Source organism: Saccopteryx bilineata, chromosome 2 (assembly GCF_036850765.1).
Source record: "Saccopteryx bilineata isolate mSacBil1 chromosome 2, mSacBil1_pri_phased_curated, whole genome shotgun sequence".
Taxonomy (NCBI): Eukaryota; Metazoa; Chordata; class Mammalia; order Chiroptera; family Emballonuridae; genus Saccopteryx; species Saccopteryx bilineata.
Window position 1 is genome coordinate 179,764,046 of NC_089491.1, and position 144,179 is coordinate 179,908,224.

The following is a 144,179-nucleotide window of genomic DNA, read 5'->3' on the forward strand; positions in this document are numbered from 1 at the left end:
TCCAAAACTTTTAAACTATGAAATTTCTTTCTGTGTATAAGGTAAATTTGAACATCCTCAGTTTCCTGGTTCTTCAGTTGTTCCTAACTGGTTTCTAGAAGTATATGACTAGTTTCAGTTGAAAGCATAAACTTTTAACTCCATGATAATTTGGAATGTACATAGACAGGCTTTAGGAAGTTTAGCTAGTTCTCATCCCCCAAAAGAGAACTTTTTTTTTCAATTTATATTACTTTGAAAATTATTTTGTAGTGTGAAATGATGCTGAATTTATGATGTAAAACGTGTTTTGTCACTCCAAAAAAAACAAAGGGTAACAAAATATTATATATGCAATTATTATTACTTTCATATTTTATTATTTAAAATAGTCTACCATTAATAGTAGTTAAAGAAAATATTTCATTTATAAATGTCTATATATTATAATACATTGAATCAAGCTTAAGTTGAAAAAAATAAAGCTAAAGTTGGATATAGAAGCTTGTATATCCATTGGTTTTATTTTCATCACTGGATATAATTTACAAGTATGGAACAATTTTTACTAACAGAAATACAGAAAAACAAAGCTAAAGGGACACCTGTATTGTCTATGGCTGCTGGCATCCCTCGTCATCCTCTTCTTTTTTCCACTTCCCAGCTAGGGTTTTGAATGAAAGCTATGTTTTGTCCAGGACATATACTAATGTGATAATGCAAAGACAGAAAGCAGGTAGAGGCTTTCCTCTGATGGCACTGCTGACACATTTCACTGTCTAGTCAACACCTTAAGGAGCATGGGGCAGCTGTCACCATTGCAATGGAGGAAACAATGACAACAAAAATTCCCCATTCCCTCATACCTAGCATAGTATTATTTAAAGTGCAAACGCCTAAATCAAACACCTGAATTTTACTTCTCCATCCCTTTGGATAATTTTTAAACACCTATTTCCCTGTATTAAATCTCATTTTGCTTAAAATACCCATTTCTGTTTCCTGCGTTCAACCTTGCCTGGTATAGCACTTAATATATCTGCTTTTTAAGAATACATTAGAGAGTAAAGACCTTTAATAAAAGACTTGTTTATCAATGATTAGTATGTTACCAAATCATGGGTTTGTTTTCAACACAAAAGATTTTGAAGAATCTTTTAAAGTTTTTTACCTTACTCCTAAGCAAAGCAAACCTTGAAGGATCACAGATACTTTGATAAACTCCTACACTGTGGAAATGGGTGAGCTGGTTCGAAGAGATGATAAAATTGAAGTGACATCAATGTCAAGACCATTATCTACCCTTAACTTCCTCACATTTTCTTCAATATTGTGAAAGCAGAACTTGGAGAAATTGATATTCTGTTTGCCTTAATCAGATCACTTGGTGAAATTCCTGAGTGGAAAAACTTTATTCTATATTGGAATTCTTGAAGTAGTTTAGTTTATATTTTACTAAGAAAATTTTTAATGAAAAAAATAATTTCACCATTTTTTTTCTACTGCTATTACTATTTTTTTCAGGTGAGAGGAGCGGAGATAGTGAGGCAGACTCCCACATGTGCCTTGACTGGGATCCACCCAGCAAACCCATCATGGGCCAATGTTCACACTGAGCTATTTTTACCACCTGAGGCTGATGTGCTCCAACTGAACTATCCTCAGTGCCCAGGGCCAAGCTCAAACCAACAGAGCTTCTGGTTGTGGGAGGAAAATAGGTAGAGTAGGGGAAGGTTGGGGAGAAGCAGATGTTTGCTTCTCCTGTGTACCTTGACCAGAAATCGAACCCAGGATGTCCATATGCCAGACTGATTCTCTATCCACTGAGCAACTGGCCAGGGCCAATTTCATATTCTCTTTACATTTGTTTGTCCTATTGAGATGATGGCTAGGACAAGTCAGATTCTGTGGTTTTAGTAAAGAAAGGTGGTCTGTAGTTCCATGGCTCACTGTTTCTATCAAAACACATCCATAAGGCTCTACCAGGTGAAAGAAGTTTATCAACTAACATCAAATTTGTCATCTTTGCCAGATCTAATATCATAAGTCATTGTCAAATTACATTGTCAAGAAATAAGAATTAGGTATGAAGTTATTTTTAATTATAGAGCTTCACTGGATTAATAAATACAATGTTTTTAATCTTTAGACTAAATTTCAAGCAAAGAGTTAAGTCTTCTTGAGAAAAAAGAAAAAACAAATTGTTAAGTACCATTCAATGAAGGGAAGTTCATTCATGATTTGCAAATAGTTTTAAACATATAAAATGTATAAAAAAAATTTTTTCATTGTTCTAATATCACCACTCAAAAAGCATTATTGCCTTTGGACCACATTTCTAGACATATACATACATTTCTTTTTTATTTGCTTTAGTTATACAATTAAATTAAACAGGGTGACATTGATCAATAAGACTATATAGGTTTCAGGCAAACATTTCCACAGCATTTGAACTGTTGATAATGTTCTATACTCATCACCCAAAGTCAAATCATTTTCAATCACCCTATAGTTGTCCCTCTTTACATCTTCCCCCCAGCTGCCTCTCCCTCATCACTCTCCCCCTGTTAACCATTTCACTTTTGTCTATGTCCATGAGTCTCAGTTTTATATCCCACCTATGTGTAAAATCACATAGTTCATAGCTTTTTCTGATTTACTTAGTTCATTCAGTATAATGTTTTCAAGGTCCATCCATGTTGTTATAAATGGCACTATGTCATCATTTCTTATGGCTGAGTAGTATTCCATTGTATATATGTACCACATCTTCTTCATCCAAATCTCTGTTGAGGGACGCTGGTGTTTCCATGTCTTGGCCACTGTGAATAGTACTGTGATGAACATGAGAGTGCGTGTGTTTTTACATACCAGTGTTTCTGAATTTTGGGAGTAGATACCCAGTAGAAGGATTGCTGCATCATATGTTAATTCTATTCTTAATTTTTTGAGGAACCACCCTAATGTCTTCCATAATGGTTGCACTAATTTGCATTCCCACCAGCAGTGAATGAGGGTTCCTTTTCCTCCACAGCCTCTGCAACACTTGTTATTACCTGTCTTGTTGATAATAGTTTATCTAACAGGTGTGAGGTGGTATCTCATTGTAGTTTTGATTTGTATATCTCTAATACTAGCAAAGATTAGCATCTTTTCATATATTTGTTGGTCATTTGTATGTTTTCTTGGGAGAAGTGTCTATTCGGGTGGGTCCTCTCCCCATTTTTTAATTGGAATGTTTGCTTGTTTATTGCTGAGCTTTATAAGTTCTTTTTATGTTTTGTATATTAAACCCTTATTGGAGCTGTTGTTTGCAAATGTCATTTCCCATTTAATTGGCTGCCTTATTTGTTTTGTAGTCCAGTTCTGTTGCTTTGCAGAAACTTTTTAGTTTGATATAGTCCCATTTATTTATTTTTGCCTTTCTTAGCCTTGACTTTAAGGTCAAATTCATAAGTTGTTCTTTACAGCCAAGGTCCATGAGCTTAGTACATATGTTTTCTTCTATATAATTTATTGTTTCAGATCTTACATTTATGAGTTTGATCCATTTTAAATTAATTTCTGTGCAAGGGCACAGAAGTTTCATTCTTTGACATGTGGCTTTCCAATATTCCCAGCACTGTTTATTAAAGAGGTTTTCTTTTCTCCATTGTATGTTTTTGGCTCCTTTGTTGAAGATTATTTGTCCAGATATGTGTGGGGATTTTTCTGGGTTCTTAATTCTGTTCCATTGGTCTGTACATTTGTTTTCTGCCAATACCATGCTTTCTTGATTATTTTGATTCTATACTATAATTTGAAGTCAGGTAGTATGATACCTCTGGCTTCATTCTTTTTCCCCAGGATTACTTAGGCTACGTGAGGTTTTTTATGGTTCCATACAAACCTGGTAACTTTTTTTGTTGTTCTATATCTTGAAAAAATTACATTATAGGAACTGGCTGGTTAGCTAGGTGGTAGAGCTTCGGCCCAGCATGTGGAAGTCCCAGGTTCAATTCCCAGCCAGGGCACACAGGAGAGGCACTCATGTGCTTCTCTACTCCCCTTCTTCTTTCTCTCTATCTCTCTTACCTTCCTGCAGCCAAGGCTCCATTGGAGCAAAGTTGGCCCGGGTGCTGAGGATGGCTCCATGGCCTTTGCCTCAGGCACTAGAATGGCTCCAGTTGCAACTGAGCAACACTCCAAATGGGCAGAGCATCACTCCCTAGGGGGCATTCCAGGTGGATCCTGGTTGGGCACATGCGGGAGTCTGTCTATCTGCCTCCCTGCTTCTCACTTCAGAAAAATTTAAAAAATAAATAAATAAATAATGACACTAGGATTTTGAGGGGGATTGCATTAAATTTGTATATTGCTTACGGTTATATGATCATTTTAACTATGTTGATTCTTCCAATCCATGAACATAAAATATTTTTTCGTTTCATTGTGTCTTTTTCAATTTCTTTCAATAATGCTTTGTAGTTTTCAGTATATCAGCCCTTCACATCCTTTCTTAAGTTTATTCTCAGGTATTTTATATTACTATTTTTGTTGTTGCAATTATAAAGGGAATTGTTTTTTTAGTTCATTTTTCAAAGTTTCATCATTGGCATATAGTAAAGCAAAAGACTTATATATTGATTTTGTATTTTGTGACTTCACTGTATTGGTTTATTGTTTCTAATAGTTTTTTTGGTGGAGTCTTTGAGGTTTTTTGTATAAAAGATTATGTCATCTTCAAAAAGTGATCTCATTACTTGTTCTTTTCTGATATGGATGCCTTTTATTTATTTATTTTTTGCCTGATTGCTCTAGAACATCCAGAACTATGTTGAATAAGAGTGGAGAGAGTAGGCAATCTTGTTTTCTTCCTAATTTTAGTGAAAAAGCCTTCTTTTTTTTTTTTACCATTTCTATATTAGCTGATGGTTTGTCATTTATGGTCTTTCTTATATTGAGGTTCTTTTCTTCTATTCCAATTTTGTTGAGTGTTTTAAACATAAAGAGATGTTGTATCTTATTGATTGCCTTTTCTGCATCTATTGATAAGATATAATTTTTGTTCTTGGTTTTGTTGAGGTGGTGTATTATGTTGATTGATTTTCATATGTTGAACCATTCTTCTGCTCCTGGAATGAATCCCACTTAATTATAATTCATTCTTATTTAAATATGTTGTTGTATTTAATTTGCTAGTCTTTTGTTTATAATTTTTGCATGTGTACTCATTACCGTTATTGGACAGTAGTTTGTGTGTATGTGTGTGTGTGTTGTCCTTGCCAATATTTGAGAGCAGAATTTTTTGTCCTCATAAAATGTGTTAGGGAGTATTGCTTCTCTTCTATTTTTTGAAAGACTTTGATAAAGACAGGTACCAAATTTTTTTTGAAAGTTTGGTAGAATTCAATAGTGTAGCCATCTGGTCCAATCCTGGGCTTTTATTTTGGGGGAGATTTTTGATAGTTGTTTTTATTTTCTCCCTGCTTTTAGGTCTATTTATGTTGTCCACTTATTTGTGACTCAGTACAGTGTTTCCCAACATGGGGCCCACACCCCACAGGGGGGCAATTCGATAGTTAAGGGGGGCAATTTGAAAATGGACTCAACATGACTTTAACTCTTTTGCCCTGGGCCATTTAAATGCAATGCTAGATATCGGTGCCAAATTTAACAAAAAATGCAATTCTTAAATAATTGCGATAAATAATTATTAAGTATAATTTTGTTTGACGAGACCAAAATATCAACTGGGTGATTGGCGTCGTCAAGTAAACTTCATCCTGGGTTCACCACAGACCGTGCCATCTGCCGCGGGGAACCCTGGACGTTTTAAAAACTCGCTAAACAATGCAGTTATTCTCATCTAATTGGCCCATTACAACTTCTATAGTGTTTCACATCATTCAGTTGGTGTTAATTTGAAATAAGTGTCAGTCAAAACTGTTGTAAAAGCTCGTTGATTTAATAAATATACATATATATATTGTATAGATATAATTGGTAAGTATTTGATTTTATTTTTATCAATATTAAACTCTTTATTAAGTACTTCTTGCATCGGGGCTAGAAAGCACTAATATTTTATAAATATTATTGGGGCTAAAATAGTGCATGCACAACAATTTTAATTTTAGAAGCATAACTTTCCAGAAAATTTTGTCAAGTGGAAAAAATATAGATACCTTTTGATTTGTGGTGGTAGTGTAGTAAATGTGTTATATACATTTAAATAAATATGAATTTTTAGTATACATTTACTCTATGTCACATTGAATATATTTTAACACATTTTAATATTAGTTTTTAATTGATCTTATTTTTATTTCTTATAGCCCATAGTAAAATGAATGGTGCAAGCAAGAAAAAAACTCGTCAATATTCGGAGGAATATTTAACATTTGGGTTCATACCCGCTGTTCATGATGAGCGGATTCCTTTTTGTCTTTTATGCCAACAATGCTTGACCAACGAGTCAATGAAACAAGGTCATCTTGAGGCACATTTGAAGGCAAAACATAGTGCTCATATTAATTCAGATTTGAGTTACCTTAAAACTTCAAAGAAAAATTTTGAAAAAAGAAAAAACATTAAAGTCTCTATTTACTGCTCATACTTCAACTAATAATCGTGTTCTTGAGGCTAGTTATCAAATTTCTTTATTCATCGCTAAAACTGGAGAAAATCACACTATAGGAGAGAATTTAATAAAACCGTCAATGTCAGCATTTCTTAAAATGGTTCTTGAAAAAGATGACAAAGATGTAAAAGCTATACCACTCAGTGACAATACTGTTAGCAGAAGAATAGACGAAATGAGTGAGGATATTGAAAAACAACTTATTGAAAAGCTGAAAACAAGAAAATTCTCCTTGCAAATAGATGAATTAACTTTGAGAGACAGTGAGGCAGTATTGACAACTTACATAAGATATATTGATAAAGGACATTTTGCTGAAGAAATGTTGTTCTGTAAAAGATTAGAAAGCACCACTACCTCCAAAGATATATATAATAAGCTAAAAAACTGCTTATATGTCAATGATATACCAATGAAAATATAACATCTTGTGCTGCAGATGGTGCTCCCAATATGATGGGCAAGAAAAATGGCTGCTTAAAATTGATGAAAGATGCGAATCCAGAAATGATTCTTGTGCATTGTGTTATTCATAGGGAAAACTTGGTAGCTAAAAACATCTCGCCTGTTCTGAATGAATTATTACATACAGTAATAAAGTGTGTTAATGCTATTAAAGCTAGTGCCAAATGTGAGTGTCTTTTCAAGCTATTTTGTGAAGAACAAAATGAAGACCATGTGAGACTTTTACTTCATCTTGAAGTCAGATGGCTATCTAAAGGAAACTGTTTGAAAAGATTTATGGAACTGTTTGATACACTTAGTGATTTTTTAAGCGACAAACCTGAAATGAAGTATCTGTTAACAATAGATGGTAAAGTATTTGTGAGTTATTTAGCTGATATCTTTGAAAAACTAAATATATTAAATAAGCAACTTCAAGGAACAAATAAAATTCTTGTCGATGCAAAAGCAAAGATATTTGGTTTCATTACCAATATTGAGTTATGTCAGAAACATATTAACAACAAAAATTTTAAACAGTTTCATTGGCTCCAAAAATGTGAAGTAACTGATACCGCTTTACTTGTTATTGTCAATCATTTGAATATTCTATTGGCTGATTTAAAAGAAAGATTTTCTGATTTAAAACAAATTGATTTCCCAACATGGATGATGCAGCCAATGTTAGTGGATTTGTCTGATATATCAAATATGCAGTATCAAGAAGAACTCGCAGAATTGCAAAATGATGAGTCAGTTAAAGCTTTATTTAACATCAAAGGAGCGATGGCATGGCTTTGTGAGGAAACAGAAATCAAATACCCAAATTCAACCAAATCTGCAAGAAAACTATTGCTACCGTTTCCATCTTCATTTTTAGCTGAATGTGGATTTTGTGCTGTAAATGATTTACTGGTAAAAAAGAGAAATCGGCTGGATATAACACAACGTGGAGACGAAACTAAAGCTACCCAAATTGAAACCTAATATAAAATCTCTGTGCAGCAAGCATCAAGCGCAAGGACCACACTAAATAAAATAATAAATTAATATAGAAAAATCTGTATTAAAATTATTTGGAATTTCAATTTCTGTTTTTCATTATGTTTTGAAATTTTACTTACTATGTTTTGTTAAAAATTTCATAGTGATTTTTTCCTAGAACCTATCATTTATGTTTATTAAGTGAACAAATCAATTTTTAATGTTAAAAATTATGTATGTTATATAGGGGGGGACATAAAAATTTTAGAAAGGTTAAGGTGGGGCATGACACAAAAAAGGTTGGGAAACACTGGTCTAGGAAGATTGTATAGTTGTAGAAACTTATCCATTTCCTCTAAGTTGTTAAATTTGGTGGCATATACTTTTTCATAATATTCTATCATTTTTTGTATATCTATAATGTCTGTGACAATTTATCTTTCATTTGGATTTTGTTTATATAAGCCTTTTTTTTTTTCTTAGTCTAGCCAGGGATTTGTCAACTTTATTTATTTTTTCAAAGAACTGGCTCTTTGTTGTGTTAGTTTTCTTTTTATGTTTTTGTTGATGTTGTGCTCTATTTTATTTAGTTCTCTAATTTTTACTATTTTGTTTCTTCTATTGCCTTTGCGTTACCTTTGTCCTTCTTATTCTAGTTTCTTTTTTTTTAATACTTTTATTTTTTTAAGGGGGCGACATCAATAAATCAGGATACATATATTCAAAGATAACATATCCAGGTTATATTGTCATTCAGTTATGTTGCATACCCATCACCCAGAGTCAGATTGTCCTGTGTCACCTTCTACCTAGTTTTCTTTGTGCCCCTACCCCTCCTCTTTCCCTCTCCCTCTCCCCCCTCCCAACGTAACCACCACACTCTTATCAATGTCTCTTAGTCTCAATTTATGTCCCACCTACATATGGAATAATGCAGTTCCTGGTTATTTCTGATTTAATTATTTCACTTCATATCATGTTATCAAGATCCCACCATTTTGCTGTAAATGATCTGATGTCATCCATTCTTATGGCTGAGTAGTATTTCATAGTGTATATGTGCCACATCTTCTTTATCCAATCATCTATTGATGGGCTTTTTGGTTGTTTCCATGTCCTGGCCACTGTGAACAATGCTGCAATAAACATGGGGCTACATGTGTCTTTACGTATCAATGTTTCTGAGTTTTGGGGGTATATACACAGTAGAGGGATTGCTGGGTCATAAGGTAGTTCTATTTTCAGTTTTTTGAGGAACCACCATACTTTCTTCCATAATGGTTGCACTACTTTACATGCCCACCAACAGTGTATGAGGGTTCCTTTTTCTCCACAGCCTCTCCAATATTTGCTATTACCTGTCTTGTTAATAATAGCTAATCTAACAGGTGTGAGGTGGTATCTCATTGCAGTTTTGATTTGCATTTCTCTAATAACTAAAGAAGATGACCATCTTTTAATATATATCTATTGGCCATTTGTATTTCTTCTGGGGAGAAGTGTCTGTTCATGTCCTCTTCCCATTTTTTATTGGATTGTTTGTTTGTTTGTTGTTGAGTTTTATGAGTTCTTTGTAGATTTTGGATGTTAGGCCCTTATCAGAGCAGTTGTTTGAAAATATCATTTCCCATTTAGTTGGCTGTTTATTTTGCTATCAGTTTCTCTTGCTGAGTAAAAACTTCTTAGTCTGATGTAGTCCCATTCATTCATTTTTGCCTTCACTTCTCTTGCCATTGGAGTCAAGTTCATAAAATGCTCTTTAAAACCCAGGTCCATGAGTTGAGTACCTATGTCTTCTTCTATGTACTTAATTGTTTCAGGTCTTATGTTTAGATCTTTGATCCATTTTGAGTTAATTTTAGTACAGGGGGACAAACTGTAGTCCAGTTTCATTCTTTTGCATGTGGCTTTCCGGTTTTTCCAGTACCATTTAGTGAAGAGGTTTTCTTTTCTCCATTGTGTGTTGTTGGCCCCTTTATCAAAAATTATTTGACTATATATATGTGGTTTAATTTCTGGGTTTTCTATTCTGTTCCATAGGACTGAGTGTCTATAATATAGTTTGAAGTCAGATATTGTAATGCCCCCAGCTTTATTCTTTTTCTTCAGGATTGCTTTGGCTATTCGGGGTTTTTTATACTTTCATATAAATCTGATGATGTTTTGCTCCATTTCTTTAAAAAATTACATTAGAATTTTGATGGGAATTGCATTAAATTTGTATATTGCTTTGGGTAATATGGCCATCTTGATTATATTTATTCTTCCTAACCGAGGACAAGGAATATTCTTCCATCTCAGTATATCTTATTTGATTTCCCTTAACAATGGTTTGTAGTTTTCATTATATAAGTCCTTTACATTCTTTGTTATGTTTATTCCTAAGTATTTTATTTTTTTTGTTGCAATCGTGAAGGGGATTATTCTTTTGAGTTCCTTCTCAGTTGTTTCGTTGTTGGCATATAAAACGGCTATTGACTTATGTATGTTAATTTTGTATCCTGCGACCTTACTGTATTGGCTTATTGTTTCTAGTAGTCTTTTTGTGGATTCTTTGGGGTTTTCGATGTATAGGATCATATCATCTGCAAAAAGTGATACCTTTACTTCTTCTTTTCCGATATGGATGCCTTTTATTTCTTTGTCTTGTCTGATTGTTCTGGCTAGAACATCTAGTATCACATTAAATAAGAGTGGAGAGAGTGGACAACCCTGTCTTGTTCCTGATTTAAGCGGGAAAGCCTTCAGTTTTGTGCCATTTAATATGATGTTAGCTGATGGTTTATCATATATGGCCTTTATCATGTTGAGATATTTTCCTTCTATACCCATTTTGTTGAGAGTCTTAAACATAAAATTGTGTTGTATTTTATTGAAAGCCTTTTCTACGTCTATTGATAAGATCAGGTGGTTTTCGTTCTTTGTTTTGTTGATATGGTGTATTACATTAACCGTTTTACGTATGATGAACCATCCTTGAGATTCTAGGATGAATCCCAGTTGATCATGATGTATTATTTTTTAATATGTTGTTGTATTCAATTTGCTAGTATTTTGTTTAGTATTTTAGCATCTGTATTCATTAGAGATATTGGTCTGTAGTTTTCTTTTTTTGTGCCATCCTTGCCTGGTTTTGGTATGAGGGTTATGTTGGCCTCATAAAATGTGTTTAGAAGTGTTGCTTATTCTTCAGTTTTTTGGAAGACTTTCAGTAGAATAGGAACCAAGTCTTCTTTGAATGTTTGATAAAATTCACTAGTATAACCATCTGGGCCTGGACTTTTATTTTTGGGGAGGTTTTTAATGGTTTTTTCTATTTCTTCTCTACTAATAGGCATGTTTTGGCTTTCTGCTTCTTCTTGACTCACTCTAGGAAGGTTGTATTGTTTCAGGAATTTATCCATTTCTTCTAGGTTGTTGAATTTAGTGGCATAAAGTTTTTCATACTAGTCTATAATAATTCTTTGTATATCTATGGTGTCAATGGTGATTTCTCCTCTTTCATTTTGGATTTTGTTTATATGAGTTATTTTTCTTTTTTCCTTGGTAAGTCTTGCCAAGGGTTTGTCAATTTCGTAGATATTTTCAAAGAACCAGCTCCTTGTTCTATTAATTTTTTCTATAGTTTTTCTGTTCTCTATTTCATTTATTTCTGCTCTGATTTTTATTATCTTCTTTCTTTGCCTGGTTTTGGGTTGTCTTTGTTCTTCTTTTTCTAGTTCCTTAAGGTGTGAAGTTAAGTGGTTCACTTGGGTGCTATCTTGTTTGTTCATATATGCCTGAAGTGATATGAACTTCCCTCTTATCACTGCTTTTGCTGCATTCCATAGATTCTGATATGTTGTATTGTCATTTTCATTAGTCTGTATATATTTTTGATCTCTGCACTTATTTCTTCTTTGACCCATTCATTTTTTAAAAGTGTATTATTTAGTTTCCACATTTTTGTGGGATTTTTTTCCTCTATTTTGCAGTTGAATTCTAGTTTCAAGGCTTTATGATCAGAAAATATGCTTGGTACAACTTCGATTTTTCTAAATTTGCTGATGTTGTTTTTGTGGCCCAACATATAATCAATTCTTGAGAATGATCCATGTACACTGGAGAAAAATGTATACTCAGTCACTTTGGGATGAAATGTCCTGTAGATGTCTATCATATCCAGGTGCTCTAGTGTTTTTTTTAAGGCCACTATATCTTTGTTGATTCTCTGTTTGGATGACTGATCTAGAGCCATCAGTGGTGTATTGAGGTCTCCAAGTATGATTGTATTTTTGTCAGTTTTTTTTAAGGTCACTAAGTAGCTGTCTTATATATTTTGGTGCTCCTTGGTTTGGTGCATATATATTAAGAATTGTTATGTCTTCTTGATTCAGTGTCTCCTTAGCCATTATGAAATGGCCATTTTGTCTCTGAGTACATTTGCTGTCTTGTAGTCAGCATGATCAGATATGAGTATTGCTATGCCTGCTTTTTTTTGGATGTTATTTGCTTGGAGTATTGTTTTCCAGCCTTTCACTTTGAATTTGTTTTAATCCTTGTTACTTAGATAGTTTCCTGTAGGCAGCATACAGTTGGATTTTCTTTTTTAATCCATTCTGCTACTCTGTGCCTTTTTATTGGTGAGTTTAATTTGTTTACATTTAGTGTAATTATTGACACTTGTGAGTTCCCTTGTGCCATTTTATAGATTGCTTTCTGTTAGTTTTGTGTCTTGTTTGATCCTTCTCTTTCATTTTTCTATCTTTTGTTTTTATTTGGTTGTATTCCATACATCTTTCCTCTGTTGCAATCTTTTTTAAATCATGTGCTTCCCTGGTGTTTTTTTCAATGGTGGTTACCTTTAAGTAATGAAAAGGATTCCTACCCTGTTCATTGTAGTGCACTATTTTGTGAGTACTTTTGCACTCCGTCGTCCTTTGCTACTGTTAATCTCCATTCTCTCCCCTCCCTTTCTTTTTGTTGTTGTCACAGTTTAAATTTGGTTTTATTGTGTTCTTCTTGGAGCTTTTACTTGTGGCTTTGTTTTTTTTTTTGTTGTTGTTCTTTGTATCTGATTGGAGAACCCCCTTTAGTAATTCCTGGAGTAGGGGTTTCCTGATGATAAATTCTCTCATCTTTTCTGTATCTGTGAATGTCATTACTTCTCCTTCATATTTGAATGATAGCTTTGATTGGAATAGTATTCATGGCTGAAAGTTTCTCTCTTTCAGGACTTTAAATATTGTGATCCACTCTCTTCTAGCTTGTAGAGTTTCTGCTGAGAAATCTGATGATAATCTAATGGGCCTTCCTTTATATGTTGTATTCTTCTTTTCCCTGGCTGCCTTGAGAATTTTTTTTTTTGCCGTTGGTTTGTGTCAATTTCATTATGATATGCCTTGGAGTAGGTTTGTTGGGGTTAAGAAAACTCAGAGTTCTGTTTGCTTCTTGAACTTGAGGCTTTAGTTCTTTCCACAGGCTTATGAAGTTCTCATCTATTATTTGTTTGAGTATATTCTCCATTCCATTTTCTCTCTCTTCTCCCTCTGATATACCTATTATTCTTATGTTATTCTTTTTGACAGAGTCAGATAATTCCGGGAGGGCTATCTCATTTTTTTAAATTTTTGAGTCTCTTTCTTCTTCTCTCTGTTGTGCCTCAAGTTGCTTGTTTTCTATTTCACTAACCTTCTCTTCGATCTGGCCTGTTCTATTAACTAAGCTTGTTACCTCGTTTTTCAGCTCGTGAATTGAGTTTTTCATCTCTGTTTGATTTGTTTTTAGTTTCTATTTGCCTGGAAATATATTCTTTGTTTTCATTGAGTTGTTTTCTGAGCTCCCTAAATTGCCTTTCTGTGTTTTCTTGTATATCTCTTAGTATTTTTAGGATTTCTATTTTAAATTCTCTGTTGTTTAACTCCAATGTTTCCAATATATTAAATTTTTTCTCCATTTATTTTTCCTCATCTATCTGTGTTACCTCTCTTTCTTTTGTATCCATGATATTTGATTTTCTTTTCCTCAATTGTATCTGAGGGTGGTTTTGTTGATAGTATTAATGAGATTTAATAAAGAATAAAAAGTTAAAAAATAAAAATAAAAAAGAGTTGTTTTTTTTAAAAAAACAATAATTAAATAAAAAAAAATAAAATAAAATTTAAATTTAAAAAAAGGAAATTATTTCCCCCCTCCTTTTTTCCTCTCCTCTCTTCTCCCCTCTTTCTTGAGAAAATCTTGTGTTGAACTGTGAATTATATTGTACTAAATAGAACAAACAATGCCTGTAGTGGAAGGCCTGAATTAGGGAGATGTAATAAAGGGGCAAAAAACCAAAAACAAACAAACAAAATGAAAAAAACAAAAAAAAGGGGGGGTATTGACCTACAAAAATAAATAAGGCAAAAATTTGGGTTAAGATTAAAATGATTTGCTTTTAGGTGTTGGTTGAGTAAGAGTTATGATGAGAGAAATAAGAGGGAAACAGGAAAATGGGGGACAAATTAAAAAGTTACTATTGTATTTAGTCGAACAAGAACTAGATAAAATGGAGAGCCAGGGATTGGAGCACTGCTAGTGAGTTAAAAAAGTGAAGTAGAAACTCCCCTAAATGCCACAAACATAAGTTTGAGTCCCAGATAAGATAATTTATTCATTATTGAGGTTTGAATGAGAGGAGATATAAAGGGGAAAGGAAGAAACTAATATAGAGGGAGAAAAGAAAGAGAGAGAGAGAAAAAAAAGAGGGAACCACTATAAGAAGAAAAAAGAAAAAAGAGGAGAGAGAGAGAGTTAAGAGTTTTGGATTGCAACCCTCATAGAGAGAAAGGAAGAGGAAAGAAAAGATAATGGGAGATGTAACACTTATGGGTAGTGTAGTTCAAGGAGAGGAGGAGTAAGACCAGCAGAGAGTTAAACGACCAAATTGGAGGAGGAAAAGAAAATCAAGAATGAAGATACGAGAAACAAACAAACAACTATAATAAAATGGGATAGGTTATAACATCTGCAGATTATTCTTGATTTTGAGAGGTTATCTTCTTGCTTTTTCTTTTCTCTCCCTCTTCCTGGTTGGTGACTCTGTACCCCAGGTTCTGCCCCTTTGGCACACTCAGGTAGAGGTTTGCAGTTGATAAGTCTCTATGGCGATGTCATGTATTGTGTTTCAGTCTTGTTGGCAGTCGAGACTTATTATCATTTATAGGCTCCAATAGTGAGAGAGTCCGTGTTCCTGGAGCCTGTCTCCTAGTCTTTCCTTCCTCAATTAGTAGCCTGATAATCCAGCTATGGGGTTCCTGCTGCCTCTGCCTGGATAGTAAGAGGCTCAAAGAGCTGGCAACTCCCCACTCTATTCACACTCAACACAGTGCTCTGGGTAAGGCTCAGTCAGTTAGACCTGCTAGCATAATCAGGCGGGGTTTCCACCCACTGAAAGACCTCTGGGTCTGCCACTCTGTCCAGTAACATGGGCAGGCGCCCACTCCTGGGGTGCTTGGAGGCAACTCTCGCTCACTATCTGCGCGCGCAAGCCAGGATATCAGGCCGGCAGTCTCACACTCTGATTGAAACCTCCTCTCGCATGGAAAAGTTCCATCGTTGGAATTGGCTCTTCTCCCTCCCCGTGTGAGGCTTTTTTAAGGCACTGGGGCAGTCTGGAGATTCCGCTTTTGGCCCACACAAAGGCCCCTGACTCTGCCCCTCTGTGGGATAACACAGGCACGCACTGCCAAGGCACTCGGAGGAATCTCTTGCTCACTATCTGTGCGCGCAGACCAGGATATCAGGCCAGCCGCCTCACCCTCTGAGTGAAACCTCCACCTACATGGAAAAGTTCTAGCATTGGAATTGGCTCTCGCTCCCTCCCTGTGCGTGGCCTTTTCAGGGCGCTGGGGCAGCCCGGAGATTCCACACACAAAGGCCCCTGACTCTGCCTCTCTGTGGGGTAACACGAGCGCCCACTGCTGAGGCACTCGGAGGAATCTCTCACACAATATTTGCGCGCGCCGACCCAGAGATTGGGGAAAATGGCTGCCCCGCTTGTCTTTGTTTGTCTGGGTTTGGCGCGAGTGTTAGCTTGTATTGACTGGGTTGCCACAAGCACAGTTTTTCCTCGGCTTGGATCTCCTTGCCACAGCCTGGTTCGGCCATTTGTGTCACGGCCTGGGTCTATTCACCCCCTTTGCCCACCTTAGTTTCTATATTCTCAATTCCCAGTGAAAGCAGCCCTGTTTACTTTAGTGAGGAAGGCGGAGCATTTCTTACTCCCTATTTCCTTCGGGGTTTGATTATATATTTAGCCAATTTTTTGCTCGACCATACCTTCGGGTGTATTGCGATACATCTGGAGGCTCCAAGGATAGGTTTTTCTGTTTCTAGTTGAAGATCTTGTTGAGTTTTGGGGGAGATTTATCGGTATCACTTTCTACCACTCCATTACTCTGACATCATCTCCTTATTCTAGTTTCTTAAGGTGCAATATTAGGTTGTTTAATTGGGTTCATTCTTATTTCTTCACATAAGCCTGTAATGATTTAAACTTTGCTCTTATTACTGCTTTCTTTGCATCCAAGAAATTTTGATATGTCTCATCATTTTCATTTGGTTTATATATTTTTTCATCTCTGTTTTTATTCCTTCTTTGACCCATTTTTTAGAAGTATATTATTTAATTTCCATTTTCTTTGTTTTAATTGAATTCTAATTTTAAAGTTTATAGTTAGAAAATATTTTTTTGTATAGTTTCAAATTTTATGAATTTCTTGATGTTAGTTTTGTGGCCCAACATATGGTCTATTTTTCGAATGTTCTATGCACATTGGAAAAGAGTGTATAATCTGATGTTTTCAGATAAAATGTTCTGTAAATGTCTGTTATGTCCATTTAGTCCACGGTGTCATTTAAGGCTGTTTATTGATTTTTTTGTTTGGATGATCTATCTAAAGCCACCAATGGTGTGTTGAGATCTCAAAGTATAATTATGTTTTTTGTCTGCTTCTATTTTTAGATAAGTTAATAGACTTCATATATATTTTAGTGCTCCCAGGTTAGGTGCGTATAAAAAGAAGTGATATCATTTTGATATAATATCCTCTTTATTATTATGAAATATTCAATTTTGCCTTTTATTACCTTTGTTTTGAAGTCAGCATTATTAATTATGAGTACGGCTTCACCTGCTTTTCACTGGACATTATTTGCTTGGGGAATTGTTTTCCAACCTTTTACTTTTAGTCTTCTGTGCTTGTAACTGAGAGGTGTCTCTTAAAGACAGCATACAGTTGGGTTTTGCTTTTTTATTTAATCTGTTATTCTGTGCTTCTTTATTGGTGAGTTCAGTTTATTTACATGTAAGGTAATTATTGACACTTGAATATTTCCTATAGCCATTTTATGTTTTGTTTTCTGGAAGCTCTGTGTCTTGTGTGATTGTTCTCTTTTGTGTTTCTTCTGTCAGTTGTTTTTCTTTGTTGGTATTCCATTCTTCTTTTCCTTGTTTCTCCTTTTCTTTTAATTTGTGTATTTCACTAGTGGCATTTTCATGGGTGGTTTCTGTTAAGTTATCAAGAGAAAATTTTTCATATGTATACTACAGTAATCCTTCATGATATCACAGTTCATTTTTGTGGTCTCACTGTACTACAGTTTTTTATTTTTTTGTACTTTTCCAAAGTGAGAAGTGGGTGGGGGGTGGCAAAACACAGAGACTCCCACATGCACCTGACCAATATCCACCTGGCATGCCCACCAGAGGGCAATGCTCTGCCCATCTGGGCCATTGATTCATTGCAACTGGAGCCATTCTAGTGCCTGAGGCAGAGACCATGGAGCCATCCTCAGTGCCTTGGCCAATTTTTGCTCTAATGGAGCCCTGGCTGTGGGAGGGCAAGAGGGAGATGGAAAGAAGAGGGGGGTGGTGGAGAAACAAATGGGCACTTCTCCTGTGTGCCCTGGCTGGAAATCAAACCCCAGGACTTCCACACATCAGGCCAACACTCTATCTCTGAGCCAACCGGCCAGGGTTGTAACATAGATTTTTAAGTTGGATATATCTAATTTTGTATCACAGATTTTTCACTATATTGCAGGATTTTTAGTACATAGATAATTTATATATTTATTATTTTAATTATTTTTTGATAAAATATGCATTTTATAGCCTAAAAATTAAAAACAATTAAAAATATAAAAACTATTAATTAAAATATATTAGTATTAACTGCTGAGTACCCATATAGAATTTTATATGTTGTTAAAATTGTGTAGGTTTAAGAGTGTACAAAGTGTTTAAGAGTATAGGAAGTGTTTATAAGAATGTGGGCAAGGTTAATAACACTGTGGGAAAATTTTATAAGAGTGTGGGTGGGGAGGGTTTATAAAGCCTTAAAATGTATATGAATAATAAAATAAATATAAGGTTGTTACTTTTTGAATTTTTTCCCATCACATGGGGCTCTGGAACCTAACCCTTATGGTAGATGAGGGACCACTGTAGTCCTTTGTCTTATGAGTGCTTTTGCAGTCCAATTTTCTTTGTTACTTCAAATCTTTATCCTCTCCCATTTATGTTATTATTGTCACAGGTTATCCTTCTTTTTATTGTGACCTGTAAGAATATACTGTGAAGAATTAGAGACAGAAAGGTGCCATAGGTTGAAAGCCTTGAGTTGATGAGTGTCCAGTGGCCTCTCTTACATGTACTAGAAACAGTTATGCTAGAAAGAGAAAAACAAGATAAGATTCAGTAACAGAGAATGTTTAGGCTCTCAGAACAGAGATTAGAAGTCTGCATGTTTCTTGTCCTTTACTTCATCCCCTGAAAACATCTGCTGTCTGTTTCCTTTGGTTATTTTTACTTGTTAGTAAATAAATATCTGGTTAAGGCTAGCTACAGGACTTCTGTCCTTTGGTCTGCTGACTGAGGCTGTTGCTTCTCCTCAACCCTTTGGAACATTTCATTTGCTCTCTGTGTAGTTCATTATCACTGCTACAAGTGGTGCTCTCTGTGGGAAACAGGAAACAAAAACAGGTTTTTTACTCTGAGTAGTTTATTGTTGCAGCAACAAATGTTCTCCATGTGATAGACCAGAAGAAAGGACACTTCCCAAAGCCTGGTAAAGGAAAAGGATGTCCACTCATTCCATTTGGTAAGGGACACAAGCAGCAGGGGAAAGGCCTTTGAATACTTGTGGTGAAATCACTTTTAGGGATCAAGCCAAGGGATTTTCCTCTCCCTTAATCTCTTTTTCATCATGGGAAATTCCCTTTCTCCTCAGTAGCAGAGTCTCAACTTATAGTTACAGAGACTGCTCCAAGCTACATACAGAGTGTTGGATTGGAATTTAACTACCCTTTTGCTTACATTCTAACAACAATGTCCTTGGTATCCAAAAAAGAGAAGTTTAGTCTTAGAAGATTGGAAAAGTACTTTAACCAAGGGGGTGGTTGAAAAAATTATGATGGGATATAAAATTACCCCTTGGGATTGGAAAGAGCTTGTTAAAACTGTTCTTAACACTTATCCCAGACCTCAGACCAGCCCTTCCCCCTAGATCTTTTATTGACCCTAACCAGCAAGAAGTAGCTACAGAAAAAGAGACCTTCACAAATTTTTCTTAAAAAACAAAAGTCTAGAATATTAGGTTTGGGTTCAGGGCTCCTTTAAATTCAGAGCCCCTTTAAAAACTCAAATTTCCCTCACCCAACCCTACCTTTTCCTTAAGTAACTCTCCTACCCTAGGATGATTCTTGGAAGAGTCCTTAGGACAAAGCCTTAAGGAGGGACCTGAGGGTTTGGAAAGGGAGACAGTCTGTGACCAAGACCACAAACCTATTTTAACTGTGGGAAAGAAGGACATTTTCATAAAGATTACAGGCAGGGCCTAATAACAACATTGTAGCATGGCTTTTCTGTGTGCCCTGAGTGGCTGATTAAAACTCAGTTTAAAAATCCCTCATAAGGTTTTAGCAAAACATTATAAAATGTGAATATGATCAATTATTATTGATTATTTTGTTGTGTTTATGCAAATTACCAGGCCAAGTTAAAACTAGACTTAATATTGTAACTAGGATAACCTTAATTTGGGTCTTTGAACAATAAAACAAAACTGAGGGTAATTTTAGGAAGAAAAATAAAGAAACCAGGTAATTTAAATATCTTAAAGCCTTCTCCTGAAGACCTAGGAACTATTGTAATCTTGAGACCAACAGAAAAGTTATGAATAATACTGTAAAATATAAAACTACTTCAAGTTTTTTTAACCAGGTGGTCTAGAAATACATTTGATATCACTCCTAGTTTAATTTAATTAATTTCTTTTAAAGTTCTTTTAAAAATATGGGTTTTTTTCTTTGGTTTAGAAAAGGTTCCTGTTATCTCTATTATATCTTTTGAAAATATTAGTTTGTTTGTCAAGAAATGAATCTGTTTTTAAAGGTCATAAAATATGTTTATATAAGTATCAATCTAAAATTAATTACTAACATAGTCCCTACTAAGGTTTTTAGAAGTTGAGAATTCTGATTAATTAGAAAAAAAATATATAGTTTTAATAGTAAAAGGTATAAGGTATGGAGGTACTTTGAAAGAAAAAGAAGGAAAGTAAATTGTTCTGAAAGCTGGTTATATCTGAATGGTGAAGTTTTGTGTAAGTTGCAGAAGGTTTGTGTAGGATTTAGAAGGTTTGTACAGAGAAAAAAAAGAAGAAACTGATAAAATAGACAAAGGTGAGAAAAGGAAAGAAAGGAAAGGAGTTTAGGAGGAAGAAAAATATTGTTTTGAAAGAAAAATAAAAAGAACATTAGAACATTCTTAGAGGCCTCAAGAACTTGAGAAATTCACTCAAGCTTACAGATATTACAGAAGGAGCCAATAGCCTTTTGAAGCCCCAAATACACAAACAAGAAAAGCAAAGTCAGGAGGACAGACTCACCCACAAGAACAACTGTATAAGGCTCTTTTTACTCTTAATTTTTTAAACATTTTCTCATCTGGACTTACTGTAGCGGAGAAGCATTTTATACCAGCCAAGCAATGGCCTAAGCCTCTCATGTTGTATCGGGGTATGTTACCTAGCCCTGAATAGCAGAATACCAGTGACAACTGTGAAGCCTTATCACTAAAGAAGTTTTGCAAAATACAGACACAACTGTTACCCCTAAAATCTGTTTCTCTCTCTGTTTGTCTTTCACCTTTCACTGCAACTACTTAACCATCTTACTCCATTAATTTTTACTAAAACAAAAAAGGGGGACATGTAAGAACATGCTATGAAGAATTAGAAACAGAGAGGCACCCTAGGGCAACATCCCTGAGCAGATGAGAGCACAGGGGCCTCCACTCTGACCCATATAGGTAACAGTGCATGTTGGAAACAACAAAACAGCAGGATAAGATTCAATAACAGATAATGTTTAGGCTTTCAGAACAGAAATTAGAAGTCAGTATGTTCCTTGTCCTTTATTTCATCCCCTAAAAACTTCTGCTGACTACTTCCTTGAGTTACTTGCAATTGCTAATAGATACCTGAGTAAGACTGAAGATGGGGCTTCAGTCTTTCAGGCTGCTGACTGGCTGTTGCTTCCCCTTCACCCCTCAAAGCATGTCATCTGGTCTCCAAGTTGTTCATTGTTGCCAGGACAGTGACCTTTACTTGTAGATTTGGTTTGTTTTGTTCTTTGTGTCTGGTCCAATAACTCCTTCGAGTATTTTCTGCAGTGTGAGTTTTATTGTGATAAATTTCCTCAGCTTTTATATGTCCGCAAACATTTTTATTTCTCCTTCATATTTGAAGAATAACTTTAATGAAGATAGTATTCTTGGCTGGTCATTCCTCTCCTTCAGTACTTTGAATGTTGGGATACATTTTCTTCTGGCTTGTAGGTTTCTGCTGAGATGTCTAAAGATAACCTTTTTATGTTATGTTCTTATTTTCTTTAGCTGCCTTGAGTATTCTTTCTTTGTTACTGATTTTGACAATTTTATTATGATGTGCTTGGGAGTAGGTCTGTTTGGGTTTAGTTAAATTGGTGTCCTCTTTGCTTCTTTGTTTTGAGGCTCTCTTTTTATAGGCTTTGGAAATTCTCATCAACTGTTTGTTTGAATAAACTCTCCATTCCCTTCTCGCTCTCTTCATCTTCTGATATACACATTACTCTTCTATTGCTCTTTCTAATGAAGTCAGACAACTCTTGTAGAGTTCTCTTTTTTTGGTTAATTTATTGTGTTTACATAGATTCTAGTGTCCCCCCAAATACCTCCTCCTCTCCCCCATGTTTTCCAGTATATCCCCCCTGTCCCCCTCCCTGTAACACCCTCCCCTCTTCCCTCCAGGATTTGCTGTTCTGCTCTCATCCCATCCTATCACTCCATCATCCCCTTTCCCTCTGTTGTCTTTCCTTCTGGATTGTTTGATCCTGCCTTTGTCTCTACATCACTCCTCAGTTCATATTCATTGGATTCCTCAAATGAATGAGATTATATGATATTTTTCTTTCTCTGCCTGGCTTATTTCACTTAACATAATAATTTCCAGATTCATTTATATTGTCGCAAAAAATAATATTTCCTTCTTTATCATGACCCCATAGTATTCCATTGTACATATGTACCACTGCATTTGAATCCACTCATCCACTGTTAAATACCTGGGCTGTTTCCAGATCTTGGCTAATGTAAATAATGCTGCCATAAACGTGGGGGTGCATTCATTCTTTTGAATCATTGATATGGCGTTCTTGGGTTATATTCCTAAAAGTGGGATGGCTGGGTCAAAGAAATTTAATTTTTTGAGGAATCTCCATACTGTTTTCCACAGTGGCTACACCAGTCTACATTCCCACCAGCAGTGCAGGAGGGTTCCCTTTTCTCCACATCCTCGTCAGCACTTATTCTTTGTTGTTTTGTTGATGAGTGCCATTTTGAATGGTGTGAGGTGATATTTTATTGTGGTTTTAATTTGCATTTCTCTAGTGATTAGTGATGTTGAGCATTTTTTTCATATGCGTATTTGCCATCTGTAGGTCCTCTTTGAAGAAGTGTCTATTCCTTTCTTTTGCCCATTTCTTGATTGGATTGTTTGTCTTCCTGTGTTGAGCTTTACAAGATTTTTATAAATTTTGGTTATTAACCCCTTATCAGACATATTGTCAAATATGTTCTCCCATTGTGTGGTTTGCCTTTTTATTTTGTTCTTATTGTCTTTAGCTGTGCAAAAGCTTTTTAGTTTGATATAGTCACATTTGTTTATCCTGTCGTTTTTTTCTCTTGCACATAGAGATAAATCAGCAAATATATTCCTACGAGTGAGGTCAGAGAGCTTATAGCTTATGTTTTCCTCTAGAATGCTTATGATTGCCTGACTTATATTTAAGTCTTTTATTCATTTTGAGTTTATTTTTGTGAATGGTGTAAGTTGGTGGTCTAATTTTATTTTTTTGCAGGTAGCCGTCCAATTTTTCCAACACCATTTGTTAAAGAGACTATTTTTACTTCATTGTATGCTATCACCACTCTTTTCAAATATCAATTGTTCATAAAGGTGTGGGTTTATTTCTGGGTTCTCTGTTCTGTTCCATTGATCTATATGCCTGTTGTTATGCCAGTACCCAGCTATTTTGAATACAATGGCTTTGTAATATAACTTGATATCAGGAAGTGTGATACCACCAACTTTATTCTTTTTTTTCAAGATTGCTAAGGCTATTCGTGTTCTTTTTGGTTTGAAATGAATTTTTGAAATATTTGTTCTATATCTTTGAAGTATGGTCTTGGTATTTTTATAGGAATTTCATTGAATTTATAAATTTCTTTGGGTAATATGGACATTTTAATAATGTTTATTCTTCCTAGCCCTAAACACAGTATATGCTTCCACTTGTTTATATATTTTTTTATTTCTTTTATCAATGTTTTATAATTTTCCAAGTACAAGTATTTAATCTTCTTGGTTAAATTTACCCCTAGGTATCTTATATATTTTGTTGCAGTAGTGAAGGGGATTATTTTGTTAATTTCTCTTTCAGACAGTTTATTGTTTGTGTATAAAAATGCCTCTGATTTCTGAGTATTAATTTTATATCCTGACACCTTGCTGAATTCCTTTATCAGAGCCAGTAGTTTTTTGACTGAGACTTTAGAGTTTTCTATGTACAATATCATATCATCTGCAAATAATGATAGTTTTACTTCTTCTTTTCCAATTTGGATGCCTTTTATTTATTTATTTTTGTCTGATTGCTGTGGCTAGAACTTCCAGAACTATATTGGATAAAAATGGTGGAAGGGGGCACCCCTGCCTTGTTCCTGATCTTAAGGGGATTGCTTTTAACTTGTGCCCAATGAGTATGATGTTGGCTGTGGTTTTGTCATAGATGGCCTTTATCATTTTGACATATGTTCCCTATATTCCCACTTTGCTGAGAGTTTTTATCATAAATGGGTGCTAGATTTTATAGAATGCTTTTTTTTGCATCTATTGATATTATCAGGTGGTTTTTTCCTTCCTTTTGTTTATGTGATGAATCACATTGATTGATTTGAGAATATTGTACCAGCCTTGCCTCCCCAGAATAGATACCACTTGTTTATGATGTATGATTTTTTTTCATGTATTGCTAGATCCAGTTTGCTAATATTTTGTTGAGAATTTTAGCATCTAAATTCATCAGGGATATTGGCCTACAGTTCTTTCTTTGTGTTGTCTTTACCTGGTTTTGGAATCAGAATTATGCTTACCTCATAAAAGGAACTTGGAATTTTTCCCTCTTCTTGAATTTTTTGAAATAGCTTGAGAAGGATAGGAGTTAGTTACTCTTTGAATGTTTGGTAGAATTCGCCTGTGAAGCCATCTGGCACTGGGATTCTGTTTGTTGGGAGGTTTTTGATAACTGTTCCGATCTCATTTGTTGTAATCGGCCTTTTTAGGTTTTCTGATTCTTCTGGGTTGATTTTTGAAAGATTATATTTTTCAAGGAATTTGTCCATTTCACTTAGGTTGTCTAATTTTTTGGCATACAGTTCTTCATAGTATTTTCTTACAATCCTTTGTATTTCTGTTGTGTCCCTTGTTACTTCTCCACCCTCATTTTTAATTTTATTTATTTGAGTTCTTTCTCTTTTTTTTTTGGTGAGGCAGGCTAAGGGTTCATTGATCTTGTTTCTTTTCAAAGAACCTGCTCTTGGTTTCATTGATCTGCTGTATTTGTTTTTTTGCCTCTGTGTCATTTATTTTTGCTCTAATCTTTATTATTTCCTTTTTGCTACTTCCTCTATGCTGTACTTGCTGTTCTTTTTCTAGTTCTTTTAGTTGCAAGATTAAGTTGTTTATTTGAACTTTTTCTAGCTTCTTAAGGTATGCCTGTAATACTATGAACTTCCCTCTCAGGACTGCTTTTGCTGTGACCCACATATTTTAAGTTGTTGTATGGTTATTTTCATTTGTTTCAAGAAAATTTTTTATTTCTTCCTTGATCTCATTGTTGATCCATTCATTCTTTAATAACATGCTGTTTAGTTTCTAAATGTTTGAGTGTTTTTCAGTTTTTCTGTTGTAGTTGATTTCTAGTTTCATGCCATTGTGGTCGGAGAAGATGCTTGACATGGTTTCAATATTCTTAAATTTGTTGACACTCGTTTTATGCCGTAATATGCAGTATATCCTAGAGAATGTACCATGCACACTTCAAAAGAATGTTTATTTTGCTGCTTTAGTGTGAAAGGTTCTAAAAATATCTATTAAATCCAGTTGATCTAGTGTGTCCCTTAATTCTGCTGTTTCCTTGTTAATTTTATTTTTTGAGGATCTATCTAGTGATATTAATGGGTATTGAAATCCCCTACTATTATAGCATTGCTGTTGATCTCGCCCTTTAAATCCATCAAAGTCTGCTTTATATATTTAGGTGCTCCTATAGTAGGTGTGTAGATATTTATAACAGTTAATTCTTCCTGTTGGATTGCTCCCTTTATCATTATGTAGTGACCTTCTTTATCTCTTACTATAACCTTTGTTTTAAAGTACATTTTGTCCGATATAAATATTGCTACCCCAGCTTTTTTTTTTTTATTTCCATTTGCATGAAATTTTTTTTCCATTCTTTTATCTTCAGTCTATATACATCTTTTGTTTTAAGGTATATCTCCTGTAGACAGCATATGTATGGGTTCTGTTTTCTTATCCAAGCAGCTACCCTGTGTCTTTTGATCAGATCATTTAATCTATTTACATTTAAGGTTATTATTGATATGTAGTTGTTTATTGCAATTTTATTCTTTAAAACTGTATTTCTCTTTTGCTATATTCTTTTTTTCCTTTGATCTGTTTACAACAGGTCCCTTAGCATTTCTTGCAGCATTGGTTTGGTTGTAGTGAATTCCTTGAGTTTTTTTGTTTTGTTTTGTTTTTTGTTTTGTTTTGTTTTTTTTGTCTGGGAAGCTTTTTATTTCTTCTTCAATTTTAAATAATAGCCTTGCTGGATAAAGTAGTCTTGGTTGTAGGCTCTTGTTCTGCATTACTTTGAATATTTCTTGCCATTCCCTTCTGGCCTCAAGTGTCTCTGTTGAGAAGTCAGATGTCATCCTTATGGGGGCTCCTTTGTGAGTGATAGTCTTTTTTTCTCTAGCTGTTTTTAATATTTTCTCTTTATTACTTAGCTTTGGTATTTTAATTATGATATGTCTTGGTGTAGATTTCTTTGGGTTTCTCTTTAATGGAGTTGTCTGTGCTTCTTGAACTTGTGAGACATTTTCCTGCCTTAATTGAGGGAAGTTTTTAGCTATAATAAGTTTGAACAAAGTCTCTATCCTTTGTTCTTTCTCTTCTTCAGGAACCTCTATGATGTGGATGTTATTTCTCTTCATGTTTCACAGAGCTCTCTTAGAGTTTCCTCAGACAATTTGATTCTCTTTTCTTTTTCTGCTCTGCTTCTGTGCCTTCATTTATTTGGTCCTCTAACTCTCTGATTTGATTCTCAGCTTCATCCATCCTGCTTTTAATTCCTTCCATTGTGTTCTTCCTTTCTGATATTGTATTTGTTATTTCTGACTGATTCTTTTTTATTATTTCAATATCCTTTTTTATATTTGTTATCTCTTTATTTAGGTGTTTGTAATGACCATCTATTGTTGTTTTAAGATGTTTGAGCATCCTAACAATTGTTATTTTAAACTTTGCATCTGGTAACTTGGTATATCTTACTCATTCAGGTCCTTTTCTGGGGATTTCTCTTGATTCATTTGTGTTGCATTTCTCTGCCTTCTCATTTTGTCTGTGTAAAGGAAGGTTTTGGCCACTGGAGTCCACTGCGTTGGCCTGTGTGTTCCCTAGGTGTGGTCTGTCTGCAGGCCTGCCACCCCCTCAGCTTTTGCTGCCTAGGGAGTTTGGGTATGGGTGTTGCTGGTGCCTGCCCATTGGGGCTGTTGCTGTGGTTTCTGCCTGTCCTTCATGGGAGTGGCTGTGATCACGTGCTCGGGTGTACAAGATTCAGTGGCCTTGGTCTTTGCCCCACCCCTGCGGGTGGTGTTATGCTCGGACCTTTGCTCATCTGCGGGTCTCCACCTGATTTCGGTTTTCACCCTGCCCCTGCAGGAGAAGCCCACTTGTGGAATGTCTGCAAACCTTGGCTCCACATGCCTGGTGGGACTGTGTGCCCAAGCTCAGTAGTGGAACTCCACCTGTTCTAGGCTTTTGGATCCACCCGTGCAGGAGGAGCCGGCTCCCAAGTTAGGCCACAAGCCTTGGTTCTGCAGGTGGGGCAAGGCTGTGCTCCTGCACCCTTGCTCAAGGGCATATCTCCACTCCTTCTGGGGCTCCTGCCCTTCCCCCACAGGCTGGATTGCAGGCGGCCTGCACCTAGGCCTGACCACTTTTGCACGTCCCCTCCTCCCCAGCCAGACAAGACTGAGCTTACAAGCTGGGCCTCAGTGGTGGCCAGCCGGCTTCTGCCCTTGCCAATAGAACCATGCTTTTGTGTCCCGCTGCTGTCAGCCCTCGGGTGAGCCCTCAGCCATGTGGGTGAGGGTGCTGCAGCTCAGACCCTAACACTTACTACTGTAGTCTTGAAAGCTCCCTTCTTCTAAGTAACTCTGCTCTGAGTGCCACGGGAGAGCTTGTTTGACTGGTGTCCTGCTTCCCTTTGCTGATATTGCTGTTTTCAGGGGAAATATTCAGTTCAGGTTTGGGGAGTGACTCATCCCAGGGGTTAGGGTGGCTGTCTCTCAAAATGTTTTTTGAGTTGCCATTTGCTTTTCTGGTGATCTTATTTAATTTTAAAAAATCAAATACTTCTTTTTTTATTACTTCATATTCATTTTGAAATAGCTCATAATTTTTGTGAGCCATATATTTATTCTTTGTATGGATAAGTATTGTAAGAACTCTGAAACTTACCATATATATCTAGAAAGTTTCAGTTTCTCTTTTTTAGTTTTTGGGCTATTTTAACAGTACATACCACTTTTAGATATGCTCCAGACAAAATATATTTTATTAAATTTTTTATATTGTATAGTTAATTATCTTTTAGTCCAATTCAGGAAAAAAATATTATTTATTAAAAATTTATCTTGACCCTGGCTGCTAGGCTCAGCAGCAGTAGAGCATCATCCCAGTATGTGGAAGTCCCAGGTTTGATTCCTGGTGAAGGCACACAAGAGAAATGACCATCTGCTTCTCAACCTTCCTTCTCTCTCCCCCCTCCTTGCAGCTATGGCTCAAATGGTTTAAGCTAGTCAGCCCTGGATGCTGAGAATGGCTCCATGGCCTTGCCTCAGGCCTTGAAATAGTTTAGTTGCTTTGCTATGGAGCAGCAGCCCCAAATGGGCAGAGTATCACCCTGAAGGGGGATTTCGAGGTGGATCCTGTTTGGGACACAAAGTTTGTCTCTCTGCCTCTCTGCCTCCCTGATTCTCACTTAATTAAAAAAATTATCTTTATTTTTTGCCACTTCTAGTGGTTATTTCTAGTGGTCATCAAATTCTACTTTCTATTAGATATCATAAAACTCCAACTTAAAGAAAAATTTTTTTAGTTCATATATGTTGTCAAGGAATTCCCTCAGTTTTTGTTCATCCTATCAAGAGTCTTTATCCCTCTATTTTTTCTAGGTAGTAAATTCCTGGTTGACTTTGTTTTTCTTCCAACACTTTAACGATGACATTAAATTGTCTTTTGTATTGAATAAATTTTGATGAGAAGGCTTCTGTAGTTCTTTTCTTTAATTCTTTTTTAATTTATTGTATTTGCAGAGATTCTAGTGTCCCCCGAATGCATCCCCCCTCAGGTTCCCCACAACATTCCCCTTTTTCTCCTCCCCACAATGCTCTCCCCTTTCCCCTCCAGGATTAGCTTTTCTGCTCTCTATAATGTTGTATGATGTGTGTATAAATTCACCAATCTCTTTCCCTTTTCTGATCCCTTTCTATCATCCCCTTTCCCTCTGTCTGCTTTCCCTCTGGACCCATTGATCCTGCCTCTGTCTCTATTCCATTCCTCAGTTCATATTGTTCATTGGATTCTTCAAATGAGTGAGGTTATATGATATTTTTCTTTCTCTGTCTGGCTTATTTTACTTAACATAATAGTTTCCAGGTCCATCCATGTTGTCACAAATGGTAAGATTTCCTTCTTTTTCATGGCCCCATAGTATTCTATTGTGTACCATAGCTTTTTAATCCACTTGTCCACTGACAGACACTTGCTCAACATCACTAATCATTAGAGAAATGCAAATTAAAACCACAAGGAGATATCACCTGACACCAATCAGAATGGTGCTCATTAACAAAACAACACATAATAAGTGTTGGTGAGGATGTGGAGAAAAGGGAACCCTCCTGAATTGCTGGTGGGAATGCAGACTGTGCCACCACTGTGGAAAAGAGTATGGAGATTTCTCAAAAAATTAAAAACTAAACTGCCTTTTGACCCAGCCATCCAACTTTCAGGAATATATCCCAAGAACACCATCAATGATTCAAAAGAAGAAATGCACCCCCATAAAATGCACCCCCATGTTTATGGCAGTGTTGTTTTCAATAGCCAAGATATGGAAACAGCTTCTATAATTCTTATCTTTGTCTTTTGGGGAGAAAATTGTCTTTTTCACCTCTGGCTGCTTCCAAGATTTATTCTGTATTCATAATTGTCAGCAGTTTCAATATGATGTGTTTATGAGTGGGGTGTTTGTTGGTGTTCTTTTTGTTGTTGTTGTTATTAGTTTTGTTTTTTTCCTAATATTCTTTTTAGGGTTCTATGAGCTTTTGGATATATGATTTTTATTATTTTTTGAAAATTCTCAGTCATTATCTCTTCAAATATTCCTTCTCCATTATTTCTCAGTTAACTTTATGTAATTCTAATTACACATAACATTAAATCATTTTATAATATCTCAGAATATTTTGTCCTTTATTTTCATGCTAATTTATTCTGTTTTGTTAAGTCAAAGATAATTTTCAACTCTGTCACAATTAGTTTCCTAGTATTTCCATTTCATTCATGTGTCTGCTAAATTTTTCTTCTGCTCAAGCATGTTGTCCACTTTTTCCACTAGAACTTTTAATTTATTAATCATAGTCATTTTAGATTCCCTGTCAACACCTGATTCTGGTGATTATTTTATCCTTAATACTAGGTTGTATTATTCTTGATTGTCTTCTAATAGTAACTTGATTTTTTTGTGTGTGTGTGTGTATATTTCATAATTTTTAGAAAAGAAGAGACTAAGATAAACAATATTTTTTACCGCAATTGGCCTGCTTCTTTTTCTGCTCTGTCTTAAGTGTGCTGGGTTGAGTTAATCTAGTTACAAGTTTAGGGGGCCTTGAGTTTCATTGTTTATTTTTGTCTGACGTTTGTTATTGTCTTCAGTGTACTACTGCCTTCAAATTGCCCTACTGTAGCCTGACCTGTTGACCTGGAATGCCCTACACTTGCTTCATCAGGGCACAAATGAGAAGTAACTACTATGAGTTGATGCTTTCCACTCCACAGCCCCTTTTCTCTCTCTCTCTTCTCTCTAAAATCAATAAAGTCTTTTTAAATTTTTCTTTAGCATTACCTTATGCTTACTGAAGGACCAAATTGCTAGACTTTCTCAGTGTTACTGTTTTACCTTCAGCTTTCTGTGTTTCCACTAAGCCTGTGCCACTCATAGAAGGTGGATTTTTTCCATGTTTTTTATTAGTTCTTCAGTGGTAGACATTTATTATTTGCTACTTATTATGTATTAGTATTATGTATCATGCTAATTCATCTGGTAAGGAGTGGACTGTGTTCTTTTTTGTCACAACTGAGCCCATTTTAGGCAAGCTTCTTATTCCTTGGAATTGAGGATGGGACTTTTCCAGTGATATTGAGTCTATACAGCTATAGGACACCTTTAAGCCTAAGCTTAAGGTGGTTTCTTTTTTAAGCCCAGAGGTGGAGAAAATATTTCTTTTAACTTCCTCCAGTCAAAATGGGTTTTCACTGGATCCCTGTAGGTAACATTTGCTGTCCTTCTTTCTAGTTGCATTTCTTACTATTTGTCCTTTTAAATTCCTGTCACAAATTACAGCCTTAACATTTGTGGTTTATAAAAGGCAACTGGATCACTCTAGTAAACAAATCAGTAAACCTTTCTAAAACACCAAACTTAAAGTGAGACTACATGTGAAAAACGTTGTTTTGGAAACAAACTGATATATCAGAGAACAAGATCATAGATTATAGAACTAAAGTTTTAATGAAATCATAGAGAGGAAAGAAGACAGACTGTATATCTCACACTTTTTTAAAAATTCTGAAACATTGGTCTTTTGACAGTCAGTCCCTTGTGTTCTTTTATATTATGTCAATTGATGCAAAAGGATAATTGAAATTGCTATTCTATTTTTATTCTCCAGAATAAAAATTATGGAGGCAGCACCACTACCTTTTAGACATTCTTTTTTATTGGATAAATTCTTTAAATATGGAGGGTGAACAGAAGTGAAAGGGAAAACCTGCTAATTTTTAATGTTGTACATATACACTGCTCACAAAAATTAAGGGATATTTTATTGCTTCATATTCATTTTAAAATATCCCCTAATTTTTGTGAGCAGTATAATTTCTATGTCTTTAATGCTCTTATCAGTACACTTTCATAAATTTATTTGATATCTACATATATTTTTTAACCATTTAACTTGCTTCAGAAGAAACGTGAATTTCCCTAAGAAGTTAACACAACATGTTTGGCTTATTATTTAAAACTATACTCAAGTATGTAAGAAAAATATGAAAATAATGACAGAAGAGATGAAAGGTATAAATTTCTAGACGTAAAAAGCACTATCTGTATTTAAAAGTTCATTGGTTGAGAATAACAGCAGATTATATAATGCAGGATAAAAAGAGCAATGAGCACTATGACACTGAAATAGAAATTATAAACAATAAAGCATAGAAAGATAAAAACAATAAATAATAGAGTCTATAGGATACATGGAAAAAATTCAAACTGTTTAATGTCATCATAGTTGAAGTACCAAAAGGGGAATTAAGAAAAAAATTTTATATTACATTGGCTGAAAATTTTCAAAATGTCATGAAAACTAAACCCATGTATTTAGAAAGATAAATAAAATCAAAATAGTATAAACAAAGAAAGCTACATAGGCCATATTATACTTAAATTACTAAAAACCACTTGAGAGAAAAATTTTTAAACAGAGAAAAAATATATATATTCCATACAAATGAACAAAGAAAAGAGAATTATAGGTTAAATACTATCACCTTAGAATTCTTTCCATAGAAAAAATATTCAGCTAAAATATTTAACCAGTTAAAGGCTAAATATGGGTTAGCATTAGAATTTGCAATCTCTTGAAGACTTTTTATAGTACATTGTACTATGCCTATATACAATTAATAATGAACAAATTCTCTTGGAAAATAAAAGACATGAAAATCAAACAGTGTTCCTGGAAAAAATAAAAGAATAAAAGAAAGTATTTTAATACATTTTTTATAATTATCTTACAGTACTGGGGAAAAGTAGTTCACATTTCTGAGTATGCAAAACAGAATTTATTCTTATATTATTATTAATTAATTACTGCATTTTTCCATAGGAACAGTTATAAAGTTACTTTACCCACAGCCTATATACATTTCAGGAATCAAACTGGAAATACCTGAGATTGATGCTTGAGACTGAATGAGTTTTTTGTGTCCTTCTAGAGTCAAAAGGACAAATCAATCCATTAGCTAATGTTGTACATATACACTGCTCACAAAAATTAAGGGATATTTTATTGCTTCATATTCATTTTAAAATATCCCCTAATTTTTGTGAGCAGTATAATTTCTGTAAATTACATAATTCTGTAATTATGTAATGGTTGCATATGGTTTGTATTTACTTTGAATAATAATCTTGAATAGGAAATACCTTGAGTAAAAAAAGAAATATATTTTATTCTTACTAGCATTTGTTATTTTAAAATATTAACATCTAAAATGCCTTGAGTGAAAAAAGAAATATATTTTATTCTTGCTAACATTTGTTATTTTAAAATATTAACATCTATTATAGTGGTACTATCTGAGACAATGAAACCATATTCCAGTCCTAGAATCTACCATGGTGAATTGAATTGGGTTTTCTTTGTACCTATTCCTCCCTTATTCAATTGAGTGGCCTAATCTGATTGCTAAATAAGTTTAACTATTGCATAAAATTTGGATTTACTTTGAAGAAAATGAAATAATTTCTTGAATTTATTATTTAAGGGAAGCAAGTAGTAAGTTCAGAAAAACAGATATCTATATAGGGCAAATATAAAAATAAAATTTACTAGACAATTGTTTACATTGCAAATTTTTCTAAAAAGTTTTTGTAGGCCCTGGCTGGTTGGCTCAGTGGTAGCGTGTTGGCCTGATGTGTGGATGTCCTAGGTATGATTCCCAGTCAGGGCACATAAAGGAAGTGCCCATCTACTTGTCCACCTCCCCTCTTACTTCTCTCTTTCTCTCTTCTCCTGAAACCATGGCTCAATTGGAGTGAGTATGCCCCGGGTGCCAGGATGGTGCCATAGCTTCTTCTCAGGCATTGAAATAGCTCAGTTGCCAAGCAACAAAGCAGTGGCCCCAGATGGTCAGAACATTGCCCTGTAGGGAGTTTGCTGGGTGGATCCCAGTAGGGGCACATGTGGGAGTCTGTCTCCCTGCCTCCTCACCTCTTAGTTAATAAAAATAAATGAATGAATAAATAAATAAATATTTGAAAAGTTGAATTTGAGATAAAAGTTACAAGAGTGGTAAGATTTTTTTATGTAGCAATGAAAAAAGAGTATGTTGGTTTGAGGTATAAAAGAAACTAAAGTAGAAATTTTACATAATAATAGCAGTTATGTAATGCTCACCATGTGTAATATAGTAATATATATTACCTCATGCAATTCTCAAAAATATCTTAAACATCCATGGTGTAAATAAGAAAATTCAGATTCAGAGATGTTGAATAATTTGCTGAGGGTCACATAGCTCCTAGGTAAAGGAGGCTAAACACATTCCCCCAAACTCTCTAATCTTAATCATGGCATAAAAAACACTCATCCATATGAATCTTGTTAATGGATTGGAATTTATATTGGAAAACTAGACTTTAAGACTAGAAAACTACTCTTGGGAAGACTGTAAATGAATAACTGTATCAGTCAGTAGCTAAGCAATATCTTGTTTCAATGACAGACATGATATTTACAGTGAAACTGACCTTTTTTGTGTGTAAGAGATTCAATACAGGATTCCTTTTACAATGGAAGGATATGAAAATGACTCATGATATTTGACCTTCTTAGTACTTTCAAGAGAATATTTTTAAAATCCCTGAAATTGACTATAAGCATATCAGAACTGGTGACTAAATGGGAATTCTGGGAGAAGCATAGCTGAAACACAAAAGTTTAGATATCTTCCACATCCACAGTACTTGGTTATAACTGCAATTGTTCAACTGAGAGATGATGAAGGACTGGATTTAACACTGTGACATCTGGGAGAGACAGGGGAAAATGAATCTAAAAATCTCCAAATGTATCTGATACTCTATTATTGATTAAATGGGAAAGAAGAGAGGTATAAAGGAGGCATTGAGAATGACATCAAATGCTCCCTGATTTGGGACACAGAGTCAATGATTTTAAGAGAATAAAGGAGGTAGAGAATAAGAAGAGAAGCTTTATTTCAAAAGTGTCCAATTTCAGATGCCTACCTTTAGGTAATTGCATCAAATAGACAGTTGGAACTCTGATTTGTATGAAACCAAATCTGGAATATAGTAAGAAGTACTATTTACTTTCTCTTCTCCCTCCTTTTTCCCTCAGAAAGTTGAAAGGACAGCTTAATAAAATGAATCAAATACCTCAAATACTGTAAGAAGATGAGTTTAGGGCTACAGTTTGACTGTAGATAACATCAGGGTCTCTATTATTGTTTCAATTAGATTAGTTAAGGCCCTACCATGTTCAGGTTCATCTTTCCCTGTTCTTTTCCTATATCTTAAAGAGCAGAGAGGCCCTGGCCAGTTGGCTCAGTGGAAGAGCATTGGCCAGGCATGTGGATGTCCTGGGTTTGATCCTTGATCAGGGCACACAGAAGATGCAACCATTTGTTTCTCCATGCCTCCCTTTGCCCTCTCTCTCTCTCTCTCTCTCTCTCTCTCTCTCTCTCTCTCTCTCCACCCTCCCGCAGCAATGGTTTAATTGGCTGGAGCAAGTTGGCCCCTGGTGCTGATGATGGGTCCTGGGCCTCTGCCTCAAGTGCTAAAAATAGTTTGGTTACCCAGCAGGAAAGCAGCAACACCTCAGATGAACAGAGCACTCCCTCATAGGGGGCTTGCTAGGTGGGTCACCGTTCAGGCATGCAGGAGTCTGTCTCTCTGCCTCTCCTGCTCTCATTTAATTAAAAAAAAACTAAATAAATAAAATAAAAAGCAGGAAATGCTTTCTGATTATATTCCTTTACCAATATTGCCAAACATGTATGTCTCAACAATAGTGGCCAGAGGAAGATTCAAATATCTTATTACCTTGAGTCCTAAAAACCCAGGCACTTACTTTTATACTGTTATGGTTATAGTCTCAGAATTTTAAATGCTATAATTTTAGTGTGGTGGAGTAGAAAGAATACTAAATAAGTACTGAATGAACTATTTTTCAAACAATTTTACTAATAAATTGTGCTACTTGAAAAAAGTTTAGATAACTTATTGCAATAGAGCAGTGACTTTCAACCTTTTACATCTCATGGCACACACGAACTACTAAAATTCTGTAACACACCAAAAAATTTATTTTTTGCTTATCAGACAAAAAGAATAGGTATAATTTTGATTTATTTACATCAGATATATATTTTGTGTTGTCATTTTTTAATTTGGCAGTCTAAGTAAAAATAGGTCAGTGCACCTGACAAAATACAGTTAGTCCCTGAGTTACAAACATCCAACTTACTTGCAACTCATACTTACAAATGGAGTGTCATAAGGACTATTTGTAATCAACTGCAGTTGGACATCAGTAAAAATGATATTGTAGAGTTACTTTACTCCCATGGCAAAGAACTAACCAATGAGGACCTTATGGAACTAGAGCAGCAGATGATAGCATTTAGGGAAGAAAACAGGAACCTAAAAACTCCAGAACAGAAAAAGTTTTCTACAAAAGAGTTGCTGATGCTTTGTGTCTCATTGAATCAAGAATGACAAAGTTAGAATAGCAAGATTCTGATACAAAGAGGTTTACCAAAGTTTACCCTACAGTTACTAAAGGCCTGAGATGCTATAGGCCATTTATGATGAGAAAAAGGAAAGCTCTATACAAAACTCTCTTGATGCCTATTTCAAGAAACTGACTCCAGTAGCATTCTCTCCAAGTCCATCATCTTCTATCATTCAATGGCTTAAGGATGTATTTGAAAATGTTTAAGTATTTATATGCACAGAAAGGAAACATAAATACTACTTTAAGACAAACATCTAAGTTGCATATAATAGGTAAATGTACTTTTTCCAACTTACATACAAATTCAGCTTAAGAACAAATCTACAGAACCTATTTCACTTGTAACCCAAAGAATGTCTGTAGTTAGTTCAGACATGTTTTAAAAATTCTTGCAACATACCAGTTGAAAATCGCTGCACAAGGCTGTCTGAACACCTTAGTTTAAGGTTCTGATTCCAGTTTCGTGGGGAAAAATGAATTGAGATTGCATCAATATAAAATAACATATCATGAAAATTATGCACAGAATATCCCTATAAAATCAGATTTTCCCCATCACTTAAGAGTATATTGGAAATATAAAAGCTTCCTATAAATAGTTAAATTACAGTCTAGCTAACATAAGCTTGATTATATTTTCATCAGCTTTGAATTAATTTAGAAGGTAAAATGTAAGTATGCTGTGTGCAAAACTGTGGGCTTAACACTGTAATGCAATGTAACACAATGTAAATGTAAGATGGTGTATTATAGAATTATACATTTGAAACCTGTATAATCTTATTAACCAATGTCACTAATAAGTTTAATTTAAAAATTAATACCAGTATGTTGATTATGGTAACTTAACAATGTACAGACTGGTGCTCTTCCTCCCAAGAACATGCCATGCTTTTCCTTCTCCCTATTCTTCCCCCACAGGCATGCATCCCCTAAACTCCAAGGGACTCCAGGAGACTTGCAACCAAGGGAGCACTGGGCAGGGGCAGCTCATCTGGGTTAACCCCCTGACCCTGTCTCCACGGTCCCTTTTCTCTGAATTTCCAGTGAGCTGTTAGTAGTGCTGTCTTGGCTCACATCTTTCACTGTAACTTTTACTTCTCAGAGAACCAAAGGAGCCTTCCTTAGGCTCTCTCCTGTTGCTTCTTCTCCTAAGCCCTTCCCTGTTTCACTGTCCCCAGCTTTAATAAACGTATGTTCAAAAACCTTTTTTTAAATATACAAACTCCCAACCCAGAAAATGTCAGTTATTGGTGAGAAGCAAAAAAAATTTATACTTTACTGTGACTCACATTTTCTATACAGAAAGCTATCATTCATCTCATGTACACACACACACATATTTCTAAGGAAGCTTTAATTCTACTAGCTATATAGATGCATGTTGGAATTAATTACTTTTGTCAACCAAAGACAACACCAGGGAATATTCTCAAATTTTACTTTGCCATCACACACAAAAGACCTTTAATTTGCATTGTGATCTTTGTCTTTTTTAGTAGAAACTATGATGAAATTCTATCAGTAGTGATGGCATTTAAATATTAGCAAAGGATATTTGTTCCTATGGAAATAATAGGTTGACATTTTTTAATCTTATTGGATTTACACATAACCAGTTAGTTTAAAAAAATGTTGCAAGGCTGTTGGTGGTCCCCAAATCTGTCTCTTGTTCAACAGTGTTTGGATGAAACAGACCCAGAGACGCCTCTTTTTCCAATCTCCCTTACCCTCCTTCTTCTCCAGTCACTGCCTTCGAACCACCTCAGCCATCCTCAGCCTTCAAGACCACCCAACACCAGTTTTTGTTTGTTTGGTTTGTTTTTTTTAAGTTAAAAGAGGGGAGGCAGACTCTTGCATGGACCCCAACTGGGATCTACCCCACAGGCTCTTTATGGGATGATGCTCTGCCCATCTGTTGCCGAGAAACTGAGCTATTTTTGTACTGCCTGATGCGGAGGCCATGCAACCATCTGCAGCACCTGAGGCCAGAGCACTCAAACCAATTGAGCAGAAGAAAGAGAGGGTGGAGACACTCAGGCGGTCGCTTCTCCTGTGCGCCCTGACCGAGAGTCAAACCTGGGACATCCACATGTGGGGCAATGCTCTACCACCGAGAATACCATGCAGAGCAAACAACACTGTTTTGTTTTGTTTTTTAACCTTAACTCTTTATTGCTGAACAACCACAAGCTCCCAGACTTGTCAAAATTATTCCATTGATGTGGAAGCTGCTATCAAACACCTGGTCAAACTACCTTTATGGGCTTCCTACACCTACCTCTCTCTAGGTTTCTATTTTGACCACGATGTATGGCTATAGAGGGGGTGGGCCACTTCTTCCACAATTTGCCCAGAGAGAAAGTGTGAGGACCCCAGCATCTCTTAATAATGCAAACCTAGTACTGTAGGGAATCACCCATCTAACCTTGAACCTCCTATGACTTAGATTGGGGAATTTTAAAAAGTTAAAAGCCCTGAGTGAATGTCTCTTGGGTGCAAACACCAAGAAGCTGTGTGAGTGAGTGAACTTTGTGCAGACACAAAGGAATGCATGTGAACAGGCTTTAGAAAATTAGCTTTGAGGTTCTAGTTTTTCCCTTCCTTTGTGCTTGTTACTTAGCAAAAGAAAAAGAATGTACGACCCAAATTAGCCCTTTCTCCATGTCAGCAAAATGGCCATTAGTTCTTCTTTTCCCTTACCACCTGGCCTCCGTCCCTTGTAATCCTGTTACCTTTGTTCTGCTTCTGATCAATAAAAGCTACATGAGAAAGAAATTTAGGTCTTCTTTGCCTCCCTTGGCAAGCCTCCCCCTTTCTTCCTGTTGACAGAAGTTTGTGTCTTGAGTAGGTTTCTTCCACATGACACTGGTAGTTCCCAGTGGGCTGGAGTGCTTTACAGTGCGGTGGTCACCTTCTCTTCCAGGACATGCCGAAGCCTTCCCACAATAAGTGCAGTTAAGACTCAGGATACCAAGGAAGTCACCATGGCAGTGGAGAAGAATCTGAACCAGATCCCTTGGGATCTGCATAACCTGGGTTCTATCTGCACAGACCCTCAATTCTGTAACTTCGTGGAGAACCGCTTCCTGGATGAGAAGGTGAAACTCATCAAGAAGATGGGTGACCACCTGACCAGCCTCCACAGGCTGACCCACCCAAGCCCCCAGGCTGGGCTGGGTGAGTATCTCTTTGAAAGGCTCACTCTCTAGTGTAACTAGGATCTTTTGGAGCCCAGAGGCTTTTGAGGGACCATTCTGCATTTCCTTTGTGTCTGGCTTTTGCCTGAACCCCTCCCTGAAACCATTGAGGCATCCTTTTAATCTTTCTGGAGTCCTTTCCCAGGCATTGAACCAAATGGAAACAATAAAGCTTTTTTGCAGCAGAAAAAAAATGTCAAAAATAAAAACTGAAATATAAGAAGTTCAGAAAGCTGCTCTTGAGTTAACAGTTTGCTGAAAAAATTTATTTCCTTAGTTCTTTTAATTTAACTAGATGTCTGTGGAAGAATATTTGACTTGGGGTGGTGAGCTTACAATATAATATACAGAGGATGTAGACTAGAACTGTACACCTGAAACCTATATAATTTTATTAGGTAATGCCAGTCCAATAAATTTAATAAATAAAATATAGTAATGCCCTGGCCAGTTGGCTCAGTGGTAGAGCATTGGCCTGGCATGTGGATGTCCCAGGTTTGATTTCCAGTCAGGGCATACAGGAGAAGCACCCATCTGCTTCTCCACCCCTTCCTCTTTGACTTCTATCTATCTATCTATCTATCTATCTATCTATCTATCTATCTATCTATCATCTATCATCTATCTATCTATCTATCTATCATCTATCTATCATCTATCTATCATCTATCTATCTATCCATCATCTATCATCTATCATCTATCAATCATCTATCTATCAATTATCTATCATCTATTTATCTATCAATTATCTATCTATCTATTTATCTATCTATCATCTATCTATCTATTTATCTATCTATCTATCTATCTATCTGTCTATCTATCATCTCTCCCTCTCCTGCAGTCATGGCTCTATTGGAGCTAGTTGGTCCCTGGTGCTGAGGATGGGTCCATGGTTTCCACTTCAGGCATGAAAAAAAGCTCTACTGCTGAGCAACAGTGCTGCACCCCAGACGGGCTGACCATCACCCCCAGTGGGCTTGCTGGGAGGATTCCAGTCTGCGTTCATGTGGGAATTTGTCTCTGTCTCACCTCCTCTCACTGAATAAAAATAAATAAATAAATAATTTAACTAGATTTCTTTCATTTCATAAAATGTTTATATAATATATACAACTAAGTTGTAATATCCTAAAAGCTAATTTTTAAACTAATCTGGGTAATTTCTTGAATGAAATAATTGTCATTAAATATAATTTAACAATTTCTTTTTAATGAAAATTAAAACTAACACTGTACTACATATAAGTATAATGACTTAAAGAACAGGAAGGTATTTTTCTTGGACATAAATATATTTTATAGTGAGTGAATCAAAAATTATGTCTGTGGGTAAGATTCTATCACTGTAATACAGGTCCTCCTTTTATAGAACAGTTTCATGGTATGATTCAGTTAACTGAAATTTAAGCACAAACTGTTGAACAAACCAAATAAATTGAAACGATCAAAGAAAAGAAAAATCAGGCCTTGTGTTTTCAGAAAACACATAATCTCTTTTGTTTTACCATCATATTCAGTGCCTTTCAAATTTTGGTGAGTATCAGATTCATGTCTATGCTGGTCTGGGATTTGATTTTTACCTTAGTTACAAGCTACTGAACTAGCCTATTATTTTTTCATGGATGATAGTAGAAGACACAAGACTCTAAGGTTAGAGACAAAGAACTTTAGTACTCACAATAGAGCAAGCAGCGTGTGAGCATAAATAGATGATGCCTCATACTCTTACCCCCATGTTCTTCAGCGGTAATGCAGAATAACCTGATGGATGCCTACAAAGGCAGATATGTTTCTGGGATCCAGATAGCTGAACCAGAATTATGTTTGAAGCTCTTAGGCTGGGCTACCAACCAGAGGGTTTATCAGTCATGGCTACCTGCAGTTACTGGAAAGAATAAGACAGGCATCATGCTCAGAAATGGTCAGGGAAGAATCCTGAATTTTTAAAAGAATTTTATATATTTTCCCTCCCCTTCCCTCTCCTAGGAGGAAGTCAAGAGGTGATCAATCAATTCTGGAATGGCCACATTTGGTGACAAAATTGTCTTATAAAGGCTATAGACCAGAAATAGATAAGGTAGGTTGAATCAGAAATAATTTTTAGATGATTTTAAAAAATCTTTATTTCATCTCTTAATGATTCCATCAGCCTGAAGATGATAAGGGGCATGAATGTCCATTAAATTTCATGATCATCAGCCTATTTCTTTTTACTGTTATGACAAAAGGTAAAACCATATATAAATTGGAAAGTGGAACATGGCAGTTTAAATTTGTCATTGTAGGGTGGCCAGAGTTAGCTGATTAAACTAGAATGACAACACCATGACCAGAAAAACCATTGACAGTCATGAAATACCACAAACAGCCTTAAGAGAGGGATCAAAGATTTCATGTACTGCATTTGCAGAAAGCAGCTGGGGCAATTACTCCTGAAATATGGCCACCCACTGCTAGTCAAATGTGTCAACTTTTGGTAAGGGTCACATTTTGACATGAAGTGGTGATTTCTGTAACTAAGGTAAAAATCAAATCCCAGAAACAGGTAGTTCTTTATTTTATGTCCACTCTACAAAAGTGAATGAGTTGCTATGTCCAGCACACAATGAATTTAGGTAGTGATCATGATCATCTGAGGAGGATTGACAGTAGCTTGATTCCACTTGGTCTCATTAGAGAATAGGCCCTTACTATAGACATCGATATAAGTGACTCAGTCTATCTGATTGCCAGCTAAAATTTGTTTCAATAGATTATGCTCCAAAAAGTGTGTATTTAATCTGCCAGTTTATAGTCTACCAATTGATAGACCAGACACTTGGGGCATCGGCAACAGCCCGAGTATTAGTAAAAATATAAAATAATTTGTCAAGTGTAGTATTGACCAAGGCTATTAAGACTGTCTTGAGTTATTCCCACTTACTGGAATAACCACATCCACTTCTGTTGACGAATAGATGGTACTATGACTGAACATCAATAGCAGTCCATTAAGTTTTAATTTAGCTGAACCATCAATAAATCAGGCCTAGAAGTTTATAAGAATACCTATGAATCAAGGATCCCTTTGTATCAGCAACAATGTTTCATGAAGGCAGTGGAGTTGAAGGTGTTTTCTCCAATTGTGTGACTTCTTATTTCTAATATAAAGACAAAATGCTGCTCCAACCTGTGCACCTGTGCTCTTGACTATACAATTTCTATTCAGCTAGTGAGGCTTGTTTCCTTTCTTGTTAATGAGCCTGGATATTTTGTGTGTGTTTATTGCTATTTTTATTTATTTTCTATGAATTAATTGCCTGCATTATTTGCCCATTTTACTATTCAGTTATTTATCCCTGTGTTGCTTTATTGAAGTTCTTTTTAAATCATGTTTCTCAGTCTTTTGTTGCTTGTCATTTATGGCATCTTTTACTATATTAAATTTGTAAATTCTGTGTAGTCAAGTCTGTCACGTTGTATCTATATGCCTTTTGAATTTGGTGCATTCCCTTAAAGGTACTCTTCTACTCCAATATTCTTAAAATATTTCTGTATGTTTTCTTCCAAACATTAATTTGCTTGAAACTTAAATTCATCTAGAATTCCTTTTTATATGTTAGGATTAGTAATAAAACTTTATTTTCTTCTAAATAAATACTATATGAACAGTATTCATTATAATCTCCATTTTCTTCTGATTCAAAATGCCTCCTTTTGGTTTATAAGAATTCTAAATATGGTTGGATATATATATATTTTACTATTCATACAAGTCTAAAATATTCACTGAATTGTGTTGGCAGGACAGAAAAATAATTATGTAATATTATTTTGAAAAATAATATTTTTTTTAAATATTGCCATGTAGCTCATAATGTCATTGTGTTCCTCAAATCATGCTTGAAATGTAAATTTTTTCATTTTCTTTATTTTGTTACAAGAATAATTATCAATAGACCTTACATTATATTTTTGAAAAATAGAATGAAATTTAGTTTTTATAAGCAACTATTTAATAACAAAAATAAATTAAGCATCTTAATAACAAGAATCATCTTTTCTGCAAGGAAAACCATTGCTTCACTGTCCTGTGTTCACCCTTACTACCAAGATGTGAGCAGGTTGGCCTGATCTGTCATGATGCAGTGGATAAAGTGTCGACATGGAACACTAAGGTTGCCGATTCAAAATCCTGCACTTGTGTGGTCAAGGCACATATGGGAGTTGATGCTTTCTGCTCCTCCCCCTTTTCTCTCTCTCTTTCTCTCTCTCTCTCTCTCTCTCTGTCTTTCTCCTCTCTAAAAAAAATGAATAATGAATAATAAAAAAAAAGATGTGAGCAGATTAAAGATGATTAAAGGAATATGTCCCTTTTTTGATCAATTTGCTTTCTTTTTGCATCAAGACCCAAATCTACTAAAGTCCATGTAACTGACTATTCAATTTTTTTTTTCCTTCTTTTTCAAGTAAGAGGAGGTGAGATAGAGACAGACTCTCACCTGCACCTCAACTGGAATTTACCTGGCAATCCTTGTTTGAGGCTGATGCTCTGCCTATCAGGGGCCATGCTCACAACCCCGAGCTATTTTTAGTACCTGAAATGGAGGCTCCAGGGAGTCATCCTCAGTGCCCAGGGCCTATGCTTGAATCAACTGAGCCATGGCTGCTGGAAGGGAAGAAAGAGAGAGAGACAGGGGAAGTGGGAAGGGTGGAGAAGCAGATGGTCACTTTTTCTGTGTGCCCTGGCCAGGAATTGAACCTGGGATATCCACACGCTAGGCCAACATTCTACCACTTAGCTAACCAGCCAGGACCTACTTTTCAATCTTAAGTGTGGAAAATTTTGAATGATTACTATATTTAATTTAGATTACAAAGGTTTCATCATCACCAAAAAGAACTTCTCTAAAACCTAAATCTTGTCATATAAAAATCCCCCAAATAAATTCTATGTTAACTGACACATTGATATTGGATCTCCTTCAAACTTAATTATTGCTGCTTGGTTCTTAAGTTAGCCTTCAATCATATGTATATAATGTTGTCATTTATATTTTAACACTGGAGATACTACTACTCTAACAAGATGGAAACTTGATTGCTTTTTGTTTCAGATAAATAGGTAGTGCATATCCAGCACTCTGCCCAATTATGCCATTTAATTTTCACTATGATCCAGTAAATTAGATTTTATTATGTTTATGTCAATTTTACTAATGAAGAAAACCATACTCAAAGAGATTAAGTGATCTGTCTAATGCCGACGGCAAACAAAGAGCAAATTTGGAATCCTGTCTGTAAGGTTCCAAGTCCGTGACATTTCTGCTCTGTCATCATTCAAATTTAGTTTGAACAGACTAGCTTAAAGGTATGTTCCGATATCTCTGAGCAATAACTCTGTTGATTAAATAAATTGTAGTGGAAAGCTTACAGAGCTAGGAGGAAAACATTTTGAATAATTCTAAGCACCAACAAATGTTTTAAGAAGAGTTAGAGGTTTGTCATTGTTTTATTTTTAAATTCAAAGCATGTGTTCAAAATACATGAGCAACATATATTTTGAGACTCTTCTCCTCACATCTCTGTTTCAAAACAGTTATGTTACTTACTTGAATATAGCTTGGCTCCTTGTTCCTGTTTGTATTTATTCTGAATATGTAAAAACCTCACAAGGAATTGTTACTTTTTTCCCTCTTTCTACCCAGTTTCCTTCTACTCACTTACTATAGAATAGGTAAACAAATTTTGTAATTATGATTTATAATTTCAGTTCTCTTTTTGGAAAGAATAATATAGAGCAGATACATGTGTTTCTAATCATTCTCATGAAAATCAAAACTTCTTATGTGATCTTCTAGGATCTAAAAGTATCTGCTTCTGAGTGACTCTCTGACTTCGTCATCTAGCATTCTATGTACATTTGGTCATTCCAGTATATGTACTTACTTTTGGTAGTTAAAAGACGTGATTGGACATGCTTAACCTTGCCTCATGGTTTTTGAACTTGCTAAAGTCTACCTGGAATGCTTTTCACACAGTTCACTCTGTTACATTATTGCATTATCTGATCAAACGTCACCTTGTAGAGGCCATGTCTGACATTATTATTCCTTGTACTTTTGCTTGCTTTAGCTGTTTTCACACTTGACACTACTAGAGATCATATTATATATTCATTTGCTCATTGGTTGCTGTCAGTACTATTCACTATAATTTAACCTTTTGATGCAAGCACGTTGTCTTGCTCACTGTTCTATCATCTGTGCTTATAGCTGTGCCTTTAAAGGGTGGGTGCTCAAAATATACAGGGTGAGGAAAAGGTAAGCTTACCTACTTTTCCATACAAAAGTATTTTCCATACAAAAAGTTGCTTGTATGGAAAATAATAACAATAATTAATAAATAATAATACAAGAACAAATTGTATTTTGTGTACTTGCAAGTGTAAACCTACTTTTTCTCTACCCTGTATTTGTTAACTAGATTGATAAGTAAACAAACCATTATTTCTTTATGTCTCTCATTTTCCTTATTAATATCATGCCCCCATCTTTTTTTCTAAGTTACTTTTTAAAAAACAACTATGTTTTCTATTTCATTATTCTAGGTGTCTGTAGTATTACCATTAATTTTTGCAGCTTCCAGTGCTTTAAAATTTTTTTCTAATCATGTTTTCTCTGTCCATGTATTTTTTTCCTGATGTCATAATTTTCCTTTTTGTGCTTGATGTCTTCTAGTAGTGTCTTATGTCTTGTTGAAAATAAAGACTTTCTAACATTCTACCTTCTATCTTACAGAAACATTATTTCAAAGAAGAATGGTTGTTTCTCAATCTTCTGAGTGATTCTCTTATTTTGAATTGCCAAAGCATTTCTCATCCCAGAGACTTTCTTCTTTTTATGCATCTTTACAGAGGCAGATCTGTGCTCATGCACACTTGTGAACTGAGATGGGTTCTCCAAGGAGACTCTGTGCATCTCTGGTAGAATCTGCCAGGGAGGTTAAAGGGAGAAAGAACATTTTTTATTTTTAATTTATTGTGATTTTATTTTGCCACTTTGGAATCAAGGTATCATATGGGATAGAATATGGAAGAAGGATGTGTTTCTTCTACAATTTTTCTCAGTAAGGAGAATCTCCTCTTTGCTGGAGAAGGCCCTTGTAAGTCTGTTACAGCAGCTGTCTGTACCACTCCCATGGCAAGACTATTGCCCGATGAACATGCCAGATGGAGTAAACATCTTTTTAAAGTTCTTGTTCTTTTATTTATAGGTTTCCCAAGGATTTTAGTAAAATAAAATTGTTTCCCAAATATATCATATATAGTAACTTATCGTGTGGACTGTTTTTACCACATGTTCCTGTACTTTTGACAGGAGTGTACCACCAGGCTCCATTTCAGATGCTGGAGGAGTTTCATGTATATACTTTTCACTTCCCTGCTTTACAGACTAAAATAGACTTTTCTATATATTTATATACCTTCCCCCAATTCAGGGACAAGCTGGAGAAGAGGTGTCAATTAAAGTCACAATTGTTACTGAAAGTTATTTACCAGCCTGACCTGTGGTGGCGCAGTGGATAAAGCGCTGATCTGGAAATGCCGAGGTCGCCGGTTCGAAACCCTGGGCTTGCCTGGTCAAGGCACATATGGGAGTTGATGCTTCCAGCTCCTCCCCCTTCTCTCTCTCGGTCTCTCCTCTCTATCCCTCTCTGTCTTTCTCTTCTCTCTCCTCTCTAAAAATGAATAAATTAAAAAAAAATTAAAAAAAAAGAAAGTTATTTACCTAATTTCTTAATTCATAATGTTATTAAAAGTAAAAAGACATGTAATTCACCATGTATACTCACCTCCAAGTTGGTTTAGGTATCAAATATAACTTACGTGATGTGTGATGATAGTATTTTTGTTCACTTAACATATTACAGGACCATTATTTTTAGATTCATCTTCCTATACCTTGTTTGTGATCAGAATGATATCTTATATGGATCTTGATTTGTTTTTCACTTTCTTCCTGAACATAACAGTGCCTCGGAGCCAAGATTTTCCTTTATCAATTGTGCAGTTCTAGAGAAAAAGGAAGTAATCACTAGCAAGAACAATGTTTAAAGAAAGAACAGTAATTTTTAAAATGATAGCTGAAACGTATTAAGTTGTTTTTCCTTCTGTCCTACATCCCCACTGTGTGCTGGGAGGCTGAGAAAGCGGGGAGAGAGATAAGATCACAGGGGGAAATTTTCTTCAAATTCTACTTTGTTACTCTAAATTAGCCTGATCCACCCGTGACATGGTGGCTGGCAGCCCTGACATATAATGCAAATTTTTCTTAGCCATTCCCCTAGACTCTCTTTCCTTACTGCTATTTCATTTTTCAGTTCTGCTGATTTCTGACCTTCCTCTCTCTTTTTCGGTTCTTGTCACACACTCCTGGCTCCCACAGTAAAATTGATTTCCCAGGTTTTGATCACTCGAGCTGTCAAAAGCGTTCAGGAAGTCCTCATCCTCTGCAGGGCTGCTTCAGTTATGTTTTGATTTCTGATTCAAGCAGCAGAGTATAGTACATAAGGCATAGACCACAGAGCCTCAATGTCTGTGCTTGAATGCTGGCTTAGCATTCTGTCAAATGAAGGTCCTGGATAAGTAACTTTACCTCTTTAATTTCCTTATCTAAAAAAATTGGACAAAAAAACTAAATAAAAAAATTAAATTAAATTAAAAAATAAGGATTATAATATTATGAGCCTTATAGGCTTATTTCAAAGAGGCAATACGTTGATATCAGTAAGTGCCTAGGACAGTGATTGATGCATAACAGTTGTTAAAACCATCTTATAAGTAAATAAAATAGTTCATTATCCCACATGACTTCTACAGGGTGAGACATAAACTAAATATATATATTTGTTTCTGGTTTCCAAAAGAAATCCCTAGTTCTTAAAGCTAAATCACGTTCTGCTTTGGATTTATCATCTTCCAAAGCAGAATCTTGGTCAGTTGGTTCTCTTTTTGGCTCTTTATGTCATGCTTTCAGAAAACCCCAAATTGGGCACTGCACAGAAATTACTAGAATGTTTACAGAATTTAGGGCTCTCAACATAAAACTGCTTAAAACTGTAAGAACTTTGCATTTAAAGGAATATAAATATTATGGATGACAATGAAGCTGGATACTTCACAGGGTGTTATCTTCAAGTGGACCAGAAAAGTCTTGGCAACAGTCCTGTAAATCTATTGTAAATGAGTAAAATACCTTATTCCAAGTTGAAAGATAAACTCTTCTCTTTAGTATATAAGGTCTATCTGCTTTATTCAAGAAAGTTACTTTTAATATTTGTGTTATTCACATGCCTATTTATATTTTTATCAAATAGAGAGAGACCTCCAAAACATTTTCATGTGCCCACGTCATTTTTATTTAGTTAGTTCTTGACTGAATTTTAGTTTCTTTCACTTTATAATGTCTGATTATTCCTGAATTGCTGGAACTTTATCCATCCATCCAGTTGATCTCATCTGTTTAGCTAAATTTTTATTAGGATCAAGCTAACATTTTGCTTTTCTTCCAAGTTCATATATTATCCAGAGATTGAAAATAGCTTAACTGACATTTAAGCACCTTATTCTCATTAATTCCATTAAAAAATTCTGTAAAATATTTTTAATTATATAAATTTTTATTCCCAATTTGCCTGATGTGTCTTTACTTCTACTTGAGATTAAAATTTATTTAGGTTATCTCTTGAGATATATTAATTTGAGGAAAGAACATCTGTATTTTATCATTAGTTTAGAAGGGATTCTGCAAATACAGGTTCTGTTCACACACAAAAAAGAGGAAGTATGACTCAGAAGATTCAGCATGAATCCAGTATAATACAACTACAATAAAATGTTATGTCTTTTTTGTCAGCTAAAGAAAAGAGAGGTTTGAAAGAATAAAACTAAAATACCAAATCTAATTTTTGAAAGGACCTTGTATCAGGAGAAACCCCAAAACATAAAGGTATGTCAAAGTTAAAAGGCTAAACAAATTCTTCCAAAATATAAAAAAAAGACTCATTTGGCTGGGTGGAACAATAAATGTTTGACCTTACCTGTTCATGTGATGTCCAAAAGAATCAACAATATTCTTTTTAGTGTGTAATAAACATATTTTCTAATAACAATTCTTTTAAATTTTTCATACATAATATGAATTTTTTTCATATAAGAATTTATTTAAATCACAGCAGCTGTTATATTCTCTTGCCTTATTAGTCTTCTTATATCCCCAGCCCCCAATTCATTTGGCAACATGTATGACTTTCACAACGGGGTGTGGTAGTAGCTGTTGGCATCTAGTGGGTAGAGGACAGAGGTGCTGAACTACACATCCTAAATGGACAAGACACCCTCCCCACAGCCAAGGATTGTCCCACCCAAAATGTGAACAATAGCAAAGTTGAGAAGCCCTGAATTAGGTATTTAAAAATACAAGTACTCAAGGAAAAAAGGTTATTCATAATTAAGAACTCATGACATTTCAAGAAACTTGGGGAAACTTGTCTCATCTTTCAACAACAAAATGAGACTGTAGGAAATGCAAAGTGCCTTTTCAGAAACAGGACAGAAGTAACCACAGTCATATTTCCTTTTTTACTCTGCACCTTGTTTTTTTTTTGATGTTGGGTTTTTGGGTATGAAGGAAAACTGGTTGCTATAATGTGCTTGAAGTATTTTGTAATCTCCAGAGAGGTATACAGATATAAAGAGCTATTGTAAAAATAAAAGCCCCAGGCATCCTTGAAAAAGGTTCTTTGTTGTCTGATATTGTTGCTGACTTGGTAGAGTCACCACTTCTGGATACTTTATTTAACCTACAGGTCATTTTCTTTGAGCATAATCTTTATCCTTCTCCTCTCACCTAGTACTGCTCTGTGGTGTTTTCAAAACAAACATACTGAAGCAGATATAGTATTAAGCTCTATTTTTCTGAAATATCAGAGACAAAGTTTTAAATTCTATACAGATGACTAAAACCCAGTTATTCTCCAGTAACAATCATTCTTACAGATATATTTCCTGGCAGCTGGTAGCCAGACGGCCACTGTTATCTGATCAAGTCTTTTGAAGGGCTTTTATGCCACCCAGGGACCCAGTTGTCTCTGGGCCTCGAAATCATGATTTATTACAGTAATATTTCCCATTGCTTACTCTAGGTGTTTTCAGAAATAGCTTCCTTAGTAGCTCCAGACGAATTTGGAAGATCAACTGAAGAAGAAAATGTTAACGGGAATCTGAACCTTTGCTTGATGAGAGAAATCAGAACATATATTATCATCACTGCCAGGAAAAGAAGTCCTCATTGTTAAAATCTAAAGTATTCTTTTTTTTTTTTTTTTTTAGTGAGAGTAGGAGAAATAAGGACAGACTACTGTATGTGCCTCGACTGGGATCCACTCGGCAACCCCCATCTGAGGCCAATGCTTTGTCCATCTTAGGCCCCTCATAACTGAGCTATTTTTAGCACCTGAGGTGAAAACTCCAGAGAGCCATCCTCAGTGCCTGGGCAGATGTGCTTGAATCAATTGAGTCATGGCTACAAGAGGGGAAGAGAGAGAGAAAGTGGAGAGGGGGAGAAGCAGATGGTCACCTCTTTTTTGTGCCCTGGCCGGGAATAGAACCTGGGACTTCCACATGATGTGTGGATTTTCTTCTGCTGAGCCAACCAGCCAGGGCCAGAGCTGAAGTATTCTGAAGATAGATTGCCACTGAAACCTTTACAAGTATGTAATCCTGTGATGTTGACCTTAAAGCCCTTAGATATGCAGAGAAAAAGAGAGAGGGAAGGAGAGAGAGAATTATCTCCTGTCTATTTCTGTAATTTTATATACAGAATTTGACCCAAGGTGGTAGTTATGAATCAAATCACAACTCTGTGTTGCTAAATCTAGAAAAGAAATATACTGCTCACAAAAATGAGGGGATCAGAGAATGTGCAGATACTCCAGTACTTTGAGCCTTTTTTGATAGTGCATTTTCACCAATGAAATAAAAGTTGGTTTTGCACCATTTACATAATCAAACAACTTTCTTTGACTTGTCGCTTGCTTTTCTGATGTTCTTGTTTAAAAAAAAGAAAATCAAATGTTTCTTTCTTTTATGGCTTCATATTCATTTTGAAATATCCCCTAATTTTTGTGAGTAGTATATTTTGTGTTTAATCAAGGGTTGGGCTATTCAGATAATTATACTTCTAGAATGTAGCTTTTGACAAGACAGCATTGTAAATTAGAGATCAAAAACATCTAGGAGTGGTTAAGACTGATTTAATTTTTAAATACTTTCTCCAAAGCATTCTCTAGGAAAGGAGGGCTATTTGTCTTTTCTGAAAATCTAAGGCGGTATCCCTGGTGTTCCCTGAGGAACTGATGTCTCCTGACCTTTTACTGAGTCAATTCCTGTGGATTTGCAAATTGGCAATCCAGGTGGTCCGTTATTCCATCTTCTAAATCTGGAAAAAGTACTCTTTTTTAGGAATTTTGGGCTTCCTTAATGTCAACAATTTTATGGGGAAATAAGTTGATGCTTTTTTTTTGTACTGGATGTAGCAAATTGGCATTTAATTCTAAATTAGATGATTTCTTTATATGTTACAGATTTCTAGCTAATGATTATAGAGATCCTATCATTTTAATACATTAATAGAAACCCTTTTGTCTTGTTAGTACTGAGCACAATACATCAGAATAAGCCACAAGGCTAACATCAGCTCTCCAACTGGCACAACAAGGTGTTGGTCTGATACTGGAAAGACATTTTTTTTAGATGTTCTGTGTGTGTATATGTTGCTAATCTCGTCTGGAAACTTAGAGACATAAAATAAGGGTGAAAATGAAGCAAGGACCAGCTATCAGAAACTGAAATGAAACACAAATTTAAAGTACCTGATGAGAATGTTATGGTGTAATATGACTTTTGTGTTCTGACACTTAACAAATACCAATCTAAAGCAGAAGGTGCTAATTCTATGCCAGTAATCTCCTGGGGCCATAGCTTTTCTCTGATCAATAGTTAGAATTTTTTCCATTTTCCACTCCTTTTCACTTAAAAATATCCCCTCCAAATTAATATTCACATTTATGCTTATGCCCTTCCCTCAAATCTCAGAGAAAACAGTAGCACTCCTCTTTTTCAATATAATCCTCTAATTGTGTTTTTAATCTCATTGCCTTCAATCACCTCCAGGGACTTGTTCAAATTATTCCTGGTGTCGCCATTATACTATTGTATGAAAGATTGTGTAACTTAATCTTTATCAGTTGTTTTAGTTTCCTTATTTCTAAAATTAGGATAATGACAGAATCTATTTCATGGAATTGCTATAAGGATTAAATAAGGCAATATAAGTAAAATGCATAGTAAAGTAAGCATTCACTTTTTAATAATTAACTATCATAAATAGTATTATTCAGTGCTGGCCGATTGGCTTAGTGGAAAAGCGTCGGCCTGGCATGCAGGAGTCCCGGGTTCAATTCCCAGCCAGGGCACACAGGAGAAACACCCATCTGCTTCTCCACCCCTCCTCCTATCCTTCCTCTCTGTCTCTCTCTTCCCCTCCCGCAGTCAAGGCTCCATTGGAGCAAAGATGGCCCAGGCACTGAGGGTGGCTCTGTGGCCTCTGCCTCAGGTGCTAGAATGGCTCTGGATGCAACAGAGTGACGCTTCGGAGGGGCAGAGCATCGCACCCTTTTGGGCATGCTGGGTGGATCCGGTTGGGCGCATGCGGGAGTCTGTCTGACTGCCTCCCCGTTTCCAGCTTTGGAAAAATGCAAAATAAATAAATAAAATAAAATAAAATAAAATAAAATAAAATAAAATAAAATAAAATAAAATAAAATAAAATAAAATAAATAAATAAATAAATAGTATTATTCATTCGACAGTTATTTACTGAGTAGGAATGAACCAGGTTGTGAGATGTCAGTAGTAAATAAGACAAGGTCCCTGTGTCGATGAAATATATAAAGAGCTGTACTTCACGTTAAGTGGATAACAGAGATGTGCCAACCGTGCTGTAGAGAGGAAAGAGGAATAACTGTTAGCTGGAAGAGATTAAGATGGGAACACTGAAGTTAAGTCTGTTTGTTTGAAACAAGATAGCTTTTGATCCTCTTGAAATAGAAGAGTTCAATGTTTTACAGAACTCCAACTTGAGTTTTAAATCAGAGTCAATGAAATGATGCTATAAAACCAATTTTACTGGTATGTGATAGATTAGGCAACAAAAATTTGGCAACACCATCTCATCTAGGGACCAGGGTCATGAGTTATGAAGACTATTATGAGACCACGTTTACCAAAAATTTGGTTTTTCAAGTAGGAGAGGAATTACTTATTGAAAATCTTAGGCAAAAAACGGTTTCAGAAACAGCACTGATCAGAGTGAGTTTCCTCCAATACCAGTTTTATCTCAAGTAGCTGACAAGTCTAAAGAGGTGCTTGTGTTAGATTCAAGGAGTGCTGATATGCTGGGGCTGCCAAGACTGTAACTATTGAAGGAACAGGGAGTGCTGATAGGGTCCCTGTGATGCCTAGAACAAAGAGTTCAGATGAGTCAGAGATCCTTATCAGAAGTTTATGTTTGAAATTCTCCACTGAGCAATACCCCCCCCCCCGTAACTGCGCACGACCTCCCTAGCCAATAGCTAACAGCCACATCAGTTTCTGTATAATGCTTGCTCAACCTAGATAGCCACCGTATAAAAAGGAGCCATTTTAGAAGCTCGGGGCTGCAGTGTTCCCCTGTGTGGGTTACCTGCAGTCCCTGTGCAGGTTTGGGGGGCTGCAGTGTTGCCCTGCGTGGGTTGCATGCAGTCCCTGCGCAGGTTTGCGGGGCTGCAGTGTTCCCCTGCGTGGGTTGCCTGCAGTCCCTGCGCAGGTTTGCGGGGCTGCAGTGTTGCCCTGCGTGGGTTGCATGCAGTCCCTGCGCAGGTTTGCGGGGCTGCAGTGTTCCCCTGCATGGGTTGCCTGCAGTCCCTGTGCAGGTTTGGGGGGCTGCAGTGCTCCCCTGCGTGGGTTGCCTGCAGTCCCTGCGCAGGTTTGCGGGGCTGCAGTGCTCCCCTGCGTGGGTTACCTGCAGTCCCTGCACAGGTTTGCGGGGCTGCAGTGCTCCCTTGCGTAGGTTGCCTGCAGTCCCTGCGCAGGTTTGCAATAAAACTTATAAAATTCACTTTGGGTTTGCTGTGGCCTGTCTCCTGGGATGTAACATATGGAGGCCCCCAGCGAGATAGGCCATGTAAGACCCCTCCTCATGGAGTGGGCTGCAGCAGACATTGGTAGCTGGCCAGCCTCTGGCAGTTGCCGTTTGGAAACTGAATTTGGCTGATTCGAAACATTTGGAGTCTCGAGACTGTTTGGTAAGGAAGCTTCCTCTTTGAGTATTTGGAAACAGAGCTCTGGTTAGAAAAGGGTGTAGTGGAGCAGGCGGGAGGCCACCTGATTTCTCCCCACCTGGTCAGTCAGGGAACGCAGGACGCTGCCTTCTCCCTTTGGTTTTGGTTTAGAAGTTTTGTTTGTTTTGTGTGCATATTTATAGAAGTTTTGTTTGTTTTGTGTGCATATTTGGTTTGTTTGTCTGCTTCGCCCATTGCTTCCTCACAGGATTACTTCGAGAGTCAAGGACCATGGGTCAGGGGCTATCTGCTGCCCTAACGCCTCTTCAGTGCTTGCTTGATAACTTTTCTGATTTCTCTCACAGGGCACGAGACTACGGGACTCCTATTGATTCCGCCACATTGCGGACCCTTTGTGAACTGGAATGGCCAACTTAAGAGCAGACTGGCCAAACCAAGGATTGCTAGACCCATAGAAAACAGAGAGAGTTTAGCGTACTCTCACCAGCACCTACCTGCAGGCAGGTGGCACGGTCAGTATGCAGCCCAGTATAGCAGCAGAGGTAGAGAAGGAAAAGGTGGCCAGGCTGCAGCTGGTGCAGGAGAAGAGGCAGGCTCCCCTCACAGTTTCAGGCACTTGCCCCTCCCCCTTGGGCACTGGCTCAAGGGCTGAGCCACTGCTTATTTAGGCAAAAGATAACAGTGCAGTAAACTAGAGGTTATCATCACCTTGCTATACAGCCCCTGCCCTCCTCTGCTTTGGCTCCGGGGAATCCCCGCCTTTTATCTGGAGCCAGATCAGAGGAGAAGATTTAGGGAATATGGCCCCTTCTAAACCCACTGCTTTAGCCATAATAGAATTGTATAGTCTGTCAAATACAAAGACTTGCTTTTTGTACCAAGGATCTGTTGTTGTAAAAAACATTTTCTATGTTAGAAATGTATATGTTATTTCAACAGTCTTTTGTTAATTCTCCTTTTCATTTGCTATTTCATAGCCTGTGATGTTAAAATTTTAGTTAAAATATTAGGGGATATATAATAATTCAGTAATTGTTAATTGTTCAATGTTAGGTCACAAAACCCAGAGTAACAAATATTACTATTGATTGGCTTAATAGAAGAATTCTTAACATAATAGGTAGAAAAGAGAACTCTAGAGACATAATCTTGAACCTCCACCTACCACCACAGATCAAATCTTTTCTTTCCTCGGTCTAATAGGCTTCTTTAAATACAGGATTTCCAATTTTGTTCTCTTAGTCAAGCCCCTCAGTGAGATCTTCTGAGCATGGCTTTTAAGGTCTATAATGACCAAGAAAGTAACAGAAAAGGCAAATAAGGTCCAAAAGAAGTCAGAAAATACCAACTTTTGGCTCCAGTGCCCTAAGGGGCTTCATCAAGGCCTTGCTCCAGAGTGGAAAGAAAGGTCATTGAACTGAAGCCTGCCAGGCTTCCCAGCCCCACTGGTTGACATGTCTGTGCTGTGGAAAGAGGGACATGAGAAGGTAAGCTGCCCCCTTGCTCCATGGAGGGAGGGTTCAATCTCTTCTAGCCCTGCTCCAGCTACCTGTGACCTGACCTTGCCCAGCATGCTGGGAATTATCACTGAAGGCCCAAGGACATCGTTCATGAGCCTAAGGTATTTCTTCCAAGTAGCAGATAAGCTAATCTCATTTCTTGTAAACACAAGGGCCATCTACTATGCCTTGCTTGAATATTTAAGTATTATTTATCCCTCAAAGATCTCTACTGTGGGTATTCACAGTCTGATTTTATTGCTTTATTTAATGTTTAGTATCTCCTTTATTTCTCTTATCTCAATGCCCCATGCCTATTATAGACTGGGACCTGCTGCTAATTCCAGCTAGAAGCAGTGGTCACTAGGACTTAAACTCTAACTGCAAAGTGTAGAAATGTAACACCCTTTCCCTAAGTACTTGCAGGTTTTATAGGTTACTCAGCAAACTATTCAAAGACTGTCCAAGAGGCACTCCTAGCAGTACACCACCCAAGGACTGAATCCCATGTAGACGGGTCCACACACCATGATCCTATCCACTCCCACTACTGCCAACATAGAAGGCATACCCACCTGGGTCCACCGCAGTGGCTGAAGCTTGCAGTCCCAGCAGAGACACCTTTGTGGACAGCGAAAACTGACCCCGCCAACCCTTGTAAGCTGACCCTGAGAAGGACAGCATGCCCTGCTTCAGCCACAAACCAGAAGTTAACTGGTCCACACATGGCTAATGCCTAGAGAAACTCACTAAGGACCTCCTTTTAATTAGACTTTGGGGAGAGAGGGAAACTAAGGTAAATGAAAATTATATATGTGCTTATAAATACCACTATAGAATAACCTGTGAATATTGGTCATGTATCCAATAGGCTACTTAGGAAAAGGACACCTCCAAAAAGCAATCTTTAAAAGAGGATTACTTATTACTAACTTAGTCCTTGCTGAAGGTTAAGGTTTTTAGGAATTAAGAATTTTGATTATTTGGAAAGGTACTGTATAGTATTGATAATAGAAGGTATAAGGTGTAGAGGTACTTGTGAAAAGAAAAGAAAAAAGTAAGTTGTTATGAAGGCCAGTTATTTCTGGATAAGGAAGTGCATAAAAGTTGAAGGTTTATGTAAGTTGCAGAAGGTTGTGCAAGTTGTAAGAAGTTAGTACAGAGAAAAAAAAATACAAGGCAGAAAGAAATTAGTATAAGAATTTATTCTCTTCATCCCCTTAGCTCACTATGTTACTTACTGCTCTTACCAGACCCCTTGTTTTGCTTATAGTAGGGGGGTCACCATTAGTCCGTATATTATTAACTGCCTCACACAGTATGTACAAAAGAGAATTCAAGCCGTAAAGCTTGTAGTACTAAGGGCACACTATAAGCGTGCCAGCACATACTAGGGAGGATCCCTGACCCAATTAGCTTATAGCTACAGCTAAAGTAGAAAATTCTCATGAGCCCCAGCCTTATACCATTCTCCCCACTGATGAAGAATCAAGGGTTTGATTTATGCCCAAAAGAGATGGGAGAATGTTAGATTCAGGGAGTGCTGATATGCTGGGGCTGCCAAGACTGTAACTATTGAAGGAACAGGGAGTGCTGATAGGGCCCCTGTGATGCTGAGAACAAAGAGTTCAGATGAGTCAGAGATCCTTATCAGAAGTTTATGTTTGAAATTCTCCACTAAGCAATACCCCCCCTGTAACTGCGCACGACCTCCCTAGCCAATAGCTAACAGCCACATCAGCTTCTGTATAATGCTTGCTCAACCTAGATAGCCACCATATAAAAAGGAGCCATTTTAGAAGCTCGGGGCTGCAGTGTCCCCCTGTGTGGGTTACCTGCAGTCCCTGCGCAGGTTTGGGGGGCTGCAGTGTTCCCCTGCGTGGGTTGCCTGCAGTCCCTGTGCAGGTTTGCAATAAAACTTATAAAATTCACTTTGGGTTTGCTGTGGCCTGTCTCCTGGGATATAACACTTGCAATAGAAATGGAAACTCACCAATTTTTTAAACTGAGGTCTTCAGTATGGCAATTTCATATGGAGGTAAATTTTAATGTGAATTTTGCAATACTTGAACAAGTATCATCACCAAATTTTCTAAGTGGAGTTACTGATTTTGTTTTTTTCTAATGTGATGATTTAGTGTGCAATGGTACTTTCACCAGATGAGATTAATCACAATAATGATGTGTCTTTTTGCTAAGGATATTATCATAAATAATTTGAATACAGCCCAAGAGAAAATTTCTAGTTAAACTTTCTAAATGTTATAAGATGGTTATAAAGCATGAGCAGCTGGAAATAGACATTATTAGGAGCATATGGCAAAATGGTTATCATTGATACTTAAATGATTTAGCAAACAGACAGACACAGAGTATCTTAACAGATATTAAAAATAATTGTATCTTATGGTGTGCATTTTGTGTTTTTCCAATTACACTAATGTGGCCTTGGGTAACTTATTTAAAAATTGGGCTTCAGTTTCCTTATTTATAAAATTATATTTATTTTATAGGATTTTTATGAGATAATATTATAAAAATGCTCTGTAACCTCAAAGTAATTCCTCTCTTCTTTTCTTTTCTTCCTCATTTGCTTCCACATCTTCTCTTTCTTTCTTCCACTTAATTCATTCTTTTATTTTCCTATTATTAATTAGTCATACTTTCACCAAGTCAAACAGCTGTAATATATACTCTCAGTTAATTGCCTTTTAAAAGCTTCAACATCAGAGAACTGAAGCTGAACTCAAGGAAATTCTCACTGTGCCAGTTTTAAATTCCAGTTTATTCTATTTTCATACCTAAAAGTATGTCTACCAATCATAACAATATAGTCTCAATTGACAATATAATCTCTTATTTTTTTACAGAGACAGAGATAGAGAGACAGAGAGAGGGACAGATAGGGATGGATAATATGAAAGGGAGAGAGGTGAGAAGCATCAATTCTTCATTGAAGCATCTTAGTTGTTCATTGATTGCTTTCTCATGTGTGCTCTGATGGGGGTTACAGCAGAGTGAATGACCCCTTTTTCAAGCCAGCAAACTTTGGGCTCAAGCCAGCTACCCCATACTCAAGCTGGATAAGCTGCTCTCAAGCCAAATGAGCCCACGCTCAAGCTGGCGACCTGGGGTTTCGAACCTGGGCCCTCTGTGTCCCAGTCCAATTCCCTTACCACTGCACATGGCCTGGTCAGGCAAAATTTCTTTTTTATATATTACTTCATATGTATGTTTCACCTCACAGTAAAACCTTATAAAGTTTTACAAATAGTCAATAATTAATATGGCAAAAACAAGTGAAAAATGTGTTCTAAAATGAAATGTTTTATAGAAATATAATATTGTAAACCATATAGAGCCCTGGTTTTGTAGATCAGCTCATTAGAGCATTGTCCTGATACATCAAGGTTGTGGGTTCCATGCCTGATCAGGGCACACACACGACTCAACCAGTGAATGCATAGATGTCTAGAACAACAAATCAATGTTCTCTCTCTCTCCTTTCCCTCTCTCTCTAAAAGTAGTAATAAAAAAATACATACAGATTTATAAACCAAAAGTGATGTGGGTTGGATCTCAAGAAAAAAAAAAAGAAATTTTAACAACTCACTATACCACAAGAAAATTTTATTCTTTTATATACCCAATAGGTCTTTCTTTCTCCCTTCTCATCTCTCTCTCTCTCTTTCTCTCTCTCAATGAGAAATGTATATATAAAAGTACTCATATCAGAAGCAGAAAAAGAGTGCAAAATTTTAAAAGGGTAGCTTCTTATTTCTAGGTTTAACTCTGCAGTATTCAATTAGCTTACTAGAAAAATTGAATGAGAAAACAGTTTTACCTGAAACTAATTAATTCCTTGTTCTTTAATTTGAATGATCAAATACTTATTCAACAGTTATAATGCACATGTAAAAAAGCTTTAGAAAAGCCATCTTTAGAAATTACTTCACAATCTTTTCTCTGTTCATTTCTGATTCTTGCACAGAGACAATGCTATTAATTGAGCCATTTTTATGATGCAAAATAGCTTTCTTTATGCTTACAAAAAAAAGATTAATGTTGTGTTTTTAAAAGCTACAGACTTTGAGAATATTATTTATTACACACAGGATATTAGTTTTATTTTGTTTGTGACACAAGTAAAATATTTTATGGTTGGTATTAAATATAATTGACTGGATCCTGTGAGTCTAGAATTCTATATTTAAAATATTTGTATCTATGTTTCCTCATTACATATTAAACCTATTATCTGATTTGAAATATTACATATAAGAATTCTAAGGTGTCTCCCTGGCCAGTTGTCTCAGTGGTAGATTGTTGGCCTGGCATGTGGATGTTCCAGGTTCGGTTCTTAGTCAGTGCACACAGGAGAAACGACCATCTGCTTCTCCACCCCTCCCCTCCTCCTTTCTCTCTCTGACTCTTCTCCTCCCACAGCCATGGCTCAATTTGTTTGACTGTATTGGGCCCAAGCACTGAGGATAGGTCCAGGGATCCTCCACCTCAGGCACTTAAAATGACTTGGTTGTGAACATGGCCCCAGATGGGCAAAACATTGGCCCCAGATGAAGGTTGCTGGGTAGATCCCAGTCAGGGCACATGTGGGAGTCTGTCTCTCTGTCTTCCCTCCTTTCACTTGGGAAAAAAAAAGAATTATGAGATGTGTTGTGATATTGCCATCTTTCAAACATCCAGGTGAATGTTTTCATCTTGAATGTGTGAAATGTCTTCCTCCTTACTTAATACTAATTGGTATGTCTTGGCTTAGCTTTGAAACAAATTTAGCAGCCAATAGATGGCAGTGGAAGTATTCAAAATATATTCTTTATCTTTTCCATTCCCTGAGTATGATTATATCTAAAAGCAAATGAAACTTTACATAATTAAATTAAAAACAAAGGCATATTCAGAATGTTCATGTTGAAGAAACTCAAATATTTAGTTGTTGCATCCCTGTTGAAAATTTCAGCCTCCTAACAAGAAGAAATAATGCTTTCTTTCTCTACTATGTTGTAACTCATTAGTATGTTATTCAAAGACATTTTACAACCACCTGCTAGGATTTCTGGGTAGGTCTGTGAGCTGACTTGGTAGGTATGATGTCTTCAGAGATTTCATTTTTAGTAGTACTTTTCTGCTTGTGTGATCATGGTGGGGCAAGGATTACTGGGAAATGTAATTAATTAAGTATTTTCAACCAAATTTTTCTAAAGTCAACTTTACAAGTAATTTTTTTATTCTCTGTAGTAAATAAGCCCATAAAATGTTCAATGAATCATGCAGAGTAAAAGAGAAAATGTATGACAGTACTTCAGCACAGACTGCAGTGAACAGACTAATCCATTTATAGGATGTGATTAATTTCCTTCTAAAATTGGTTAAGAGTGTGCTTGATTATGTAGAGTTGGTACAAAAAGATTCTATGTGAAGGTCTGTGGGGATGCCACCTATATAGGAAGCCACACTAGCACTATATCTGTTTAAGTGAGATCCAGTGTCTATATCTCAATCTTTGCTCATTTTTTTTTTTGCAGTTACATCAAATGTTACACAAGCCAGGTGATATTTTCAGAAAAGTATTATCAGCATGCTACAGCATCAAACACTATAGCTATTCCACCTACAGTTATAACCCACAACTTTTATTAAGCTCCCTCTTAAAACTATTGAAGAAGCCATTGTGTTCATCTAAAAGAAGTATAAATCATTGCTTTATAAAAGTTCAGCACTGAGTGACACACATAGCTAGAGAAAGACGATATTTCAATCTATTTGTTTATGCATAAAATAATAAGAAGCTTAAGTTGTAAATGTGTTGGCATTTTATTAATACTATTCTTTTACATGGAATATTATGTGAAATAAATGCATATGCACATATATTTATATTTATAGTCATATGCCTATTTCATAATGATGTCTCTCATGTGTGTACACACAAAATCAGGCAATATATCAGCAGGGCCTAATACAGTGCTTGGTTACTTTTTTTTAGTACCTACTAAAATATGTTGTAGGGCAATCAGCTGAAATAATGTGTTGCTTATTCAAATATTAAATATGTATTTTTATCAATAATGTTTGTAAACTTCACATATATATTTCACTATACTAAACCCTTCTTTAATATTTCTTTTTAGAAAATTATCTACAGAGAGATTTCAAGGTGGCAACAGAGTAGGTGGATGTTCCAACTGCTACCTCCCAGGACCAACCTGGACTACAAATTAATTTAAGAATAATCATCTTAAAAAACCAACTTTGGTGCTGGCAAGGATGTGGAGAAAAAGGAACCCTCCTGCACTGCTGGTAGGAATGCAGACTGGTGCAGCCATTATGGAAAGCAGTATGGAGTTTCTTCAAAAAATTAAAAATCAAACTGCTTTTTGACCCACCCATCGCACTTTTAGGAATATATCCCAAGAATACCACATCAACGATTCAAAAGGGGAAATGCACCCCTGAGTTTATGGCAGCATTGTTTATAATAGCCAAGATCTGGAAACAGCCCAAGTGTCCGTCAGTGGACGAGTGGATTAAAAAGCAGTGATACATATACACAATGGAATACTATGAGGCCATGAAAAAGAAGGAAATATTATTTTTTGCGACACCATAGATGGGATTGGAAACTATTATGTTAAGTGAAATAAGCATGCAGAGAAAAAAAAATATCATATGAACTCACTCATATGAGGAATCCAATGAACAATATAAACTGAGGAGTGGAATAGAGACAGAGGCAGGATCAAAGGATCGAAAAGAAAAGTGGACAGAGGGAAAGGGGATGATAGGGTGATAGAATGGTACAAGAGCAGAAAAGCAAATCCTGGAGGGAGGGGGAGGGTGTTACAGGGAGGGGGACAGAAGGGATGTACTGGGGAACATGGGGGACATTAGAATCTATGTAAATACAATAATTTAATTTAAAAAACCAACTTTGGACTAAAGGAAGAGGAATCTATAACTAATGATCATAGAAGAAGCCACACTGAAACTAGTAGGAAGAGCGGAGACATGGAAAGGGCTGCCCCGCTCTCAGGAGCAAGTGGTGGCTGAGGGTTCAAAGGAATTCTCACTGTGAGGAAGGTCACCCTGAGAAGTGTGAGTCCTCAGCCCCAGGCCTGGAGCCCCAGCCTAGAGCCCCAGAACCTAGAAGAAGTACCCACATAGCATTTGGAGGTGAAAAGAGCCAGGTTTTTGTCTGCAAGAAAGTGACAAAATTCTCGAAGATGCAGGCTCTGTCTTAAAGGACCAGTGCAGAAAATATCGTGCATAGCCACTTACCTGGGGCTGCAGAGGAAGGAGAGCTGAGAGGACTGGAGTTTTGGAAGAAGAGTATAAACTTGGAGGCCTAGGGAGAGACACTGGGGAGGATGGACACCAGAACCCCTGTGTTGAATCATCCTCTAATACTGCAGTTGCCATCTTTTGTGGGTGGAGCAATGTCTTCTGAGTGGCATCAGCCTGGGGAAAAGAAACTGCTCTGCCCTCAGGAGTCTCTCCTGCTCCAATCAGGGTGAGGAGTCATTCTGAGAGGCCAGGAAGCAGGAGGCATGTCAGTGACTCGGTTTTATGGTGTTGAGAGTGGAGCTAAACAACCCCCTACGCTCCTGAGTCTAAGACTGGTCCTTCCATTTCATGGGAGACTCAGTTGAAACTGTTCAAAGGCAGGGAGACAACACCTCTGGGTCTCAGAGGCCACACCCACTGGACTCCTACTCCACACCCTACTGAGGTCTGTGAAAAAAATCTGGACAAACTGATACCTGGGGCCAAGGGGTAGAGCCACACCCACCACCCTTTTTAATCCCTGAATTGCTGGAGGCTCTCGACTCTAGCAGAGATTTTTTTAAGTGGCTAAGCCCAACAAGCAGCCAGCAGACAGAGGCTGCCAAAGGAGGGACTCAGAGAACCTTGGCCTTTTAAGCAGATTTTCCATGAGGCCTAGAGTGGCTAAAAGTAAGCCTAGGTGTTTAGCTGGTATTTTCACGTGCACCTGGGCCCAGCAGAGGCAGCTACAAACTCTGGATTGGTTATATAGTGATACCTCAGTTTTTGCTGATAATCTGTCCAAAAACAATCAGCAAAATCCAAAACTGATGAAAACTGAGGCAATTATTTCCATATGAATCAATGTGAATCCAATTAATTCATTCTATACACTGCAAAAGACATACCAAAAACATATTACACTGAATACTATATATGCAGTAATCATTTACATGTAGTTGTAGTATTAGCACTCACAATCAATAAAATAAAGCACAAAAAACACTGGAAAACAATGGAATTGTTTGGCTAGATGTGCAGGGTGATGCTCACAACTTGAAAAAAATGCCACACTGAGCAGAAGAATGTGTGAGTCAGCCTTTGTTTTTGAAAATTAGCACTCTGACTTTGGGTGATGGGTATGCAACATAATCGAATGAATAATCGAATGAATTACTACCCAAGAGACCCCTGAAGATAACCTGGACATGTTTTCTTTGAATATATGTACCCTGATTTATTGATGTCACCCCATTAAAAGTAATAAAAATTTATTTAAAAAAAAAGAAAATTAGCAGCAAGTTCACGTGGGCATGCCAACAAAATCCGAGGCAACTGACAAAAACTGAGACAAATTTTTCATGAAAAAATTTGATGAAAACCAAAACCAGTGATAACCGAAGTCAACAAAAAATGAGGTGTTACTGTAACTTCAAGAAGGTTGCTGAGGACCAGTCATGGGCAGTGTCTTCCATTTGTCTGCACTAGGTTTTTGCCAGGGAGGCCCAGGGCTGGCACATCCAGTGGCCAGCTATGGAGAGCTTTGATTCGGGACCTAAGAACCCTTGCTAGAGTAATATACTAAGGAAAGGCTCCTCACACCTGGCCCAGCTGAGGTGAGTTCTGCTCTCAGTGGTCAGCACTGGCACAGTGACTCATGTGCATTGGATAGGGTGGAGCTTTACAGTCAACTGGCCTAGGTCCTAGATATCCTACCCCGATGGGCTAGACTCCAAAAGGGTAAGGTAAAGAGGTTTGGAACATGGACATTTAAATTGTGAGTCACTGTGAGCCTATTATTATATCTGTCTAGCGGCTTAGCCACTTTCTGGGTAGGGGCATAGTCAGCACCAGGAGAGGTTATCTCAGTCTCCCTCCCTGAGACCAGGGTCTCATCAGCTGTAAGAACTTCTGCAGAGGGGACTGTCAGTCCCACTCAATCTGAACCTGTTGCTCGCCTTGTTGGAGAGAAATAAAATTTGAGTATTCAGCAGTGGTTGAGGGATTAGGCTCTGGAGTAGGGGCCACAATCCCTGTACTGAGCTATTACTACCCAAGAGACCCCTGAAGTAGTAGGTTCCCCTAAGGTTGTATTTCCAACCTTAGCTACCCTAACCCAACAAGCTTGCAACCTGTAGAGGGGTTGGTTGGGTGAGGTCAGTCTGAGCCCACACTACAGTCTTTCTACAGAAGACTCTGTGGGAAGAACAGGCAGCTCCAAGAAGAGATAGAGCAGCTGAAAAGTGGAAGCAAATTTTATGGAACTTGGGGCTTTTATGGAGCTGCTGTCATCTCTACACAGAAGATAGCTGATCCATATAAAGAGGTTGGCCCCTCCCACACTGCCCAGGCACAGAATGCAGACACAAACAGTAAAAAGAGCAGTAGCTGCAGATAAGTAGCCCAATGCAAGTTACAAAAAATAGCTGACACCAACCCAAGAAGATCTAGAACCAACACAATTGGTTGCTGGTAGCAGACAGCACCAACCCTAGACTCAGCTAGCTACACAATCAGCACACCCAAAGGAGATTATACACAGACAAAACGAGTAGACAAAGAAATGTGACCCAAATGAATCAATAAGAAAATCCCCAGAAAAATAACTAAATAAGATGGAACTAACAAAATTACCAGAGGCAGAGTTTAAAATAAAAATTTTTAAGATGCTCAAGGATCTTAAAGCTACAATGAATGGACATAATGAGCACCTAAATAAAGAGATAGTAAGCATCAAAAAGAACATTGAGATCATAAAAAAAGACCCAGTCAGAAATGACAAATACGATATCTGAAATGAAGACTGCACTAGAAGGAATCAACAACAGGCTGGATATAGCAGAGGATTGAATCAGTGATTTAGAAGACAAGACAAACAAGCACAGAAGTAGAGCAGCAAAATGAAAAGAGGATCAAAAAGCCTGAGGAAACTCTAAAAGACCTCTGTGACATGAAGAGAAAAAATATCTGCATCATAAGAGTTCCTGAAGGAAAAGAGAAAAATACAAGGGATAGATAATGTGTTTGAAGAAATCAGACCTGAAAATTTTCCTAAATTGGTGAAGAAAAAAGTCACACAAGTTCAAGAAGCACAGAGAGTCCCATTAAACAGGAACCCAAGGAGGCCTACACCAAGACACATCATAATTAAAGAGACAAAATTAAGAGACAAGAAAAACTACTAAAAGCTGCAAGAGAAAAGCAGTTAATTACCTACAGAGGAACCCCCATAAGGATGACATAAGACTTCTCCAAAGATACAGTTGAAACCAGAAGGGATTGGCAAGAAATATTCAAAGTGATGCAAAACAAGAACCTATAACCAAGATTAATGTATCCAGGAAGGCTATCATTTAAAATTGAAGGAGAAATAAAAAGTTTCCCAGACAAAAAAAGTTTCAAGGAATTCATTACAACTAAACCAGTAATGCAAGAAATGTTAAGGAGCCTGCTGTAAAAACAGCAAAGGAAAAAAAAATGAAAGAAATCGAGAAAAAGAGGAATACAGTTTGAAAGAATAAAATGACAATAAGTAAGTACATGTCAATAATAACCTTAAATGTAAATGAATTAAATGCTCCTGTCAAAAGACACAGATAATAAAACAGGACTCATACATATGCTGTTTACAAGAGACACACCTCAGGACAAAAGATAAACATAGACTGAAAGTGAAGGGATAGAAAAATGTATTTCATACAAATGGAAATTAATAAAGAACCCAGGGTAGCAATACTTATATCTGACAAAATAGCTTTTAAAACACAGGCTATAGTAAGGGATAAAGAAGGTCACTACATAATGCAAAAGGGAGCAATCCAACAGAAAGATATAACCATTGTAAATATTTATGTGTCTAATATAGGATTACCTAAATATATAAAGCAGATTTTGATGGACATAAGGGGCAAGCTCAACAGCAATACTATAATAGTAGAGAATTTTAATATCTCACTAACATCAATGGATAGATCCTCCAGACAGAAAAGTAACAAAGAAACAGTGGCCTTAAATGACACACTAGATCAACTAGATTTAATTGACATTTTCAGAACTACAAAATAATTGTCAAAGTATAGCTTTAAGTCGTCTTCATGTCCCAGGAAAAAAATACACATCAGAGATGTTTTCTTGGCTTTTTACGTACTCTGCCTTATGGCTGATGAGCTCCAAGTTTAGTCAGTACACCAACAAATTATAGGTGGTGACCATGGGCAAGTTACCTAACTTCTGAATTCCGCAGCCATCTTATTATTATAATTTTATCTACACCATAAAGTTGTGTGAAGAATTATATTTTAAAATACATATACAAGATGTAAGTGATGCAACTAATATTGATTGAAAGTTTGGCAATATCTCAGTAAGTTAAACATAGTTAGACATATGACACAACAATTCTACTCTTAAGCATTTATCCCCCCAAAATTGAAAATAGGTATTTAAATGAAAACCTGCATTTGAGTGCCCATAGCACCATTATTTACAATAATTGGAAGAATAGAAACAATCCAGCTGTCCATCCATGACTAAAACAACATGTGGCATATACATATAATGGAATTTATTTAGGTGTAAAAAGAATTGAAATACTGATAATCTGCTATAAAATAGATGAACCTTGAAAACTTGCTAAGTGAAAGGAGCCAGGCATATAATGTCACACAATATAAAATTTCATTTATGGGAAATATCCATAGTAGGCAAATTCATAGACATAGAAAAGAGATAAGTGGTTGACAAAGGCTGGGAAGAAGAGGAGAGTACAAGGTTTCCATTGAAAGTTCTGGAACTAGATAATGGCAATAGTTGCACCACATAGTGAATATATTTAATGCCACTGAATTGTACATTTTAGAATGGCTAAAATAATAAATTTTATGTTATATATATTTTACTGCAATTATAAAAAATAAGAACCCACAAGAAAAAAACTTATGTGTTGAAAGTTCTGAGCTCTCAGTAATCACCAGTGGGCAGTTTCAAGCCTGCATGATTCTTTGTGATGTGCTGACTATGAGAAGATTAAGAATCACTAAAAAAGCCTAACTAGGCATTGGCACAGTGGATAGAGCATCATACTGGGACATGTAGTACCCAGGTCTGAAACTCCGAAGTTGTTGGCTTGAACGCACGCTCACCAGCTTGAACATGGGGTTGGTAGCTTGAGCCTATAGACATGACCCCATGGTCCCTGGCTTGAGCTCAAAGGTTGTTGACTTGAAGCCCAAGGTTGCTCATTTGAGCCCAAGGTTGCTGGCTTGAGCAAAGGGTCATTCACTCTGCTGTAGTCTCCTGGTCAAGGAACATATGAGAAAGCAATCATTGAACAACTAAGGTGCCGCAACAAAGAATTGATACTTCTCATATCTTGCCCTTCCTATCTGTCTGTCCCTCTCTCTGAGTCTGTCTCTGCCAAAAAAAAAAAAACTAAAAGAAATATTGATAAAAAAATCTAACCTTGTTAAACTACAGTGGTGTTATAGTTTGAATCTCATTTATACATCAGCTAATTAATCAAAGATGCATTGTAAGGAGTTCAGGTGCTACTGTGGTAGAGTTTTGATAGTAGTTGATAATATTTCTTTTTATGTGTGTGTGACAGTGACAGTTCACTGATTGCTTTGTCACATATGCCCTGACTGGGAGTCCACAGCAGACCGAGTGACCCCTTGTTCAAGCCAGAGACCCTAAGTTCAAGCTGGTGAGCCTTGCTCAAAACAGATGAGCCCGCGCTCAAGCTAGCGACCTTGGGGTTTCGGACCTGAATCCTCTGCATCCCAGTGTGACGCTCCATCCACTGCACCCCCGACTGGCCAGGCTGATAATATTTCTAATGATAGTAATAAGCATCCTGTGGCAAAATAAACATTTTGTCTGTTATGATTAGCCATATAAAAAAATGGACTTTAAAGACCATGTCCAGGATCCAGTTATCTTTTGCTTGTCTTAAACAATTTTTGTTCCATAGTCTGCTAAAGATAAAAGATAACTTAGAGATAATTTAACCCAACTACTTCAATTTTTAGGTGGGAAAACTAAGACACAAAATAATCAAATAACTTATTTAAAGTTAGTAAATGGGGATGTGTGACATTTATATAATACTTAACACTTTTTATTGTCAAAAACATTGTCAATAACAGATATGTTCCTGCCTATACCTGGTCTCTGCCTTTCCCTTTATTCAATCAGGCTTTAAGATAAAGATGCTGTTTTAGAGAGGTCTGTTATATATTACTCGAAAATATGTTCCAATATTCTTACAGTTTGTTGTCAAAATACCTATACCAAAAATAGCACATTTTACACTGATAATTAGTGGCAAATTGGATAAGAAATATGCATCCTGGTTCTCAGGTGACTTTCTCATATTCTAAAAACTGGAATAAATATAGCCTAATAATCTGAAAGTCTGCCATCTACCTTTGTGCCTGATTCCTGTCCCCTGATACCCTACCACTGAACTCTGTGTTTTAATGGTTCACACTCAGTTTTATTCTCAGAGTTGATATATTTGGAAGACTACTATTGCTTTATATCATTCTTTAATAGAGAAACTTCTCTTTCAGATAAAATCTCAAGGACAACCGAGGGTTTTAACTCTGAGGCTATTGATAGAAATGTCTAATAACTGATTGAAATCTACTCTATGTTGGGCAGAGATTAGTAATTGGATGATTCAAAGAGAAGTATGGATTCTGCCCTTGTCATCATGAAAGGCAGTGAATCATTTTTGAATAAAACAGGTCATGGAGTAGAGGTGTTTCTACCCTCCCCCACTTTTGTCTGTTCTTCTACTGGAATCTCCTCAGTGCTTGATAGCTTACCTTGCACACAGCTTTTCCTCAATACATGTTTGCATAATACAAGCTTGGACTTTAGATAACCTACTCTATAAGAATATTGTCTCTGATCATCTCTCTTACCTTCAAGTCATATCCCAGTTTTCAGTGAGTAAATAGTGCTCAGAACTGCACATTCTTCTGACTCTATCTTTAAAAATATTCCTTAGGTAGAGCTTTAATAAAAATATATAACTAAGATCCATTCCAAGTATTGCCATATTCTTGGTGTTGGTATATTTGAGCCTTGAAAAAAATTCTTGTTCATCTTTATCTCTGACTAAAAACTAGTGGTCTTATTTGACTTGATGTTTTCATTGTTACCTAATAGAGGCTAGGCTAAGGTAAGCACTGGTTGACAGTTTGGGAACTAAACATCTGTTATTTCAGAAGCTATAATCATGAATGTGTTTTCTAAATCACTTAGCTCTAAAATAAAATCTAAGTATTTACAAAGAACAGGTTAGAAAAGTTTTATTATACCATATAATTAGTGGATAATTATTTTCTTGCTTTAATTTAATACTATCATTTACTGTTAAAGTCAGGAAACAGAGGAGCAGATATAAGGAAAAAAGCATATGCACATGCCCATCAAATATTCTTCTTTGACATATTTTGGCATATACCTTCTGGTTTTTATAAAAATTATCAACTGAAAAACTATCTTTCATACAGCCTTACCTAACATGGCTCTATAAAAGTAAATGCTTTTAAATTCAAGCTTTAATAAAATGAATGCCTAGTTCACTGTCTTAGTGTGTCTTACTCAGGCTGCTATAGCAAAATGTCACAGACTAGGTAACTTAGTAACAACAGAAATTTGTTGCTCACAGTCTGGAAACTGAGAAGTCCAAGATCAAGTCACCAGCATGCTTTCCTTCTGGCAAAGGTTATTTTTCTGGTTGATTTGCCAGTACCTTCTGTCCCTGTCCTCACATGGTCAAAGGAGCTAGGGATCTCTCTGGAGCCACTTTTATAAGGCACTAAACCCATTTATCCACCCTCACAGATTTATCATCTCCAGAGGCCCCATCTACTAATACCATCACATTGGGATTAATATTTCAATATATCAATTTTGAGAGAGAGCAACCATTCAGACCATAGCACTTACCAAAATTATATAGTAAAACTAGGACTAAAACCCAGGACTTAACCAATCAACACTTTTTACATGTATTTTTGTATTAGGTTAATTACAATTGATTAAAGTAAAAATACCTATCCTGATTAGAAAATTTTCAAGTGCCAATTCATTTAAGTATATAGTGTTAGAGGCCCTGGCTGGTTGGCTCAGTGGTAGAGCATCAGCCTGGCGTGCAGGAGTCCCGGGTTCGATTCCCGGCCAGGGCACACAGGAGAAGCACCCATCTGCTTCTCCACCCTTCCCCCTCTCCTTCCTCTCTGTCTCTCTCAGCTTCAGAAAAATACAAAAAAAAAAGTATATAGTGTTAGAGATAGTACACACTTGTACATGCCCAAGAATATGTGTGTTATGTGCACAGAAGTATGCATATGGGAGTCAGGCCGTAAACTGACAGAATCCTTATAATTTAGGGCTTAGTTTAAGAATAAGCCCTTCCCCACACCCTTTTAAGACTAAGATTTTCCCCACACTCTTTTAAAACTAAACTCTTTTCCACACCCTTGACTGTTGCATGGTGGGGGTGGTGCACTCTGATGAAGATTCTGGTTTATGCCTCAGGTGTGTGTGTGACCTCGTATCAGAGACTTTCTTATTTGCATATGGCTCTGCACTATATAATAAAGCAGACCAGGGGCTTTGCTTAACTTTTGCGGGCTCTGGCTTGCTATCAGCTTGCAGAGACCTCCTGATCCCATCCTTTTTCTCTCCAAGTTTATTTCTTCATTCCACGCTGTTCTCACTCAGGACCTGGACAATTACAAGTTGTGCTGTTTTGCGGTATATGCATGTATTTGGTGTCTATCATGTGAATGAGGGAGGAAATGAGGTGTGGGAATACGTATGCATAAGACACAATTTCTTTCCTGAATACTTTGTTTATTTTTGCCTTAGAAACAGTTACAAAGTGTAAAGCCAGTAGCCAGGGCCACTAACACAGCCACCTGGCCCATGCAGGTTTACATTGGATTCAGACAGTCGGTAAAGAAACAACGAAGCCAAAAACTGGTGAGCCATCAACTTTAATCCTAGCTTGCACTCGGTGGGCAAGTAAAAACACACACTGGGCTCCAAAACCAACTCACATTCAGTGCTCACAAAGCTACTGACTTATCCGAGTTTCCTAGAATCAAAGGTTTCTAGCTCACCAGACTTTATTCACCTCTGTTCCCCATCTCCTTCCTTCTCCCTGCACAAACTCTGCACAAACTGGCTTCTCACTCAGCACTCCACCATCTTGGCTGCTTCTCCTGGCCTCCTCCACATGGCCTTACTCTGCTCTCCTCTCTCTCTCCTCTAATGATAATCTCAGGAACCAAGAGAGCAAGCTCCCATTCTGCTCCCACTTTATAGTGTAGAAATCAAAACCTTCAATCCAACATACAAAACAGGGAAGTCTCTAATACAAAGTCACCTATTTGGGGCATGATAGGATTGTACCATCCCCACATCAAAAAGGGTGGGAAAGGCTCAATCCTAAAACCAAGCCCCAGGCTACAAGGATCCTGCCTACCCACAGCCCACAGAGACACACATTAATATCTCCTGGGCAATGGTCTCCACATGGGCAGCTCCATCTTTAACAAAGTGAGCATAATATATTTTATCTGCCCAACATAAAGAAAACTTATATTCACTGCTATATAAGTGGTTTTGATTAATATTTACTTAAACACTGAAATAGAGAAACTGTCATCATACGAAAAATTTCATTGCCTTCAGTGCAACTCAGCAGTTCTATTACTCATACCTAATTGACTTCCTACTGAATTTCCTACCAAAGTCATTTCAGATTTCCTCAAATGACCTGATCTACTTGTTTATCTTCTCTCCAAGCAGACAACCCCTGCATTAAAGTTATTCAGATTAAGATCGCCAGATAAGAGCTCCCTTAACTATCTCTTTCTTCTACCAAAATTATCTCTGAATTATCACCCTTGCAGGTGTATAGTTCCTCTTTCTTAAATATTTTTATTATTTTTTTAGATTTTATTTATCCATTTTAGAGAAAGGAGACAGAGAGAGAGAGAGAGAGAGAGAGAGAGAGAGAGAGAGATCGAGGAGAAAGGAGCAGAAAGCATCAACTGCCATATGTGCCTTGACCAGGCAAACCTGGGGTTTCTAATCGGCGACCTCAGCATTGCAGGTCAATGCTTTACCCACTGCGCCAATGCAGGTCAGGCTATAGCTCCTCTTTCACACAGAGAAGCTTGCTCAGTTAGCAATAGTCCTGTGCCAATTTTTCTATATTGGCTCCTCCTTATCCCTCTGTGGTTTCTCTGCCTTTTTTTGCCCTTCTCTGAGTCACAGGGGACAACTAGCCTCTTCGGACTACATCATTTAGCCACTCACATGCCTTGGTTTTCAGTCGGGTTTAGACAGTGGCAAGCAGTAGATGGAAATCAGAGAGTGGGAGGAAAAAAATATCAGATAAGTTATTTCCCCACCCCGGTCCTTTGCACCGAGGGCCTTTCCTGCTTCACTGAAGTTTTAACATGTGTAGTACACATACGGGTCTGGCCTTCATGGAAACCCCTCTTCCGCTGCTTCAGCTCTCACTAGAACTTCCCTAAATCTCCTATTCCCTCCCTTGCTCCTTTTGTTCTTAAGGACTTTCTGCTGTGGTGAGTCTCTGAGTGCCTCACTAATTGTTCCTGTTCCTTTACTTCTCGTCACACCTCTGCAGATAATCCATCCCTTTTAAGTAACCCCTTATGAACATGCCATCTCTATCCAGGTGGCATCCTGGCGATTGCAAGCTCCATTCACCTTCTTTAGGTCCAATCTGCAACTGTCTTATTTTACCTTGCTCACAATTCTATATTGTTTTGCTTTCACAGGTTTGTAATCATGTTCAAATCCTATCAGGATTAGGACATACTCTCTCTCATCCTTCTTACTTTTTCAAGGTGTTGCCCTGTGGTTATCTTGCAACCCTTTATTCAGAATAGTCTACAAGCATTAAAATGTGGTATCTGCTTTCTTAACTATTTCAATAGCATTACATTTTATTTTTTACTAATATGGAGGAAAGTTAAGAAACATAAATAAATGTTCAGCTTAACAAATTGGAGAAAGACAAACACCCCGTACCCTCTGGAACACAGCAGTTTTCCAGAAGGTTTTTACACGGGCTTTCCTGATCATCCACTTCTTCCTACTTCCTGCACTAATAACTGTCCCTCTTAACTTTGGAGTTTTGCTACCTAATTGTGTATCAGTAAAAAAAGGTTAATATTATTGTTTTTGTATTTTATATATGAAATCATAATGGTAATTTTTTTTAACTGCATTGGCTTCTTTTCCTTAACCTTAGGCTTTTAAGATTCAGAAGTGTTTTATTTCATTAGATACAGTGTATCTGTAATCTATTTTGAATTGCTCTTTAGGATTCCATCAATGAATATACCGTACTATCATATATTTATTTTATAGTTGTACATTTGGGTTGTTAGTACTTTTGAACTATTCACTATGAACTTTCAAGTGCATGAATCTTAGTGAAAATAAGCAAGCACTTTATAGGCTTTGTGCTTAGGCATGAAATTGCCTGTGTCATATTTTCTGGATGTACTAGATATGGCCAATTGTTTTATAAAGTGAGCTGAAAAGTTTACTCTTCCACCAGAAGATTGTGAAAATCCTTGTTAATTTATATATTGTCAACACTTGATATTAGCACACATTATTAGATTTTTGCCATTTTATTCACTGATGTATCTGGTTATGAGTTTAGGTTACATTTAACTCCTTTTCTTAATAAATTTTTATTAATGTTAATGGGATGACATTAATAAATCAGGGTACATATATTCAAAGAAAACATGTCTAGGTTATCTTGTCATTAAATTATGTTGCATACCCCTCACCCAGAGTCAGATTGTCCTCCGTCACCCTCTATCTAGTTTTCTCTGTGCCCCTCTCCCTCCCCCTAACTCTCTCCCTCCCTCCCTCCTGTGTCCTCCCTCTCCCTACCCCTGGTAACCACCACACTCTTGTCCATGTCTCTTAGTCTCATTTTTATGTTCCACCAATGTATGGAATCATGTAGTTCTTGTTTTTTTCTGATTTACTTATTTCACTCAATATAATGTTATCAAGATCCCACCATTTTGCTGTAAATAATCTAATGTCATCATTTCTTATGGCTGAGTAGTATTCCATAGTGTATATCTTCTTTATCCAGTCTTCTATTGAAGGGCTTTTTGGTTGTTTCCATGTCTTGGCCACTGTGAACAGTGCTGCAATGAACATGGGGCTACATGTGTCTTTACATATCAATGTTTCTGAGGTTTTGGGGTATATACACAGTAGAGGGATTGCTGGGTCATAAGGTAGTTCTATTTGCAGTTTTTTGAGGAACCAACATACTTTCCTCCATAATTGTTGTACTACTTTACAGTCCCACCAACAGTGCATGAGAGTTCCCTTTTCTCTGCAGCCTCTCCAACATTTGCTATTACCCGTCTTGTTGATAATAGCTAATCTAACAGGGGTGAGGTGGTATCTCATTGTAGTTTTGATTTGCATTTCTCTAATAACTAATGAAGCTGAGCATCTTTTCATATATCTTTTGGCCATTTGTATTTCTTCCTGGGAGAAGTGTTTCTTCATGTCCTCTTCCCATATTTTTATTGGATTGTTTGTTTTATGAGTTCTTTGTAAATTTTGGATATTAGGCCCTTATCTGAGCTGTTGTTTGAAAATATCATTTCCCATTTAGTTGGCTGTCTGTTTATTTTGATATCAGTTTCTCTTGCTGAGCAAAAACTTTTTATTCTGATGTAGCCCCATTCATTTATCTTTGCCTTCACTTCTCTTGCCATTGGAGTCAGGTTCATAAAATGTTCTTTAAAACCCAGGTCCATGAGTTTAGTACCTATGTCTTCTTCTATGTACTTTATTGTTTCAGGTTTTATATTTAGGTCTTTAATCCATTTTGAGTTCATTTTAGTACACGGGGACAGGCTGTAGTCGAGTTTCATTCTTTTGCATGTGGCTTTCCAGTTTTCCCAACACCATTTGTTGAAGAGGCTTTCTTTTCTCCATTGTGTGTTGTTGGCCCCTTTATCAAAGATTATTTGACCATATATATGTGGTTTTATTTCTGGGCTTTCTATTCTGTTCCATTGGTCTGAGTGTCTATTTTTCTGCCAATACCTTGCTGTTTTGATTATCATGGCCCTATAATATAGTTTAAAGTCAAGTATTGTAATGCCCCCAGCTACATTCTTTTTCTTTAGGATTGCTTTGGCTATTCGGGGTTTTTTATAGTTCCATATAAATCTGATGATTTTTTGTTCCATTTCTTTAAAAAATGTCATAGGAATTCTGATGGGAATTGCATTAAATTTATATATTGCTTTGGGTAATATGGCCATTTTAATTATATTTATTCTTCCTATCCAAGAACAAGGAATATTTTTTCATCTCATTGTGTCTTTTTCTATTTCTCTTAGCAATGCCTTGTAGTTTTCATTATATAGGTCCTTTACATTCTTTGTTATGTTTATTCCTAGGTATTTTATTTTTTTTGTTGCAATCATGAAGGGGATTATTTTTTGAGTTTGTTTTCTAATATTTCATTGTTGGCATATAGAAAGCCTATGGACTTTTGTATGTTAATTTTGTATCCTGAGACCTTACTGTATTGGTTTTTTGTTTCTAGTAATCTTTTTGTGGAGTCCTTCGGGTTTTTCGATGTATAGGATCATATCATCTGCAAAAAGTGATACCTTTACTTCTTCTTTTCCGATATGGATGCCTTTTATTTCTTTGTCTTGTCTGATTGCTCTGGCCAGAACTTCTAGCACCACGTTAAATAAGAGTGGAGAGAGTGGACAACTTTGTCTTGTTCCTGATTTAAGTTGGAAACTCCTCAGTTTTATGCCATTTAATATGATGTTGGCTGATGGTTTATCATATATGGCCTTTATCATGTTGAGATATTTTCCTACTATACCCATTTTGTTGAGAGTCTTAAACATAAAATTGTGTTGTATTTTATCGAAAGCCTTTTCTGCGTCTATTGATAAGATCATGTGGTTTTTGTTCTTTGTTTTATTGATATGGTGTATTACGTTAACCGTTTTATGTATGTTGAACCATCCTTGAGATTCTGGAATGAATCCCACTTGATCATGATGTATTATTTTTTTAATATGTTGTTGTATTCGATTTGCCAGTATTTTGTTTAGTATTTTAGCATCTGTATTCATTAGAGATATTGGTCTGTAGTTTTCTTTCTTTGTGCCATCCTTGCCTGGTTTTGGTATGAGGGTTATGTTGGCCTCATAAAATGTGTTTGGAAGTATTGCTTCTTCTTCAATTTTTTGGAAGACTTTGAGTAGAATAGGAACCAAGTCTTCTTTGGATGTTTGATAGAATTCGCTAGTATTACTGTCTGGGCCTGGACTTTTATTTTTGGGGAGGTTTTTAATAGTTTTTTCTATTTCCTCCCTGCTGATTTGTCTGTTTAGGCTTTCTGCTTCTTCATGACTCAGTCTAGGAAGGTTGTATTGTTCTAGGAATTTATCCATTTCTTCTAGATTGTTGTATTTGGTGGCATATAGTTTTTCATAATATTCTACAATAATTCTTTGTATATCTATGATGTCTGTGGTGATCTCTCCTCTTTCATTTTGGATTTTATTTATTTGAGTCCTGTGCCCTTTTTCCTTGGTGAGTCTTGCCATGGGTTTGTCAATTTTGTTGATCTTTTCAAAGAACCAGCTCCTTGTTTTATTAATTTTTTCTATAGTTTTTCTGTTCTCTATTTCGTTTATTTCTACTCTGATTTTTATTATCTCCTTTCTTCGGCTGGTTTTGGGTTGTCTTAGTTCTTCTTTTTTTAGTTACTTAAGGTGTGAAGTTAAGTGGTTTACTTGGGCTCTCTCTTGTTTGTTCATATAGGCCTGAAGTTATATGAACTTTCCTCTTATTACTGCTTTTGCTGCATCCCAGAGATTCTGATATGTTGTATTTTCATTTTCATTTGTCTGTATATATCTTTTGATCTCTGCGCTTATTTCTTATTTGACCTATTCATTTTTTAGAAGTATGTTGTTTAGTTTACACAATTTTGTGGGTTTTTCCCCCTCTTTTTTATAGTTGAATTCTAGTTTCAAGGCTTTATGATCAGAGAATATGCTTGGTAAAATTTCAATTTTTCTAAATTTGCTGATATTGTCTTTGTGGCCCAAGATATGGTCAATTCTTGAGAATATTCCATGTACACTAGACAAAAATGTATACTCTGTCGCTTTGGGATGAAATGTCCTGTAGATGTCTGTCATATCCAGGTGTTCTAGTATTTCGTTTAAGGCCACTATATCTTTATTGATTCTCTGTTTGGATGACCAATGTAGAGCCGTCAGCAGTGTATTGAGGTCTCCAAGTATGATTGTATTTTTGTCAGTTTTTGTTTTAAGGTCAATAAGTAGCTGTCTTATATATTTTGGTGCTCCTTGGTTTGGTGCATATATATTAAGGATTGTTATGTCTTCTTGATTCAACTTCCCCTTAATCATTATGAAATGACCATTTTTGTCTCTGAGTACTTTTTCTGTCTTGTAGTCAGCATTATTAGATATGAGTATTGCTACACCTGCTTTTTTTTGGGTGTTGTTTGCTTGGAGTATTGTTTTCCAGCCTTTCACTTTGAATTTGTTTTTATCCTTGTTGCTTAGATGTGTTTCTTGTAGGCAGCATATAGTTGGATTTTCTTTTTTAATCCATTCTGCTACTCTGTGTCTTTTTATTGGTAAGTTTAATCCATTTACATTTAGTGTAATTATTGACACTTGTGGGTTCCCTATTGCCATTTTATAAATTGCTTTCTGTTAGTTTTGTATCTTGTTTGATTCTTCTCTCTTCTTTTTCTATCATTTGTTTTTGTTTGTTTGTATTCCATACTTCTTTCTTCTGTTGCTACCTTTTTTAAGTCAAGTGTTTTTGTGGTGGTTTTTTTAAGGGTGGTTACCATTAAGTAATGAAAAGGGTACCTACCATATTCATTGTAGTACCCTATCTTATGAGTATTTCTGCACTTCATCCTTTGCTACTGTTAATCTTCATCCTTTCCCCCCTTTTTTTCTTTTGTTGTCACAGTTTAAGTTTGGTTTTATTGTTTTCTCGGTGGAGCTGTTACTTGTGGTTTTGTTTTTTTTGTTCTTTGAATCTGGTTGGAGAACCCCCTTTAGTATTTCCTGGAGTGGGGGCTTTCTGATGATAAAATCTCTCATCTTTTCTGTATTTGTTAATGTTTTTATATCTCCTTCGTACTTGAAGGATAGCTCTGATGGGCATAGTATTCTTGGCTGAAAGTTTCTCTCTTTCAGGGCTTTAAATATTGGGGTCCACTCTCTTCTAGCTTGTAGAGTTTCTGCTGAGAAATCTGATGATAATCTAATAGGCCTTCCTTTATATGTTGTATTCTTCTTTTCCCTGGCTGCCTTGAGAATTTTTTCTTTGTCATTGGTTTGTGTCATCTTCATTATTATGTGCCTTGGAGTAGGTTTGTTGGGGTTAAGAAAACTCGGAGTTCTGTTTGCTTCTTGAATTCGAGGCTTTAGTTCTTTCCACAGGCTTGGGAAGTTCTCATCTATTATTTGTTTGAGTATATTCTCCATTCCATTTTCTTTCTCTTCTCCCTCTGATATACCTATTATTCTTATGTTATTCTTTCTGATGGAGTCAGACAATTCCTGTAGGGCTTTCTCATTTTTTATTATTTTTGAGACTCTTTCTTCTTCTCTCTGTTGTGCCTCAAGTTGCTTGTCTTCTATTTCACTAATCCTATCTTCTATCTGAGCTGTTCTATTAGCTAAGCTTGTTACCTCGTTTTTCAGCTCATGAATTGAGGTTTTCATTTCTGTTTGATTTGTTTTTATAGTTTCAATTTCCTTGGTAATATATTCTTTGTGATCATTGAGTTGTTTTCTGAGCTCCCTAAATTGCCTTTCTGTGTTTTCTTGTATATCTCTGAGTATTTTTAAGATTTCTATTTTAAATTCTCTGTCATTTGGCTCCAAGTCTTCCAATATGTTAAATCTTTTCTCCATAGATTATTCCACATCTATTTGTGTTACCTCTCTATCTTTTGTATCCATAATATTCTATTTCCTTTTCTTATTGGCATCTGAGGGTGGTCTTGTTGATAGTATTAATTAGAATTAATAAAGAATAAAAAGGAAAAAAAAAGGAAAAAAAAAAGGAAAACACCCCACAAAAAAAACAGTAATAATTTATTATTTCCCCCTTTTTTCTTTCTTCTCTTCCCCTCCTCTCCCCTTTTTAGGGAAATATCGTGATGACCTGTGAATTATATTATGCTAAATGGAACAAAAACTGCCTATAATGGAGGGCCTGATTTGGGGTGAAGAGTTCAAGGGGCAAAAAAGGGAGTAGGGACCTACTAAATGCAAAAAAAAAAAAGAGTAAATCTTAGACAAGCATAAAATGATTTTTTTGTAAGTGATGGTCGACTAAGAGATAAAATGAGAGGTATAAGAGGAAAACAGAAAAAAGGAGAGAAAAAAAATAATTAAAGAAGAAAAAAATAAAAATAATAAGTAAAAATCTGTTGTATTAAGTGGAGCGAAGACTAAATACAATGGAGACCTTGGGTTGGGAGGAATGCTAGTAAGTTAAAAAGCAATGTAAAAAGTACCCAAAATGCCACAAAAACAAACAAACAAAGGAAAAACAAAAACAAAAGCAAAAAAAAAAAAACAAAAAAAAAACTTGAGTTCAAAATTAAATAATTTGTTCGTGATTGAGGATTGAATGGGAGGAATAGTAAAAGGAGAAAAGAAGAAACAAATAGAAAGGAAAAAATAAGAAAAAGAGAGAAACGAAGGAAGAAAAAAAGGAAAAGAAAAAAAAAACAAAAGGGGAGAGAGTGAGAATTAAGGGTTTTGGAGTGTAACCCTAAAGGAGAGTAAGGATGAAGAAAAGAAATAAAATGTAACACTCATGGGTAGTGTAGTTCAAGAAAAGGGAAGCATATGGTGGGCAGAGAATAAAAGGACCAAGGTGGAGGAAATAGAAATAATAATAAAGGTAATAAGATAGAAGAAAGAAACAACAACAACGAAGAACTAGTGGAACAACTTATAAAGTCTGTGGATTTTTCTTGATTTTGAGAGGTTAACTTCTTCCTTTTTCTTTTCTCTCCCTCTTCCTGGTCGGTGACTCTGTACCCCAGGCTCTGCCCCTGTGTCATGCTTAGGTAGGGATTTGCAGTTGATGGGATTCTATGGCAATGTCATATAATTGGCTTTAGTCTCGCTGGTAGTCAAGGCTTGTTGGCATTTGCAGGGTCCAACAATGAGAGAGTTTGCTTTCCTGGAGTCTCTCTCCTAGTCTCCCCTTCCTGAATTAGCAGCCTGTTGATCCAGTTATGAGGCTGCCACTGCTTCTGTCTGGGGAGTAAGAGGCTCAAAGAGCTGGGAAATCCCCACTCTATCCCCACTCAGCGCAAGGCTCTGGGTAAGGCTCTGGCAGTCAGAGCCTCCAGCATAATCAGGTGGGGCTGGGAGTCAATTGTTGTCAGTGTGACTGTTCAGTGCCTACCATTCAGTTGTACCACTCAACCCAGGCTTTCCACACTTTGTAGCCTGTTTTGGCTGGGAAGAAGAGGCATTAGTCGCTGCTTGCTGAATAGATCTTAATATCTGCCAAGTCCCTTTTGTTAGCATATATCCCTGAATATGGAGGCTCTGTCAATCAGAAGTTGCCCCGCCCCTTTAGCGAGAGGCACTGAAAAATATCACGCCTCTTGTCTTGGATCGCTGAACTGAGAGAGATCCTATCAATTAGAGCCCTGTGGGCGCGCAGATTTCATGGGTTAAGCTAAATTCAGTGATTGGATCCACAGCTGTGCTCCAGAAAGTATTTCAGGCTGCCTGCGCACCCCTCCCCCAATGCTTGATTGTTAGCTTGGATGGCTGTGTGAGGTGCCCCGCCCACAAAGAGAATCTCCCGAGTAGGGAAAACAGCCTTGGTGCCCCTCCCAGACCGCAGCACGGGGCACGTGCGTGGTTTCTCAGGGCACGCCGGTGGCTGGGGACTCTCACTGGCAGTGCGCGGGCTGCTGGGGACACTGGCGGTGCAAGGGAGCTCGCTCTGCGACTGAACCACGGCACGGGGCATGCGCATGATTTCTCAGGGCACGCCGGTGGCCGCTCGCAGTGCCCAGGCTGCTGCTCCCCTAGTGTGGGTGGGCAGTTGCACCCGTGGGTTGACTCACCACAGGCGTACTCCCTCCTCGGCTTGAATGAACGTCCGTGCGGTAATTAGCTTCCTACACACTCTCAGCTGACTCGTCTCTCAGATTCAAGTGATAACAGTCTTTTTGCTTTCAGTGTGTGTGGAACTCCGGAATGCTCTGAGGATAAATTTTTCTGTTTCTAGTTGATAAATTTGTTGAGATTTTGGGGATATCTGTCGGACGTGCTGTTCATGGCGCCATTTCCGTGACGTCCTTCTAACTCCTTGATTGTTAGTAAAATTGAGCATTTCTTGAAGTGATTTTTAATATTTTTGCCCATTTTTGCCTTTTTCTGTTGCATTTTAAGATTTTTAATATATTCAGAATATGAGATTTTACTGGTTATATGTGTTGCAAATATCTTTTTCTTATTTATAGGTTGCCCTTTTTACTCTAAGTATGATCCATTAATGAGCATGAGTTCTTAATTTTAATGTAGTCCATCTGTCAGTCTTTCTGTTTTTGCCTAATTTTTTGTCTTAATAAATCACTTATTCTCAGATTCCTAAAGATTATATTGAGAGACTACTATATTATATTCTAGAATTTTTATTTGGTGCTCTTCACATTAGTTCTATAATTCCTCTGGAATTGACTGTGAGTACATGTGTATCTGTGTGTATTAGGTGAGATGGGGTTCATTGAATTTTGTGTTTTACTTATGAATAACCAGTTTTTGCAACAATATTTATTTAAGAGATTAATCCTCCTCAATGTTTTACAAAACTACCATTGCTAAAAATTATATGTTCCTAATTTTGAGGTCTGCTTCTGAGTTTCTTTTCTGTTCTATTCATACCTTTGTCTGTCTTTTCACTAATACTACCTACTTTTAATTACTATGTTTTATAGTTATTTTTGAAATTTGTAGAGCAAGTCTTATAACCTTGATCTTTTTCTTCAAGCTGTCTCTGGTCTCAGATATTTTTGGCCTTTTGCATTTCCACACAAATTTTAGAATTTGTTTTCAAATTCCTAAAAAACAAAAATAAAAATAACTCTTTGGTATTTTGATTACAATTGCAATAACTCTATAAGTCAATTTAGAGAGAGTTGATACAATTCCATTATTGAGTTGTTCAACTCAGTAACATAAAAATGTAAAATACTTTGTGAATTTGTGTAATAGCTTTGCACAGGCCATGTTAATTTCTGCATTGTTCTAATACAAACTTGCTGCAATTGGAGAATCTGAGTAGGTAAGTTAGAATCAGACAAGGTAGCAAAAAATGGACTGCTTGACTTTAAGCTTTAACGGGTGACTAGTGAACAAATGGTAGTGGTATAAAGAGGGGAGTAGGTATATGAAAGGTGGTGAAGAAAATGCTTGTTTGAGATAAGAAGGCTGAAAAATTGAGAGTTCCGGATCTGTACTCCAGGACCATTTTTAAGTTGTAAAATGAGAATAATGGAAGTACTTGCCACTGAGTAACATTGTAAACTTGAAATAAAATAATTCATACAAAACACTAAAAATGGTGTGTGGGATATTGTAAGTATTCACTAAATGTCAGCTGCTATTTTTTTTATTTATATTAAATTCTCTTCTGTATTGAAGGTGGGCTTGTTTTTCAGAAAGCTTCCTGAGCTTATGTGCAGTTGAAATTTAGGTTTTCTCCTTTTACTGTGAACAGGAAAGCATTTGAAAAGAGAAAAATGAGACACATTTATATAAGCTACATATTTTAAAATATATATTTAAGCAACAAATTTAGAAATGGAACTAGATACAGCTTCTGAAGATATGTATTAGACAAGTATACATTCTATGTATGTTCTATTTCAGATAACCATAAATAACATTAGTTCAAAAAATGTTAAACTAAAAAGTATAAAATGCCACATAGCAAATCATTTAATTTTTAATGTATTGCAAAATACCTCTTTTGATGCAGTGTTAAAAATTAAGCACAAAATAAGCACAATCTGTGTAAACAGGATAGTACTAGTGTTTTGTGTGTGTGTGATTATGACCTTTCTAAAAATTATAGAATAGACAAAAATCAAAACTGCAACTCTTCTCAACACCACAAAAGACTAATAATAAACAGATGATGTGACTTCACTTCATAGTTATTTTACTTTCTAAATGTTCTGATTCCAGGTAAGATTACTATATGATTCACACAGAGCAGTTCTTAGAATGATGATCTAAGAGAAAGACATGCTGATTAAACGTGTACCAGCATAACAGCCTACAGCCTTTTAGGAAGCATCCCATTTGTAGCGCAAATCTAGTGCAGCTTTGGTGAAGCCCCTAAGAATTACATAGAAAGATAGGCATTCTAAGTCACAGAATGCAAATAACAAAAGAACCAGAGGAAGTGAAATTATAAAAATATTACTTATAATCTATCCAGAAGAAATAAAGATAAGAAGTTGGATAAGAGCACCAATTTTAAATCCTCTCCACTATGCAAACAGCCATATCTTAGCACCACATCTCTCAAAGTACATAACTTAAACCTCCCTCATCATTCCCAATATTACCAGGGGGAAAAATAACCACTGTGAAAACTGTTAAGTCAGGAACTGAATTGTGAAAATTAAGGCAAATATTTTGGAATTAAATTCTGCGGGAGGATGTAGGCATGGCAAACTTGGTGGAAACATTTTACTGGCATGAATGCTTATTAACCTGGACTTTCCTTCCTGAGCACATTCAGAAGTCCTCTGAAGCAAATAGCAGCCCTGCTTGTCATAAATACTAGGACCTTCCCATGTAACTGGAAAAAGAACTCTGTAAATGTCCTTCTCATTAAAGCACAAGTACATTAATATCAGACTGCCAGGGACATTGCCTTCAATTCACCTGCAAAGGCATGTTTGAACCTTATTTAAATATGTAATTGCTTTTTTTATTACTTATTTCTTAGAACTTTCAGATTGGTGAGTAGCATGTGACTAAATGCTTGATCTTTGTCTGAGATATCCAAACATTCTCAGTCTCTTCTGACCTTGTTTCTTCCTCATTCATTCACTCACCAAAACTTTATTAGATACCATGAATGTAGTAAGCTCTATGTTGGATGTTAGTCATGTTGGTGAATGAAAGAGCTATTCTCTATGATTTTATAGAATTAATAGTTTTGGGATTATTTAGTTCCTGTAGCACCCTCCTCTTTCATTCTCCTTGGAAGTATAGAAATTAAGAGGTTGAAAGGGCATTTGGAGTTCAGAAATTGAAGTTACCAGAAGAAAATTTAAATTATTTTTCTGAAACAAGTGTTTACCTCTTCTTCTTGTTTTTTAATCATTCTCTGAGGCTTAAAAACTGCTGTGGCTGCAAGAAAAATCTCAAGTGTCTGGTTATTTATTCTGCATTAGGGATGTCACTCTCCATTAACATGGAGGACCATATGCTGACTCTGTGTTCAGAGTGAAAAAACCAAACAGAAATGAGCATGATTAGAAGTTACTAATTTATTATTAGGACAAAATAGTCTCATTATTTCTGTTGTTTTCTGCCTATATCTGATAGCAAGAATCCAAACACCCATCATTTATTCTTACAGTGACCCTTAATCTGACTTTGGGTTTGTTAATTTTTTAACATTTATTAATTGCATTTTAAAACAAATTAATTTTGGTTAAGCAAGCAAGATGAATAGAAAAAAATTGCAGGATAATAATTTTATCTATAGGGTATGTGAATTATTTGTCTTTGGAATGAGTTCATTAATAAGGTTTTCTGACTGTACTATTATATATTGCACTCAGGTTTAATTTAAAAGTAAAATATAATTTAAATAGCTGTTCTTTATAATTTTCTATCTGTATATAAATATAATATTAGCTGATATCAATTTATATCTATTAAGTTATATGCTTTTTTAAAGAAATTTAGTTACATTGAATTAAATCAGATGTTACAATCTACAAATAAAGGTGATTTTTAAAAAATATGAAGGAAGTTAATAAGATACCAAGAACAATGATAATGCTACACCCATGGACTAGTAGTCCCTGTGACCTGAGATCTATCCTTAGATAAACAAACCTACACACAGGGATTACAAAGCAAGATTAGCCTTGAAGTTGAGTCAAGTTCAGTTAAACCTGGAAAAGATGAGAGCATCCTCCAGGAAGTTTGAAAATGTAAAGCAGTTCAGTTACTTTGTTAAAAAAAGTCCCAATACTCAAAGGATAGAGTAGGAATAAAGGCAATTAGATGATGAGAATTTGTTAAAGACTGAGGAATAAGGAGCTTATAATTTCATAGAACCAAAAATAACTGGGGCCTGAGGCTCCAGGGAAATATCTAACTTCCACTTCCCAAATAAAAGTTCGTCACATATTGGACCCTCTATGAATACTCATTTCATAAATTAATAATGTCAACTCAATTATAATGTCAGTTCAGACAGCAATAGAACAAGACTTTTAACTATTAGTCCAAATACAGTGTAAGTAAGATGATATAAAGTGCAAATATTGCCTGACACAGAAAGTTCCTATAAGTATTATAACTATTTTTTAAAATCATTATTAGTATTACTAGTATTCTTCCCTTGGTTTGGAAAAAAAGTAATGTTCTCCGGTTGGAAATACAGTCTCTCTGAAAGGAACAGGGCTTGACCTTGATTTGTGGCCCACACAAAGAAACCTTGACTGGTTTGGCAGCATCAGCTCATTCTCAGTACCCTCACCCACATAGCAAAAGTGCACTGGATTTCAAAATTTAGAAAGACTAAACTTGGTTTTTCCACTTGTACAATCACCCCACCAAACACTGGAAGATGTTTTCTACAGTGTGCTGTCTGACCTGTGGTGGCACAGTAGATAAAGTGTTGATCTGCGATACTGAGGTCCCAGTTGGAAACCCCGGGCTTACCCTGTCAAGGCTTATAGAAGAAGCAACTACTAGGAGTTAATGCTTCCTGCTCCCCCCCTTTCTCCCTTTCTCTCTCCCTTCTCTCTAAAATAAATAAAATAAAATCTTTTAAAACACACATACACACACAAAATGATACAGTGTGTTAACTCTTTCAGATGACGATTTGATGGCCTTTGAGAAAAATAATACATAATATCAATTCAAATAATGCCATACCATCTTATGTTTATTCAACTTTGTAATTCATGATAAATTTTCAAATGTTTACATATAACTAAAGTTTTAATTGTCCCCATTTTGGAAATACGCAAACTGAGGATCAGAAAGGTTACCTGATTTGAGTGACAAAAATAATAAATCTGAGGGTGTTGAAACTAAATTAAGATTCTTTCACTTGGCTTCCTGACTCTAGCCATGGTGAACACATGCGCTCTGCCTCCTGGCTGCCCTCCTGAGGGCGCTCATCTCCCTCTTGTTGGATTGGTTCTACTTGCTCTTCTGGAAGGATGTTACAATCTGCAGATGGAGGAGATGGAGCTGAGTTCTGGGGGCAGCAACACTCCAGTGAGACACCTTCGTTGATGTCATCGCGTCAGGTCAATTCAGTGAGGATGTGATGCCCACAGTGAGCTTCAACATGAGAAAAGTAAAAGTAAGATCATGATAAAGCCCTGGGACATAAGACAGCAGCCCCAGTTCCGGAGCACGTGGGAGCAGTACTGCAGAGGGGTTAGTGCCATTGTTCACATGATAGATGCTGCCGATATGGAAAAGATAGACACCTCATGAAATAAGCTATAATCTTAAACCAGTTATAAGGAATTCTAGTGTTAGTCTTTGGAAACAGGAGAGATCTTCCCAATGCCTTGGGTGAGAAACAGCTCATAGAAAAAATGAACCTGTCTGCCACTCAGGAGAGAAATTTGCTGCTATTCAATTTATTGCAAAAAGCAAAAAAGAAAATTAAAGGTATAATACAGATATTATACTTCAGCAGTTTATTCAAAACTCAAAATCTAGAAGAAGCTGAAAAGCATCCCCTTAACTCTTCCAATCTTCCTGGCTATAATCCTAAAATTATTGTCCATTCCTCTGAAGTACTCCCCTGAATATAGTCCTTCTTAAACCTAAGAAATTGCCTTTTTGAAAATTTATTTCTCATGTGCTTTGCTGAAGATATGTATCCCTAATCCTTCATAAAGAATCAGCTAGAATTGTCATGATAAAGTTCGCACTTATTTTCAACAAACATACCTTTGACCATCTTAAATCAAGAAAATCGCATATTTCTGTTCTGGTGTTTCTGGGCCAGATTTTTATATTGGTTTTCTATAAATGTCTGTCTATATTTCATTATAAAAACTACTAGCTTAACATAGATCCTGACTTGATACAGCATGAAGTTTGTACTACCACTCACAGTATTTAGAGAACCGTTAGCCTGATTCATGTGGGATATGAACATAATGCTTACATATCTCCCAATTGAATGTGAAATGTGTAATTACACCTTAGGAGTTTAAAAAATGACCTGCAAACAAAAGGGAACAGAGACACCACATCAATGTTGTTGTTACTGGTTCCTTACACTGGTGAGACCTTAAATGACAAGTTTTTAAAATATTCTGCTTTCTGAGAATTCTTCATCACCAGATAGTAACTAGGGATATGGGAAGAATTGATATTGCTGAGGGAAAAGCCGTTCTTCTAAGGAGTCTCAAGAAAAGCAATATGGAGACCCAAGCATTGGAGGATGACGTGCAGTGGTAAGACTTATTGGAACTGGAGCAAACATAAATGATTGTCACCAGGTGCCTAGAAAAACACAAGAATGAAGATAACACATTTGATATAAATTAATTCTTTACAAAATGACTATCTTAGTATATTTAGACTCCTATAACAGCAACAACAACAAAAAACAGACTGGGTGTCTTATAAACAACAGAAATTTCTTTCTTACAATTCTTGAGGCTGGAAGTCCAACATCAAAGTTCCAGCTGATTCAGTACCTGGAAACATCACTTCCTAATTTATAGACAGTCACCTTGTCATTGTATCCTCACAAGGTCAAGGCAGCAAGGGAACTGTCTGGCATTTCTTTTATAAGAGCACTAATTCCCAGAGGCAAACTTAATGGCGGGTGCATTGAGTGTGCACCCTGGGCCCCGACTTCTGAAGGGCCCTGTAAATCCCCAACTTTACACTTTTTTCTAATGACACCAAATTTGGTTTCATGTGTGCAATTTTAACATTAGTAGTACATAATATTTTTTATTTATTTAAAAATATGGTTAACACTTTGAGTAGTGAGTTTTTTTCATGCTTGCTGACCCCCGGGAGTGAGGTTTTATTTTTTCAAAAATGAAATTAGTTCCAGTTAGTTTTATTAACCTAAAATCATGTTTGTTTGATAACCAATTTATGGAAACAAGAACATACATTTACCTTTTTTAATGTTGCCTTATACATTTTTTAAATAAAAATTTTTGTTATCTCATGCAATTCTCTCATACCTCCCATCTGTAAATAAAGAAGTGTTGTTATTAGCAGAATTTCAAATATGTATTCGCATATGATGATATTTTTAGGACAATTTATAGGTATAAATTTATTCCTTACATTTAAAAATTTTTCAAACTGTGATATTCCTCAAAACGTGGATGCAGCAGAGTGGTTAGTTACGTTCAGTGCACATCACCCTGTGTCTCTCTGTTTACATCTCTTCTTGTAGCATGCTGACATACGAAGCATTTGGTTCAGTCATCCTTTGAGGCTGTGCGGGGACTGGCTTTGGGAAGTGATGCCCTGAAAGAGGAAGGCTGTCTCCTCTGGGTTATTTCCTCTCTTTCACAAACTCCTCCAAAAGCTGACCAGTGAGCTTCAGTCTGAAGTCAGATAGCCGTGGTCTTCTTCCTGTCTTCATCTGATACACAGTGTATGAGTTCAAAACAGCAATGTAATTTCATGAAAAAAGGGTATTATAAACCATTTCATGGTTTTTCTTACATTTCCTGTGAAACTTATTTGCATGTCAGCCTTGTCAATCAAACCCATATTCTCATTGTACCTGACCACACTTAGTGGCTTCGTAATGCTTTGCCCAGTATTATAATCACTTTTGCCAGTTTCAATCATCAAGTCCTCATGAACTGTAGTTAGCATGTTGACCTCTCTTTTGTCACGCCATCTTTGAGCTAACATGATTGTAGTATGCTTTGAGATGCATTCACCCTTTTTTATTCTCCAGCTCAAAGTTTAAAGACATTTATATACGATCATACTCTGGATGGTCAGAAGGCACGAGGACGTATACAAATGTTTGTACTACTGAAAGCGTTTTAACATGTATTTTTATTTTCCCTGTCTCCCTCTCTTTTTTTAAGGAGCCAAATATTTTCTTCTGCACCTGAGGCCTCAACCAACCTTAGTCAGCCTCTGCTAATCCCATTCACGAAGGTTCTGCCCGTTACCTAATCACCTCCCCATGGTGCTACCTCCAGATGTCATCCCATTGAGGATTAGATTTCAACATATATATTTCAGTGGGGACACAAACATTCAGTTTATAGCAATGACAAAGATTCATCCTGTATTAATGAACAACAATGATGATAATAGCAACAGTTAAGCATATAGCAACATGTGCCAAGCAGCGTTCTCAGCACTTCACATAAACATTTGATTTTCATAAAACACCTTTAATGCAAGAGCCAGCACTATCTCAACTTTACATATGAAGGAACTAAGGCACTTTTCTTTTGTCACACAGACAGAAAATGGCAGAGCCAATAGACTAGCCGAAGTTAGTTAGTTAGTTCCGGAGAATACAAGAAACCAGTTCCTTACTACTGGTCTCTGGAATAACATAATCAGAAACTGATCCTGGGTTCCAGAATAATGTTTTACTTTAAGAAAACAAAATTTTTACTTCTGATAATTTTATTTAATTACTTTGGTTCCTTTCAATGTAATTTAGTTTTGCTCTTAAACTGTCTTTATTTGGCTCTAATGTTACATATATACCCAGAAGTTATTTCAAAGCAGTGTTTTAAAAACTAAAGTTAATAATGAGAAAAGATAAATTTTTATAGGTGATCTTCAAGTATGGGTATCCATGGATTGAGTAAAGAAGTACAAATTTTATTATTTGGCAGTCCCACACTGTTTTGTAATACAGTAGACCCTACTCCAGTGGTTCTCAAACTTTTTGAAGTTGGGGCACATTTAAAACCTTACAAATAATTGTAGGCACACCATATGCAAATTTCTGAGAAATATGTTATAATAATTATGTCAAATACTAAAGAAAAGGAATATAAAGTCCAAGCATGCTTTTATGGTAATTAAATGAAATAAATACAACAAAATTAAATTTATTCTGACATTAAAAAACATTTTTATGTTACAGTTTTTGAGTTATGCTTTTTAGAATTTGTAAAAAAGAGGGGTTAAAAATAATAAAACAACAAAAAAGTTATCTTTTTATATATATATAGATACATTCTTAGTAAGATGTAGTAAATTCATCAGGTCCCGGCATGAATGTGTTAAGTTTTTTTATTCTTGTGTTTATGAGAAATGTGAGCCTGATGTGTCCTAGTGATTTCTTCAATGTTTGAGTATATATTAGAAAGGCAAACTCTCATTTCCTCATCAATACATTGAAGAATTCCTCTCTTTTTACTCTTAATTGTGTTGAGTGCAGAAAACACCAAACCATACATATCATCTTAACTTTACATCAAACAAAGGATAGAAGAAACTTGCCTCCAGTCTTTCCAGGGAACATGGGAGGTAGTATAAACAATCCGGCACCACAGCTTAAAGTCTTTTTCAAGCTAATCAGGCAAGTGAGGTGGGGGGTTGGGTAGACTGTCAGCTTACAGTCAATTCCCCACTTCTCTGTCCCCCAGTAATCTAAACTCCAAAACCCCTGTTGATTGTTTGGTCCCCAACAGGCACATATTTCTCTGGAATACCATAGGGTACACCTAGAAATTTTCTAGGGTGTACCAGTGTGCCCTGGCACACACTTTGAGAACCGCTACCCTAGTCTATTGCAGGGGATAGGTTCCAGAACTCCCTGTGATAGGTGAAAATCTGTGAAGTATCCAGCTTATATTTATTTTATTATTTATATATATATTTTTAGGCTTTATAACCCCTCCCCACACTCTTATAAATCTTCCCCACACTGCTATTAACCTTTCCAACACTTATTTTGTTTATTTTACCACGAAAATAATTAAAATGATAACCACATAAAAGTACCTGTATAGGCCCTGGCCGGTTGGCTCAATGGTAGAGCATCGGCCTGGTGTGCAGGAGTCCTAAGTTCGATTCCTGGCCAGGGCACACAGGAGAAGAACCCATCAGCTTCTCCACCCTCCCCCTCTCCTTCCTCTCTGTCTCTCTCTTCCCCTCCCATTGGAGCAAAGTTGGCCTGGGTGCTGAGGATGGCTCTATGGCCTCTGCCTCAGGCACTAGAATTGCTCTGGTTGCAACAGAGCGACGCCCCAGATGAGCAGAGCATAGCCCCCTGGTGGGTGTGCCAGGTGGGCACATGCAGGAGTCTGTCTGACTGCCTCCCTGTTTTCAATTTCAGAAAAATACAAAAAAAAAGTACCTGTATACCGCAAAATTCCATAATACAGAAAAAATTTGTGATACAAAATTAGATATATACAATTTAAAAATTCGCGATATGGTAACACCATGGAAAGTCAACCGCAATATGGTGAGGAATAACTGTATAAAGATATGACTCTGCTCAAAAATATTGAAAAGCTGTTGATATGTAGCCAATGCGCCAACTAGTGGCAGCTTCCTGAATCACAACTCGTATCTCAGAATCTCGCTCGGGTCTTGAACAAAAATATGGACCGAGTTGCAGCTTGTATCTTAAAAAAATTGTATGTTGGTCTGTTCGTATCTCACGGTACTACTGTACTGATATTTTTTATTGATTCTATAGTTTTGCCTTTTTTAGAGTGTTATACAATTGGAATCATGCAATATGTAGAGTGTCTTTTTCCACTCATTAAGGTGGACTTACATTTTTTTATTTTTCCTGATAGCTTGATAACTCATTCATTTTTAGCAATAAATATTATTTCAACCTTAAGATGTACCATCATTTATCCATTTATCTACTGAAGGACATCTGATTGCTTCTAAGTTTTAACAAATATGAATTAATTTGCTATCAACATTTATATGCAGGTTTTTAATATAAGTTTTTAAGTTTATATGGTAAATATCAAGGAGCATGATTGCTAGAACATATGGTTAGAGTATGTTTAGTTCTGTGAGAAACCACCAAAACGTCTTCCAAAGTGACTACCATTTTGCATTCCCACCATCAATGAATAGGAGTTGCTGTTGCTCTACAACATTTGGTGCTGTCAGTGTTCCAGATTTTGGCCATTCTAATAAAATTTGTAACAGTATCTCACTGTTATTTTAATTTGCACTTCCCTAATGGCATATAATATAGAACATCTTTTAACACGTTTGTCTATCTTCTTTGTTGAGGTTTCTGTTAAGATTTTTGACCCATTTTTAAATTGTATTATTTGTTTCTTATTGTTAAATTTTAAGAATTCTTTGTATATTTTGGATAATACTCCTTTATCAGTTGTGTCTTTTGCAAATATTTTATCCTAGTCTGTGTCTTTCAATTCTCTTGATATATGATATTATTTACAGAGCAGAAGTGTTTAACTTTAATGAAGTCTAGCTTGTCATTTCTTTCATGTGTTTTTATGTTGTATCTTTAGTGTTATATCTCAAAAGGCATCACCATACCAAAGACCAGCTATATTTTCTCATGTTAATTCCTAGGAGTTTTAGAATTTTATATTTTGTATTCAGGTTTGTAATCCATTTTGAGTTAAGTTTTCTGAAGGATGCAATGTCTGTGTCTAGATTCATGCTTTGCACATGGATGTTTAGTTTTTCTAGCACCACTTGTTGAAAAGACTATCTTTGCTTTATTATTCTGCCTTTGGTCCTTTGGCAACTATCAGTTGACTTTGTGGGTATTTATTTATAAATAACCCTTGCATCCTGAAATCTTGATGTAATCACTTGAAAATTTGAGGAGCTTTGGTCAATTATTTTGAATTTTCTATATAGATGATCTTGTCACTTCTGAGCAAAGACAGTTTTATGTCTTCATTCCCAATCTGTAAGCTTTTTATTTCCTTTTCTTTTTTTTCATTTTAACATATTGCCTTAGTATGGACTTTTAATTTAATTTTAAAGGCAAAGTGAAAGGAAACATTCTTGTCTTACACCTGACCATAATGAGAAAGCTTTGAGATCCTTAGCATTAAGTATGATTTAACTGTAGGTTTTCCAGGCTTTTTGTAAGTAATGCTTATGAAATTGAGAAAGTTCCCTGCTATTTTAGCGAATTTTTTGGAGCACTTAATAGATACCAGCCACTGAGTTCAATACTGTTTTACTTCAAACCTATGATTTTAGGTAATATTATTTACTTTTGATACTTCTTTAGAGATATTCAACCAATTTCTATGGACAACAGAGGTAATAAATTGATCTGGGAAGTTTCAAACAATACCTTCTTGATATCATAGTAGTCACCGTGTCTTCTTTTACCTTACAAGTCTTAATTTCTGCTTTTATTTTTCTGTGACCTCCCACTAGAATAATAAAATATGTGAAGGCAGGGAGTCCTTTATTTTGTTCACTATTTAATCCCCACTGTCCAAAATTCTGTCTGGCTTATAAATAGTTACTGACTGAATAACTGAATTAGCAAATTTCATGTCAGTTCAGACAAGTCAGTTTTGGTGCTTAAGCTCATGAAAGAGTTTCATGGAATATCCTCCCCCTATGGAACAGAGGTGATCAGGTAACAGCACCTTCCTTGGGTCCCTATGAAAAATGTATGGGGGAAGGTCGATTTTCCCCATTTTGGAGCCATAATACTGGCTTTGACAACGTAGAATTATACCTAACTACTGGTACATTGATTAAATCAGACTGTGAGAATTTAAACACCAAGAAAAACCTGAAATTAAAAATAAATCCCTTTACATATTTCCAAAAGAGTTTAATTTAAACTAAAGAACAAAGAAACTTTTGCTATTAGTCTAATCTTGTTGGCTGCTTTATGTCATTATTACTCCTGAGATCTTTCTATTATTTCAAAATCTAAAGTTAAAATTAGTAAGATTATTTGAGTCTCTTTATTTCTCAGCTAGATTAAAGAAACAAAACAAAAAAACAACCCTGAATTTGTATGCACACACACAGGGTTTTGGTCCTGTAATTTTAATGTCAGTTATGAAACAGTCAGCTTAAAACACTAAGTTAATAAATAAGGACCGCAGTAGTGTTACAATAACAGGGCCTTGGTGGCATTCCAAAGAAATCAAAGGCAAAGTCATTATGTTTGGTTAGTTTCAAACTATGTGGCCATTTAGAGTGAGTTTGTTCTATAGTCCTTGTCTGAGGTCAGTATCAGTATCTCCATATTCAGGAGGTACCAGATGGCATCATGCCATAATTAGCTGTGTTGTACTATATGCAATTGCTATGTGCAGCTTCCAGCCAGCTGACATTATACAAATAAATTTGTTTATAGCTGATTCCCTAGCAAAGAAGTTCAAGAAATCATTCATATTAGCTTTGCAAAGTAATACAGGCCCTGAAAGACATATGTGGGAGGAAAAAAAGCTTTAATAAAACTAGAAAATGTAACTCATATTACTGTATTTCCCCATGTATAAGATACACCCTTTTTTGAAAAATTTGGGGTCTAAAAACTGGGTACATCTTAAACGGTGGTTGTGGCATTTCAAATGCCATAGATGGAACTGAGGACGAGGCAATTTATAAAGACAGTGATTTGTCATCAGACACAGATGAGGACAAGCTAATGGATGGGAATTTTGACAATGATGAGGAGTTGTATGAATTTTATGATGAATAAAACTTGAGCTTGACCAGGTGGTGGCGCAGTGGATAGAGCATCGGACTGGGATGGAGAGGACCCAGGTTCGAGACCCCAAGGTCGCCAGCTTGAGCATGGGCTCATCTGGTTTGAGCAAAAGCCCACCAGCTTGAACCCAAGGTTGCTGGCTCCAGCAAGGGGTTACTCAGTCTGCTGAAGGCCCGCAGGCAAGGCACATATGAGAAAGCAATCAATGAACAACTAAGGTGTTGCAACATGCAATGAAAAACTAATAATTGATGCTTCTCATCTCTCTCTGTTCCTGTCTGTCTGTCCCTGTCTATCCCTCTCTATGACTCACTCTCTGTCTCTGTAAAAAAAAAACAAAAAAAAACTTGAGTTCATTAACTTTATATATTTCTTCTTCAAATTTCAGGCCCCAAAATTAAGGTGTGTCTTATACATGAGAGCGTCTTATACATGAAGACATACTTATTGCTCCCCCAGACAGTTAGTTACCAATAAAAACATCTTGAAAAACTTAAATTCTGATAATATAATTCATTTTATCCTATTAAAAAAAACTCACTTCCTTCACATAGGGAGCCAAAGAGGACATCTTCTTTGTTTCCCACCATAATAAATTCCAATTAGTAAGGATTTATTTGCCAATGATTTAGTAATGTTATTTTAATCCTCATTACAAACATACAAATAGCAATAATTTTGGCAATTTTTAAAAGGAAGATAAAGGATTTGCCTAGTGTCACATTACTGGGTTTGAAAACCTCATTTGTCTGACTCCAAGGCATATACTCTATTTAACATTCACTTAAATGCAAATCAAATTGCTTATGATTAGTAAAGTTTTTTTTTGTTAATAAATAAATTTTTATTTTAATGGGATGATATCAATAAGTCAGGGTACATATATTCAAAGAAAACATTTCCAGGTTATCTTGTCATTTAGTTCTGTTGCATACCCATCACCCAAAGAGAGATCGTCCTCCGTCACCCTCTATCCAGTTTTCTTTGTACCCCTCCCCTTCCCCTCCCCCTCTCGCCCCTTCCCTCTCCCCACCCCCCGTAACCACCACACTCCTGTCCATGTCTCTTAGTCTCGCTTTTATGTCCCACCAATATATGGACTCCTGCAGTTGTTTTTTTCTGATTCGCTTATTTCACTCCACATAATGTTATCAAGGTTACACCATTCTGCTGTAAGTGATCCGATGTCATCATTTCTTCTAGCTGAATAGTATACCATGGTGTATATGTGCCCCATCTTCTTTATCCAGTCTTCTATTTTTTTTACAGTGATTAAAAGCCTTTAAGCAAACTCTTGGCCAATACAGCAAGAATCCATAAAAGAGTAGTGTCCTTAACCTGTTCACCAAGTCCAAATTGGCCCCATCACCATGCCAAATCCCTGAAAAATGCACCCCAACCACAGTTCAGTCCGTTAGGAGCTGTCACAGGGAGCAGGAGTCCAGGAAAAGTCCACACAGGAAAAGACCGTATGGCACTGGAATTGTTGTCACCATTCTATATTTTGCAGCTCATATCCAAGTCCCAATGACTGCTGCTTCTAGCTGGTAATGATTCAGGTAGACTGGAAAAGCCATTTGCAGCATGCGTGGATATGGAGCTTTTGTTCTCTTCCTGGACAGTTGAGACCAGGTTGCATTTCCCTGAAGCTCTGAAACTGTGGCATGGTAAAGAGAACCTTGGGATACACTAAGCTGGGTGGCAAAGGTAAATTCATAATACAAGTTGGCAAAAGGGAGAAAGAGAGCTCTAAATTAGGAGTAGGTCCCAGCCTGAAAAATGAGTGGGACATTGAGGTAGGAGGGATAAAGGAAACACTATCTATTAAGCAAAGCAGCAGAAAATAGGACTATCAAAACCCACAACAGAGATCTTTGAGGGAAGAATAAAAAACCTGACTATTCAGGCAAAACATAGTTAAGCGACCCTTGTGCAAATGAGATCAGTTTACCTGCTTCTTGGAAGAAATACCCTAGGCTCGTCCACAGTGTCATAGATGGGGCTGGCGGCCCTGGGCACCTTCAGCCTTCATTGGCAAACCCCAGCTTTCTGGGAAAGGTTAGGTCATAGGTGGCTGGAGCAGGGCTGGAAGAGACTGAACCCTCCCTTAGAGGAGCAAGGGGGAAGCCTACCTTCCAGTGTCCCTGTTTCCTTACAGCAGAGGCATGTAAGCCTGGCAGGCTTTAGCTCAATGACCTTCCTTTCCACTATTGAAGCAGGACCCAGATCGCATCCTATGAGACCCCTTTGGGGCGTTGGAGCCTTTAAGGGTGTATCCTAAAAACTGGTAGTTCCCCTGATCTCTATTGGGCCTTTTCTGCCTCTAGGTATCTTAAAATCCATGCTCAGAAAATCTCGCTGAGGGGTTTGAGGATCCCCATCCACCTATATAAATCTTTTCCATATATCTGGAGCTATTTGGAAAAAGACAAAACAGTGTTATTAGCTGGATCTAATAAAGAAGGTAGTAGCTTGCAGGCGCAAAAGATTTGGTGTCTCCTGTTCATCAACCTTCAAAAGAAATGTAATTTTTTTTTAAGTAAAAAGCAAGATATGGTAGACCCGTAGGAGTCATTGGCCTGGTGTGCAGGATTCCTGGGTTTGATTCCTGGCCAGAGCACCCAGGAGAAGCTCCCATCTACTTCTCCACCCCTCCCCCTCTCCCTCCTCTCCGTCTCTCACTTCCCTTCCTGCAGCCAAGGCTCCACCAGAGCAAGGCCACCCTGGGCACTAAGGATGGCCCCATGGCGTCCGCCCCAGTCTCTAGAATGGCTCTGGTTGTAACAGAGCAACACCCCAGATGGGCAGAGCATTCCCCCCTGGTGGCATGCCAGGTGGATCCCGGTCAGGCACATGTGGGAGTCTGTCTGACTGCCTCCCCATTTCCATCCTCAAAAAAATACAAAAAAATAAATCAATAAAAGAAATAATACAACCAAAAAAAAAAAAAAGAGGGCATTCCCTTGTGTTAAAGCTCCAGGGAGCATGGAGTGAGCTTGAGTATGTCCTATGAAACATGGAGCACTATGTTGACATATAAGTATTTGAAGAAGGAAAAACTGCTGAAATAGTTCATCAGCATTTGTCCCTAAGACAGCAGTCTTTATAGTGGAAACACCATAAGTAAATATTTGCTGTCTGTGTATAGATTAAAGGGGGAATATGGCAAATGCTGAAAAGCCATGTTCTTTGTGCCCCTCCCCTCCCCCAACCCCCTCTCTCTCCTCCCCCAACCCCATACCCCCAACACTGTTGTCCATGTCTCTGAGTCTCATCTTTATGTCCCACCTATGTATGGGATCATATAGTTCTTAGTTTTTTCTGATTTACTTCTTTCACTCAGTATAATGTTATCAAGGCCCATTCATGTTGTTGAAAAAGATCCTATGTCATCATTTCTTATGGCTGAGTAGTATTCCATAGTATATATATATACCAAAGCTTTTTAATCCACTCATCCACTGATGGACACTTGGCTGTTTCCAGATCTTTGCTATTGTGAACAATGCTGCCATAAACATGGGGGTGCATTTCTTCTTTTCAAACAGTGCTATGGTGTTCTTGGGGCATATTCCTAACAGTGGTATAGCTGGGTCAAAGGCAGTTCAATTTTAATTTCTTGAGGATTCTCCATACTGTTTTCCACAGTGGCTGCACCAGTCTGCATTACCACCAGCAGTGCAGGAGGGTTCCCTTTTCTCCACATCCTCGCCAGCACGTATTCTGTGTTGTTTTATTGATGAGCGCCATTCTGACTGGTGTGAGGTGATATCTCATTGTGGTTTTAATTTGCATTTCTCTAATCATTAGTGATGTTGAACATTTTTTCATATAACTATTGGCCATCTGAGTGTCCTCTTTGGAAAAATGTCTATTCATTTCTTTTTGCCATTTTTGGATTAGATTGTTTGTCTTCCTGGTATTAAGTTTTACAAGTTCTTTATAAATTTTGGTTATAAACCCCTTATCAGACGCAATGTCAAATATATTCTCCCATTGTGTAGTTGGTCTTTTTATTCTGTTCTTATTGTCTTTAGCTGTGCAGAAGCTTTTTAGTTTGATAAAGTCCCATTAATTTATCCTGTCTTTTATTTCACTTGCCTGTGGAGACAAATCAGCAAATATATTGCTGTGACAGATGTCAGAGAGCTTACTGCCTCTGTGTTCTTCTAAGATGCTTATGGTTTCACGGCTTACATTTAAGTCTTTTATCCATTTTGAGTTTATTTTTGTGAGTGGTGTAATTTGGTGGTCTAGTTTCACTTTTTTGCAGGTAGCTGTCCAATTTTCCCAACACCATTTGTTGAAGAGGCTGTTTCTACTCCATAGTATTTCCTTATCTCTTTGTCAAATATCAGTTGTCCATAGAACTGTGGGTTTACCTCTGAATTCTCTGTTCTGTTCCATTGATCTATGTGCCTGTTCTTATGCCAGTACCATGCTGTTTTGAGTACAATGGCCTTATAATATAACTTGATATCTGGAAGTGTGATACCTCCTGCTTTATTCTTCCTCTTCAAGATTGCTGAGGCTATTCGTGTTCTCTTTTGGTTCCATATAAATTTTTGGAATATGTGTTCTCTATCTTTGAAGTAAGTCATCGGTATTTTAATCGGTATTGCATTGAATTTATAAATTGCTTTGGGTAATATAGACATTTTAATGATGTTTATTCTTCCTAACCATGAGCACGGTATATGCCTCCACTTATTCATATCTTCCCTGATTTCTTTAACCAATGTTTTATAATTTTCCGAGTACAAGTCTTTAATCTCCTTGGTTAGATTTATTCGTAGGTACTTTATTTTTTTGGTTGCAATGGCAAAGGGGATTGATTCCTTGATTTCTTTTTCTGACAGTTCATTATTAGTGTATTAAAATGCCTCTAATTTTGGAGTATTGATTTTATATCCTGCCACCTTGCCGAATTCATTTATCAGGTCTAGTAGTTTTTTGACTGAGACTTTAGGGTTTTTTATATACAATATTATATCATCTGCAAATAATGATAGTTTTACTTCTTCTTTTCCAATTCGGATGCCTTTTATTTCTTTTCTTGTCTGATTGCTGTGGCTAGGACTTCCAGAACTATGTTGAATAAGAGTGGTGAAAGGGGGCACCCCTGCCTTTTTCCTGATCTTAAGGTGATTGCTTTTAATTTTTGCCCATTGAGTATGATGTTGGCTGTGGGTTTGTCATAGATGGCCTTTATCATGTTGAGGTATGTTCCCTGTATTCCCACCTTGCTGAGAGTTTTGATCATGAATGGGTGCTGGACTTTATCAAATGCTTTTTCTGCATCTATTGAAATTATCATGTGGTTTTTCTTCTTTCTTTTGTTTATGTGATGAATTACATTGATTGATTTGCAAATATTTTACCAGCCTTGCCTCCCAAGAATAAATCCCACTTGATCATGGTGTATGATTTTTTTCATATATTGCTGGATCCGGTTTGCTAATATTTTGTTGAGGATTTTTGCATCTAAGTTCATCAGGGATATTGGCCTATAATTTTCTTTCTTTGTGTTGTCTTTGCCTGGTTTTGGAATCAGAATTATGCTCGCCTCATAAAAGGAGTTTTGAAGTCTTCCTTCCTCTTGAATTTCTTGAAATAGCTTGAGAAGGATAGGAGTTAGTTCTTCTTTGAATATTTGGTAGAATTCACTTGTGAAGCCATCAGGCCCAGGACTTTTCTTTTTTTGGGAGTTTCTTGATAGTTGTTTCAATCTCTTTGTTATAATTGGTCTGTTTAGGTTTTCTGATTCTTCCAGATTGATTTTTGGAAGATTATATGATTCAAGGAATTTGTCCATTTCATCTAGGTTGTCTAGTTTTTTGGCGTACAGTTCTTCATAGTATTTTCTTACAATATTTTGTATTTCTGTTGTGTCAGTTGTTATTTCTCCACTCTCGTTTCTAATTTTATTTATTGGAGTCCTCTCTCTTTTTTTCTTGGTGAGTCTCATTAAAGATTCATTGATCTTGTTTACCTTTTCAAAGAACCAGCTCCTGGTTTCATTGATCCTCTGTATTGTTTCTTTAGCCTCTATGTCATTTATTTCTGCTCTGATCTTTATTATTTCCTTCCTTCTACTAGCTCTGGGCTTTACTTGCTGTTCCCTTTCTAGTTCTTTTAGATGCAGGGTTAAGTTGTTTATTTGAGATTTTCTAGCTTCTTGAGGTATGCCTGTAATGCTATAAACTTCCCCCTCAGGACTCCTTTTGCTGTGTCCCATAAATTTTGAGTTGATGTATGCTCATTATCGTTTGTTTCTAAGAATTTTTTAATTTCTTCTTTGATCTCAATGTTAACCCATTCGTTATTTAATAACGTGCTATTTAGTTTCCAAGTGTTTGAATGTTTTTCTATTTTTCTATTGTGGTTGATTTCTAGTTTAATGCCATTGTGATCAGAGAAAGTGCTTGATATGATTTCAATCTTCTTAAATTTGTGGAGACCACTTTTGTACCCTAACATGTGGTCTATTCTAGAGAATGTATCATGAGCGCTTGAAAATAATGTATATTCTGCTGTTTTAGGGTGAAAGGTTCTGAAGATATCTATTAAATCGAGTTGATCTAATATGTCCTTTAAGTCTGCTGTTTCTTTGTTGATTTTCTTTCTTGAGGATCTATCTAATGATGTTAATGGGGTATTGAAGTCCCCTACTATTATAGTATTGCTGTTGATCTCGCTTTTTAAGTCCATCAAAGTCTGCTTTATATATTTAGGTGCTGCTATATTAGGTGCGTAGATATTTATAATGGTTATATCTTCCTTTTGGATTTCTCCCTTTATCATTATGTAGTGACCTTCTTTATCTCTAACTATGGTCTTGGTTTTAAAGTCCATTTTGTCTGATATAAGTATTGCTACCCCAGCTTTCTTTTCATTTCCATTTGCTTGAAATATTTTTTTCCATCCTTTTATCTTCAGTCTGTGCGCATCTTTTGATTTAAGGTGTGTCTCTTGTAGACGGCATATGTATGGGTCCTGTTTTCTTATCCACGCAGCTACCCTATGTCCCTTGATCAGACCATTTAATCCATTAACATTTAAGGTTATTACTAATATGTAATTGTTTATTGCCATTTTTTTTCTTTGAAACTGTATACCTCTTTTGCTATATTCTTTTTTTCTTTTGATCTGTTTACAACAGGTCCCTTAGCATTTCTTGCAGCCTTGGTTTGGTTGCAGCGAATTCCTTGAGTTGTTTTTTTTTTTGTCTGTAAAGCTTTTTATTTCTCCTTCAATTTTAAATGATAGCCTTGCTAGATAAAGTAGTCTTGGTTGTAGGTTCTTTTTCTGAATTACTTTGAATATTTCTTGCCATTCCCTTCTGGCCTCAAATGTTTCTTTTGAGAAGTCAGAAGTCATCCTTATGGGGGCTCCTTTGTAGGTGATAGTCTTTTTTTCTCTAGCAGCTTTTAATATTTTCTCCTTATCATTTAGCTTTTGTATTTTAATTATGATTTGTCTTGGTGTTGGTTTCTTTGGGTTTCTCCTTAATGGAGTTCTCTGTGCTTCCTGAACATGTGAAATGTTTTCCTGCCTTAATTGGGCAAAGTTTTCCGCTATAATATGTTTGAACAAAATCTATATCCCTTGTTCTTTCTCTTCTTCAGGAACCCCTATGATGCGGATGTTATTTCTCTTCATGTTGTCACAGAGCTCTCTTAGAGTTTCCTCAGACTTTTTGAGTCTCTTTTCTTTTTTCTGCTCTGCTTCCATGCCTTTATTTATTGTGTCCTCTAACTGACTGATTCGATTCTCTACTTCATCCATCCTGCTTTTAATTCCTTCCATTGTATTCTTTATTTCAGATATTGTATTTGTCATTTATGACTGATTCTTTTTTATTATTTCAATGTCCTTTTTTATATTTGTTATCTCTTTATTTAGGTTTTTGTAATGGCCATCTATGGTTGTTCTGATATCTTTGAGCATCCTAACAATCATTATTTTAAACTCTGCATCTGGTAATTTGTTTATATCTGATTCACTTAGGTCCTTTTCTGGGGATTTCTCTTGGTTTATTTGTGTTGCATTTCTCTGCTTCCACATTTTCTCTTCACAGGAGTGGCTGTGATCACGTGCTTGGGTGCACAAGCGTTGGAGGCCTTGGCCTTTGTTCCGCCCCCGTTTGTAATGTTATGTTGGGTCCTGAGGGCACTGGCGAGCACCTTTGCTCAGCTGCAGGTCTCCACCTGTTTCTGGGCTTTCGCCCTTCCCTTGCAGGAGGAGCCCACTCAAGGAATGGCTGCTAGCCTTGGCTCTACCACCGGGTAGGACTGCATTTCCAAGCTCAGCTCAGTAGCATAACTCTGCCTCTTCTGGGCTTTTGGCTCCACTCCCAGGGGAGTAGCCAGCTAACAAGTCAGACCACAAGCCTGGGTTGCATGGGTGGAGCAAGGCTGTGCTCCTCTGCCCTTGCTTAGGGGCTGGTTTCCACCCTTTCCAGGGTTCCCGCCCTTTTCCCCGCAGGCTGGATTACAGGCTGCCGGCAGTTGAGCTTGACCGTTTTTGCACACCCTTCTCCCCAGCTGGGCAAGATTGAGCTCACACCTGAGCCAGTGGTGGCCAGCTGGTTTCCGCCCCTGCCAGCAGAACTGTGCTTTTGTCTCCTGCTGCCGCCTGCCCTCCGGCGTGCCCTCAACCACGTGGGTGGGGGCGTTGCAGCTCAGACCCTAAGACTCACTACTGTAGACCCAAAAGCTCCCTCCTTCTAGGCCACTCTGCTCTGAATGCCGTGGGGGAGCTTGTTTTGCTGCTCTCCTGCTTCCTTTGCTGGTATTGCTGTTCTCGGGGGGGAAATATTCACTTCAGCTTTGGGGAGTGACTCGTCCCAGGGGTTAGGGTGGCTATCTCCCAAAATGCTTCTCCCTGTGCCTCCTAGATTACACTCTCTTCCTGTTACTCTGGTCCTCTCCTCTCTCCCCCCATCCCCAGGAGCCCCGGGTGGGTGGTTATGAGAGAGATGTTCTGCGTGGTCCCTTTAAGAAGGAAAGGGTCTGAGAAATCAGACTCCTTCTCAAAAACAGTAGCCCGACTTTTTTCCAGCTAAATACTGTCCTTACACCTCTTCTGGGCTCTGTGGCTGCAGGCTGGGGCTTTGTTCCTGGGGCTCAGGTCCCTTCCCCCTCTGCTAAACTCACTTTCCACCACACAAGTCTCTCCCTGCTGCCATTCGCTCCGGGAAGCTGGCAGCCCTCTCCGCATTTCCCCATTTCTGCTTTTCCTACCAGTCTCTGTGTGGCTTCTTCAGCGTTCCTTGGTTGAAGAGTCCTCTTAGTTTAGACCAAAATTGGTTTTTCCAGATGATAGTTCATAAAATTAGTTTGTAATCCACTGTGGTTCTGGGAGGTAGATGTTGGTACATCCGCCTACTCCAGCGCCATCTTGTCTCTGATTAGTAAAGTTTTTTTAAACTTAGGTCTACTTCTATATCATCTAAAAGATCTGGTAATGAATGTCTTTTGAGTATGATGAGCTTCATGTCAAGTATTTAGGATGTTTTCTGAAAATTAACATGCATTCTCTTTTTATGCTGTTAAATTTATAGTTTAGTATATCTCTTTCTCTTAGTAATCATATTAGGAGAAATTAAGAACAAGGATTGTCTTTCATGCAAAAGTAAAAGACAACTATATCTAGTAGATTGTGTAGGATAGAGGATTAATCTGTTACCAGCACAGCCAGTTTTTTCACTCATTCTGAATTTTCAGGGCCAACTGTGACTAGACACTATGCCAGGGAATAATCTGATGATCTAATTAAAACTGTCTAATACCATAACCTTATGAAATAAAACTTCATGCTTTCAGAAATAATCAAAGAAATATTAATTTCAACATTTAAATAAATACCATTATGCAAAGTATTGTGACTTAGTGTAGTAAGATTTTTATAGTCTTTGGAGCTAAACAAACCTAAGATCCAATCACCTGTACATTATTTTTTCTTTATAGTCAATGAAGATTAATTGTTGAACTCATCTAGGTCTTCATAGTCTCATATGTAAAATGAAGGTTATCATTAAATGAGATAGGATATATAAAATACCTGGTACATCATTAATGCTAGCTACTTGAGATGGAACTTTAGACACATTCTAGTTAATCTCTATAATTTTCTTTTTACAAAGAACAGTGAGAACTGAGTTTCTTGGTGGCATCTCTAAGTTATAAAGCAAAGCAGAGATAGCATGGTCTAGTGCCCATGACCGCAACTGTTGACCTCTGTTAGTTCAATTCTGAGTATTTTATATTAAGAACAACAAAAACAACAACAACAAAGCAAAACAAAACAAAAAAGCCCTTGTCACATAGCTCAGTTGGTTAGAGCATTATTCTGAAACACGGAGGTTGCCAGGTCAATCCTCTGTCGGAACATACAGAAACAGATTGATGTTTCTGACTCTCTCTTTTTTCCTCTCTGTCTAAAATCAACACAGTAAACATTATATATATATAATCTGATGGAGGTAGTATCCCTTAAACTAGGGCTAGGTTTTGTTTTCTCCTTGCCTCCTTTCCTGCCTGTCCAACTTTTTACTTTTTCCTCCCCACCATAGTATTATATAGAAAATTGAAAGTTTTATTATAAGTTATCAAGAAAATGTGAGTGCTAGAGTAATTTTTTAAAATCAACAAACTAACAAGTGACACACAGAGAAATAGCTGGAATTAGCTTGCCTCTGACATTTGGTAACTGTGTTTTTATCTGCCTTCTAGATTTTGTATTAACAAAGCCCAGCTAGTTCAGAACACCATTAACTGCAGAGGTAATTCACAGCCACACATTATCGCTGAGATTTTCTTCTGTTTCATACTCAAGGAATGGCAGTCAACTAATACTAAAGGACTCTGGCTCATTTGGAAATGTCTATATAACCTTGATCTCTTCTATCTCAGGAAGATATTATCACTCTATTGTCCCTGAATGCACACTTAATTTCAGAGACAGTTTGACTCCTGGGAATGTGTGGAGGTCATGATATTGGGAGAGCCATTCTTTCAGAACTAAAACTTCTTATTCTCAGAAATCTTGGCTTTAATCATTAGGAAGCAAAATCTCTGACACTTCCACAATGGAGTTTATTAGGTGCTGCCTTTTCTGTAGATGTCATTAAGTATATCCTTTTCTTTTTGTACTTCCTTTTGAGCATTCTAACCATATATTTTTTTCTTGTAATTATTCATAGTAAGGCTTCAAGCCAGGCTCATCATGCCATGATACATTTTGTTGCAACATGATATGATGAAAAGTGATGTTCCAAAATTCTGAATCAATATATTGCATCCAGATTTGGTTGTTAACGTTGGATTAAATACTATGGCTCATTTTACAACTAAAATGCTAATATAAATGGAAGTACTAATGAATAATAATGTTGCCAGATCAAAAAATTGTTTCTGAATATTATTTTCCCTTTTACTATTTATTTCTTTATTGTGGACAAATATTAAGATATAACTAAGATTCACATTTCAGACATGCCTTGGTCCCTTAATAAGCTATTAATTTTTAAACTTTTTTAAATTGATAAACATTTGAAAGAGAGAAAGGGGGAGAGAGGGAGGAATATTGACCTGTTTCTGTATTATCCCTGATTAGGAATCAAATAGGCAACCTCTGTGCTTCAAGCAACACTCTAACCAACCAAGCTATCCATCCAGGGCTTCTAAGCTATTCATTTATTAAAGGAACATAAGAAGACCTTAACATAGATGTCTTTGTAGTGATTATGGTTGCTGGGGGAAATAAAATTAATTTTTAAATATGCTTTTCAGAAATTTTGGAAAAATACATTTCAATGTTAAAAGAAAAATTTGAAGTAAAGAAAGTAGTTTTAACAAGCTCACATTTTATTTCAATAAATGGCATACCTTTGTTACAGAGCAAAGAGAAAAGAGTTTACTTCCACACCTATCATAATACATATCAAACGATTTGCACCTCATATAAAAACCACAGGCCAAATATCAACAAAATACATGTCTCCATTATATTATATTTGGAGGCTTGGTTTTATTATATCTGATACAGATATATAGTACTATTTCTTATGGAAACTCTTTAGCCTAAATTCAAAAACATACATTGTGTATAAAAAAGTCATGAGAGAATAATTGAATTAAATAAAAAACACCTAAAACTGTTGTTTGGTTTTTTTTTCCATCTTATAGAATGCTATACAACATAATGAATGGAGAAGAGCCTGATTTTAAAACTCAACATTGCAACTAAGAATTTGGTGACCTGGGGAAAATTACATAATTTTTCTCAATATAATTTTTTTTATCTTTAAAAATGAGGGTAACCAAAAATTATTTTTATCTGTAACTATGTTTTACTAAGTGCTTTTTTGTTGTAACTTAAAGAAAAAAGAATCAAGATTATTTCACAAGATTTGGAAAAGGTTAGCTGAGGAATTCAGCAGCCGTCCATTGACTTTGGAATGCAGGCATCCCATATCTTCCTTATGTAAACTGAGCCCAGTGTGCAAGCATTGATATAGGGATCTAGGCAAAGTGGCATGGGTCCATGTCCTTCTCTATTCAAAGATTTATTTTACAAAAAGGAGAAGCATAAAGGTAGTTTGTCTCACTGAGCAGAGACTTGTGTTTATACATGACCATAACTTTGGACTTTGAAGAATTAGCACAAAAAGCCACTAAACTAACAGCAACAATAAAATGCAGGGAAAATCCTGGGTCAATATTTTATTACTAGAGTATTAACTTTATGTAAAATGTCAAATTTTTAACAAAAAATATAAGACAAAGTATGGCCCATACATAAGATAAAAAGGATAAAAGAAATTATTCAAAAAGAAACCCAGACATTGCACTTGCTAGTTGAATACTTCAAATCATTTATTTTAAGTATGTTCAAATAACTAAAGAAAAACATGTCTAAAGAATTAGAGAAAAGTAAGAGAATAATGTCTCACTAAATAAAGTATATCAATGAAAATCTAGAGATTATTTTAAAGAAAAAAAAGAACTAAATAGAAATCTAAATGACTGAAATGAAACTTTCACTAGAGGCCTTTAACATCAGCTTTGAACTGAGAGAAAAAAAGGATAATTGAATTTGAATACTGGTCATTTGCAATTGTCCAATCTGAGAAGCTAAAAGATAAAAGAATGAAGGTCTCAGAGACTGATAGGACAATATCAATTAAACCAACATATGCATAATGGGGTCTTAGAAGAAGGAAGAGCAAAAATATAATACTTGAATAAATAATAGCCAAAAACTTTTCAAATTTGATTTAAAATATTGATCTACACATCCAAGAAGCTCATCAAACTCCAGTAGTATAATCAGAAACATCAAAGTCAGACTGTTGACAGCCAAATCTAAAGAGAATCTAAAAGCACTAAGGTATAAAGAAGAACAAAATTGACACTATATAAAAGAAAAATATAATAACCATAATTTGATAACTTAGTTGTGTTCAATGGCAAAATGAAGGGCAGAGAAAACAAAACAAAACAGAAACTAAAGAGAACCACAGAAGTTACCCAGTCTTAAAACTACAAAAGTAATGTTATATCCTTCTTAAGGTATTAAATCTTGAGGCTGTTTTGATTACCTGATAAGATATTACCCAATTTCTTCACTTTATAGTTACTGTTTTTTCCTGTAATTAATAATCAACCTGTTGGGAGACATTTTAAGATACTACATATATTTCATTCTTCATCAAAACCTCCCATCCAAATTTAACACTCATTGATACTTCTTGATAAAACTATCCAAATTATGATGGTTTCACAAATCCAGCACTTCTCCACATTTATCAGTTTACATTTCTCTCCAATTTATTTCTTTAGTTATATATCTATTTAATATTGGCATGGGTGTATAAGCTCTTATATCTTTAATGATTTATAATTAGTTATTTTCTTTAGTTGGTTAGTGCACGGTGTCCCCAATTTGGCCAGTTGAAGACACTTTGGGCTCTGTGTACCTGTGGCATTTTATTAGGCAGTTTTTCATTTCTTACATAAACAGGTATTCCCATCTCATCTTATTCTTTCCGTGTCTCATTCCTGGAATCAGCCATTTCTCTGAGCAGCTCTGGTTCTGTACTAGAAGCCAGGTCGTGTTCATTTTCACTGATTTATCTTTGGTTAAAATAGTTTCTGTGGAAACAGCTAAAAGCTCTATGTATATACTGCATACAACCAAATATATCCACATAAATACATTTGTGTTGTTGTACATATACACATATATTTTAATAATACCTCCAGTTTTAATTCATTGTCATAAGTTTCTTCCTTGTCTTCCTTCTTCCACATTTGTATCTTCCTTTTTCTACAGTAAGAACCTGGTTCCTAATAGCATCAATATCTATTATATTTGCTCAAACTCCTATAATATATTTTAAATAGATTCTAAATTGCTTAACTATACATGTTTATATATATATATATATATATATATATATATATATATATATTCTCTTTCTTTGCTGTAAGTCAAATTTCAAAACTAACAGTTAATTTTTTCAGTACAGGAAGAAATGGTTTTATCAATTAATGTGTTTTCAACTAACTACAAGTAAGAAAAGCCCTGAGTTGAGCTTTTTTTTATTTATTTTTTTATTTATTTTTATTTTTTGTATTTTTCTGAAGCTGAAAATGGGGAGAGACAGTCAGACAAACTCCCGCATGCACCCTACCGGGATCCACCCGGCACGCCCACCAGGGGCGACGCTCTGCCCACCAAGGGGCAATGCTCTGCCCCTCCGGGGCATCGCTCTGCCGTGACCAGAGCCACTCTAGCACCTGGGGCAGAGGCCAAGGAGCCATCCCCAGCACCTGGGCCATCTTTGCTCCAATGGAGCCTTGGCTGCGGGAGGGGAAGAGAGAGACAGAGAGGAAGGAGGGGGGTGGTGGAGAAGCAAATGAGCGCTTCTCCTATGTGCCCTGGCCAGGAATCAAACCCAGGTCCCCCGCATACCAGGCCAACGCTCTACCGCTGAGCCAACCGGCCAGGGCAGTTGAGCTTTCTTTTAAGTAACAAAGCTTGTTAGTCATTTGAGATATATTGAGTACCTAGTGTGTACCAGCTACTGTTCTAGATTTTGGAGAAACAGTTGTGAACAAAACAGGGTAACCACTTGATAAGCTTATGTTCTAGTGGAGATAATACAATGAATGTAATACTATGTAATACAAATGAATGTAATACTATGTAATAAGTCCACTGTAGGGGAGGTGCTTTAGCATTGTATTTGGCTGTCAACTGTGTCTCCACTTCCCTTGATATGCTTTCTTTTCCTCAATATTTGTTTCATATTCACGTAGGAAACAAGATGGATACAAAAGTGCCTGATAATTGTTCTTTTAGAAAAAAGGATAGATCGTTTCTTGTTGCTCTCATTTAAGAAAGAGAAAACTTTTTCCAAATCCCTTAGTGAACTTTTATTTTTTTAATCCATAAAATTTAGGTTATACATTTGTTTCTGAACTAATTATTGACAAAAAAAATAAAAATTACCATTATTGACTCAGAAAAATAATCTGGGAAGGAATGGATGTTGGTGAGTCAACTGCAGTGCCCACTACAATAAATTTATAGTAATAGATGTGTAATAAATAGATTTTAAATGTAAAGATTGTTTGTTTTTAGTGAATAACTTTTTCTTGTGTATTTTTTAGTTTAAAATTCCTGGATAGAAAATAACAACAAGAACATACTCGGAGATTTTCACTACTCTCACCCTTTTTTAAGAATAAGCAGATATTAAATAACTTTCCTTGAGCAGCTTATTTGTGCCTTATTTTATTACAACTTTCCTGCATAATTTTCCCTTCCAATTTCAATTAATTTGAAAGCAATCTAGTCATAAACTTACTATAGGAAGAAGTCATAGATTCAACTACCTTTTATAATATATTTCAAATATCAGAATTATATGGAAAATATATTCATAAAAGGGAAGCTATTTAATTTCTAACAAGTAGACCATAAGGCAAACTTATTCAGTTGATAAACCCATACTATAGCTGTTTTATAGTAGGAATAAATAAATTTTCTGCATTTGTTGCTGAGAATACATGATTTGTTTTATGTTTGTCTATGGAAACTGAAATAGTTGAAAACTACTTGTTTTGCTTGAGTCCATATTCATAAATATTATGGTTGGGGTTTAGAAAATATATTGATTACTAACAACACTACAGTAACACTATGTTAGTTACAGCTAAGCAATGCTACACTACTGTTCATTTTGGGGAAAAACAAAGGAAACATTGGTAATGATGTCTAAAAGCAAATGAATTAATTTCCCACCCTTTAAAATAAAGTGTCTAGTTCTTTATAAATTTTGGATATTAACTCCTTTTCAGATGTATCATTAGTGAATATGTTCTCCAATTCAGTAGATTGTCTTTTTATTTTGATGATGGTTTCCTTTATTGTGTAAAACCTTTTTAGTTTGATGTAGACCCATTTGTTTGTTTTTTTCTTTTGTTTCCCTTGCCTGAGAAGATATAACAGAAAAAAATATTGCTATGAAAAATGTTTGAGATTTTACTGCCTGTTTCCTTCTAGAATTTTTATGGTTTTGAGTTTTGTATTTAAGTCTTTATTCCATTTTGACTTGATTTTTATGTATGATATGAGAAATGGTCCAGTTTTATTGTTTTGCAATATATGTCAATTTTCCCAATACCCATGACTATCTTTACTTCATTGTATGTTCTTGCTTCCTTTGTCAAATAGTAATTGACCATAAAGGTGTGGGTTTATTTCTGGGCTCTCTATTCTGTTCCAGTGATCTACATGTTTGTTTTCATTCCATACCATGCTGTTTTCATTACTATGGCCTTATAGTACTGATTGATATCAGGTAACATGATGCCTTCAAATTTGTTCTTTGTCAAGATTACTAAGGCTATTCAGGGCCTTTAGTGGTTCCATATAAATTTTTGGAATATTTGCTCTAGTTCTGTCAAGTACTCAACACACACACACACTCAAAACCCCAATTAAAAAATGGGCAAAGAACCTGAATAGACATTTCCCCAGAGAGGGCATACAAATGATCAATAGACAGATGAAAAGATACTCAATGTCACTAATTATCATATAAATGCAAATTAAAACCACCATGAGATATCACCTCACACTTGTCAGAATGGCTATTATCAATATATCCACAAATGAACAGTGTTGGTGAAGATGTGGAGAAAAAGAACCCTGGTGCACTGCTGGTGGGAATGCAGACTGGTGCAGCCACTGTAGAAAGCAGTATAGAATTTCCTCAAAAAATTAAAAATGGAACTGCCTTATGACCCAGTAACTCCACTTCTGAGAATATATCTGAAGAAACTGGAAACACTGATTTGGAAAAATATATGCACCCTTCGGTTTATTGCAGAGCTATTTACAATAGCCAAGGTTTGGAAGCAGTCCAACTGTCCATCAGTAGATGAGTGGATATTTACCCAATGAAATATTAATCAACCATAAAAAAAGAAGGAAATCTTACCTTTCATGACAGGATGGTCAGATCCAGAGGGTATAATGTAAGTGAAACAAGCCAATCACTTATACGTGAAATCTAACAAACAAAATAGAAACAGACTCACAGATACAGAGAACAGACTGACAGCTGTCAGAGGGCAGAGAGGCTGGGTGACTGGGTGAAACAGGTAAGGGACTAAGCAAAAAAAAAAAAGAAAAGGGAAGGAAAATACTTATGGACAACAGTATGTTGCTTACTAGAGGGCAGGGGGATTGAAAGAGGTGAAAGAGGGTAAATGGGGAATAAGTGATGATGGAGGAAAAGTAGACTTTGGATGCTGAGTGCACTATGCCAGTGTTTTTCAACCAGTGTGCCACAGCACACTAGTGTGCCATGAGACATGGTCAGATGTGCTGTTGAGAAATTAAACATGGGTCCTCAAACTATAGCCCACTTACGTACAAACAATGAGAAACAGGCAACTTTTTTGAGAAAAACCACAAAGGTAAACGAGAGAGCCCTCAAAGCTAGCTACCTTGTCGCTGAACTCGTAACTAAATAAAAAAAGTCCCACACTGTGGCAGAAACGTTAATACTGCCAGCTTGTAAAGCCATTGTAAATGAGATGCTTGCCCCTACCACGGCCAAAGAGATAGCTAAAGTGCCTCTCTCAGATAGCACAATGGCCAGACATATTGATGACATGTCTGCAGACATTGAAACTGTTGTTTTGGAAAAGGTGCACATCAGTAAGAAATTTGCCTTGCAACTTGATCAGTCTACAGATATTAGTGGACATTGTCAGTTCTTGGCCAATGTGTGTTTTGTGGATGGAGAAGCCATTAGAGAAAACTTCCTATTTTGCAAGGCACTGCCAGAAAAATCAACAGGAGAGGAAATATTTTGGGTCACGTCGGAATATCTTGATAAAAGCAGGCTTACATGGGAAAACTGCACAGGTGTCTGCACTGATGGAGCCGCAGCCATGGTCGGGTGCATCAAAAGCTTCGTAAGTAGGGTCAAAGAAAGAAACCCAGATGTCATTGTTATGCACTGTTTTTTTGCACCCTGAGGCCCTCGTTGCAAAGACCTTACCAGCAGATCTAGCTCCTGTGTGAGATATCACCTCACACCTTATTTAACATGGTCCTGGAAGTCCTAGCCACAGCTATCAGACAAGAAGAAGAAATAAAAGGAATTCAAGTGGGAAAAGAAGAAGTAAAACTATCATTATTTGCAGATGATATGATATTGTATATAGAAAACCCTAAAGTCTCAGTCAAAAAGCTACTGGACCTGATAAATGAATTCAGCAAAGTGGCAGGATATAAAATCAATACTCAGAAATCAGAGGCATTTTTATACACCAACAATGAACAGTCAGAAAGAGAAATTAAGAAAACAATCCCCTTCACAATTACAACCAAAAAAATAAAGTACCTAGGAATAAACTTAACCAAGGAGACTAAAGACTTGTACTTGGAAAATTACAAAGCGTTGATAAAAGAAATCAAGGAAGATACAAACAAGTGGAAGCACATACTGTGCTCATGGTTAGGAAGAATAAACATCATTAAAATGTCTATATTACCCAAAGCAATCTATAAATTCAATGCAATACCAATTAAAATACCAATGACATACTTCAAAGATATAGAACACATATTCCAAAAATTTATATGGAACCAAAAGAGAACACGAATAGCCTCAGCAATCTTAAAAAAGAATGAAGTGGGAGGTATCACACTTCCTGATATCAAGTTATACTACAAGGCCATTGTACTCAAAACAGCCTGGTACTGGCATAAGAACAGGCATATAGATCAATGGAACAGAACAGAGAACCCAGAAATAAACCCACAGTTCTATGGACAACTGATATTTGACAAAGGAGGTAAGGAAATACAATGGAGTAAAGACAGCCTCTTTAACAAATGGTGTTGGGAAAATTGGACAGCTACCTGCAAAAAAATAAAACTAGATCACCAGATTACACCACTCACAAAAATAAACTCAAAATGGATAAAAGACTTAAATGTAGGCCGTGAAACCATAAGCATCTTAGAAGAAAACATAGGCAGTAAGATCTCCGACATCTTTCGGAGCAATATATTTGATGATTTATCTCCATGGGGAAGTAAAATAAAAGACAGGATAAACAAATGGGACTATATCAAACTAAAAAGCTTTTGCACAGCTAAAGACAACAAGAACAGAATAAAAGACAAACTACACAATGGGAGAACATATTTGACAATATGTCTGATAAGGGGTTAATAACCAAAATTTATAAAGAACTCGTAAATCTCAACACCAGGAAGACAAACAATCCAATCCAAAAATGGGCAAAAGAGATGAATAGACACTTCTCCAAAGAGTACATACAGATGGCCAATAGGCATATGAAAAAATGCTCAACATCACTAATCATTAGAGAAATGCAAATTAAAACCACAATGAGATATCACCTCACACCAGTCAGAATGGCGCTCATCAACAAAACAACACAGAATAAGTGCTGGCGAGCATGTGGAGAAAAGGGAACCCTCCTGCACTGCTGGTGGTAATGCAGACTGGTGCAGCCTCTGTGGAAAACAGTATGGAGATTTCTCAAAAAACTGAAAATCGAACTGCCTTTTGACCCAGCTATCCCACTTTTAGGAATATACCCCAAGGACACCATAGAACGGCTCAAAAAGGAGAAATGCACCCCCATGTTTGTGGCAGCATTGTTCACAATAGCGAAGATCTGGAAACAACCCAAGTGTCCGTCAGAGGACGAGTGGATTAAAAAGCTTTGGTACATATATACTATGGAGTACTACTCAGCCATAAGAAATGATGACATCGGATCCTTTACAATAACATGGATGGACCTTGATAACATTATACGGAGTGAAATAAGTAAATCAGAAAAAAAAAACTAAGAACTACATGAATCCATACATAGAAGGGACATAAAAATGAGACTCAGAGACATGAACAAGAATGTGATGGCAACAGGGGTGGGGAGTGGGGGGGTGGGGGGAGGGGGATGGGGTGAAGAAGGAGAGACGGGTTGGGGGAGGGGAGGGGCACAAAGAAAACCAGATAGAAGGTGACAGAAGACAATTTAACTTTGGGGGAGGGGTATACAGCACAATCAAATGTCAAAATAATCTAGAGATGTTTTCTCTCAACATATGTACCCTGGTTTATCAATGTCACTGCATTAAATTTAATAAATAAATTAAAAAAAAAAGAAAAATACTTTTTTATTATCTCTGCAAGTTCATTTCATTCTATATAACTGTTTCAGTAGTCTTTTTTTATTGATATAGTGCCAGAATTGCAACTCTTACACTCAAATCTAAAAGTTATTTCTAGAAGACGATAATAACCTCTGAGATGAAATCAGTGATGTTAGCGCTAGGCAGCTAAACAAGAAAACTGAGGAAAACAACTTATCACAAATGCCTACTTTATGCCAGGCCCTGTGCCCAACAGTTTACATACATTATCTGATCTTCATGGTAATTTTAGGATAAAACTATCATAATGCCTATTTTGTCATTGATCAAAGTTCAAGGAAGTTAAGTCACATTTTTAGGTCAAATAGCTAGCTGGTGATAGAGGCAGGATTCAGTCCAAATCTGTGTGATGCTGTCTTCCTCTGCATTCTCTCAGGCGACATGTGGGCTTTCACCCATAGTCCTTCCACCAGGTACCCATCATGTAGAATCAGATTCCTGCCCCTTTCCTTATCCTTAGATTTATCTGGCGATGCAGCTTCTCATGCTAGCCCTTCCTTGTAAAACTAGAGAAAGGGAAAAATACAGAAAGAAAATGAACACTATAAAGAAGAAAGTTCAGAGAAAGTCATCCCTGCTGATCTCGTGTCCAGGTATCCTCTCCCTGACTTACTTTGCTCCAGACATGCTGACACTTTCTTTCAAGCAAGTCAGCCATGGCCCCACTTCAGAGCCTTTGCATTGAGAGCCTTCTCTTCCTTCGGATGTCTGCATGGGTAATTTACTCAAGTCCTTCAAGCTTTTATAATGAAGGGGTGATACCAGAGGCAGATTTAAGGGCAGCACATGAGGTGAGCACCCTGGGTGGATATAACAGCGGGCACTGAGGCGAGCACTCTGGGCCCCAACTTTTGAAGGGCCCTGCAAAACCCCAACTTTATGCTTTTTTCTAATGACACCAAGTTTGGTTTTATATGTGTAATTTTAACATTAATAGTACATAATATTTTTTATTTATTTAAAAATATGGTTAACATGTATTTTTATTTTCCCTGTCTCTCTTTTTTTTGAAGGGGCCCAATATTTTTTTCTGTCCCTGGGGCCTCAACTCTCCCAATCCACCTCTGGGAGATAGCACCTTGATACCACCTTCTCTTTTACACCTGTACTGATCATCCCATTTAAAGTTGTAAACTGCTCCACACTTCACAGCTCCAATCCCTCTTGTCTTGTACTGCTTTTAAAATTTTTTTCCTAGAGCATTTATTTCTTTTCAATAGTTAATTATTTATTATTTTTATTATTTGTTGTCTCTTCTCTTCAGTAGGATGTAAGGTCCATGTGGCCATGGATTTTGTTGTTTCACTTCAGGCTTCTGAAAGATTGCAGGCAGGTAGAAGGTATGTACTGTGTATTTATTGATTAAATTAGGAACACTGACTCTTATAGACTCTTGGAGCTATCACATAACACTCTAACTTACTGGCACCTTATTTTTTGGTTTTTGCTTTACTCTGCTTTCTGGGATTCCACACTTATCATTTTGGAAGGGACATTTTTCTTTTCTTTTTCCAAGAGAAAGGAGGGGAGATAAGAGAGACAGACTGATATATGCGTCCCAACTGGGATCCACCTGGCAACCTCCGTCTAGGGCTTATGCTTTGCCCATCTGGGGCTGATACTGTGCCCATTTAGGGCCATGCTTGAAAACAAGGTATTTTTAGCACCTAAGGCGGAGAGTCCATGGAGCCATCCTCAGTGCCTGGACTGATGAGCTCAAAATAATTGAGCCATGGCTTATGGAGTAGAAGAGAGAGAGAGAGAAAGAGAGAGAGAGAGAAAGAGAGAGAGAGAGAAAGAGAGTGTGTATAGGGAGAGGGAGGGGTGGAAAAGCAGATGGTCACTTCTCCTGTGTGCCCCTGACCAGGAATTGAACTTGGGACATTCACATGCCAGGTCAATGCTCTACCACTAAGTTAATTGGCCAGAGCCCAAAGGGACATTCTTTATGTCTTCACTTGATCCCATCAAATCTGTTTAGTTTTAGCTGTAGCAGCCCTCAGTTTTGTCCATCGAGCACTGACTGAGCTCCTACCCTCACCTAATAAACCTTTGTCAAAAATCCATTGAGATGTAAAAGATATTAATTTTTATAACTCTTATATTGTCAACCTAGTTTAGGATTTATAAATTATAGACTTTGCTTTTGATAATTGCATGTAAACTTTAATAAAAACATTATTTCTCATCATAATGAATTTTGATATCTGAGTATATTCTAGGACTTACTGGCTATATTCTTTTCCAAATACTGATTTCTGATTCTACTTTGAAATTAAAAAATATAGGCATTAACCAATGTTTGCATGTAATATATTGTAGTTGCTTTAGCATAAAATCTAGAAATAAATATTTGTATCTGAGATTAGAATAAATTTAATATTGGCTTAAATGTTTCACTATGGCTGTGAAATTTATAATCTTTGCTTCTACAATGAAAAAATTATAAAGAAGATTATCTACTCAAGACCATTCCTATGTGTATCCATTTAGAGACACTTTGCTAGCAAGAATCTGTAAAAATGCTAATAAACCACATTTCTCCCAAGCTTAGGCCTAGATCTTTATTTGTTTCTAGCTTTGAGATAACTTTGAGTAGGCAATATAGTGTCACCATGTTAATAAATGATGCATGCACAAAATAGTGATCTTAAAACAGCACATTTCTCTTAAAAGAATCAACATACAAGCTATCGATGCTTAAATTTCAATAGCAATTTTGTATTATATCTTTGCCATATAAATGGTAAAAAAATCTATTTTAATCAACATGAATTTCCATAAAATTGCAACTTTGCTAGTGTCTATTAAAAGGGATAAACTTGATATGGGAAATGTTCTTAAGAAAACAAAGATTAAGAGAAAATACAGAAAAAATATAGGGAAAATGCACTGTTTTTTAGCAATTACATTTTGGAAAAAAAATAGGCCATGACAAGTTGGTTCAGTGGTAAATTGTCAGCCCAGCAGGTGGGAGTCCCAGATTCAATTACCAGTCAGGGAACACAAGAGAAGTGTGTGCTCTCCCCTGCCCCCCTACCCCCCTGCTCACTTTCTCTCTATTCCCCTCCTGTAGCCATGGCTCAGTTTGAGCAAGTTGACCCCAGGTGCTGAGGATGGCTCCATGATCTTGCCTCAGGCACTGAAATAGCTTGGTTACTGAGCAACAGAGCAGTGGCCCCAGATAGACAGAGCATTGCCTGGTAGAGGGCTTGCTGGGTGAAACCCAGTTGAGGCACATGCAAGAGTCTGTTTTTGCCTCCCCACTTCTCAATTAAAAAAATAATACAGGAAATCTCAGCAATGGGCCTAGCAATCCTAGAAGATTCTCCAAATGTAGGTACAGACAGAACATACTATTGTAAATTTTAAAAATCTTTAGTACTTCCCTAGTCCTGACATAGTATATTATAGGTAACTATGTAGCATTTGTTTTGTTTCCTCCCTTTAAATACTTTCCTTCAAGCTTAATCTCACACAATTACAATTTGATACACAATTTTTTTAAAGATTTTGTTTATTGATTTTAAATACATATAAAGCAGAGAGAGAGAAATGCGGAAATGCAGTGGGAAAGGCGCAGGAAGCATCAACACAAAGTAGTTGCTCATTGTATGTGCCTTGACCTGGTAAGCCGGGGGTTTGAATTGGCAACCTCAGCATTACAGGTTGATGCTTTATCCACTGCACCACCACAGGCCAGGTGATGTACCATTATTAACATTTTGCTTGTTCATACTAACTGCAATAGTTCCTGGTGGCAAGCCAGTGGAAGTATAGATAGATTTAAGTTTACACTCTGTATCTACTATAGCTTTGCAGGTATCTTCAACACCTTTGCAAAACAAAATTAAAACAATAACACTCTAGCCCTGATTTAAATTAATCACCACTTTCATTTATCTGGATTCATACAGCATGTTATGTAAGGGATTCAATCATAAAATTGGGCAGACTGGTATCACTATAAATTTATTCTCACAAAACTCAAATGATATTTACTACCACATGAAAATACCATCATGCTTCTGTAAGTTTACTCTCCCATTGTTTCGACCCACTATTTCACATATTTAAAATTTTTTCCTTTATCACCTTCACTACCACCATTACTGCACCTTCAGTTGAGGAGTTATAGCCTTATGAATCATGTAGGAAAATGTAATCAGACAGGAAGGGGCTCAGCTTTCTCCCAGCAAGTCTGCAGTTCTGAGCTTAGGCCCTGAGCCAAATACCATTGCGTCATTTGCTAGTTGTGAGACCTAGGCAAGTTGCTTATAATATTTTGCTCGTCTATAGAATGGTGACAACAATACCAATCTTACAAAGATAATATGAAGGGTAGTATATTAATTTAATTAATATGACAATATATTATACCATGTAATCAGTGGCACACACATATATATGAGAAAAAGGTCTAGCATACAGCAACAATAGAGTTAGCTCTGTCATCATCATCATTATTTTCTCGTTTTAGAACAGAAAAAGTGTCCCTTCTTCTGTCAAAGATCTTCAACATATCTTTATCATCTCAAAAACTTTTATTTTTTGCCCTGGCCGGTTGGCTCAGTGGTAGAGCGTCGGCCTGGCATGCAGAGGTCCCAGGTTCAATTCCCGGCCAGGGCACACAGGAAAAGCGCCCATCTGCTTCTTCACCCCTCCCCCTCTCCTTCCTTTCTGTCTCTCTCTTCCCTTCCCGCAGCCGAGGCTCCATTGGAGCAAAGATGGCCCGGGCGCTGGGGATGGCTCCTTGGCCTCTGCCCCAGGCGCTAGAGTGACTCTGGTCGCAGCAGAGTGACGCCCGGAGGGGCAGAGCATCGCCCCTGGTGGGCTTGCCGGGTGGATCCCGGTCAGGTGCATGCGGGAGTCTGACTGTCTCTCTCAGTTTCCAGCTTCAGAAAAATACAAAAATATATATATATTTTTTTTTCTTTAATATTTTTCCAGATCATCAATCTTTTTCACTTTTTGTATCTTTCCCATTATTATATGACTAGAGTTATTATATTCTGTCTCTAAAATGTATCTTCCCCTGACTCAAAATCTCCAACTTTTACCCTGATTCCTTATATACATTTTTAGTACCAAGATTTTCAAAGGTGAAATAGACCTGAAGCTGTCCATTGGGTTTGAACCTGTGGAAACACTTGTCAGCCCCCTCTTGTCAGCACTCTCTGAACACTCAACACAGCAGACATCACACCCTGGAGATTCTTTCTTTTCTTGGATTTCGTGATGCCATCACTCTTGATTTCCTCTGTATCTCTCTGAATCCTCTTGCCAATCACTCCTCACTTCTTTTTACTTCACTTCTTACACTTTCTCACAGTTTCTCATTCTACACTGTCTCCTTAGGTGAGCTCCTTTATTGCATGGATTAAAGCACTATCCTTGTGCTCAAAAGCATATCTAAATGTTTTTATCCAAGTCCTCCCTTCTGTATGTCAACCTGCTCCTTTATAGTGTTCTTCTTCTTAGCATATGGCCTTCTATTTTCTCTTCCAGTTGCTAAAGACAGAAAATTATAAATTATTTTCAATATGGCTTTATCCTATGTCTTCCCTTCATCCAGTATAATGCTCAGATGATTCTAAATCCAAATCTATTTTTTAAATTACTCTCCATATCTACATCTCTGTTGCTACTCTCCATTAGTCTTATCTATATTTCTTATTTTAACTACTCCATGACCAAGGTGGTCTATCTACAGAACACCCGGAATGATATTTTAAAATGTAAATTAGATTTTTTCTTTCTCCTTCTCCATCTATTGTTTAACATAGAAAAATTACCAAGATTTTTTAATTTTTCCATCCAAGTCCTCAATGATTTGGTCACTGATTTCAGCATTGTATTGTACCTCTCATCCTTTGTCATCTATGCTGAATACACTGTTCTCTTTGTCAATTCAATAGGTAAATAAATAAATGTGTAAATGAGTGAGTTTATCATCAAGTTATTAACCTCTGTGTGTCTCATCTGTGAAGTTAATATAGTAATTTCTTCCCTAACAGTTTGTTCTATTAACCAACAGAGAAAATATTTATTACCTAGCATATTTGTTTCCAAAAATATTGCTTCCCTGGCTCCACCTACTGCCTCCACCCCCTAAGCCAGCAGCCTGATATAGTAGAAAGAACTTTAAGGTTTGATTAAACTAGGTTTAATATATTTCCAGTTACTGCCTGTGTAAATCTGGTAAAGTTATTTAACATCTGTGAGCCTGCTCTCTTATTCAGAAACCAATATAATACCTATCCCCATAAGATTGTGTTAAGATTATATTAAATAATATGTATAAAACATCTAGCATGTAGGCATTCCATATATACAAGTTCCCATTTCCTAAATACCCAAGACACTACACATAGTGCAATTTCTCATCATTTTCATCCACAATCACATCTGTTTTTCACACTTTTAAGCTAAAATGTTATTTATTTTTTATTTTATTATTTTTTATTTTTCTATTTAATTAATTGTGTTTACATAGGTTCTAGGGTCACCACGAATGTATCCTCACTCCCCCAAATTCCCCTCAACATCTCCCTTGCCCCCCTCCCTACAGCGCCCTCCCCTCCTCCCTTCAGGTTTATCCATCCTATCATCCCCTTTCCCTCTGTCCTCTTTTCCTCTGGTCCCTTTGATCTCTCCTCTGTCTCAAATCCGTTCCTCAGTTCTCATTATTCCTTGGATTCCTCAAATGAGTGTGGTCATATGATATTTTTCTTTCTCTTCCTGGCTTCTTTCACTCAACATAATAGTTTCCAGGTCCCTCCATATTGTTGCAAATAGTAATATTTCCTTCTTTTTCAAAGACCCATAGTATGCCATAGTATATATTAACCACTGTTTTTTAATCCATTCGTCCACTGATGGACACTTGGACTGTTTCCAGATCTTCACTATTGTGAACAATGCTGCCATAAACATGGGGGTGCATATCTTTTCTTTTCTTTTCTTTTTTTTGCTGATATGGTGTCCTTGGGAAATATTCTTATAAGTAGGATGGCTGGGTCAAAAAGCAGTTCCATTTCTAATTTTTGAGAAATCTCCATACTGTTTTCTACAGTGGCTGCACCAGTCTGCATTCCCACCAGCAGTGCAGGAGGGTTCCCTTTTCTCCACATGCTCGCCAGCACCTATCGTGTGATGTTTTGTTGATGAGCGCCATTCTGACTGGTGTGAGGTGGTATCTCATTGTAGTTTTAATTTGCATTTCTCTAATGATTAGTGATGTTGAACATTTTTTCATCTATCTATTGGCCATCTGTAAGTCCTCTTTGGAGAAGTGTCTGTTCATTTCTTGTGCCCATTTTTGATTGGATTGTTTGTCTTCCTAGTGTTGACTTTTAGATTTTTATAAATTTTGGTTATTAACCTTTATTAGACGTATTGTCGAATATGTTCTTCCATTCTGTGGTTTGTCTTTTTATTCTGTTCTTGTTGTCTTTAGCTGTGCAAAAGCTTTTTAGTTTGATATAGTTCCATTGTTATTCCTGTCTTTTATTTCATTTACCCATGGAGATAAATCAGCAATTTATTGCTGCAATAGATGTCGGTGAGCTTACTGCCTATGTTTTCTTCTAGGATGCTTATGGTTTCACGACTTACATTTAAGTCCTTTATTCATTTTGAGTTTATTTTTGTACATGGTATAACTTGGTGGTCTAATTTCATTTTTTTTTTTTGCAGGTAGCTGTCCAATTTTCCCAACACCATTTGTTAAAGAGACTATGTTTACTTCACTGTATGCTCTTATCTCCTTTGTCAAATATCAATTGTCCATAAAATGTGGGTTTATTTCTGGGTTCTCTGTTCTATTCCATTGATCTATATGCCTGTTCTTATGCTAGTACCAAGCTGTTTTGAGTACAATGGCCTTGTAGTATAACTTGATATCAGGAAGTGTGATACCTCCCACTTTATTCTTCCTTTTCAAGATTGCTAAGGCTATTCGTGGCTTTTTTTGGAATATGTGTTCTATATCTTTGAAGTATGTTATTGGTATTTTAATTGGTATAGCATTGAATTTATAAATTGCTTTGGGTAATATAGACATTTTAATGATGTTTATTCTTCCTAACCATGAGCATGGTATATGCTTCCATTTCTTTGTGTCTTTCTTGATTTCTTTTGTCAATGTTTTATAATTTTCTGAGTACAAATCTTTAACCTCCTTGGTTAAATTTACTCTAGCTACTTTATGTTTTTGGTTACAATAGTGAAGGGGATTGTTTCCTTAATTTTTCTTTCTGACAGTTCATTGTTGATATAAAAATGCCTCTGATTTCTGTGTACTAATTTTATATCCAGCCACCTTGCTGAGTTCATTTATTAGGTCCAGTAGTTTTTTGGCTGAGACTTTAGGGTTTTCTATATACAGTATCATATTATCTGCAAATAATGATAGTTTTACTTCTTCTTTTCCAATTTGGATGCCTTTTATTTCTTCTTGTTGTCTGATTGCTATGGCTAGGACTTCCAGGGCTATGTTGAATAAGAGTGGTGAAAGGTGGCAGCCTTTGTTCCTAATTTTAGGGGAATTGCTTTTAATTTTTGCCCATTAAGTATGATGTTGGCTGTGGGTTTGTCATAGATGGCCTTTATTATGATGAGGTATGTTCCCTGTATTTTCACTTTGCTAAGAGTTTTAATCTTAAATGGGTGCTGGATTTTATCAAATGTTTTTTATGCATCAATAGAAATTATCATGTGATTTTTCTCCTTCCTTTTGTTTATGTGGTGAATCACATTAATTGATTTATGAATGTTGTACCATCCTTGCCTCCCCAGAATAAATCCCACTTGATCATAGTGTATTATTTTTTTCATGTATTGCTGGATTAGTTTGCTAATATTTTGTTGAGGATTTTAGCATCTAAATTCATCAGGGATATTGGCCAATAGTTTTCTTTCTTTGTGTTGTCTTATCCTGATTTTGGAATCAGAATTATGCTCACCTCATAAGAGGAACTTGGAAGTGTTCCTTTCTCTTGAATGTTTTGAAATAGCTTGAGAAGGATAGGAGTTAGTTCTTCTTTTAATATTTGGTAGAATTCACCAGTGAAGCCATCGGGCCCAGGAGTTTTTTGTTTTTGTTTTTTTTTTGGAAGCTTTTTGATAACTGTTATTTATCTCTTTATTTTTTTTAATGATATTAAAAAAGATATATTTTTAAATTTGACGTATACCAATATGTATGTTTCTTTTTTTAACTTTTTTTTAATAATTTTATTTTTTAATGGGGCGACATCAATAAATCAGGTTACATATATTCAAAGATCAACAAGTCCAGGTTATCTTGTCTTTCAATTATGTTGCATACCCATCACCCAAAGTCAGATTGTCCTCTGTCACCTTCTGTCTAGTTTTCTTTGTGCCCCTCCCCCTCCCTCTTTCCCTCTCCCTTTCCCCCCTCCCCCTGTAACCACCACACTCTTATCAATGTCACTTAGTTTCACTTTTATGTCCCACCTACGTATGGAATAATGCAGTTCCTGTTTTTTTCTGATTTAATTATTTCACTTCATATAATGTTATCAACATCCCACCATTTTGCTGTAATGATCCGATGTCATCATTTCTTATGGCTGAGTAGTATTCCATAGTGTATATGTGCCACATCTTCTTTATCCAGTCGTCTATTGACGTGCTTTTTGGTTGTTTCCATGTCCTGGCCACTGTGAACAATGCTGCAATGAACATGGGGCTGCATGTGTCTTTACGTATCAATGTTTCTGAGTTTTTGGGGTATATACCCAGTAGAGGGATTGCTGGGTCATAAGGTAGTTCTATTTTCAGTTTTTTGAGGAACCACCATACTTTCTTCCATAATGGTTGTACTACTTTACATTCCCACCAACAATGTATGAGGGTTCCTTTTTCTCCACAGCCTCTCCAACATTTGCTATTACCTGTCTTGTTAATAATAGCTAATCTAACAGGTGTGAGGTGGTATCTCATTGCCGTTTTGATTTGCATTTCTCTAATAACTAAAGAAGATGAGCATCTTTTCATATATCTGTTGGCCATTTGTATTTCTTCCTGGGAGAAGTGTCTGTTCATGTCCTCTTCCCATTTTTTTATTGGATTGTTTGTTTGTTTGTTGTTGAGTTTTATGAGTTCTTTGTATATTTTGGATATTAGGCCTTATCTGAGCTGTTGTTTGAAAATATCATTTCCCATTTAGTTGGCTTTCTGTTTATTTTGTTATCAGTTTCTCTTGCTGAGCAAAAACTTCTTAGTCTGATGTAGTCCCATTAATTAATTTTTGCCTTCACTTCTCTTGCCTGTGGAGTCAAATTCATAAAATGCTCTTTAAAACCCAGATCCATGAGTTGAGTACCTATGTCTTCTTCTATGTACTTAATTGTTTCAGGTCTTATGTTTAGATCTTTGATCCATTTTGAGTTAATTTTAGTACAGAGGGACAAACTGTAGTCCAGTTTCATTCTTTTGCATGTGGCTTTCCAGTTTTCCCAGCACCATTTATTGAAGAGGCTTTCTTTTCTCCATTGTATGTTCTTGAACCCTTTATCAAAAATTATTTGACTATATATATGTGGTTTTATTTCTGGACTTTCTATTCTGTTCCATTGGTCTGAGTGTCTATTTTTCTGCCAATACCATGCTGTTTTGATTGTCGTGGCCCTAAAATAGAGTTTGAAGTCAGGTATTGTAATGCCCCCAGCTTCATTCTTTTTCTTTAGGATTGCTTTGGCTATTCGGGGATTTTTATAGTTACATATAGATCTGATGATTTTTTGCTCTATTTCTTTAAAAAATGTCATTGGAAGTTTGATGGGAATTGCATTAAATTTGTATATTGCTTTGGGTAATATAGCCATCTTGATTATATTTATTCTTCCTAACCAAGAACAAGGAATATTCTTCCATCTCATTATATCTTTCTCAATTTCTCTTAACAATGGTTTATAGTTTTCATTATATAAGTCCTTTACATTCTTTGTTATGTTTATTCCTAAGTCTTTTATTTTTTTTGTTGCAATTGTGAAGGGGATTATTTTTTTGAGTTCATTCTCAATTGTTTCATTGTTGGCATATAGAAAGGCTATTGACTTCTGTATGTTAATTTTGTATCCTGCGACCTTACTGTATTGGCTTATTGTTTCTAGTAGTCTTTTTGTGGATTCTTTGGGATTTTCGACGTATAGGATAATATCATCTGCAAAAAGTGATACCTTTACTTCTGCTTTTCCGATATGGATGCCTTTTATTTCTTTGTCTTGCCTGATTGCTCTGGCTAGAACCTCTAGTGCCACATTAAATAACAGTGGAGAGAGTGGACAACCCTGTCTTGTTCCTGATTTAAGGGGGAAAGCCTTCAGTTTAGTGCCATTTAATATGATGTTAGCTGATGGTTTATCATATATGGCCTTTATCGTGTTGAGATATTCTCCTTCTATACCCATTTTGTTGAGAGTCTTAAACATAAAATTGTGTTGTATTTTATCGAAAGCCTTTTCTGCATCTATTGATAAGATCATGTGGTTTTTGTTCTTTGTTTTGTTGATATGGTGTATTATGTTAACCGTTTTACGTATGTTGAACTATCCTTGAGATTCTGGGATGAATCCCACTTGATCGTGATGTATTATTTTTTTAATATGTTGTTGTATTCGATTTGCTAGTATTTTGTTTAGTATTTTAGCATCTGTATTCATTAGAGATATTGGTGTGTAGTTTTCTTTTTTTGTGCCATCCTTGCCTGGTTTTGGTATGAGGGTTATGTTGGCCTCATAAAATGTGTTTGGAAGTATTGCTTCTTCTTCAATTTTTTGGAAGACTTTGAGTAGAATAGGAACCAAGTCTTCTTTGAATGTTTGATAAAATTCGCTGGTATAGCCGTCAGGTCCTGGACTTTTATTTTTGGGGAGGTTTTTAATGGTTTTTTCTATTTCTTCTCTACTAATAGGTCTGTTTAGGCTTTCTGCTTCTTCTTGACTCAGTCTAGGAAGGTTGTATTGTTCGAGGAATTTATCCATTTCATCTACGTTGTTGAATTTAGTGGCATAAAGTTTTTCATAGTATTCTACAATAATTCTTTGTATATCTACGGTGTCCGTGGTGATTTCTCCTCTTTCATTTTGGATTTTGTTTATATGAGTTCTTTCTCTTTTTTCCTTGGTAAGTCTTGCCAAGGGTTTGTCAATTTTATTGATCTATTCAAAGAACCAGCTCTTTGTTCTATTAATTTTTTCTATAGTTTTACTGTTCTCTATTTCATTTATTTCTGCTCTGATTTTTATTATCTCCTTTCTTCGGCTAGTTTTGGGTTGTTTTTGTTCTTCTTTTTCTAGTTCCTTAAGGTGTGAAGTTAAGTGGTTCACTTGGGCTGTCTCTTGTTTGTTCATATATGCCTGAAGTGATATGAACTTCCCTCTTATCACTGCTTTTGCTGCATCCCATAGATTCTGATATGTTGTATTGTCATTTTCATTAGTCTGTATATATCTTTTCATCTCTGCACTTATTTCTTCTTTGACCTATTCATTTTTTAAAAGTATGTTGTTTAGTTTCCACATTTTTGTGGTATTTTTTCCTCCTTTTTGCAGTTGAATTCTAGTTTCAAGGCTTTATGATCAGAAAATATGCTTGGTACAACTTTGATTTTTCTGAATTTGCTGATGTTGTTTTTGTGGCCCAACATATGGTCAATTCTTGAGAATGATCCATGTACACTGGAGAAAAATGTATACTCAGTCACTTTGGGATGAAATGTCCTGTAGATGTCTATCATATCCAGGTGCTCTAGTGTTTTTTTTGAGGCCACTATATCTTTGTTGATTCTCTGTTTGGATGACCGATCTAGAGCCGTCAGCGGTGTATTGAGGTCTCCAAGTATGATTGTATTTTTGTCAGTTTTTGTTTTAAGGTCAATAAGTAGCTGTCTTATATATTTTGGTGCTCCTTGGTTTGGTGCATATATATTAAGAATTGTTATGTCTTCTTGATTCAGTGTCCCCTTAACCATTATGAAATGGCCATTTTTGTCTCTGAGTACTTTTGTTGTCTTGTAGTCAGCATTATCAGATATGAGTATTGCTACGCCTGCTTTTTTTTGAATGTTATTTGCTTGGAGTATTGATTTCCAGCCTTTCACTTTGAGTTTGTTTTTATCCTTGTTATTTAGATGTGTTTCCTGTAGGCAGCATACAGTTGGATTTTCTTTTTTAATCCATTCTGCTACTCTGTGTCTTTTTATTGGTGAGTTTTATCCATTTACATTTAGTGTAATTATTGACACTTGTGAGTTCCCTATTGCCATTTTATAGATTGCTTTCTGTTAGTTTTGTGTCTTGTTTGATCCTTCTCTTTCCTTTTTTTATCTTTTGTTTTTATTTGTTTGTATTCCATACATCTTTCCACTGTTGCTATCTTTTTTATCTCATGTGCTTCTGTGGTGGTTTTTTCAATGGTGGTTACCTTTAGGTAATGAAAAGGGTTCCTACCCTGTTCATTGTAGCGCACTATTTTGTGAGTACTTTTGCACTCCATCTTCCTTTGCTACTGTTAATCTCCATCCTCTCCCCCCTTTCTTTTTGTTGTCACAGTTTAAATTTGGTTTTATTGTGTTCTTCTTGGAGCTTTTACTTGTGGCTTTATTTTTTTTTTGTTCTTTGTATCTGATTGGAGAACCCCCTTTAGTAATTTCTGGAGTGGGGCTTTTCTGATGATAAATTCCCTCATCTTTTCTGTATCTGTGAATGTTTTTATTTCTACTTCCTATTTGCAGGATAGCTTTGATGGGTATAGTATTCGTGGCTGAAAGTTCCTCTCTTTCAGGACTTTAAATATTGGGGTCCACTCTCTTCTAGCTTGTAGTGTTTCTGCTGAGAAATCTGATGATAGTCTAATGGGCCTTCCTTTATATGTTGTATTCTTCTTTTCCCTGGCTGCCTTGAGAATTTTTTCTTTGCCATTGGTTTGTGCCAATTTCATTATGATGTGCCTTGGAGTAGGTTTGTTGGGGTTAAGAAAACTTGGAGTTCTGTTTGCTTCATGAATTTGAGGCTTTAGTTCTTTCCACAGGCTTGGGAAGTTCTCATCTATTATTTGTTTGAGTATGTTCTCCATTCCATTTTCTCTCTCTTCTCCCTCTGATATACCTATTATTCTTATGTTATTCTTTCTGATGGAGTCAGATAATTCTTGTAGGGCTATCTCATTTTTTTAAATTTTTGAGTCTCTTTCTTCCTCTCTCTGTTGTGCCTCAAGTTGCTTCTTTTCTATTTCACTAATCCGCTCTTCTCTCTGGCCTGTTCTATTAGCCAAGCTTGTTACCTCATTTTTCAGCTCGTGAATTGAGTTTTTCATCTCTGTTTGATTTGTTTTTATATTTTCAATTTCCTTGGACATACATTCTTTGTGTTCATTGAGTTGTTTTCTGAGCTCCCTAAATTGCCTTTCTGTGTTTTCTTGTATATCTCTGAGTATTTTTAGGATTTCTATCTTGAATTCTCTGTCATTTAACTCCAAGGTTTCCAATATATTAAATTTTTTCTCCATAGATTTTTCCTCTTCTATCTGTGCTACCTCTCTTTCTTTTGTATCCATGATATTCGATTTTCTCTTCCTTAATGGCATCTGAGGGTGGTTTTGTTGATAGTATTAATGAGATTTAATAAAAAATAAAAAGTAAAAAAATAAAAAATTGAAAAAAGTTTTTTTTAAAAAAATTAATTATGAAATAAAGAAAAATAAAATAAAATAAAAATTTTAAAAAAGGAAATTATTCCCCCCCTTCTTTTTTTCTCTCCTCTCCTCTCTTCTCTTTCTTGAGAAAATCTTGTGGTGAACTGTGAATTATATTGTATTTAATAGAACAAACAATGCCTGTAATGGAGGGCCTGAATTGGGGAAAATTAATAAAGGGGCAAGAAAAATAAATAAATAAATAAGAGGTGGTGGTTTGGACTCACAAAAAGCAAATAATGAAAAAATTTGGATCAAGAATATAATGATTTGCGTTTAGGTGTTGGTTGACTAAGATTTATGATGAGAGGAGTAAGAGGGAAACAGGAAAATGGGGGGACAAATTAAAAAATTACTATTGTATTTAGTGGAACAAGAACTTGATAAAATGGAGAGCCAGGGATGGGAGCACTGCTAGTGAGTTAAAAAGGTGAAGTAAAAAACCCCCAAATTGCCACAAACATAAGTTTGAGTCCCAGATAAAATAATTTGTTTGTTATTGAGGTTTGAATGAGAGGAGATGTAAAGGAAAAAGGAAGAAACTAATATAGAGGGCGAAAAGAAGAGAGAGAGAGAGAAAAAAGAGGGAACCAGTAAAAGAAGAAAAAAGAAAAAAGAGGAGAGAGAGAGAGAGAGTTAAGGGTTTTGGAGTGCAACCTTCATAGAGAGAAAGGAAGAGGAAAGAAAAGATAATGGGAGATGTAACACTTATGGGTAGTGTAGTTCAAGGAGAGGAGAGAGTAAGACCGGTAGGGAGTTAAACGACCAAATTGGAGGAGGAAAAAAAAAAGAAAAAAGAAGAAATAAAAAAATAATCAAGGATGAAGATAAGAGAAACAAACGAACAATTATAATAAAATGGGATAGGTTATAAAGTCTGCGGATTATTCTGATTTTGAGAGGTTATCTTCTTGCTTTTTATTTTCTCTCCCTCTTCCTGGTTGGTGACTCTGTACCCCGGGTTCTGCTTCTTTGGCACACTCAGGTAGAGGTTTGCAGTTGATAAGTCTCTATGGCGATATCATGTATTGTGCTTTAGTCTCGTTGGCAGTCGAGGCTCATTAGCGTTTATAGGCTCCGACGGTGAGAGAGTCCGTGTTCCAGGAGCCTCTCTCCTAGTCTTTCCTTCCTCAACCAGCAGCCTGAGAATCCAACTATGGGGTTGCTGCTGCCTCTGCCTGGATAGTAAGAGGTTCAAAGAGCGGTCAACTCCCCACTCTTATTTCCACTCAGCACAGGGCTCTGGGTAAGGCTCAGTCAGTCAGAGCTGCTAGCATAATCAGCCAGGGCTTTCGCCTACTCAAAGACCTCTGGCTCTGTCACTCTGTCCGGTATCACGGGCAGGTCTGCGCGTGCAGACCAGGATGTTAGACTGGAAGTCTCGCCCTCTGAGTGAAACCCCCCGCCCGCACTGAAAAGTTCCAATGTTGGAATTGGCTCTCACTCGTCCCCGTGTGCCACTCTTTCAAGGCGCTGGGGCAGCCCTGGACTCCGCCCTTGGTCCACACAAAGGCCCCCGACTCTGCTCCTCTGTGGGACAACACGGGCTCCCACTCCCGAGGTGCTGGGAGGAGTCTCCTTCCCACTCTCCGTGCGCGCAGACCAGGATGTGAGGTCTGAGTCTCGCCCTCTGAGTGAAACCTCCCGCCCGCACTGAAAAGTTCCAGTGTTGGAATTAGCTCTCGCTTCCTCCCCGTGTGCGGCTCTCCCCGGGTGCTGGGGCAGCCCGGAGGCTTTCGGCCCACACAAAGGCCTCTGACTCTGCCTCTCTGTGGAGTAACACGGGCGCACCCTCCGGGGGCTTTGGAAGGAATCTCTCGCCCACTATGCGGCTACCAGGGGATCAGGTAAAATGGCTGCCCCTCTTGTCTTTCTTTGTCTGGGTTTGGTGCGAGTGTTAGCTGTATTGCCCAGGTTGTCACAGGAACAGTTTTTCCTTGGCTTGGATCTCTGTCCCACAGCCTGGTTCAGCCGTTTGTGCCGCGGCTTGGATCTATTCACCCCCTTTGCCCGCCTCAGTTTCTATATTCACAGTTACCAGAGAAAGCCGCCCTGTTTAGGTTAGTGAGGAAGGCAGAGCATTTCTTACTCCCTATTTCCTTTGGGGTTTGGTTATATATTTAGCCAATTTTCCACTCGATCATACCTTTGGGCGTATTGCGAAACATCTGGAGGCTCCAAGGATAGGTTTTTCTGTTTCTGGTTGAAGATCTTGTTGAGGTTTGGGGGAGATTTATCGGTATCGCTTCCTACTCCGCCATTACTCTGACGTCATCTCTATTTATCTCTTTAGTTGTAATTGGTCTGTTTAGGTTTTCTGATTGTTCCAGATTAATTTTTGGAAGATTATATGTTTCAAGAAATTTGTCCATTTCACCTAGGTTGTTTAATTTTTTGGCATACAGTTCTTCATAGTATTTTCTTACAATATTTTGTATTTCTCTAGTGTCGGTTGTTATTCTCCACTCTCATTTCTAATTTTATTTATTTGAGTTCTCACTCTGTTTTCTTGGTGAGTCTAATTAAAGGTTCATCAATCCTGTTTACGCTTTCAAAAAAACCAGCTCTTGGTTTTATTGATCCTATGTATTGTTTCTTTAGCCTTCATGTAATTTCTTTTCACTCTGATCTTTATTATTTCTTTCCTTCTATTACCTCTGGGCCTTACTTGTTGTTCTTTTTCTAGTTCTTTTAGATGAAGTGTTGGGTTGTTTATTTGAGCTTTTTCAAGCTTCTTAAGGAATGCCTGTAGTGCTATGAACTTCCCTCTCAGGACTGCTTTTGCTGTGTTCCATAAATTTTGAGTTGTTGTATGTTCATTATCATTTGTTTCTAGAAATTTTATTTCTTCTTTGATTTCATTGTTCACCCACTCATTATTTAATAACATGCTACTTAGTTTCCATGTGTTTGAGTATTTTTGAGTTTTTCTGTTGTGGTTGATTTCTAGTTTCATGCCATTGTGATCAGAAAAAATGCTTGATATGATTTCAATATTCTTAAATATGTTGAGACTCCTTTTGTGATCTAACATGTGATCTATCCTAGAGAATGTACCATGAGCACTTGAAAAGAATGTATATTCTGCTGCCTTAGGGTGAAAGGTTCTGAAGATATCTATTAAATCGAGTTGATCTAGTGTGTCCTTTAAGTCTGCTATTTCTTTGTTAATGTTCTTTCTTGAGAATCTATCTAGAGATGTTAGTAGGGTACTGAAATCCCCTACTATTATAGTATTGCTGTTGACCTCACTCTTTATTTCCATCAAAGTCTGCTTTATATATTTAGGTGCTCCTATATTAGGTGTGTAGATATTTGTGATGTTTATATCTTCCTGTTGGATTGCTCCTTTATCACTATGTAGTGACCATCTTTATCTATTACTACAGCCTTGGTTTTAAAGTCCATTTTGTCTAATATAAGTATTGCTACCTCAGCTTTTCTTTTTAATTTTCATTTGTATGAAATATTTTTATTCCATTCTTTTACCTTCAGTCTATGTGCATCTTTTGTTTTAAGGTGTGTCTCTGTAGACTGCATATGTACGGGTCCTGTTTTCTTATCCAAGCAGCTACCCTATGTCTTTTGATTGGATCATTTAATTTATTTTCATTTAAGATTATTATTGATATATAGTTGTTTATTGCCATTTTATTTTTTAAAGCTGTATTTCTCTTTTTCCACTTTGATCTGTTTACAACCAGCCCCTTAACATTTTCTGCAGCATTGGTTTAATTGTAATAAGTTTCTTGAGTATTATTTTTGTCTAGGAAGCTTTTTATTTCTCCTTCAGTTTTAAATGATAGCTTTGCTGGATAAAGTAGTCTTGGTTGTAGGCTCTTGTTCTGTATTACTTTGAATATTTCTTGCCATTCCCTTCTGGCCTCAAGTGTTTCTGTTGAAAAGTCAGATGTCATCCTTATAGGGGCTCATTTGTAGGTGATAGCCTTTTTTTCTCTAGCAGCTTTTAATATTTTCTCTTAATCGCTTAGCTTTGGTATTTTAATTATTATGTGTCTTGGTGTAGGTTTCTTTGGGTTTCTCTTTAATGGAGCTCTCTGTGCTTCTTGAACTTGTAAGATTCTTCCTTGCATCAATTTAGGTAAGTTTTCAACTATGATTTGATTGAATAAAGTTTTTATCACTTGTTCTTTCTCTTCCTCAGAAACCCTTATGATGCGCATGTTATTTGTCTTCATGTTGATTCTATCCTCAGCTTCATCCATTTTGCTTTTAATCCTTCCTTTGTGGTCTTCATTTCTGATATTGTGTTTGTCATCTTCAACTGTTCCTTTTTTAATATTTCAATGTCTTTTTTTATACTCGCTATCTCTTTGTTTAGGTGTTTGTAACGATCATCCATTGTTGTTCTAAGATCCCTAAGCATCCTAACAATCATTATTTTAAACTCTGCATCTGGTAGTTTGGTTATTTTCATATCACTCAGTTCCTTTTCTGGAGGTTTCTCTTGTGGTTTCAATTGGATTGTACTTCTCTGTCTTCTCATTATGTCTGTGTGTTTAGTTGTGTTGGTTGTAGACCTAGTTAAGTCTAGGCTTGATGTTGTCTGCCTTCAATTTTCAGTTTTGTTATTTCTAGGTCTTCGTGGGTTGGCATCAGCAGTTGTTTGTAATCCACTGTCGGATTTGGCTTTTCTAGTTGAGGCTCTTTGAAGTCTTGATTTGTTTGTTTTCTTATGTTATCTTATCTTGGTGGTAGTTTTGTTTACTGATCTCAGCAGGGGGCTTATTTGAAACTGTATCCAGGAATGCCATGGGTGTAACCTGAGACTCTGAAGGCCTGATTTGCCAGTTACTCTGTCTGGCGGTGGGGTGCTTTCTCCACTTCAGTAGGTGGAAGTGTATCTCAGATCTCCATGGAGAGTTGAGTTACTATCCCTCCTCCCCACTTCTTGTTTTCAGCTATGTCTTGTTGCACTAATTGGAGCTGGAGAGATAACTTGAGATAGGTGACCCAGAACCACTTTAGTCTTGTGTTATGTGGAAGGATCAACCCTTCCCCCAGCTATGACAGCCTCTAGCACTGGATGAGTCAGCTTCTCAGGTCTTCTCCTACAATCCTCTGCCCCTCACCGTCTGTCTCTCTCTCTCCCCTTTCTTTTTGTAAGATAAGCCAACCCTTTCAACATACTTCATTCCCAGGTCCCCAGGCAAAGGGCTGTGGGCAATATTTTCTACTCTTTTGCTGGAATAAGAGACCTTCTTAGCTCTCAGCCCCACCCCCTCCTTTATTCCTGTAAGCAGGGGAGACCCACCACTCCTCGGTGCTCCCTACCAGGCTTGGTGTGGCTTCTTTTTTGCTTCTTGGTTTTTGAGAGCTGTTCTTGTAGTCTAGAGTTGGTTTTTTACACTGATCTTAAATTAATTTGTAATCCAGTTTGTTGATGTGAGCTGGGAGTCTGTGCATCTGCCTACTCTGCTGCCCTCTTCAGGTCCCCCCATAATAGAGACTAAAATGTTATTTTAAAGAATAAAGAAACCGGCCCTGGCCGGTTGGCTCAGTGGTAAAGCGTCGGCCTGGCATGCGGGGGACCTGGGTTCGATTCCAGCCAGGGCACATAGGAGAAGCGCCCATTTGCTTCTCCACCCCCCCTCCTTCCTCTCTGTCTCTCTCTTCCCCTCCTGCAGCCAAGGCTCCATTGGAGCAAAGATGGCCCGGGTGCTGGGGATGGCTCCTTGGCCTCTGCCCCAGGAGCTAGAGTGGCTCTGGTCACGGCAGAGTGACGCCCCGGAGGGGCAGAGCATCGCCCCCTGGTAGGCAGAGCTTCACCCCTGGTGGGTGTGCCGGGTGGATCCCGGTCAGGCGCATGCGGGAGTCTGTCTGACTGTCTCTCCCCATTTCCAGTTTCAGAAAAATACATAAAAAAAAATTAAAAAAAAGAATAAAGAAACCAAAGAAGTGTGTCAAATTTACATCTTCAGGAGACATATGAAGAACTTGCGGAGCTTAATCAAAATAAAATTTCAAGGCCCCCACTCACTGACATTTCATTCACTAAATCTGGAATGAATCCAGAAATTTGCATTTTGATAAAGTCAGCAGGGTGAATCAAATATTCTAGTTTTTTAATTCATCTAAGTTTGGGACAGAAATATTTTTAACCTTCCAAATGTTTGAGAGAGCAACAAATGGCAAATGTACCTATGTTTTCTCAAAGGGTAACTTTATTTCATTGAGTTGAGTATTTATTTATTTATTCTGCTCAATAAAATGAACTTAATGTTGAACTTAGGAGATACAGAGCAATTCCTTTCCCAAAGGCAGTGTTTATCAGGCTATAAATAGGCCTTCTAAGTTTTACATGAACATATGCTTACTCTTTAAGAAATCTATCTACCAATGAGAAGAGTGAAATTACAGATTTGCCTATGTTTCAAAATAATGCATTTCCCAAACAAAATTTACTATTTTTCATAAGCCTGACATGTAAGCTTACATTTTATAAAGGACATATATTAGAACAAGTATTACTACATAACATTATTCATGGAATATAAACAGATCAAGAAAAACAATGGTAGAATAATGTAAATAGACAGTTTATATAACTTTTCAAAAAATGTTAAGCCACAAGTATTTCTTTATAAATCAGTGCCAAATATACCACCTTATTTTTCTTTTAAAATGATTGATAGTAAACATTTTAAATCTCAATGTCTTTATGTGTAAAATATAAGGTCTACCAGAAAGTTCTGTTCATTTTTGGAATAAAACAAAATACAAATTTTTTTTACTGTCAATAAACTTTATTAAATAATATAATTGCCATTATTAATAATGATTTCTTGCCAGTGTGAGGGCAATTTGTATATCCCATTTTTGAAAAATGTTTTATCTTTTGATGTGAAAAATTGAACCAGTGCTTGTTTGATATCTTTTTCATTTTTGAATTTTTTGCCCTTCAAAAAATTTTTTAAGGACAAAAACAAGTGATAGTCAGAGGGTGCTAAGTCCAGGGAAGAGGGTGGATGTTACAGACATGCTTCTGTAGCATTTCTTCCTTGTTGAAATTCATAAAAATTACAGTGGCATAAATGAACTTTATCAGTAGCCATGGGTACACTATCGCTTCACACATAAGACTAATGTGAAATTTGTTTTAGTTAATTTGCTACGTCAGTATGTATACATTAAGTGATAAAAATAGAGAGGCACACATGCACCAAATAAACATGTGCTTACATGTCAAAACTTGTTGTGATAGAAACAGACAGAACTTTCCATAGACCTTATACATTTAGTTGTCTCTTTTTAAAACAAAAGTGTTAAAGAAATTAAATGTCAAGCTATTAAAACACCCAAGATATAAAAGCCTGTGAAGCCTATAAGAGATAACTCCTAGGTGCCATATTCATGCAACAAACATTTTAGGGTTGCTTTGGCTTTTTTATAAATATGTGATTGATTTTTGCTCACTCCATAAAATATTTTTAAAAGATGATTAAAATGTATAAGTACATAATATTTACATTGATAAGTATAAATTTAGTTTGTAAGACATAAAAGATGAAATTTATATCCTGTCATCTTGCTATTTTGTATGTTTCCCCCCAGATAGATGAAAATAGTGTTCTGAGCTCTGCATTTATAACTAAGATGACACATTATCTTTGGTTCTTGAAATCTCAATAAATATTTGTACTTTGTGAGGCTATCTTATGTTCTTGGTTGTTGCTGCTGAAACTAAGGAAAATTTTGTCTTACATAATTTAGAGGAAGTGAAAAGTAAGGCTGAAAAGAATTTTAGTCCCTGGTTCTTTCCACGATCTCTGACTTTGGAAACTACCTGTCCTTTAGGATCCAATGTGGAAACCCCCTTCTACAATATTAACCTAGTCGAAAGTATCTTTGAATATCTTTGACAATTTTTTTTAAACACAAATGCCAATTCATTGCCCTAAATATCCTAAGTTATCCCATCTTCATCACGTACTGTACTAAATTTGTCTTCAAGCCTTAAATCTCAAAAAGATCTTATGTATTTATTCTCCACTTACCATTCTCATTGGTTTGGTCATTACACCAACATCACCATTGACCCAATGAAATACTGCACCAGTCTTTTACACAATCTCCAGGTTTTTAGTCTCTCATATTGTCTATTCTGTTTCCACACTCTGGAGTCATCTATATTAGAATGCAAAAATTGTCAAAACATGTAGCTTTTATAGTCCAACGATATTTCATCCATTTTCTAATGTGCTAATGTACACCAATGTACTATTTCATTTTACAAAGTTCTTTTGCCTCCTAGATCATCCACAATTATTGTTTATTTCGGGTTGCTATTTTATGAATAACCGCATATTACATTTTCTTTCCCTAGAATGCCTTATTTATTTTATTTATCATCAATCTCCCAACTTCCTTGGGAACTTCCAAATAATATTCCAAGACCCATCTTGTAATAAGTCACTTGCCTTTTGTGAGAATCCAAGGGACCTCATCAATGAGGCTTATAAGTCAGTAATATATGCATTTGTGACTTAGGTTGGAATTTACCTCTTTCTTTCATAAAAAAAAAACCCATACATTTTTTTCAACATTAGAAGTTTTTGATTCATTTTTATATCTTCATAAACCTACCTAAGTAGTAGGGACTCAATCTATTAATAAAGTTATTAAGAATATTTCTATAATACTTTGAAACACAGTTCCACTTAATTTCCAGAAAGCAAATTAGAATTACAATAATCCTGTGGTGTAGATAATTATATCATGCCAAATTTACAAAGGATAACCTGAGGCACAGGTAGTAAGAATACATTTCTGAAGTCACATAACCAGTAAGTTGAAGAAATAGGGGTTGAATCCAGATAATCTGACTCCACAATTGATATTCCTAAATTCTTAATGAATAAAATATGTTGACTTGCTCAATAAATGATAACTACTTTCATTTTTAAAAATTATTTTTATCCTCTAGTCCTGTGGCTATGGTAAACCCAGACTAGTCTGTCCAAAGTGAACCTCAAAGACATATCCTGGTTGACAGATAGTGAAAAATAGTTCAAGTTACTGATGAAATAATATAGAGTTAAAAGCATACAGTTATGTGAATATTTAATAGAAAGTTCAAGGTAGCAACAATGCTGATAATTTTAGATTCTTTAGTCACCTTAAATATTAACTATTAACTAATAACACATGCTAAACACTTATAGTACTTTCTTTTTTAACTTTTTTAAAATTTTTTCAATTTTTTATTAAATTTGTTGGGGTGACATTGATTAATAAAATCATCACATTCCAGGTGCACAATTCTATAATGCATCATCTATATATTGCATTGGGGTGCATTCAGCACCCCAAGTCAAGAATTCCCTCTATCACCATCACTTCCACCTCCCCCATCCCCATTTCCCTCCTTTAATCCTCACACTGTTGTATGTGTCTATAAGGTTTTTTCTTTGCTTCATCCCTTCAACCTTTTCAAACAGTCTCCCACCTCCATCTTCTTTGACAACTGTTCAGTCTCTTCTCCATACTATGAGTCTGTTTCTATTTTGCTTGTTAGTTTATCTTGCTTGTTCAATTCCACAGACAAGTGAAATCAAATGGTACCTGTCTTTCTCTGCTAACTGGCTTATTTTACTTAGCATAATTTTCAGGTCCATCTATGCTATCACAAAAGTTAACATTTCTTTCTTTATTACAACTGAGTGGAATTTCACTGTGTTAGTAATGTAGCGCGACTTTATGTTCCACTCATCTACTGATAGACATTTAAATTGCTTCCAAATCTTGACTACTGTAAATAACACTACAATGAACATAAGAGTGTATATAGTCTTTCAAATTATTGTTTCAGGTTACTTTTGATATATTGCCTGAAGTGGAATCACTGAATCACAAGGCAGTTTTATTTTTAATATTTTGAGATTGGCCTGACCTGTGGTGGCGCAGTGGGATAAAGTGTCGACCTGGAACACTGAGGTCGCCGGTTCGAAACCTTGGGCTTGCCTGGTCAAGGCACATATGGGAGTTGATGCTTCCTGCTCCTCCCCCTTCTCTCTCTCTCTGTCTCTCTCTCTCACTCCTCTCTCTCTAAAAAAAATCAATAAATAAAATATTAAAAAAAAAAAGAAAAAGAAAAAAATAATAATAATATTTTGAGATAACTCCATACCACTTTCCACAGTGGCAGCGCCAATCTTTATTCTCACCAACAGTGTGTGAGGGTTCCCTTTGCTCCATGTCCTCACCAGCACTTATTTGTTGATTGATTGATGATAGCTATTCTGACAGGTGTGGGGTGATATTTCATTGTGGTTTTAATTAGCATTTCTGTGATGATTAGTGGCATTGAACCTCTTTCATATGTCTATTGGAAATCTTATGTCTTTTTTGGAGAAGGGTCTGATCAGGTCCTTTGCTCATTTTTTAACTGGATTATTTGTTTTTTGGTGTTAAGTTTTATAAGTTTCTTATAAATTTTAGATATTAAACCCTTCTCAGATATATTGGCAAATAATATTTTCCCATTCAATGAGTTGTCTTTACATTTTATTGATAGTTTACTTTTCTGTGCAAAAACTTTTTATTTTGACGTAATTCCATTTGTTTATCTTTTATTTCCCTTGCCCACAGTGATATATCAGAAAAAATATTGTTATGAGAGATGTCAGAGATTTTATTGCCTATGTTTTCTTCTAGGATTTTGAGTTTATTCTTGAGTATGATGTAAGAAGATTATCCAGTTTTATTTCATTTTATTTCTTTTTGCACATATGTGTTTGATTTTCCCAACACCATTTATTAAATAGGCCTATCTTTAGCCTTTTGTATGTTCTTGCCTCCTTTGTCAAATATTAACTGACTATAGAGAAGTAGTTCTATTTCTGGGCTCTCTATTCTGTCCCATTTTCTCTATGTCTGCTTTTATGCTAGTACCATATTGTTTTGATTTCTATGTCTTTGTAGTACAGTTTGATATCAAGTAATATAATTCCTCTAACTTTGTTTTTCTTTTTCAAGATCATTGTTGCTCTTCAAGGTCTTTCATGGCTCCTTCTAAGTTTTGGAATGTTTGTTCTACTTCTGTGAAATATGCCATTGGTATCTTGATAAGAATTACGTTAAATTGATAGATTACTTTGGGTAATATGGACATTTTGATTATGTTAATTTTCCCTGTCTATGAACATAATGTATGCTTTTACTTATTTGTATCTTCTTCAATTTCTTTTCTTAATTTCTTATGACTTTCTGAGTACAGGCCTTTTACATCCTTGGTTAATTTTATTCTCTATGAATCAGTTGTCAATAGGATTGTTTTTTAGTTTCTATTTCTGATAGTTTTTTATTGCCATATAAAAATGCAACTGATTTCTAAATATTTGCTTTGTATCCTGTGTAAGCACATATTTCCTTACATAAAAATCCATGTCATTTTCTTTCAGAATCCTTCAGCATTTCTAGAGCTAGACTTTAGATAATCACTTTAGA

The 144,179-nt window shown here is 36.5% G+C and overlaps 2 pseudogenes; both read left to right on the forward strand.

Moving 5' to 3' along the window:
* The first annotated feature begins 27,453 nt into the window (after positions 1-27,453).
* Positions 27,454-39,976, forward strand: LOC136322389 (ferritin light chain-like; annotated as a pseudogene).
* A 1,742-nt stretch (positions 39,977-41,718) lies between these two features.
* LOC136322390 (ADP-ribosylation factor-like protein 8B pseudogene) lies at positions 41,719-89,261 on the forward strand (annotated as a pseudogene).
* The last annotated feature ends 54,918 nt before the right edge of the window (positions 89,262-144,179 follow it).